This window comes from Pezoporus wallicus, unplaced genomic scaffold, assembly GCF_028554395.1.
Source record: "Pezoporus wallicus isolate ANWC-B61680 ecotype Strahan unplaced genomic scaffold, APGP_CSIRO_Pwel_v1 contig_6401, whole genome shotgun sequence".
In the NCBI taxonomy this organism is placed as follows: domain Eukaryota; kingdom Metazoa; phylum Chordata; class Aves; order Psittaciformes; family Psittacidae; genus Pezoporus; species Pezoporus wallicus.
In genome coordinates this window covers 3186833-3328971 of record NW_026638608.1, presented here as the reverse complement: position 1 = coordinate 3328971, position 142139 = coordinate 3186833, and the positions used below count along the sequence as shown (strand labels likewise).

Here is a 142139-nt window from a genome sequence, read left to right as displayed (position 1 = left end):
AACAGTGTTGGGAGGGGAAGTGTTAATGTGCTGGCTAAGATGAAACTCTCAGCTGTGCAAATGGGCAGTTGAACTTGTACCAGAGAGCATCCCTCTCTTACACATTCCTGTACTATTTGTAAACGTATTATAGTTGGTTTTGAAGAGTAATTTGTAGTTGTCATGAATGCAAAGAATATCTGAGAATAGAACACTTGAACTGCAGAGAGAAACTGATCTGTTAATGCATGGAACAGCTACGTCCAGAGGAGATTGTACGGGATGGATTTTGTCCTGCTAGGTTAGGGCATGGATTTGTTTTTCTTGGAGGTCTCAAGTCATGCACCACAAACAGAAAGGGATTAGGTTTTGATTCAGTCTGTTCTCTTGACATTTAGTCTGGAGATCGTTTGCAGTGAGTCTGGAGGAATTCAGATTCACAGCAAAGGAACTCCAAATGATCCCTTTCGAGTTCCAAAGCTCTTTGGACAAAAGGGATCATTTCGAGTTCTCTGGGGATCATATAATGATGATGCTATTAGAACTAGATAGAAATTCAAAGGCAGGGTTCCTTTTCAGGCCTGTCTGCTGTGGAAATAGAACAAGTCATCAAAATAGGCTGGAATAATAGGCCAAGCCATGCACAGCACCAGAAAGGCTTTGAATGCTGCTATTCTCACTTGGGAAAGGACTGGGTCATACCAGTAGATCAGCAGTGTTGAAAACTGAGCAACCTGTACCCACATCACTGTTTGAACGTGGTATAATGGTGAAGGGATCTTCAGGTCTTACAGGATGTCCTGCTGTAGAGGAAGCAGGTCCTCGGGGTCCTTCATGCCATCTTTCTGCCCAGGACAAACATGTTTCTAGTTGCTCATGACTTCATCTCGTTGTATGTACAAGCTGTGCTTCTTATCAAGCCATCAGATCTGGCAGGCCTGCAGGGAGACTTTCACCACAGGCTTCCATCCCAAGCCTCTCCCTTGAGCCAAGGCAGCACCTGGCTGTGGTTACAACACCTCTTGTGCTTGTGGTCCTACTCCACTGACCACCCTGGAGAGGCCACAACAAGCTGAGGGAAGAGGCAGGAATCGTTGCTCTATGCATGTGAAGGCACATTCCCATTCTGCAACATCACTGCAGCCCGCTGCTCTGATGGACACCTGATGCTCCTCCATATGTGGTCTCTGTTGTGCCACTACGTGACAAGCCTGAAGGGACACAGCCCAGGGGTGATGTCCTTGAAGAGGATGGCTTGTTTTACCTGCAGTGGCCCAGTGGAGGGTCCTCTTCAGTGCCTGGTGTTGTGTAGTGTGAGATGGAGAACCTGTTCAGGAAGGGATTAATACTGAGAGGTTCAGCTCCTTGGTGGCTCTGTCAAGAAAGCAGGTGGAAAAGAGGCTTTTTAATGTGTGATTTAATGAGGTGCTGAAAGTCACTGCTCCAGGAGGTGAAGACCCAAGTTAGTCTTGAAAAGAGATTATACCTTCTTAGAGAGGGGAAACCGTCCTAATGACCTGGATACAGCCCCGCATCCTGCTATCCCTAAGCAACACGCACAGGTCCTGCCAGCATCCCTGCGAAAATCATTCCCCGTATCCTTCTCCGGCGATGCTCCTGCCCTCGGGCCACCAGCCGGGGCCGGGCCGGCTGCAGCGGGGAGCGGTGGCCACGAGAGGGCACTGAAATGATGCGGATTTGGGGGGCGATGCTGCCGCTGTCCCAAGCCATCCAACTGCTCTGTTCACCAGGGAAAAGATTCCCCCTTCCTTTCCTTTCCCTTTTAATCAGAAAGCAACACACCGGAGCTTAAAACAAGGTCAGAATTGCACCCCCTGTGTCACCGCCTAATCCTGATTTTACTTTGGTACAGGGATATATTTATTCCAATGGCTTTCACAGGCCTGTTGGGTTTTGCTCATCTTCTTCCAGTGCACCAGGGAGTCTTCTTAACCTGTAGCAGCAGGTCTTTAAGGGGGCATCCTGAGTGCTGGAGATGGGACCCTTAACTAAGACAAAGGGGATACAGAGGGGACAAATTCGAAAGGATGGCTTTATCTTCTCCAGCTACAAGATTTAGGTGTATTTTTGTCCTGGTTGTGAGACTGCAACTCTGATTCCTCTGAATTTATTTTGAGCATGAGATAGGTGGTTTCTTGTTCCAAAATGGAGACAGGGAGAAGATTCCCTAAGAAGTACCCATCTTGCAGAGGAAGGTGCTGTGGGAACCGGTCCTACTTCAACTGAGGAAATTCAGAAATTCCAGAGGAAATTCAGGAACAGTTTGAAATTGAAATATTTATTTTTCCTCTTGTTTTTCTTTTGACTCAATTTTGGTTCTGATTTTTGGACCACACATTAAAGCAAAAAGAAAAATCCATCTTGGAATATTTCAGAATTTCCATTCTGGAAAATATTTTAGGATCTTGACTTCGATTTTTGCTTTCAATCTGAAATCAGGAGGAAATGGCATCTCTTTTTGAGACAAAAATCCTGTTTTCTCATCTCTTCTGGACTTTGATTCCCCTGGGGTGTTGAACCGGGCTGATGGCTCTGCTATGCTGGAGCTCACTCACAAGTAACCTCTCACTTCATCCTCTGCCTGGCATTTAGTGTTCAGGCCAAGGCAAACCTGGATGCAGGTTTGAATCCACACTGAACACTGATCCTCACTGAGCTCTGCAGATGGGAAGACTCTCTGGAAACAGTGCTATATCTGGCTTCTTCCTTTCTTACTGAAAGAACCCATGAGCTGGGGATAGAGCAGGGATGCTGCTGCGAATTTACAAGCATAGAGAAGGAATCATTTTGACCCCTGTCGGTACAAAGTTTATTGTGAGCTGCCTCAAAATGGGGAAGCCTTCAGACAAAATAGCAGCTTAGGCATTGCTCAGAGGCAAAAGCCAGGCTCCTGGTGGTGCGGGCGAGTCCCTGCTCGGTCCCCAGCAGTTCTCCTCCTTCCCCTGCTGATGGCAGTGCGCTACTCCGACCCCCTTGCGCAGAGGGACCCTGGCTGCAGCCCCTTAGAGGAGTGACCCGTACAGCTTGAGGATTCAGGTGTGGTCCAGGATAAATCGGGATGCTTTGTCTTAAAAGTAGGGGTCTACATAAGAGTTTGAGAGGTGGTGTGCTGGCAGATGGAGCTTTAAAGGGGTCAGAACTGCTGTTTGTAGCCTTGTGCTGACAAGCTCTTCTCTTCCTCGCTTCTCCACCCACAGCTGAGGGCTTCATCGCTGGATGCTGCCTGGTATTAATCCAGCATCCAGCCCAGAGTTTTCCCTTATTGATCAGCTTGATCCTCAGCTCTTCCAGGTCAAAACTCCCCCAAATCGGCAAACCACAGGATAGCAGTGGGTCCTGCAGGGCAGGGAATCCACGCAGTATGTGCTCTCCCATCTTCCTAACAGGACCTGAGGAGGAAAGGGTGCCCTGGGAGAGAGAGGTGATTTGATTTTGTTGGGTGTCCCATTATTCATCTTTAAATAAGATTAGTTTATTCTGGTAATGATATGGCACTCAGGTTGGAGAAGTTTCTTCTTTCTTCAATAAGAAGTGTAAAACTCAAAGGACAGGTATGCTCTGAAGAGAGCTCTTATTCCAAAGCATCAATCCTGAGTTACCACCGTGCAGTTTCTCTCTCTTTGATATTGTCTTTTATCAAATAGCATAACATAAAAGCAACCCTTTCCTCAACTAATAAACCAAGAAACAGGAATCCCACTTGCAAAATAAGGATCTCTGAAGCATGGATAATTTAATAACACTAAAAAAGGATTTTATTCCAGTTGGCAAAATCCCGTACTCTGCAAAATGGCAAACGAGCAATGGAAGAGAAGACAGTCAGCTTTGAGCTGTGAGGTTTAAATCAAAACATGCACCCTTTAAAAGTAGGTTTAGAGGCCCTGAGAAGGAGGAAGGGCAATTCATCTGCCTTGGGTTTAAGCTGGTGGCTTGGGTTGTTCAAAGAGATAGCATGTGTGTGGGAATACTTCCCCTGGTAAATGAAGATATTCACTCATCAAAGCGGTAACCTGCCGAACGTGTGTTGCATAAAGGGGGAAATTCCAGGCATTCTTGGGGAAATTGCAACTTTGAGACTGCAGAATCGAGCCCATACCGGGTGAAAAGCTTGGAGACCATCATGGGAGGCTGTGTCCGGCGCATGAAAGCAGGCTCGAATGCACAACAAGAGCGTGGTCGTAGTGGGATAGTGGGTCGTAGTGTTCCTGTGTGAGGAGGGAAAGAGGCATTTTCTGTTCCTTATGGACTGGGAATTTCTTCCCAGCACAACATTGCAGTCATACTGATAACCACAGCTCCATCTGGCCATCAATTATTCATATAGACCCCAACACCACTGGGAGTCTGCACATATAAGAAGCAGCAGTGTTCTAGCTGTTAATTGGATGGGTAAGTTCCCTTCTCCTGAGGGCCAAGATGAACTTCCCATTGACCCCAAAACTGGTTTCTGGAGGCTGGAACGGAGCCCAGGGTGCTTAGGGCAGGTGGCTCTGACCAGCCTGTGCTGCACTTGCTCTGCTGAGCTGGTGGGCTGTGGTTTCTTCAGGCTTTACAGAGCCATTTGGTGAGAGAAGGAAGAACCAGCTCCCAGCCTTGGCTCCCATGGGATCAACTATTGCTTTGGTATAGAAGTGAGCTTCTCCTTCCCATAATAACCTTTTGATCCTCCACTTTGTGGGAAGGGGAGGGTGTTTGTAAAAGCAGTATTGGGCAGTCTTCTGCTTGCTCTGCTTCAGGCCATTGCTGATTCTTTGACTTATTCCCACAGCCACCTGCATCATCCTGAGATTCACTAAACTTAAAATAATCTCTTATTTTACACTGAAACCAACTAAAAAAACCCACCTTGTCATATGCAGATGCAAGTGGACAAAATGCCCCTGAAGGAAGGGAGCTGTTTCATTGTTCTGTGGGAATGGATAGCAAAGGGGACAATTAGGCTGATGTGTCCTGAGCAGATGCCCAGTGGTGCTGGAGATGGGCTTGTAGGGGTGGGAGCAAGTCAGGGCTGTACCCTGTTGTGGTACCATGTGGTTGTCATCTAAAGCTCCACAGCTATTTTATCACAGTGTTTTTCTTTAGAAACAAAGGGAAACCTTTGAGGTGGATTGTCTTTGCCTTTGGGCACTCTTGCTCCTGTGTGTGTGATGGTAACAAATGCAGATGCTCCTCTGTGCCGTACCCATGTAGCACCGCGCTAAGGGAGCCTTGCGCCCACTCGTGTTGAGTATTGCCCCAGTTTGGCAAGCCATTGGACCTCAACCAGGGACAGCTGTCATTTAGAACTTAACATAGATCAGATCCATGTCCTCCACCTCCTCTGGGGCCTCCCTGCTCTTACAGGGCTCCTTTTTTAAAGTCTTCAGTACTTGAGGATCTCTGAGCAGCCAAAGCTCCAAGTGTCTAGAACTAGAGAGCAGCTCGCTAGCATGCCTCAAGAGATGAGTAGTGTCTCTCTTTGCCTGTTCAGTGCAGGAATACTCCCCTGCCTTCCTCGCCTTCATCCATCCAGTAGCCCTAAGTGCCTTTCCAAATGTGTTTATCTGAAATTCTTTACATTTTTACCCTCTGTCCCCGTGCATGGGAAGCGGCTGGGCTCTCGGATGCTCTGCGCTGAAATCAGCGCTTCATGTACATCTGGTTGCTGGCCTGGTGTGGAGTTATCTCAAGGAGATGAGCCTGTTAAAGGAAGAAGGGTACAGAAATCAAGCCAGTGCCCCCAGTGAAAATGCAGGTGATAAATATACCCTTGTGATTACATTCTTCTCTGTGTCTCAGCATAGCCAACTAATCCCTCCTAGAAAGAAGGTGAAGGAAGCAGGGAACTGTAAATTACAGCTCAGTTTAATTGGCTGGTGTGACTTTGCTGTGAGGCCAGGCTGGGAACACACAACGTATCTTTATGTAAAAGAAGCAGTTATTAGCAGGAGATGCAATGAAACGGGGGGTTCAACCAGTTGGTGTCTTGTGGTTGGATCCTCTGGTGTCTAAGAAGGTGCAAACTCCAACTGAAGCTTTTCCTGCAGTTGGGGCGTTCTTAATATTTCCCTCTCCCCTGTGGATTCTCCAGTGTCTAATAATATTACTAATAAGCTGCAACGTGAGCTCAACAATTTCTTTCAGTGTGGGCATTAATAGGTCTCAGGATACAGGAGAGGGCCCTATTTTCATAAAACTTAGAGGAACTGGAAGACCTCTGCCCCCTCCACCAAGCTGGGTTGGAATTGGCCAACAAATTTGGAAGTTATTGGAGACAGGGGAGATGAGTATGTTTATTTTATTTATATTTTATATATGTATCCCATGTGCAGGCTGGTTGCAGAAACCTCATTTCTTAAGAGACGGAGCTTAAACCTTATGTTTGCCTCTCTATTGTAATAAACTTTGTCTCCTTTTATTTACCCACCTGTAGGATTTGATGATTTCCCCTTTCTCCCCCCTCCTCAATTTCCCCATATCCTGTTCCCGAAAGAGCTGGGGCCCTTCCCGAGGGATCATTTCATGCTGTTTCCCAGGAGGTCTGCCTTGAAGGATGCTGATATGTAGGTGCACATGTGTTCTGCTTGTATTATTTGCTCAGCAGTGAGAGGGGGAAAGTATATACAGAGATAGTCTGCTCTGGTTTTTCCCAAAGGCAACATAGATTTGTGTGGTTTCTTTTGAATCCGTCAAAGGCACCTATATCCCCACAGGAGGAAAATAAGAGGGGGAAACCAACCCCTAAAGCCCCACAAACCTGAAACAATGCAACAATAGGAGTGACATGAGAATTTTGAATGTATGTAGCCCAGAAGATCGCTTTTATTGACTTGGAAAGGATCTTCCTTTTGGGGACTGATATTTTCCGATGACACCTGAAAACCCAGCAATGCTATTTCAGAACTCGAATCCACGAGTCAATATGCTTTTAATGCTCCTTCAATACGTGTACGCCCAAATTACCCCCTCACGCACGCAACGTTATGTCCATGTTTCCCTCTCCCAGCATTCCAGCCCGCTTGGGTTGACCTTGTCTCTCTCAGTGATTTAGGTTTTAGAGAAGGAATGGGCAAGGATTTGCTTTGACATTTAAAGGCAATCCAGGTAATTGATAGCACTGGCAGCGTCCATCTCTCCCTCCATATATCTGCACAACAGTATCTATTTTTGACGTAGCTGACACACCATTTCCTTTGGCAGCCCAAGGGCGGCTCATCTTTAAATTAAACTCGTCTCCGACCCTTCCAATCTGTGAGCTGTACAGAGGCAGACACTGGTGGGGTTATATCATCTGGAGACTGTGCAGGCATATTTGAGCAGGGTGATGTATTATCAAAAGGGCTCTGCATTACTGCTAGCTGGAACCAAAACAAGCTCTAAAGTATTAACTAATGACATGGGAAGTCCCTTAGGTATCTAATCACCTTTAATGTGCAGATTTAGAAGACAACTTTAAAGGAAGAAAAAGAGATTAGCGGGTCAGGTCAGAGCACCCCTTCCCCTCTCCCTCCGCCCCCAAAATACAATTGGCTTTTTAAAGTCAAAACCAGATTCATATTTCACCTCATCAGTAAATACACCATTAAAAACGTAGAGCTTGGATCTTGGAGCAAAGCTTTGCTGATGAAGTTTGGAGGGGTTTGAACCTTTGGCTTGTAGCAGAAGCTATGATGGGTTTGGGTGTCTTTTAGACAGGGTTCGAGATGAAGTTTGGTGTTGTTTGGCTATCTAGGAATAGGAATCCCTGGCAAAACTTCAGCTAGAGATCCCCAGGTTTTCATGCATGGTCTCTAAACTGTGTTGTGCTAATCCCTGCAGTATGTTTACCTCGTGCCACAGCTCCCTACCTGGTCAGAGGTGCTAAAGGACATGCCCGTCTCCTATAGGAAGTCTGCGCAGGGGGGAAGGAAATACTGCTTTGGCCTCTCAAAACTCACTGCAGCATGTGGCCTGCAGAACTGGCTCTGTGGACTGAAAAAAACCCTCCCAAGAAAAGCAAAGCTGTTGTCAGTAAATTCACTTTTCCTCCACTCATGTGGACCCAGCTGTATTCGTTTGACTTGGAGCTCTGCAAAGCTTGGGGCAAAGGCTTTCATTCTACACTTTACCCAGTGGGCCAGTTCCTGCCTCCCACACCAGTCTCTTACCAGCTTTACAGGAGAGAGGGTTTAGGTTTCAGTATCCACCTGGGGATGTTGCTGCCGTTTATGGCAGGAGAAGGTCTGCACGTGGAGCACCGGGAAGCGACCCCAGAGCTGCTATGCCATCCTGGCGTGGTGTCCTGTGGAAACACCAGCTGGGAGTCAAGCAAGAGGAAAGGCTCTATACATCTGACACAGATCTTCCCTAGGACAGTTACACAGCTGGCTGCTCAGGAATTGTCCCTCTTGCACCTTAGCCGTGGCTAATAAACTTGAACCTTCAGTGTTGGGATGGGGAGAAGCTGCTAACGGGGCTGGGGGTGACCTTGGGAGGCTGTTCAGGTCCATCCTTGGACCACAGGCATCACGCTTGGCTCATGTGTTGCTAGAACACGCTGACATAAGATGGTTTGCCACATTGGTTTAGCAGACCTCCTCCCTCACCAGAGCGGGCTCCCTTCCAGTGCTGGTTCCAGTTTAGTTACCCAGCTTGGGACTGGGCTTTCCAAAAGCTGAGTAAGTTTTGGTATCCCAAATCCTGCTGAACTTTCCTACAGTGTGGATGTTTGTGCTGTTCTGAGCCCTTCTGACGGTAGTATGTAACACCTTAGCATTAGTCACGTATCTCAGCATGTTTGGATGCAAATGTTAAGTTTGCAGGAATCAAGGTGATTTCAAAGCCTGAATCCCACCGATTTCTTTTTCCTTCAGTAGTGCTTCAGCATCTAAGTCACAAATCTGGGCTTTTTGGAAACTTTTCCTTCAATCCTTGGTTATTTTTTTTAAGGGTGGCCTTGTAAGTGTTTCTAGAAAACGAATGGAACCTGGAGCACCCCTCGGCATCCCTCTCAAACAGGTTCAAATAAAATACTGGGTTAACATAAAGTCTGATTTCTTTCCCTTCTCACACTTCAACCTTCTTCAAAAGCTGCTGAGAAACAAACCCAAGGACTTTATCATGTCCTCATCTATCCTTAAGCTTTCAGCCAACTTTATTTGCCTAGTTTAAATCACTGCTTCTTTCTTTTGAGAGTGTAGTCTGTACTGGGATGAGACTTGATAGGTCTGAAACAGAGAAGGCAGTAAATATGGAAGCTGGCCTCAGGTAGGAACGCAAGGAGAGGAATAAGATCTAAAATCTTTTATTCTTTATTTCAGATGTAAAAGCCACCCAACAAAATAAAGCTGTGGCATTTTATCCAAGGGGGGTTGCATCCATCCAGGGCTTGTGGTGACATCAGAAGTCATCAGAGCTCTGTTCTCATCTCATTTGTTACGATGTCACCTCTCCAGACATATTTATAAGTTTGCAATTTGTGGTTCCCAATCATTTGTTCTTGCTAGATAAATACACGGACCAGGGGCTTCGGTGACATCATGGTAAACCATGGGAGTGAAGCCTGAGTGCTTTCTGATTGTGCTGCTGAGCTGGAGCCTGGCAGCTTTTGCTGCGCTCATGCGGTCACCCATGTTGACTGATGCTGGTGGGAGGTTGCCCTACAACAAGGAATGGCAAGTGCTCGTGTTTCCCTCTCTCCTGTTAGCACCTACAGTTGTGGTACCAGCCGGTAGCTGCTTCACCTGAAGGGTCCCTTTGTAAGAAGCTGGAGGTTTCCTTGGAGGAGAACCAAGGATTATGGTGCGCACAGCACCAACCTGCTTTGGAGCACTGTGCACCCGAGGGCAGAAGAGGCAGCTGGGCAATTGTGCTGCCCTGGGGCTTTTCTAGTGCCATGTGTGTATAGCCACAAAGACAGAAAGGACGATTCAGTTGTCCATTTCACAGATCAAGCAGGTAAAGTCAGCTTCTTAAATGGGTAAAAATAAGTGAAAACCCCTTTATAGACAAAAGCCAACTTATCACTTTGGCAAGATGCTGGGGGAATTATATGGGAGATAAAAGCACCACAAGTTGGGGTCCATGCTGGGTGGCTGACACTGAGCCAATCCATCACTTGCTTGTGCTCCTTGACCCTCTCTTGAGAGCAGGAGATGAAATGAGCCACTGAAAACAAGTTGGCACAGCTGCTGCCTTAGTGCTCGGCTGGAGCTCAGCCTGCTTTCTAATTCCATGTTTCACTTCTGGTTATTGAAGTCCAAATTGTAATGGGAGATGATTCGAGTGGCAGATAGCTGATGGTGCCCACCTACATGAAAGGCAGCATAGGGATCCTCTACAAAAGCTGGGTGGGCAGTGGATCTGATTCACTCCCAGTGTGATAAGCAGTGATTTCCTATGGAAAGGGAAGGAATGGGCAGATGCTAGGTCAGTAGAGGCTCTGAGGAAGGACTTTAGGCAGCTTCCCAGATACATTTGCCAGTGACCCACCAGTTGTTGCTTTTCTTTGAGCATGGTATTGTGTGGAGGTCTTGGAACATAACCCAGGCAATAACATGGTCTCAGCTCTACCCTTGCTTTGCTAAATGGACCCTGGAGAATGTGGGCCCTTTTAGTGTGAAGGCATCAAGTTTCCTTGGGGTCTTCTTGGGGTTATCCTGGACATGTCTAGGAAGAATTTGTTTCCTCCTGAAGAAGCCAGTGGCATGGGAAAAACTGATGGCTCCATCAGCTGGTGCCCTGCATGATGCTGTGTTAGCGTTACTGCTTGAGCCCTTGGAGGACTAACGCTAGAGTATCACATGCTCTCCCTGCATCTCCTGAGAGCACTGTGAAAACCACAATGCTCATGGTGGAAATATTCTTAGTATTTGAAGAAGCACAAATATTTTCTGCATCTTTATGCCAAAACCAACAAGGGTGGTTGAGGGCTCTTTTCTACTGCCACCTCCTCGCTCTAGCATAAAGCTGTGGTTCCTAAGTAGGGCCTTACTGTACCATTACTGTGGCCTGTATCGCTTGCCTTTCTCTGTTCTCTATCTGCTAGCAAGCAAGATTCAACCACAACATTGATTTTGGGGATAACCAATGCATTTGTCCATCTGTCATGGGTCTGGGCATGTGTTCTCTACTGAGCAAGGCTGATGAAGGAAGTGATGACAAGGGACCATTTGTTCTGCTTTGGTAGATCTGCCTGGATGCTTCAGATGCTGAATGGGGGCATGGAAATTCCTTAGGCTCCCTGTATGGAAGATTGCACTGGTTGTACGATCAGCGCCAGAAGGGGATACTTGTGAGCCCCTTTCTTCCCCATCTCTTCCTCAATAGAGAGAATCCCAGCTGCTGCTTTGGCTTCCAACAGTTGAGTTGGATGGATCTGGGAAAGGTTACAACAGGATCCAGAGGAACCAGTACAGGTTTTCTGGTCCCAGGGCAGTGCACATGCAGCACAGAGCTCTTGGCAAACTTAGCACAAGGCAATAGCGGAGATGGATGAGACTGTGTGAGAATGTTGTAAGGTTCAGATAAAATCTGCAGTTCTCAGGGCAGGGTCTCTGTGCGGTGGTGTTGAGGGTAAATGGAGTTTACCCACTTGGAACGTGAGTGACACGATGTTTATCCATTTCTCATCTACACCAGGCAATGGAAATAACTTCTTCTAATATCCCATCTTGACACGGGGAGGGAGAGGGGAGTCACCCCACTGGGGGCTCAGGAGCAGGTGCATGGCGGGGGGGCTCAGGAATGCTGCTATTCCCATGGCATCAGAGGGAGGACTTGCTGGAAAGACTTGGGGGGGGGGGGACACACATACGTAGAGGGAGAGCTTTTCACCCCCAATTTATACAAGGATGTAGTGCTAAGGAAGAGGTCTGAACCCCTCTGAGTTATGTTGTGCACTGTGCAGAGAGCACCCTCACTTGTGTTCTCTCTCTGCTGGCATCTTCTCTCATAATCATTCATCCTCTCTATAAACAGATTTCCCAGTAATGGTTTTCATTTTCTTTGAAGTGTCCCATTCATTCTGCTGCTCTGCCCATTCATGTGCTCAGGGTTCCTTGAAAGGAAGACAGACACAAACATCCAAAGTGCTTGAAATATGCTGGCAGGGGGAGGGGGGTGGGCAGGGGCTTTTCTTTTAAAATAGATCTATTTGAGGAGACTTTCATCCTTTTTACTTTTTTGCCCTTCTTTAAACTGTGGTGGTTTCTTTTTTCCACCTAAATCCCCCTTCATTTTGATTTTGGGGTTGCTTTCCCCCATAGAGATCCCATTGCAGGATGGGGTTTAAATTCCACCCCCTGCAATTTGTCCCTGATCCTTTAAACTACTAATAAATTGAAAGTGTGTTCTGGAGGCTGACTTAATCCAGCCCCAAAGTTAAGCAGGTGCTGAAGTGGTTTGTTAAGGGGGTACATTGCTGAACTGGGGCCTTCCAGGCTAAGACACAACTGTCATCAGGGCTTGGTGGCTGGGCTCCCATGAGCAGAAAGGACTATTTGGCCTTGAAAATTGGGGATTGTATCCATTCCCTATGAGGGCACAGAGGAGCTGCCCCCTTTCTTGAGGGCAGGCAGAAACCCAAAGTGATGGTTGGCTGTGCATGCCATGCCCTGTAATGCTCCACCTTCATTCAGATCCCTTTCTGCTGCAGTAATAACCCAGATTTAAGGTTGAATCAGTGCAAATGCTGCTTTGGTTTTGTCCTGATGTTCTCTGTCATACCTCTGTGGTGTCTGAGCCTCCCTGTGCTTCCTCATGGGACTGATCTCCAGCAATCCTTCTCCTTTGGTTGAAGAAGGACCTTGCTCTAGCTCTGGAGAACCATGTCAACCAAATCTACTTCATCTTAATGGTGATGGCCTGCAATTGGCCTTAATTACACACGGGCATTCCTCCCAGTGTGAGGGGAGACCTTGCCATTCTGATTAGAATTAGACTTTAAAATGCAGGCTTTCCAGGGAGAGTGAGTTTAGGTTTAGAGCAAAGACCAGACCTCATTGTAGGTGAAATGGCTGCTTCAGCTCTTGGGTAACAACCCTATTACCATTTGCAACAGCAACTGCCCTAAGCAAGTTCCCAACTGTACCTTTTGTCTTGGCACTTCTGCCCTCACTTTTAAGATCACACATGGCATTAGGGACTGGATCTGTGGCCAGCTTGGGGTTCTTTTTAATTAATATGTAGCTATGGGCTTGGGGCATGGCACTGAGAATGGGTTTGCTGTTTCCCCACCAGATCTTTGCATTGGGCTGTTTTTTATGAGGACATGTTTGGCTTTGATTTCAGATTTATATGTTGTTCTGTTCTATCAGGCTCCAATAGGCTTTTTGAATCCAGGCCCCTATATAAATGGAGAGTTATGATTCTAACATCATGCCTAGTAGCAATAATAATAAAGAACTGGCGGCTCATATTCATATGCTCTGCAAGCCCAAATTCTCTTTCAAGGGGAAGCCCAAATTCTCTTCTCGAGCCTCTGCATGGCTGCAGACCAGGAGGACACTATTTCAGGAGGTGGAAGTTTTGTGCCCATTCGATTAAGGGTGGCAGGGTCTGGCCAACTTTGGGTAAAACAACAGAATTGGGAGAAGGAGGGAGGAACAAGCCAGCCCCTAGCATACCACAAATGTGTTTTATATTGTAATATCAAACATTGGCTTATTCTGTGTTTTCTGTTAAAACAAGTCATAAAAGAACTACTTAAAGGGGACTCCATTCCTATATTTTATATATACCCACAGAGAACATGTGGAGCACAGATAATGGTGACCAACCTTCCCCCGCCGCTTCGCTCCTTCTCCCCCCACCGCCCCATTCATCTCCTCGACCTAATAAGAAAAAGAACAGAGCTGGTGTTAACACAGGAGGGGTTGTTAATCTATTCAGAAACGGATTTTCGGGTCCAGGCATCCTATATTTTTCCCCTTTTAATTTTTCTTTGGCTGCCGGGGGGGGGAAAGCAGGGATGTTCTATGATTCCATGATCCATCTTGCTCCCCGGGGCTGGTGAAGGTGCTCGGTGGAGGGCGGGAGGGGTGGTTAGCTTAGGGTGGGATGTAATTGATAGCAGGGAAGAGCTGTCACAATAGCAGGATAGGAAACCGGCTATCCGGGACAGAGCCAGCTTTTAAAAGCCTCTAATCTGCCAGTCTCGGTATTAAAGGGCTGATTTGGGGGGAGGCAGAGAGGAGGCCTGACTCCTGTTAGCTCCTTCTAATGAGGCAGTTGAATAGCATTTAAAAGGGCTCCTGGCCTGGCATGAAATCTCACAAAGGAACCTCCTTATTTTAATGCACGCAACTGACTTTGCTTTACAAACACTTTTATAGTGTCCAGACACTTACAAATCGACCTTCAGTGATTCTTGAGTTAATACGAAGTCTTGGGAAACATTAATGCGCTATTAAAAAGGAAGGTCTCTCAATAGATCTTTCTAGTCTTACAAACACGCTCTGAGTCCTTGAGTACTCAACTCCGGGTATAAAAATGTGAAGTCGTTCAAGGCTATTAATGGGGGGAGGGAGCCGATCCTGCATTCCTTGCCCGAGTCTCTCATTTAAGCTATTAACCTCCCGCTTGTAGGGTTTGTTTTATTTCCCCGAGTAAAGAGCAACGGATTTTGGCTTCGAGCAAGCGTATTTAAACCTCGAAGAAGGGCTTGTGTGTCGGCGAGTTTATCTGCCTCCCCCCCCCCATATGTCAGTTGGTTTAATAAAAAATCCCTTATTACCTCTCCCTCCAGACCTCGGCTCTCTAATTACTGAACAATGAAGGGAAAGAATTTTAGGGGTCCCATCCTGCCAAGCGAGAAACTGGAGGGGATGAGAGCGGCGCGATGGGGTCCTGTCTGCGAGCGGCGTGGAAAATGCCCCTTTCCCTGAAAATAAAGGGATTAATACCTAAAAATCCAGGCAGCAGAAGGGCTGCTTAAACCAGAAGGTTTAAATTGGCAAGCGAGATTAATGAGGGATGTAGAAAGAGTGAAGTAAAGCGTAGTGGAATAGCTCAACGAGGCAGGAAGTATGGGGGGGGGGGGGGTATGTGTAGTGGGGGGGATGTATAGAATGTGAATATACGTATATAATATATGTCGGATATGTATCGCTGATGCTGGAGCCGCGCTTGGGGAGCTAGGGTTCCCGGGCGGCTTGTCCCAAGGCCACGGGAAGGGCCGGGGAAAGAGGGAAAGGGCTGTTGTGATGAGGATGGGGCCAGGGCCGAGGGGGGTCTTTGGGGACGGGCTTTAAAGGGGGGGGGGGGGGAGGTCGCTTTCCGCGGCTCCCCGGCAGACCCCGCCGTTTCTAACGGTGAAAACTCGTTTCTCATATGTTAGGTTTGGGGGTTTCTCCCCCAGCTTGGCGGCGGCAGGAGCCCGTCTGTGCGGCTGGGACGGGGGACGGGCACAAAACCCAAATCCACCACTCTCACGGTCCAAATTATCTCCCCTTCGAGCCAGGCTCCGATAAGGCCGGGTGCTGCAGGCGGGATGGGAGGGAGCGGACCCCCCGCTCCTCTTTTGTCTCGTTCCCCCCCCCCGTCCTTGTTTCCCGGCCCTCAGTTGTTTTTTCTCTTTATTTCAGAGCACTTCAGGGAACAAAGAAACGATTTAAACCTTGCTTTAGGGGAAGCGGTCCCGTTCCAATGACGGGGCGTTGTTTGCGCTAGAGCAACGCTCTCCGCGCAGGCTGAGTGCGGAGGTTCCGCTCCAGCGGAATGGGGTTGGGGGGGGGGGGAGTTAAGAGGAGCAAAGAAAATAAACAATGCTCTGCTTTATCTCTTTGCTTCCCTCTCTTCAGTTAAATTCGCGGGAGGGGAGTGGATTTGAGCATACGAACAGCTGCTTAAAATCTAATATAGACAAATAGACATCTTGTATAACATTAAGTTTTAGTAGGCAACTCATTTATTTTGAAGTGCTCTTGCGAATAGTTTGGCAAAGAGCTTTTTCTCCCTCCTGTTCCTGGAAAGTAGCTGGAGAGTTTGCTGGGGCAGAAGGAAAAGGGCGCTGAGCTCGCCCACCCCGGCGCTCCGGGCTGGGGCTGCTTCCCCTTCACCCAGCCGAAAAACTAATAAGAACCCCCCAAAATAGACGTAAAAGACGACCGTGAGGATAAAACATCTATTTATTATTCGGGTAATTTAGTGCTTCTGCAAACAGCTTTGGAGAATCTTAACGCTTTTAGCGTTTGAAATGCAAAGCTCTGGGCTTGTGCGATATTAAACCAAAAATATCCTGCTCCAGGAGTATCTTTCGTTTGGGAATTCCTCGGTAAAAGCGGATTCCGCCGTGGGGAGCTGCCGGCGATGAGGCAGGGTGCTGCTGCCTCGGAGGCTGCTCCGTGCCTTATGTCGGAGTACGGAGAGTAATAAATTCGGGTCCGTATTTGATAGGAACGACGGAGCTAAGAGGGCACCGGGCTGAAAGCAAACCTGTGTGCAGCCAACCGTGAGGAGAGCGGCTCCAAACGAGAGAACGAAAAGACAATATGCGAAACTAACTGAAAAATAAAGGTTTAATTCGCTGCACAGAGGGCTGGAATCTCCTCTCCGGGTAAAGGAGCTTGTTCTGCCCTTCCCGAGCGGGCGTCGTATCCAGAGGGCTGGATAAAGGGAGGAAAAAAGGGAAAACTACAATTGTTTGAGAGCTCCTGGGGATACCAGGTCTCCCCTTGAGCTGTTGCTCTCTCCTGCCATTCGCATTTAGTTGTAGGGACAAAAAGAAGTTGCCTTAAATGTTTAATTCGTTATGTGCATATATATATATATGTATTTCTGCTTCGTATTAAGACGATCTGGTGAATTACTAGATGGGAAACAGTCTGGTGCCCAGGATAGTGTTCTGCCCGTTAAGGGGTTTCTTTATCGGTTTTCTTCCAGCAGAAAGCGATTTCTTTAGCTCCCGGTGAGGCGGCAGCGAGCAAAAACCAGTTCGTGCTTTGCTGCTCTGGGAAAGACGCGATCGGGGGTTAAAATATCGCTGGTTTTAATGCTGGGATCCTTCGCATATTTATTGTTTTATTTTTATCCCTTGCAGTTAAAAAGATTGCTCAATTTAGGAGGGAGAAAAAAGTGTAGAAATGCTGAGCGTGATCAGAAACCTGTTTTTTTAGGAGGAAGAAGGGAAAGCAGAGCTGCGAGAACTGTAGGGAAGGTATTAAATCCCCGTTCCCTGCAGCTGCACGGGGCTGTTAAAACGCCCTTTCGCGGAGTGGGAATGGGATGAAGCGGAGCTCCGGCCCGGCGAGCAGCCGTGCCCCGGCCAGGCGGACCCGCGGAACGGCCGGGCCGGGGCTGGAGGTGATTTATTGTGTGTTTGTTTGAGATCGTTCCCCCAAAGCAGAAACAAACCATTGATCTCTCTGAAAGGCGAAAAAAAACCCGGTTCTGCGGCGAGAGGCTTTGCTGCCGCAGGCGGAGAGGAGCCGGTCCGTGGACGGGGAGGGAGACGGCGGGAGCTCCGCGCCCGCGCAGCCGATGCGCAGGGTGATGGGGTGTTTTCTCTTGCTGCTCGGAGCCAGGGAATAGATATTTTAACGCCCAGAACCTCAGCTTGGCGCTGGAGGAACCCGCTCGTTGCTCTCGCTTTAGGTCCCAACTTAACATTCCCGCTTACAGAAGGGATGGAGCCGGCCCGAGCTCCGGCGGCGGCTGGACGGGGCTGTTAGCCCTCAATTATAACTCCATTAATATCTTGTGCTCACGGTCAGCAGCGCCTCCGCGGAGCAGGAGATCCCCCTGCCTGCGCGCCGGGCGGCGGAGGCAAAGCGCGCAGCTAGTGCCAGGTATTCTCGTTACTATTTATTATTATTATTATTATTATTATACCGCTGGTATCCGCGCATCCCAGCTCCCTCCCCAGCGCTGGGAACCGCACCAGCCCCGAGGTGTTAACGAGGGGACTAAAGGCCGAGGCTGGGCAGTGGGGAACGGAGCGGGCGCGGAGCCCCGCGGAGGGGAGCCGAACGGCCGGGCCCGCACCACCGGTAGTGCCGGAGGAAAAGCCTTGAGTTTTCTTTACGGGCTCATTTTCTCAGAGGAGGATTTTACTGCATGCGTAAAGAATTTGGAAAAGCAGTGGTAAATATTTTCTCTTCTGGCAAGTTATTTATTGGCATGAAGAGAGGATTCCCCCCCCCCTCCCCCTTTATAAAGCTACATGTGGTGACCATATAGGACCAGAAATAATGTGGTCTTTCTGGTTTTGAAGAACTGCTAATGTCATTAAAGGTCTTCCTAACACGCCAGCTAGGAGTTCAAAAAGCCTCGCCTTTTATCCTGGGCATATATTTGGTTGTTTATAAAGTGCAGACTTCCTTACGCTTCAAGTGCATCGGGAGGATTTCTTAACTCTGTAGCAGGATCTGTTTCCAACTATATTCTTCTTTGGAAATTGGACTGGTTAACTAGTGTCTTTCACACTTTTTTCTGGCTGCTATTTTTATACATTCAACCACAGAAGAGCTTCCCGCACACAGAAGCAAACAAAGAATTTTTCCCTTCTGCTTCGTATTACAGCAAAATATCTGCGCCGGCCACTAATTGTCCATTAGTGCTAATAAGTGGCTAAAACAATATTAGAAGATAACCCGAGCAACCTGTCTTCTTTATTTTCATTTGACTTACTGAAGTCGGGAAGGGTTTTGACGAAGACCCGACTGGACGTGGCCAGGGAATCTGTGTACTAAACTTTTGGACTGTTGATTTTGAGGGTCACTTATCTAAGCTAAGTTCAAAGTGTCACCTGCTTTAATCCTTTCTCTGTCATGCTCGGAGAGACTCCACACGGCCTATAGTCCGCTTCTCAGAGTGCCTGGAGAAAAAAATACCTCTGTCTCGTTGTTCCCCCTTCTATTTTCCTTCACAAATACATTAGGAATTTCTCCCTTCGATTCTAAGCTCTTAGGAAAAACTCGTTTCAATTCAATTATTAATATTTTCCGAGCATGCAGTTTGTAATATATTAGGATGAATTATATGTGTTTTTTAAAGAAAGGGGGCGAAAAAAAAGAGAAGAACCCGGAGAAAAGGGCCTTTTCTATTAAATAGAAACAAGATGTTCAAATACAGAATGCATGAATTTGAAATCTGGTGTTTTCCACTCTTGGATGCTGATGGCGTTGTAAAAAAAGTCCACTTTGCTGCTTCTGCAATTTAAACCCTTGCGTCGAAACATAAATTATCCGCCGGGATATTATTTTTAATTAAAATTCTCTTTCCCGAAGGAGTTGGTTTTAACTTCTCCTCGCTTTTCCTGAAGATGTTTTTTTCTTTTCCCTCGGATTTAACGTTTTCCTTAATTGAGGGATTTTTCAAGCCGTGTCTTGTAAGCGGCTTGGGGTTTTTTTTTGCCACTGTGACAGAAAACAGCCCGCTTGTTTTGGTTTGGTTTGGGTGAAAACGCATAGTTCTGAAACAACTCCGAGGGAGCGGAAAACTTGAAGCTCCTCAGACATGTCAATGAACAGCGTTCACCCACACGCAAAAAACTCCCATGTTTTTTCAATGAGCTCTTGAACGTCAAGCTCCGCACTAAGGCTTTGGAGGGGCAAACCTAAATTTATGCATCTCCAGGCGGTTTTAGGCACCTAAATAGAAACGGAGCCGTTCTCAGAAGTGCTCGCAAATCTGGGTGAAGACAGAGAAGACAGCTCTGGTTCATCGCCTCTAAAATCTAGTCCCTTTTCTCTCGCTGCCCACATGTAACTGGAGGCACTTGGACTGGCTGTTGAGTTCAGCTGCCTTTATCATTTCCTCTTAGAGAAGACCCGGGGAAGCACGGAAAAGTACTTCTGTATTCAGCAAAGTAAGGGACTTGAAGCACTTGGTGAGCTTCAAAAGGTTTGAGAGCAGTAGGGCAACACACCTGCTTTATGTTAGATGTATTGATGGTCTGAGAGGAACCACCTTGGCCACTCAGCCCTGCATTCCCGAGCAATCCCATAACGGGCCCCAGAAGGGTTCCCAGAGCATCTGCACCACAAAACACCTCCCACCACCAGGGAACAAACACTTGAGGACTGGTAGGAGAGACGAACCGGCTGCCAAGTGGTGGAGGACCCCAGGGACCAGAGCGGAGACCTTGAGGGCTCACAGTGTTGCCCAGTCTCGGGTTGAGCTCTTCTGAACACACACAGGTTATTCTGTATGTTGGTTCGGAGATTTGTCTGTCAGAATTCTCCCCTCCTGTAATTTCGGGCTAAAAGAAGCCACAACACACAAAGAGGAGAGGGGGGTGTGAAATTTCTAGCGAAACTGAGGGAAAAGTGAGGAAAATCGTCATCTTTATGCCCACTGGGAAATCTGTGGGGAAAAAAAAAGAGGGTTTTTTCTGTTAGTTGGAGCTGACGAGTATCCAAGGCAGCGTATGTCATGATTTCTCATGGGTGTTTCTAGGTTTTAGTTGGTTCTCTAGAAATGCTGGGGTCCTGGTGCACCAGCTGAAGCTCAGCTGAGCTGTTCATCCTCCTCTCTCTTTTGGCACTCATGTCACTAAACATGTGCCCTGTGTCCCACCAAACAGGGAAGGTGAATGCGAATGGAGGACACGGAATTATTGGGGCAGGTACCTCTGCTAATACGTCTTAGTGGTTTCATTGACTTTTTTCCTCCTTTTCCTGTAATTTCGGAATCAATCATTCTGCTATCAGCTAGCTCTAGAGATGGATGAGTAACACTAGTGAGATAAAAGAGGCAAGCCTCCCTTTCCTGTGATTTGGCTGCTTTTTGTTAACAGTGCTGAGTGCCATTATTTCCCATAAAAGACATCTGGAAAATCTTCAATGTGTAGTGGAGAAAGTGGCTCTTCTCTGCTTTGTACTCCCCTTTGATCCAACATGGAGCACAAGTCACTGCCTCCTGAGATCAATAGCTCCCATCCTGGGACATTTTTCATTCACGTATGCTGTGGGTGATTTGAACCACTTTAGGAAAATAGGAACGTCAAGTCCTTTTTGCCTTAGAATGTGTTTATTTATGAAGTTGTGACAGCAAGGCCAATGCCAAGAGGAGAATGGCATGGACCAGCTGGATATCCCCACTGAGTACAACCAGTTGAGTTGTTCCTCTGAGTTTGGTTGGCTTCACCTTTGTAATACCACCCGACTATAGACGCACAAAAGTATGGGTGGCCATGACTGTGTTGTGCAGCCTCATGGCGATCAAAGCAGAGACTTCCAGAGCCTCAAGTGTCAGCTGCTATACTTTGAGTTTAAGCTGTCTACCTGCAGCAGTGATGGGTTCAAAGCCTCCTCAGACTGGGGGGACTGAAAAGGGAAAGGTTTTGTGTGCGCTCAGGTTCAGCAGAAGTATGAAGTTGTGTTCTGGTCTTTCTAACCAAGGGTAGCCAAGCTGTGATTTATGAGCTTTCTGCAGCTCTCTGGTACTTTGCCTGTGGTTCCTGTGCCAGGGCTTTGTCTTGGTGAGGCAATGGTGAGCTGAGGCTACCACTGGTAAGCATGGTCTGGGCAGGAGTTAGAGCTTGAAGGGCTGGCATTAGATCCAGTCTTGCTTTCAGCACAGCCTCCTTCAAGAATGGGATTTCAAATACCATGTCCTATCAGTGCCCTGTTCCCTATCTTCCCCATTCCTGGTCTATGATTCCTCAGTAAAGAGATAACTGCCTGGGTGAAAGTGACTGTGTTGTTATGCCTTTCCTTAAGAAAGTAGCTCTTGGATATGCAAAAAGGTCTGCCTGTACTGAACAGGAACTTACGCATTCAATGAATGGCGCAGTCGGATGGACTTTGAGCTGTTTGTCTGCTCAATGCCTCTGCTTTCCAGCACTAAATCCTGTAGTATTCGACCTGAAAGGTCCTGCTAATATGAGTAGATCAAGCACAGGACTACAAAGAGCAAGGGAGGGCATTATTTTCACAGGAACTGAAAGTCGGACCCTAAATCTTGGGAAGAGAGCGGTGCCTAGAAACCAGCTGTCTAATATATCTGCAGTGCTAAACTGGTAGCAGGGAGGGGAGCATAAAAATGTGTTTTGCAGTATAATATTGCTTTGTGCCTCCAAAAAGGCTTCTAATTTTATGTTTTAAAGGCAAACATTACAGCTAATTGAAGAGCAGAGAGGAAAAATGGATCTCCTTTTCTAAGCGCCAATAAGACTGGGTTCTGGGCCAGTGGTTCTGTGAGAGGTCTCCATTTACTACCTGTTCTAAACCTCAGGTATTTTAGAAGGAAAATGCCTGCCATATATTAGAGAGAAAAGTCATTAAATGGATGTCAAGGAAAAAAAAAAAGAGGAGGACAGAGAAAACCCATATGACTGAATTTATGGCTTGCTTAAGAAGCACAAGGTAGCACTGAGAAAACATGAATGAGAACACGGGGGCATACACGCAATGGAAAAAGCATTTACCACTTGCAGCCTTCCCGGTAGTGACCTCGGAAGAAGTCAATCAGATTGACAATGTCACTGTCCCATCCCTGCGTCTCAGACCCTCCTCCTGCTTATCCAGCCAGCATTCCCCCCTTGAACAGAGCAACCTTCCTCCACCTCACTGGGAGTTGGATTAGGCCCCGTGCCCAGAATGTCGCTCAGTTTTTATTGCTACGGTGAATGCACCCATTTGCCTCTGGAGGAAACAGGGCTGAGCTAGAGCAGTCCTGAGCCAGCAGGAAATTCAAGGCTTTGTGGGCATCGAGGCAGGAGCCAAGTTAAATGAGCAAGAGGCAAAGCAAATGCTCTCAGGGACAGCGGATCCATAGCAGAGGCTCAGCTTTGGGTAGGAGGATGCAGGAAGAGGGCAGTGTGGAATTTAGCCATGACCTGGATGGAAGCATGGAGATGCTCTGGGGCTCAGGATGGTGATCCAGCCGAGGGCTATGGGTGGCTTAGGAGATCTCTGCAGGAAGAGTTGTCCTATTCACCCAGGTGTTGCCATAGGAGTATGGGTAGAGCTAGGAGCTAGAAGGTTCCCTCTAATGCAGTGGGTGGGAGTAAAATGTGGGCAGGAGGCATGCAGAGACCATGGGTTTGGCATTGCTGTGAGCTCCTGTTAAACTCCAGGCTCTCCTTTTGTGGATGCTCAGGAGCTGACTTAAAGAAATATAAATCCCATCCTAGAGGGCATCACCTCTCTTTCCTAGCCCATCTCCTTCCTGTCTCTGGTTTCAGTGAGGAGACACTGCAGTCCCTGACTCAGGGTGATGACTCTTCCCGGTTCTGCATATGCTGTTTTGCAGGGATCTGCATACTTGGTCTTACAGCAGATGCTGCATGGTGCTGTTGCTCCAGGTATCTACCTCCCTATATCCCAGTATACAAATCATCACAAGATTTAAGGGTTCTGGGGGGACAGAAACTGGAAACTACCAGTGAGGAACAGTGAATCCCCTTCCACTGCCCACCCACTTCTCTGTGAGTAGCAACAGTTGACTGAAACTTGGTTCATTGTTCTATCTTGTTAGTTTTGTGCCTGATTGGATGTCCTAGCTCAGCTCTAGTGTCAGCCAGCTGCTGTGGAGAGGCCTCTTCTTGCCTCCATCTCCCTACTTGTTGACTCCTGTATTCCTTGTGCCAGACCTTGCAGGCACTGGCTGTGGGGTGGACATGTTCAGCTGGCTGAGCTGATAACTGATTAATCCCATCCAAAACAGGGCAAAGGAACTGGATTTTGTGTCAGATCAGGTACTGAGCTGACCACCTTATGGCCAGATCCTCTTCGCCTTGGAGTGCCTTTGGGATGATCAAGCCAAAGGAGGCTGCTGTGAATACTTTCTTTAACCATGTTCCTAAAGGACTGTGGAGGGGAAAATGGGAAACAGGCTCCGTGAGAATCCTGCTCTGAACTTGGAGGGGTTGAAAGAGCTTGGGAGAAAGCATCCATTTTCTCCTCTGCTACTAGCATGTCCCATGGCCTCAGGCACCACCTAATCCTTCTGTGCATGCCTTGTCCCATCCTTCTGCCTCGCGAATCCAGAGCGGCAGGACCGGCCTCTCCCTGTGCGCTTGTAGGATGCTTCACACGGTGGTGTCTGTCACACCATGGCCTCTGGACTCTATCACAGCCCTACTACTATTAATAATCCAGAGGATTAGAAAGATAAGCCAGTTACAGCGAGACTCGGTCTTGTCAGTGCTGTCCACTGACTTGTGGTATCTCATAGGTGGGGGAACTGCTCGGGTCTGTTTATTTACAGTCTATAACTTTGCAAATGGTATAAGAGCGGCTCAGGTTTTATTTCTTTGCAAACCCCTCAGCGTAGGAGACATCTGTGCTGACAGAATTATCTGTTTCTTTTCCCCCCCCTTTCCTACAATGGTGCCTTTAACAAGAGCTGAGCTTTAATTGGTAGCTCAGATGGATTCCTCCCCCTCAGCTTGGGGAAGATGCTTGACAAGGCGTATAGAAGTGATATATGGGCAGACTGAATACATGTATCGGAGCTACGAAGCACACTCTGTCGTGTATTTTATCCCAAACTATTAGTGCAATTATTTTATATACATGGGTGAAGCACAATAACTTTGCCTCTTTTCCACATCCTTATTTCAGCTACAGGGAGCAGCTGCTCTGCAGTTCAGGTGTGGGACCCCTAAGTCCTGGCTGCCCGGGCATCTCTTGTAAGTGGGGGGCTCCAGGTTTCCCTGGCTCCGTGTGGGAATGGTGGTGGCTTTGCCACGTAGGAGGGCTGAAGGATTCCCTGGGGTCACAGCAAGGTGAAAGTTGTTTATTCCATGGTGGAGGATCTAATCGAAGCCGCTGCGCAGGGACAACCCCGTGCTGAGTGATCTCCCTCTAGGGGCACTTTTCCTTTTTGGATGCAATACTGAGTGGATTTTGTCTCCTGGCTGATAGGAGAGGCTTTTTCCCATAGGAAGGGTCATGGTGTTCCTTCTGCAGATGAGGAAAAGCAAAGGATGGGGATGGGGGGGTTTGAGAGCCAACCTGTTTGCTCTGCCCCTTTGGCTGAGCAGCCCATGTCACTGTGAGCCACCCGCACGTACAAAGCCAAGTGGTAGCGCTAGCCGATGCTCATACAGGCACGGCTCAGATCCTGGTCTTTCCTATTGCACATGTAGAGTGTCCCAGTGATGAAGGTGGAATGAAGGCAAGCCAAGAGTTGTTATCCTCGAGAATCCAAGGGTTTGTAAGATGATCCAGTTGCAGGAGGACCTGATTTAGCCTTACCCTGCAGCTGATTTGTAACTCGGCCACACATCTCTGCTTCTTTTCTCTTTTCCTGCTCTTGTATTTTAGCACAAGGGGGATCTAGGAGTGATGCTGTGTGTGTGGAAGAAGGGACGAGGTGGATGTAGTGAGTTTTATACATGTGACAGGTTATTACCTGGGGAGCAACACAGCCACAGTGTGTCTGCTGCAGGGCAAACTAAACTTGAGAGGCTGGCATTGGGCTGTTTGTGCCATGGATAGTAGGAAGAGAAGGAGCTGGAAAGGAGTCCACCAGGCCTTGGCTTGCTGCTGCTGCTGGAGGATGTGGGCTTTTCTGTGGGGGAGCTTTTCAGCATAACATGGCAGCTCATTGCCCTCCACAGCAGCAGCCAGCCTGGCTCCTTGGGGTGCTGGCATAGATGACGGCTCTCTGACTGCATGGCAGTCTGCTGCCAAGGCACCTGCTAAACCATGTATGCCTAGAGCCAACCTTGTGTTACACATGATGATTCTCCCAACCACTGCAGTTGAGCTGAATAAGGTGTTACCTCGCAGCTTGACTTGTGGTTCCTTTCTGACAAGCAGAAAGACTGCTGTCAGCATGGGCAATGGTGGATCAGCCTTTCCATGGCATGACTCCCCTCTCTGTAGTGATCGCTGCAGTAGGAGATCTCAAAAGCGTGTTTGGAATGGGCAAATGAGTAATGAGACTGAAGAAACTTGGTTGCCAAACATCGTTAAAGAGGGATTTTCTGGTGTCCAGTGAACTTATTGTTGTGTGTGTAGCTTTTCTAATGATGCTTTGTGGGTTCTCTGATGTCCAGTAGTGTGGCTAAAGTCACACATCTGTCTCTGTGAGGGCACTGACTCTCCTCTTCCATGTTGCATAGGAACTTGGTTGCTATGAGATTAACGGCAGGGTGCTAAACGTAGTGGAAATTGGACCAAACTCTCAATAACTGTGAACAGAGACAAGAGAGATAAACAGAGGCAGGTAGAACTCACGCCGAGCTCATCTCCTTTCCTTACTGAGGCTATCCAAGCACTGAGGGATCACACCAAGCTGGAGTCCTTGGGAGTAACCCTAGGTCCTATGACCTGTAGCACTGGCTGCTGTCACACTAAACACATCCCTAAAGGAGAGGGCTTTTCACCCACAACGTAGATCCAAGAAGACTTCACTTAGTTCCTTATTCTGTGAGTTGGCTCCAGAGTGGAGCCCAGCAAAACAGCTTTGGAAGAGCCACAGGTACCTGCTCTGCTGGCAGAGGATGGGGAAGCACTGCCCAAGCCATGTCTGCTCCCCACTGCGCCTGCTGGCTCAGGGTGATGGTGGGGTCTCCAGAGGGTAGGAGGGGGGCTCTGGATCCGTATTTTAGAGATCTTATGGACACTCTTTGTTGGAATTTCCTTAGACTTGACTTTTCTTACCCCATGAACCTTCCTTTCTCCCCAGCGTCTTCTCTCAATTTGATAGCACTGGTATAAGCTCATAGAGACCGAATGACACCCCTCTTACCCCTCCTAGCATGCAGGGACAGTGACTGGGAGAGGGAGTTCCCCCCATTGGGAGCCATGTGTAGGACTTCAGTGACAAGAGCAGTGTTTACCTGAGGTGGACGACGCATTGGGGCTTTCACACTGAGATTTGGGAATGTTCCTCCCACCCTGTTCCTCCTGAGTAGTTGGTCAGAGCTGTTTATCAAAGGCTAGAAAGGAAACCTGTGTGTATAATACCCCAGACCAGAAAGCCAGAAAACATCTCGGTGAAACCACAGAGTCAGCCTGGCAGGTTTGCAGCACTCATTTACTGCTGGCTTAAACAAACAGAGGCAGGTTTGCACTCTCACCTCCTCCTCTGCCGGCCCACAACATGCTCCAGAGGGCAGGGAGGGTGGGAGCCACCTTTGCTATGGGATCACCAGGGCTCTGCCCTCGACTACGCATGGTGGAGCCATGATGGTCCTTCAGGGGGGTATTGTAAGGCAGCAGTGATTTCTGGTGTCCATCCTTTCCTTCCCCTCCCTCTGAAGGAAAAGGGGACTGAAGATGTAGACTCCTCATCAAGCTGCTGAGTTAATTGTCCCCGTCCACACTCTCAACCTGCAGTCAAGGCAGGAGAACACTGCTTAACTCCGACCCCATTTCCTTTCTGGTGACGTTAATTCTCTTGACCTTGTGTTTGCTGATCCAGCGTTCCCTTCCAGCTGACAGATGGGTGTGAAGGAGTCAGGAGGCTCGGGAAAGGCAGGGCGCATGGTCCTGCTCCCCTGCTGCTTACTGAGCATGCAGGAAATCAGTGCTGGGCTCCAGAGCAGAAGCAGCAGGTTGTTGAGCCATGTGGAGGGGATCTGTTGTTCAGATTTGAATTTCAAAGTGGCCATTCTGATCCCATATTCCTTTTTGCTGTGCTGAAAGGTGCGTGGGGATACTGGGTCTCCTGGGAATTCACATTTTAGCATCATCTGGGGCAGACTTACCTCTGGGTCTAACATGGGCAGAGGGAATTTGCAGCTATAGGGTAGTCACGAGAGCTTAATGCTTAACTTGAGCTTATACTGATACTTCTGAAAGCTTCCCAGTTGGGAGTTTGTCTCTTTAGGGTCATAAAACATGGCTCCTCTTGTTTCCTTGGACATCATTTCCCCATCTAGTGTTCCTCACTTGTATCATACAAAGATGAGCGCGTGAAAGATGAAGAGAAGCTTAGATATTTAAATACAGGGTGTTTGGGGATGAATAGACCATGTCAGTGGCCAAACTTGAGCTGCTCATCAGACTGTGGCATGTAGGGTCTGTCCTGGTCAAAACTTCTAATCCTGCTATTGGGAAGTGATGCTGTGGCTTTGTCAGTTATGCCAAACAGTGACTGTTTTCTCTTGGAAAACTAGCCAGTCCTGTGGACACAGCTCCATCGGTATGGATGGATGTGCTGCATCTCACAGGGTGACAACAGATCAATCCTGACGGAGCTGGAGCAGACAGCAGCATTGTCATTGCTCCCAACGGGAAGAGCTGACAACCCACAGTACCTTGGGAAGCTCTCCTGGGTAGGAGAGGGTACGTGGGTCAGCTCCGAGCCCTGGGAGAAGGTGACTTCGGTGCCCAGGCTTATGATGCTTCTCTACCTCCAAGTTACCTTGCAAGAATTAGAGGTCTGTGCTCGGACTGTGTTAGCAGCCCACTGTAACCCCCTAGAAACCCAAACAAAAGCCAGTCTTTGCTCGACTTTCCAGCAGAAAAGAGGAGCATCTTTGTTCTCCTTTCGTCTTTCATTTCTTTTCATGTCCTTTGAAATACAGCCCTTTCCTCCCTGGAAGGTGCTGTCACTAATCCCTGTTTCCCAATCCTCAACCTCAAGAATCAGATAACCTGAGTTGATTTTCCCAAACGGCTTGAACCTGGTGTCAGGGCCATCTGCTCTCCAGGTCATTATAAGAATTTGCACCGTAAAGCTTTGCCATGTGTTCCCTGCAGATTACATACACCTTTGGCTGTGCTCTTGTTGTTAGCTGCTCATTATTGGTTGGGTTGAAAAGCTTTCCTTATAAATGCCCTATGTCCTAACCACACGTGTTGTATCAGTGGGTTTTATAATGACCCATTTGGAATTATTTAGCTAGGGAACCTTGCAGTTTTTCCTTTCAATGTGTCCTTATAAGATGCCCAACTTACAGTTAGTCTATGAATGTACCCACACTATTAGATCCACTTGTTTATAATAGCAACCAAATGTCTTCAAATATTCAAGCCTCCTTTTATTTTTTACAGCACTGGCAATAAGCCTTTACATGTTAACTCTTGGCCTCTCTGGGTAACCTCTTATTTAAAAGCAACTTAATTGACTTTACCAGGCCTGGGCTATTTTTCATTTCTTCCTAGAGGACTCATTACTGGAGATGGATGTTTATAAACTGGATCTGGATCCTTCTCTCTCTCACACACACAAACCCCAACCCGATTTTACCCCTTCCTGCCTGTTTACATTAGCAGGCCATAAGCATATTCATGGCTTCACATAGCTTGGCTAAGATTTTTGTAGTGGTGACCCAGTGTAAAAAAGAGAAAAAGCAAACAAACAGCACAGCAAGTGCTGAAAGGGAGAGAGAAAATGTTAAAATACTCAGGATTTGAGGGATTTGTAGGAGGAGAGGTTTGGTTCTTTAAAACAAGCAGGGTTTATAGCAGTATGATGGTTTTTCCTTTGTTGTGTGTGTCTGTGTGATGCAGAGCAGGTGTAATGCAATGGGAAACGGGGTCCAGTGTTCGATTTTCTTTTCTTTGCCTTTTGGAAGTAGTGGGCTCATTAGTATTTAGGAAAAAGAGGAGAACAACTGGAAGCAGATTTTAATCAAGCTACAGTCCTTGGCATAGCAGATCCCCTAAAGCTGAGTATCCAACGACCTATAAAAGCTTAGGGCATGAATACGTTGCCCATATAAACCTGTTTCTGTAAGCAGGACACGCACTTAAATCCACAGCCTTTGAATATCTAATGCACCAGATCCTCAGCCCATCCTGTGTTGCCAAAGGTTTCCTTTGGATCCATTCTGATTTCCAGCAGTGGACCTTGTGGTACTTTGTGGCCATGTCCCTGGTCCAGTTTAAATCCACAGACTCTGTTCTGATAGAGGGGCTCTGAAGGCCTGGTACCTTTGTTTGGTGTCTAAGCTTTTCTGCTAGCATGTGTGTAACTGCTCGAAAGCCTGTGTTGCTTCTTGCTTTGTGTCTATCTAGCATCCCGAAACAGCCGTCAGAGGGGAGAGAAGTAGAAACCCTATTAGTCCATATTGTTCATCCTCTTTTTGTCCCCCTGTTTCCACTGTGTACCTGATCGATTCACTTGCTCATGAGCTTCTGAATCATTTTAAGTCCCTGGTCAGCAGGGAGGTGCAACAACTTCCACTCTTCTCAGGCCAGCAGCTTATGGGGAGGATTTTCCTGCTTATTCATCTGAAATATGCCTGTGCTTATTGTATCTTCCCATCTTTCCTGGGCAGGTTACTGCCAGGCTGCTGTTTGCCCTGCAGGATGGAGCAGTGCACCCTGTCACTGCTGTGGAGAGTGAGCCAAGGGGTGGGCAACTGTCCTGATCCCAGATATTCCATGAGGAAGAGCAAGTGCTGCTTCTCTGCATGCATCACCTTTACACTCATCCTCACAGAGCCCTCATGGCTAGGGACTGTTATTTTCAGATGCTCCACAAGATGCCCATGTCAGAGGGAAAGATGGGCAGACAAGGTCTAAGATTAGCATCCTCTATCCTACCAAAGGTGGTCTGGCATCTCCTGCACCACTATCACAAGCCAAACTACAAGTGATCCAGCTGTAACAGATCCACTTGATGAAACCTGGCAGAAGCACAGGGGAAGCCCAAAAGATGGGGATGCTTCTCTGCACCAGCTGTGTGTGGCAGCTGATGATTGCTGCCCTCAAAACTGAGGGTCCTTTCTGCCCTTTTCAGCATGAGCATTTCTTTATGGTGCTCTTAAACTTCCTCTGGGTTTTTTGGGCCATTGGCCAGCAATAGGGTGCATGTCCCTTATAGCCCAGCTCTGTGTGCGAGCAGAGCTCCTGCTGCAGGACCTGCCCTCCCAGCACTCCTTACTGCAAACTTGAGGCTAACCTTCTGCCCCACGCTCTCACTGGGACTAATAACTTATTTTTACTGGATTTTGGATAAAACCACAATTGAAGAATCTGGATTTTGAATAATCCTTCAGCCACCTTTCCCTGGATTTAATCCTCACAAATAATTTTGTGCTCTCTCTCTATCCTTTCTTCCTGCTCTTCTCTATCCTCTTCCTCCCCCCTCCTTTTTAATCCTCCTTTGCCTTTGAAGAGTTCCCTTCACTGGGTAGCATCTGCCAATTTTATTAATGGGCTGTGTAATCCATTTATAGGGTCATTAATGAAAATATTAAATAAGGCCAGACCTAACAAAAGATCCTTGGAGTACTCTGCAAGATACCTCCCACAAGTGTAATACTTGGCTTACTGCCTTTCTGGCAGGTTTGAATCCACAAAGCAACCTTCATATTATTATTATTATTATTATTGTTATTATTATTGGCACTAGGTGATAACTGGAAATCCAAGCCAAACCCTGGGTTTTGTGGTGATAGGCATGGTGCACATATGCTCTGGTTATTTATTAGCAAACAGCAGAGTCTTAGTGTGATGGGGGTTCTGGTTTTGTCCAAGAGCTACATGAAGCAGAGGCAGTTACTGGTCCCAGGGTAGTTACAGTATGTAAAGAGTGACCTGCATGAAGGATGGGAAGGATGACAGTGAGATCAAGAGCACTGCCAAAGGCTTTGCCCTCTAACAGTAGCCATTCAATAGCCCATACTGCTCCTCAGTCAGACAGCACTTGTCTCCATCTGCTTGGTTTTTACCTTCCCCATTAAAGTGTGTGAGCACTGGGTACCTCATGGTCCACTTCCACTGCCCAAACCTGCTGTTTCTGTGCAATAGTAGAATTCAGGGTCTTAAGGGGGGAAAATAATTATTTATACATATATATGTATATGCATATATATATGTATCTATGTGTATGTATATGTGCACAGATAGGTATGAACCAGCCTGTGTCTTGAGGACTGCTGCTGCTCAGTAGACAAGCGCAGTGCCTGATATAAAACACAGGCAGAGGGGATTCAACTGACCCACCAGCACTGGGTTCTGCTGCCCTGGTACTTGAATGACCACTCTGATTGTAAGATTTCCAGGTAGATCTCCAATTGCTGCTCAAAGAAGGGGATGAAGAGGCAAGCACAGCATGCAGCAGATGGTAGCACGAAGGCATAGGTAACCTGGAGAAAGAGCAGAGGGGGAGGATAGCAAAATACCCCATGAAAAATGTCCTGGTGGGTGATTTCCTGCAAGGACAGTCTGAGTTTCCAGGTACTTACAGCAGTGGGATACCCAGCCCCCAGTCGAAATCCCACCTTTCAGGCTTTTAAGAGCTAAAGCTAATGAAGATAAATGCCTGTGTATGCATAGTGTGTATCGTATGCGCGAAGAGGTATTTGTGTGCACACACTCACAGATGTTTAGCGCGGGTTATTTTTGTATCAGCACATATATCAAGCCTCCCAGATGCTGCAGGTTTAAGGCCTTCAGTTGCATTTTGGGAGACCTATCCCAGTGCCTGTGTCTGTGTCTGAGATACTTTTATAGAGTCTCCTTTCCAGGTGCATTTTCCACTATGCGTATGCGTATTCCAGAACCCCTACATGACTGTATAGGGGAAACAAAGCCTTTTTGTTACTTTGCAGCTCCATCTGAGCAGCTTTCAGGACTCCCAACCTTGCAGACCCTTAAGTCCAAGCTAAAAACCAAACAGAAGGGGTTAGGGGTTGGGGTGAGGGGATGAAGGAGACGTTTCTATTGAAAAGAAGAGATTTCTGACTATGGTAGTTTTATTGGCCTGGAGGAACCCTATAGATTAACAACCAGCAACCCCCCCCCCCCCCCAGCACATACACACACTCCTTCACTGCCACCCACCCCCACTCCAACCCAGAGACCTTAAACAATCCGGTAGAAGGTGTGACTTCAAACTTGGTGGTAGGGATAAAGAGAAAGGAAGCCGGAATGTAAGCACTTGTGTGATGTGATTATTCCCAGAAATGCCTCGACATCTCCCCGCTGTCCCGGCACGGCTGCAAGCGGTGCCGTGGAGCTCAGAGCTAAGGTGCTGACCGCCGACTGCAGAGACACTGTGATACCTTATCGAGGAGAGGCATTGGGTCCCCTCGTAGTTACAAGCGGAAATAGGGCCGGTAGCCAGCTGAGCCTGCTGCCAGGGGCACTGCGGCCTTGGCATCCATGAGACCTCTGCTGAGCCCCTGCCTGCTGCCAAGGTAAAGGGGCTCCCCTGGGCCCCCCTGGCTGCCCCTGCCTGGGGTCTCACCCTTCAGCTCCCCCGGGCTGGGCTGCAGGGTCATGCCTGGGGTTGGCATTCATGGGGTGGACATGAATGGGGTCAGCCGTGATGGGGATGCATGAGTGGGGTTGGCCTGATGTGCATGGGGTGCCACCCGTGCTGGCTATGGCAGGGGATGCTGGGGCCCCATCCCTGGGTATGAAGGGTTTGGGGTGCACTGGCTATGGCTGTGAGGGTTTGATGGTTGCTTCTGTGCTGGTTGTCTTTAGAGTGTCTGTACCTGGCAGAGGATTTTGGGGGTAGGTCCGGGGCTGCCTCTGCCGGGGTGTTGATGTGAACGTGCCCAAAGATGCTCTGGTAGAACTTGCCTGGTTGCTTCCCAAATGCTTTATTATTCACTTATTCACCTGAAGTGATGCCTCCTTCTCCAGCTCTGATCCCATATGTCAGGGGAGAGAAACAATGTGCTTATTCTCTCTTACATTTTTTATTTCTATTACTCCTTCTTTTTCTTCCTTAAATGTAAATGATTTCATTTACAGGAGAGGTGGAAGTGGGAGAGGGCTAATGTGTAACAGGTGTTTTGATTTCACGTTACTCTTTGAAAAGCAAATCTCACCATTTGGACCCTTTATTCACCCTTGGTTGGCAAAGAAAGTAATAATAGGAATTGTTTAGGAATTCATCAAAGGAAAAACCCACCCCTTTTCCCCGCCTCCCCTTTCCTGCGCCGTCGGTGGGATCCAGCATCCCCTGATTGTGGATGGCACAAAGCTTTAGATTTGGGAGGGGGGGTGCTGCGATTATAATATGTTTGGTGTGTTTTGACGCTGTTTGTGCGTTGGCAGCTTGTCAAGGAGGGTTGAGGGGCTGGTTCGTCTCTCCCGGTGGCTCCGAGGGAGCGGGGAGCAGCTTCCCCGCATGGGGAAGGCCAGAACCGTCGAGCGGGGGGGACCTCGTATGTGTGTGAAGGCCGGTGCCGAGCAGCGCAGGGCTCCATCCCGCACCTCCGCCGCTGCTCCTGCCCAAGAAGTAGCTCAACATAAATTTTTATATATATATATATATATATATTTATATATATATATATATATATATATTCCTTTGCTATTTCCGCCTCCCTCCCACCTCGAAAATAATGGAAACCATGATTCATATAAACCGCGGCCCGGCTCTTGGTGTCAATCAAGCGGCACGAAATGGGTCGGGGGGGAACGGGATCCGGGGGGCAGCCTCCGACTCCTAAAAACAACCCCGAGGCCACGGGGAAGAATAACTGGGGTTTTATTATTATTCTTCTTGTTTTCCCTAATTTTAGTAAATGTATCATCATCAGGAAAGCGCCTTTCGATGGTTTTCTTGATGCCCCAAAGCTCGAAGGTGCCTTCCTGCCTGTTCACAAATGAGTCAAAACTAAAAGCGATAGTAGGGCTGAGGTAGGTCGCTAAGGGTGAGAAAATAATGTCCTTACATTGGGGTGATTTGGAGTAAAAATGGTGATTGGAGAAGGAACATCGAGTTGGCAACGAGACGGTAACGACTCCGTCACGCCGGCGTTTTCGGGGCTGGTTTTAAATGCGCCTAAAATGGGAGTAACTTCTGGCTTATATTCGCCCATGTCAGGATAAAACGGGTTTCACGATCCTAAATGGTGTCCGCTCCCAAATCCCACCAAATGAACTAAGCATCTGGCATGTCAGGAGCCCGATCCTGCAGCCGGTTCCATGGCTCCCGTTGGGAAACACGCCGAGAAACGCGTCTCTGTGCTCAGTTCTTTGCAAAATGTTATTTGTCCCGCCTGCTCCCGCTGTAGGTGCTTGTGCACAACCAAACTCCCCCCTGCCATTGCTGCCTGATCTAAGGAAATATATTTTTCCTGGGGCCCAGGACAATTTTCGCCATCTTTCTCTTGGCGAGGCTGCTCCATCCTGCAGAAACCCCGGCTCATTTCTCCGGATAAACTTAATATTCACCACGAAGGCAAAGGAATGAATCGGCCCATTCCTCCTCTGGCTTTAAATGTTAATTCAAAGCTTTGAGTGCAGACGGGTGGGAGAGGGGTCCCTGTTCCCCTTTGGAAGAAGCAGGGAGGAAACCGGGAATGAAACATGTTCCCTCCGAGCTGGAGGAAAGCCCTGCGGAAACTCTTCAGACACTCACACCGCCCCGGTCTCTCCCTGCAAAAGGCACGGTCGTGTTTTCTCCAGCAAGTGCATTGCGAGAGTTCTCCGGAGTAAGAGATATTCGTGTTTTAAATTATGGGGGAAGGAGAAGTTTTTTGTGTCTGGAAAACCGGGAATTCGCCTCCTTTTCCAACAGAAAAAGGAAGGGGGAATGATTTTTGCTCCTTTGTTGAAGCGGTTGTAATTTGCCTGTCGAGAGGCTCCGACTTCGTAGGGATAGTGATAATAGTTTTTAATCCCGAGCCTAACAGTAGCCCGGCTTTGCCTTGCAGCCCGGCCCGGCGTCTGCCAAGGAATGGGTGCCTCGTTAATATCACCCACAAACCGCTTTATTTCCCCCCCCACACACACACACACAAAATACCCCAACCCAAAGGCTCCCAAATTCTCTTTGTCGCTCCCCCGAAATTCCGCACCAAACTCAACCCAGCGCCACCGTCAAACCTGGATTTAGCGGCAGATTTAGGGAGCTATTTGGGGGAATTTCCCCTTCCTTTTTTACATCTTTTGACAGGAAATCCTTTTCTCTCCCGTTACACACACAGAGACACCCCCGCATTTCTCCCGTCCCCCCCCTCCTCGGATTGCCTGGGGAGCTCAATGTAACCCCAGAGACGGCCGGCTACAGCCCGAGCAATGGGAGCCGTAAGCCTAGACTATAAGAAAGTTGTCGGCAGGGACGTAGGAACCGCAAACACATTCCCCCCCCCCCAACCATACAATGTGGAAACTCTTAAAGGGCGCTATCTGTAGACATCTTGCAATCACTGGTCTTCCTTGTCATCTGAAGGAGAAAGGGGAAAATATATTAAGTGAAGACACACTTTAAAATTACTTATACATTTTAAACATGCTGGCAAAGGGAACTGCCTGATAAACTCTTGCCCAGATTTCCTTTTTCTGGGGTAAATTATTTCAAGTTGTTACACAAATATCTCCCTCCTCTCTCCTTTTCTCCCCCCCCCCCGATTTAATTCAAACGAAAACAAGCTCCTGCAGCCCCACAAACAGGCCGGGTTTGGGGCAATAGCAGGGCCGGTCCTGCAGCCGTGAGTGGGTGCAAAACCCCACCACAGCTGGTTTTAAAAGCGGGGGGGGGGAGAATTAGAACGGTGATATAAATTGATTAAAATGCTTACTAACAAGCCCGCATGCCGCCTGGTTTGCAGCCAGGTGGGAGCGGAGCTGGTCCCGGCTTTGCTTGGGCCGGTTCCCCTGAGCCAAAATCACCCCAAATTAGCCGGGGCGGCAATTTATTTCCCTCCTAACGAATTCCCGAGCCCGGGTTCCTGTGCCTGGTGGGGAGGGTTTCAGCCAAGAGCACGTTGTTGCCTTGTAAAGCCGCCAGCTCCGAACAAGTCAAGCGGCGGAGGTTTTGGCTCCGCAATGCGCGGTGCAACTTTCCCACCGTGCGAACGCGCTCCCTGGCTTTGGGAATGGGATTTACCCGGGAGAGAAGGACGATGTTAAAAAGGAAGGGAGGCTCTGAGGAGTTATTTCCTTCTCTCTCCTCCCCCCGTTTCATTTATCTGGGGTAATATTGTGGTGTTATTTCTGTTTGTTTCGGGTTTTTTTGGTCGTTTGTTAATAAAATTTGGGAAAGTCCCGAGATTTGGTTACGGGATGCGCTGCCCGCTCGGGGATATCCCTTTGTGGAAGGGTGAAATCCCCTCGTAAAGGGGGGAATATCGAGCCACGGGGGATGGAGGACGGTGCTGCGGCTCCTCGCCGGCGGCGGGAGGAAGGATCCGGCCCAGCTCCGCGGCTCGGAGCCCTGGGGTGGGGGGAAACGGAGGGGAAGACCCCAGCCCGGCCACGGGCTCCGGAGAGGTGTGTATAGGGATGGATGGAGGCTCGGATCTGCTCCGTGTCTAAAGCAATGAGGCAGGATAGGGCCCTCTTTTATCGGCCGGGTCTCCCGCGGTCCCCACCGCGCTGCCAGCGCCTTCAAACGGCGGCCGGAGGGTAATGGGGGGCGGAGGGGAAAGAGGGGCTTTTTTCTTCTCTTCCCCCCCCCCAAGTCTCTTTCAAGCTGAATTTATGTTTGTGTGATGAAATGCCCCTCTGTGTTTAACATTCCCAATGATCATTTGTTTCCTTAGCTCCATTACTCCTTTATGAGAGCGCCTTTCGCCCGGGCATGTTTAATCATAACCGCTTACGCAATATTTTCTTTGGGATAGATTCACTCAGCCTTATTACATATCAATTATTTCCTTACAACTTCGTTCCACACCAGCTGCTTTGTTATCTGGGCCTGCCACCCTTTACCCCCCCGGTGTGTGGTGGGAAGGGAGGGAGACGTTTGTTTTTCCTAGGATAAAATACTGCTAATAATAATGCAGATTGAGTGGAAGGAGAAGGGGGAAGCGGTGGAGGGGGGGGAAGGAGAAGCCCCGCAGCCGGCCGGGCTGGGGATGCGGTGTGCCCGGGGATGCTCCGCGATGCTGGGGGCTACGTGGCCTCTCCACAGGCTGGACCGCTGCGGGTCGGGGTCGCCTTCTTCTCCCCCCGGTGGGGTTTGGGGGGGGGGAGTCCCCGCCGTTTCCCTGTGCTCTGGGGCGCTGTGCTTTTGAGCCCTATTTTGGAGCTGCTCCACCGTGTCTGCGCCTCCCAGGCTTTGTGCTGGCTCAGAGGAGAGACTTTCTGCTTTAAAGTTCCCCGGGGGACCTTCACCACGCACCCATCCTCCCGCCGTCTTCTCTGGCACTCACCCGCCTGGAAAGGACATTTCAAGTCAATTCGAGCCTCCCCCTTCCCTCCCCGCCCTGGCTCGGGGTTGAAATAATTTCAGTGTAAGTTTTATCGTGATTTTTACATCGTAAACGCGCTGCCAGACTTGGCTTTTCTCTTGCTCCTCTTCCCGATGCTTGGCTTCCCTGCAGTGTCCCGGGATGAGGTGTCCTCGCCGCACCCAAGGGACAGGCAGTGGAGCTGGGGGGGGGCTTGGGATCCCAGAAGATCCCTCATTTTTAGTTATACCACCCTTTTTCCTCTGCTTTTTACCCTTTTTACCCTAAAACTCGAGCAACAGCATTTTTGTTTCCCATTTGGAGAGTTCACATCCCAGCCCAGATTTCTTTTCTTTTTTTTTTTTTTTTGCCTATTTATTTAGCTATTTACTTTGAATTCCTCTGATTCTGAAGAACCCGAAATCGTTTGGTTAAGCCATGTCTTTATAGGGGAAATATATATATTCCTTTATGTGGGCTATAAAGCTGCGCTGGGGAAGGGAGAGAAGCCGACGTGTGCTGCAGTCCCGGTTCACGCACAGTCGTGACTTCTTGTCACGGGGACTAAACCGCACCAACACCATGGCACAAGCCAAGTGGGGGGGACACACAAGTTTGGTGACTGTCATAAGTCCAGATGGGATATATTGGGGAATGGCGAGGGATGGGGAGGTTCATGTTGAATTCCCTGGCTCTGGCAAGCTGCTCTCTCCATCATCTTTACGCGTGCACACGTACATGTGAACAGATGACTTGGCACCAGCGAAAAAAACACTTAAAATAATGCCTCTGCCTCTGGCCAGGCCTGTGTAAATATCTCACTCTCCCACATGCCCGCCTAGCTCTTCCTGGTGCTGTGTTACTTGATCACAAATACATAATTTGCACGAGTGTGTGTATACACAGCGCCGCTTTGATCTCGGCGCAGAACCGCCCCCCTCCTTTGGAGGGGCTGCAGCCCCGAGAACAAAAGCAGAGAATAAAAATGGTCAAATAACACATTTTCAAATGGGAAGCGTGTGTCGGCTTCCTTGAGTGGTTCTGGCACTTGGAAGGGGGCGAAGGGGAGGGGGGAAGAGGAGGGAAGAGACTTTATTGAACGTATAAATTTAAACTTAGTTACCGCTAACAGTTGCCTTATAAAAGGGGTCCATATAACCCACATCAATTTATTGTTTCTTTTCCTGGAGTCCCCAGGCGCGCTTCCCAGTGCACCCGGTCTCTTGGCAGCGTTGGCCTGCGAGGAGCAGGGCTGGCTGCAGGCTTTTTGCAAGGGGGAGATGTTTATTTTTCAGTCATTGTTGGCTCCCTCCCCTGGATTATTTTACTGCTGCAGATTTAAGCCTTCTACTTATTGCTGATTCTCTGGCAGCGCTTCCCGAGAGTGGCTCCCAGCTCTGCGCTTTCTCCCTTCGCCGCGTCTTGGGGTGGTGAAATTACAGGGTATGAGGGAAATGTGTAAATTATAGGGTTTATTAAAACGTAGGCGAGCGCGGCTCTCCAGGCGAAACAGATGCAGGAGGACTTGAAGTCAGCCGGCCTGACAAACTGCAGAGCAGGGAGGCAGGGGAATCATTAGAGGGGCATTTCCCGCAGGGAGAGAGGAAGCAGCTCAGGGTAGGGAGGGGAGGTTTTCCCTCTGGGAGTCCCCCAAAAGGAGGGCAGATTCCCCCTAGGTAGCACCTAGGAGGTTGATCCCAACAAGCTGGATGACGCCTCAGTGCTCAGCCCCCTGCACACCGCATCCCTTCGCTCCCAGCCCCCGGGGGGTCCCTGGGCTTCCCGGAGCCTTCCCACCCCTCCTCGAAGGCGATGATTTATTTAGGCTAAAGTGTAACTCTCAGTTTATAGTTTGTCTTCTCTGATATTAACCTCAGCTGCTTTTATGTTAATCTTAGCAATGATGAAGGGACTTTCTGTGGCAGGAGAAAGCTCTCAGAAGGACTTTGGGGTTTGGGCACTGAAAATCCCTTATTCCCCTTTCTTTCCCAGCAGGGAAGAGCAAACTGGTAAGAAAGGGGGCTGTGATGTACATACAAAGTGAAGAGGGGGAGAAAAGCCCTGGACAAAGTGGTCTTGGTGCTGCCCCAGCACCCCAGCAATGCACCCTGCGGCAGGGGCTCACAGCCTCAACAACGCATGGGAGATTAAGGTGGGTAAAGCAGGCTGAGATGCTACCGGGAGGGTGAGGCTTCATGGCAGGAGCCTTTCCAGCTTTCCCTGAGGTCATGTGGAGAGCTGGTGTCTTCTCCTCATCAGGGCTGAGACACACCATGCACCCGACACACTGCTGTGCTCTCAGGAGCTGTTGTCATCTTGCAAGAGGATAGGGAAATATCCAGTGGTCCCTTCTCTTATCGCATGACCGAGGGGCTGGCCCATGCTCACACCGTCATCCTTGCGGCCATTCTTGTCGCTGCTTCTCCACCAACCCGCAATTTAATGGGGAAGGTTGCCTTGAAGACAACTTCTCAGCCATGAGTGACCTTGGACACCACCTCCTTCCGTACCTGAGGCCATGATGTCCCTGCAGCAGTATTTGTTGTCACAGAAAAATGTTTGGAACACAGGCTATGCTGCTTTAGCTGCCTAGATTATACAGCTCAGCGTTAAGACAACAAGGCTTAAAACAAGGTGTCAAGCCAGGCAACTCTCAGACTACTAGGATGTCCTCTGTGGATCCCAAATGGTCAAAGGTAAATAGTTTAAGCACTGCTAGCAGCAGCGCACTCAGTTCCTTTGAGGCTTTTATCAGCCCTGTAGTACTGCAAGAAAGAGGGCACAGCCTCTGAGCTGTAGAAAACCCTACAGAAACACCCATGGAAAGATCTTGCAACTCAGCCCCGCAATATCATCATTAAAGATCCTGTAATGGGAATTCTGGGGATGTTCTCTCCTATCCATCAAGCTAACAGGAGTGAGCTTCTTTGCACCCCTCTTGTTTCAACACCTCGTGGAGCTGACAAAGGCTTTATTTATTCACGTATTTTCTGTTTGTTTTGGAGGGTCTCAGATCTTGGCAGAGCAGCAAAAAGGAGACAGAAAGGTTAACAAAGGAAAGTGTTATTTAGTAATCCCTTCGCACACCCCATTTGAGGTAAACCAAAACACGGTAATAAAAAGAGCAATTAAGAAGAGCGCTGAATTCAGGTGTTGTCTTCAAGAGCCTGGTTGGGGGATCTTAACCAGCCTATGCTTACCATGATGTAGCCATCATCCCCTCCTGCTCCTTGGTCTGTAAATGGGTGAGAAAGGCTGCCCTCTTCTCCCTCAGCCTTTCTTGGTTTTGCGGCATTGGTTGTCAGTCTTTGCTCTCAGTTTATGGCCTGAAAGCTCCTCTAAAAGCCCATCTGCCATTCTTCCTCCCCCTTTTGTTTTGTTTCTAGCTACTACATTAATTTAAGGGGAACACATGGAATAGGAAATGGTCCTTACGCAGCTCTTGGGAGAAGCTCTCTTCGAGTGGAAGAGGAGACAGGTCTGGGTAGTGGAGACTGGAAAAGCAGCTGGATTTTAAATAATAAGGATGTGGAAGAGCTCAGAATGAATAGTGGGAAAGGGAAAAGAGGGCATGTCAGTGGGGAACAGGAGAAGAGAGCCTCCTTGACAAGCTCAGTTCCTCCTCTGGGGATGTCCTTGCTTTAGACAGATGTAGGAATTGGTGAGAGCTTTGTTTTCCCATTCAGTGAAGTTTCCTAGCTGAAATGCCTTTGAAAGACAAGCAGATTTGCAAATAAAGGACTGTCAAAACCAGCTCCTCAGTTCAGATTTCTCTCCTTTTCAAAATAGGAATGAGAGTCAAAAGAGGCTAGCGGCTGAATGGAAATGTGCCTAATGCGACGTGGAGAGAGCTTATGCACTCAACAGTTGTATTCTCAGTGCAAATAGGGGGCTTTTGTGCTGTTTGATATTTCAGCAAAAGCTGAAGAGGAAATGAAGCAAACCAGTCTGCATTTCCAGAGGGAATTCTGCGGTGTGCATGCTAGAAACATCTCCCTCTTTTCCCTTGGTCTTTGTGGCTATTTTTATGTTACCTTGGATCATGATCCTGGGTTCCTTGATTGTTACTTCTGGGGTGCTATTATTGTTCCTAATAGTATTTGCTTTCTATTTTTGACTGTTGACTGATTTTCCTTGTTTCAATGGTATTTTTGAGACAACAAGGTTGCCTCCTTTGCTGCTGGCTCAGCCTGGGGAGAAGGAGACCTTTACATAGATGCCTGTGCTTTGCCTCCATGCTTATCTCAACCATACATAATTCTTCCAGTGCTCTACTGATTTCTGAGACACAGACGACATGGTGAGTGCAATGCTCGTTCCTCTGTGTAGAGAAGACCAGGGGAGTGGGTTCATGTGTTTGGAAACATCAGGACAGGCAGTAGCTATCAAGTGTGAGGGTGATGAACTGAATGGAGGCCTGTAGGCTGGAGCAGCAGAAGTCCCAGGCTGTAAAGATGGAAGAAGGAAGGCAGGTGTCAAGTGTTGCCTCTCAGCTGCACACAGAGCTCGTGTTATTCCATGATCTAATGCCCAGGCCAGTCACGCCCTAGTACTAAGCTTAGACATCGCCCAACTAATGAACTAAACAAAGCAAAGGTGCCAGCTGAAGAGTTTCGGGTTAAAATTGTCCTTTTAGAGCTTTGATTGTGCTTGTAGGATGTGTAGGCAACATTCCTGACTGATGTAACTGTCGAGTAAAGGGTGCAAGAGGAGAGTTGTGTGCAGCAGGCAGTGATAAAACACACTGCATGCAGCAGGAGGGACATCCTGCCTTGCTATCGAGCAGGTCTGAGCTTCTGCTGCTAAAGTCAAGTGGCTTGGACAGTTGACTATGCTCTCTGCTTCCCTGGGCTGCTCCTCCTACTACAGATCCATCAGGCTCTGATGCTATTTCTCTTGCCCAGCCTTGCCCAGCCATGTCAGATTCCAGAAGAAGGAAAAGGTCACCTTACCCACTCGTGTTTTTTTCTCTTGTGAACTTACTGCAGTTTGATCATCAAGTCCACTTTTGATGCAGTGGTTTGCGGGTTCAAAGTGTCTCAGCAGCAGATCTGTTGTCACAACCAATTGCTTCCAGAGGCAGCTGTCGGGGGTAGCTGAGATAGGCCTGGAAGGATGCGAGCTTTGCTATCTCAGAGCAAGGCCAGTGTGAGACCTGAAATGTGTTCTGGGTACCAGGCATGAGGACTGTGTTTACAAGTGTGTATCTGCCAGTATGGGTTTTGCCATGTACTTTCTGCCTAAAACCACCTTAGTCTGTTGTACTGATCCTTGTTGAAACGAGCAATGTGCTTCTCCTGTCTACTGCTGGGCCTTCAGTTCCTCTTATGGCCACTTGGGACTCGACATCTTTTTTACATGCAAAGACAGAAAAAAACTGATGGATTTTATTATGCGATACAGGGAGGACGGATTGAGATGGGAGTCCTGAGAATTCCCAGCCAAGGCTTGGCGAGGCGCAAATGAAGCAAAACTGAAGCGGGCTCTTTGGGGGGATGGATTGCTGCTGGTGGGATAACAGCAACAGTCGTACTGGCTTTTCCATTTGAAAGGAAGAGCAAGGATGTGGGAAGGGAAGAGGTATACGAGCCCACTGTGGGAGAGCAGAGGCTGAAAGGAGGCCCCTGCATGAATTCTTCCCTTCCCTCTAACTTAGAGCGTTTTCTCTATGCTGCGCAGAACGTGATACTCTCTTAGGAGTGACCCTGCTGACCTCCCGCCTCCTGATAGGATGGCGAGTAAGTGAGTGCAAAATAAATGGCACCAAATAGACCTTTTCAAAGAGAAGGAGGGAAATAAATCAGGTTATTCTGGTGCGGCATTGACAGCATGTCAAAACAACTCCCCAAAGCGTGAAACTTGGCTGGGGAATGGTAATTCCACTGCCATGATACTTACATGCCAGATGTATGGCTTATCATCATGTCTGTCTGCCTGTCTACCTGTCTGCCTACCTGCTGTTACTGTAGTATCCGTTCTTTAAGCACACACAGGCTATTTATGATCTTATCTCCAGATCTGGAGCAGGAAGAGGGATCTAAATGTGTGAGAATTACTCAGGGAGGAAAGTCTGCTAGATCGGAATAGCTGATGACCCAACGCAGCAAAAACCTCTGCTAGTCAATGCTGTGTTAGATTGATGGTTATAGTTTACTTACTGCAGAAGCTCTTGTTGAGATTCATCGATGCTGATGCAGGTAGGTGATAGCAGAACCTAATGGATGCTGCAGACTCAAGCTGGTGCTCAAGGCTGGTGTTACCCAAACCACCTTTCTAAGGAACAGTGACAAACAGATCTAGAGCTTCTCCTGCCAGAAAACTGCATTGCATCGTATTCTGCTGAGACCAAGCCCTTCACAGTGCACACAGAAAATCACTGCTCAGTAACTCCACCAGGAAACTGAGAAACGAAATCCAAACACGATGAACACCTCCGAAGCCCTCAACATTGATCTGTACTGATCAGTAAGAGCTGATGAACGAGGTGTAAGAAACCAGGCTAGAGAGCTCCACACCCTCTCCCCTATGTGGTTCTTTGGACACACATCGCTGAACTTGCTGTGTACAGGAGTCTTTGAGAGGGAATGCATTTGTGGATTTCATGCCTGTGAGCTTCATGGTTACCCCAGTACAAGCAGAATAAAGAAGGCTTAGAAATGCTGGTGAAGTTACTTAGTATACTGAAACATTCCTGAAGATTTCTATAAGTTCAGAAGAACTGTAGAAAATTATGTTCCCTGGTAATTACTAAAGCCTGAGCTCACTTCCAGTAGTGCAGCTGCTGTAAATTTATACTGATTAGCAGTAGTCTGAGTAATTTGGGGAGTAGTTAATGTTTTGGCATTTGTGTGCTTGCTTGTTTTGCCTCTTTGAAGGATTAGGAGGAATATATCTGTGCTGCACATTGGATCTGGTAGCAGGAGGGGGTGTTTCTGTTGCCAGTTCTGGACCAGATTTCCCAGCTGTGCAGAACGTGTTTGTAGAAATGGAGCTCAGGACATGGCCAGGGACTTGAGCGCACAGAACCCTTTGATCTTTGCACCAGCAATTCTGTCCATCGGGTGTTTTGTGTTACTAGAGGTGATCTTGAAGCTGTCTGTGTTACAGAATCATAGAATGGTTGGGGTTGGAAAGGACCTTAATATCATCTAGTGTCCCCTCTAGGTGGAAAAGTGTAGGGATATAAAGGAGCATGGTGTGCTTTAAACAAAATCATTGCTGTTCTTTAGAGGTGGATGAGATGTGAATAGCAGAACTCAGATCAGGCTGGTCTGAGCTTCAGGATGATGCCTCGTTCATAAAGTATTCCTCATCTGCAGGCATCTTGTTTGCCCAGGCTGAAATTTAGCAATTGAGGACTGAATTACCATGCAGGATATCTCTTATTTCTGTTAGCTTCCACTCTTGGAAATAACCAACAGGGCAACAGCAGCATCTGTCCTTCTCTGTCTGCATGGAGAACTTAATAACATAACCAGGGATGAAACATATGCCAAACACAGACTCCTGTGTCACAGAGTGGGAGGCATTGTGCTGTACCACTTCATGCCTTGTTTGGTTTCAAAGGTCTTGTGTTTAATATGGATGAATCTGTCCTGGTTACTTGTTCTGAGGTCAGACTTACAGTGCGAAGCTCATCACATGTATTCATTAGGGCTATGAGATCTAAAAAGTAGATATTTCATTTAAGCTAGTTGTTGAGGTTTTCTATGTTACCAGCAGGTGGGTAGGGGGAAATCATCCCTGCTGTTGCAGGGAGGTATGGGGACTAAATAAAACACCTTTCTTTTGACTTTAGGGGGAACCTAGGGCAACCAGAATGGTCTAACTGTCTGATTGAGAGAGTGCGATCAAGGGAAGGGTCCCATGCAATTGGTTAGTAGCAAGACAGGAGCAGAACCAGGGGTTCATAATTTCCCAGTGCCGGGATTTCCACCTTGTTTATTATCCTAATATCCCCTATCACCTTGGTTTATATGCATCACACTTCAAACGAGAGCAAGGGGAGGCATCACGTGTGACTACACTGGGGGTGTAATTGCCTTGTAGTTGGATGTCAGAGCCCTGCTACTGGAAGATAAGGGAGGGGACCACCTGCCTCATCGCGTACAGGCGCTCACAATTACAGGTGACCATGTAATAGCTGCTTAATCCAGAGGAGTCCCCAGAACATCCACCACATACGCTGCAGGCCATAAAACACTTCCCAACACCCTATAACAAATTTAAGACCGTTAGTACAAAAGACCAAAAGCCACAAAAAGCTTGAACACGCAGGAGAGATCAAGGGCATTGCCAGTGTCCCAGGTCCCGGCAGTAGCAGGGAAATTGTTAGGTGAAAATGTCCAGATGATCTTAGGAAGTGGACCATGGCCCACCCTACAGAGGAAAGCAAGAAAACCTTACCAGTCCCTGCCAAATCTGGCCCGAGGGGAAATTCTTTCCTGAATACAGGCCAAAACCCAAAGTAATTGCACATGTACTCTTTAAAAATGGATTTTATTTAGGAGAAACACATTGTCATCATCATCCTGTAAACTGCGCTAAATGTGTGCTAAGGACTAGAAGGAGAAATGGAAAGGCTATAGTTCTGTGCAGAAATGCTGCGATGAGTGAGGTTCCTCCATCCCATCACAACCTGACTGGTGCTACGTGGAGGACTCATTGTAGACAACCCAGGTTTCTCGAGGAAAGAGGCATTACTTAGCTGGAACTGCTGTTCTTTTCTTGCCACTCTCCATGCAGCTGTGGTCTATTGGATTTATAGCTTATAATCTATCTCAGCCTTTTGCAAATAAGGCAAAGCTTTTTGGAGGTTTTACTCGAGGTCCTGGCTTGAGGAACCTTGCCCAGGGTTGGTGCATCCATCATGGCTGATTTAGCATAAAGCAGCTACTCTCTGTCTCTCATTAAATTCTCTCTGATGCACAGGGCTTGTAAAAGTCCTAAGTACCACTTAAATCCGACTAACAGATACTGAAGGCCTTGTTCTCGAGGCAAATTTGCTTCTGTTTCCTGCAGTTCCCTGTTCCTCTATTTTCCATCTCTGTTCCCTTTGATTTGACTTTCTGTTCTGGGTTAAGGCAGCAATTGCAGTGAGAGTTATCTAGGTTGCAGTTTAACCATGTCTGTAGAAGCAGATGGATTTTAGAGCATTTGCCAGTAAGACTTACCCAAATTAGAGGGATGCTGAGTTTCCAGCCTTATAATGTAGCCAGGTCTGTGCTCTGGATGGAATTAAGTGAGGGGCTGGGAGGGAATGAATAGAGGGCCACTTGTTCTCTCACATCCTTTTGCAAAGTTGTGTGATGCTGAAGCGCCCTATTTCCACCATGGATGAGCCCACCACAGGATCTCAAGGTACTTGTCCTACCCAAGACCTTAGTACTAAGTAATGACTCCATGAAAGACATCAAGCTACTCCGCCATTTCACAGATAGGCCCACAATTGTTCAACAAATGGTCCAAAATTGGAGGTCTTGGACTTTTTCTATGCTCCTGGTATTTGAGAGCTTGAGATAATGCCTTTACTGGGAAGGGGGTGTTAGGACTGACATGATGGGAGTCTCCAGGGTAGTGCTATGGGACCATCTGCCAGCGTGGAATGTGTTGAGACCGCATGGTGTAATAAAGACACTTATGCACTAGGGACTGCACAGACACCACCAAACCAGTTCAGAAGGTACTGATGAGGATGAGCAACAGCTCTTACTCCCAGGGTTTCAAAAAGCTGTCAGAAACGTAAGCATTTGCATCCACTGAAATTGAAGTGGACACCTCACTCTCGATCTTGTCCTATGATTGTGTTGTGACAAAAGTGATGCATGCAAGGATCTAGTATTTCCAGTTCCATGGGTGCTGCAGAGCAGGGAGGACTCCAGTGAGGGGGGACCCCTCTATGGTGATGGCCATGGGTAGACCTGTCCTCCCTGCTCCATTCCAGTAACCTGTTCTCCGTTCTGGCTGTGCTGAGGAGCTTCTCCAGCTCACGGCTCGCAACCATCTGGGCAGTGACTGTTCAGAACCCAGACTCCTGCTGCTCCTCTGAAATTGGTTTGCAGAAAAGCTTTGGCAGAGGGAGTGCTGTGAGCAGCAGCAGTGTTTCCATCATGACCAGCACTGAGAGGCAGGGCAATCAGTTCAAGCAGCTGCAGCTTCACGGTTCTTCCTGGCCCTGAATCTGCTCTGGGTGGCCAGGAGGAGTGCAGTCCATGCACTGGTGCCAGCCCTCCCAGCCAGCAGCCCTCTACCCAGCTTGTGTTTCCCACATAAGCCCTTACTCATCCAGTTGTTGCAGAAAATAAAATAACAAGGTTTAATGACAGCCAGGCTGTTGGAGTTGAAGAGCCAAGTGCGGCTGAGAGAGTGTTAGCATCTTCTTTCAATAGGAGGATTGCATTTATATATATTTGGAAGGAGCAGCTTAAAAGCAGAAGTTAATGTTAAGTTAAAGCATGCATGAAAGAAATAAAAATAACCCAGGTTGGACTAGGCAGGGAGGAGAGAAGGTTACACCATTTCCATTAACAATGCCATTTACATGGAGGGTGGGCTTGAAGCTTTGATAGGACCATGTACATTCCCTTTGGGGACTGCTCCTGCAGAGCCAGTGATGATTTGGGTGAGGGATAAGTTCACTGAAAAAAAGGTATTTTCTGAAATACTCATATCAAAATCAGCTCTTGCAGACAAACCGCTTTCCTGCTGGTGAGTTGGTTTGGGAACTAACTGCCTCTCCATGAAGGCAAAAAGGTATTCAATATGCTGAGGTGCCACTCCTGTTTCCAAAGGTGCCATGGGGCATTTGTTTGGACTTTAATGAAGTTTAGCTCCTCCATGCTTCAGCATCTGCTGAGCCTCGGGGCCAGGACTGAAGCATATTAGCTGTAATGTGGGTCCCAAATCACTGCATGGAGCACATTAGCTGAGATGCGGGCCCCAAATGACTGCATGGTGGCACTGGGACTTTGAGTGTTTGCATGGGGCTTGGCCTTGCCCTGCACTGCTGGCTGCAGAGGGTCTGATGGGATGTGGAACATCTTCCAAACCCAATCAAGGGAAATCGTTCCCAAAATGTCATGGAAAGGCAAAAGACGAGAGCACAAGGGCAAGCCAGCCAAATAACAAAACCACAAATGAAAACAGACACCACCACCCGCACCCCCCCAAAGAAAACTCCACCTCCCTGCCTCTTATCCATGATTTTGAGTGTATGGTTTAAAGCCCCGAGACCTGTTTTCACTCAGCCAAGCAGGACCATCATGCTCTTGTTGCCATAGCAAGGCAGAGCCAGGTCCATCCCTACCAGCCCTGCACCCCAGAGTGGTTGCGGTGGCTGTAACCCCAACCTGATCAGCTCAGCCAGGCTGGGCAGAGCCCTCGGGAGGCATTAATAACCCAGGGGAAGGTTCATGCTGCTCTGGCCAGAACAGGCCTCACTGCTTACTGAGCCCCGAGCCAGTTGTGTAGGGGTCAAGCTAATGCTGACACTGGGGCCTTTGATTGTGTTTGATTCATGTGCATCCACCACTGGTAGGTCAGATGGGCCGTTAATCCCCAAGTCCCTTCCCCCTTCCCCAGGAAAAGAGAGAAGGAAAATGAGAAATAAGTGTAGTGGGTGACTTCCCAGCTTGCTTCAAGGCGCGTGATGCAAGCTGGCTGCAAGGGCCGACTGCTCAGACATGCATTTCCTCTGTGCTTTGTGGTTCTTTTGGTAACCTGGTGACTGAAATGTATTGGAGAGGAGAAAGAATCCCAGCTGGTGCATGGGACAGAGATGGGGCTGGTGGTGAGATGGCTGTAGCTTGTTAGAGAAAGACTTGATCTCCCTGGGAAGCCATTGGAGGAAGAGTGACCGCACTTTGCTGTTTGTATTTAATCCCAGGGATTAAATGCCCATTTAATCTCAGCACCCAGTGGGTTGGAGGAGGCAGCGCCGGTGCAGAATTCTGTGTGTCTCCACTCATCCATCCATAACAGAGAGTTTTCACCTGACTTAAACCTGCATTTGTATGCAATGGGGAAGGCTTTTCCAGGTGTTAAAACGTATTTGGTGTCGCAAAAAGACCTAATAGGCAGTTTATGGGCACTCTCAGCCAACACATGGAGGGTGATTAGCGGGGGATGAGCCCTCCCCGGTGGGCAGTCCCTTGGGATTGATTCCTGCGGGGGAGATGCGGCTGGGAATCGCTCCCCCGAGGCCGATCCAGACGGAGGGTCCCCCCGGGTTGCAAAGGGCAGAGCCCTTGGTAAGGGATGGGAGGGGGCTCCCCATCCACCCCAGCCTCAGCGTATACGGGTGAACGGGCATGAGGAGAAGCGCTCTCGGGGAATGTGGGAAGGGAAGAGCCGGGGGGCGCAACACCCGCTTTGGAGGCTGAAAATAGCGTCCTCCAGGCCCTGGTCTGGGGATGCTGCTGTGGGTAAATGACCAATTAGGGAATCTTTGTCAGATTCGGGAAAGCCGAGATAAGTCTCTTTTATCAGCCTATAAAAATACCACTTTCACTTATCTGGAGCTACCTACGCCGCCCAGCTGCGGGAGCCGGGACGGGGGGAGCGGAGCCGCTCCGCAGACAGAGGAGGAGTTACGGATGTGCTTGACAGCGAGTTAGGGGGGGGGGGGTTGGAAAACCATTTTCTGCCGGAAAACGAGCCCTCTTCCCCCCGGATCCCACCCGTTCCCCTCGCCGCGAACCTCCTCCACCCGCTCCTTCCCCACGTCTTGCTTTTGCCTCTCCTTTTCCACCCTTTTCCCTGGCATCACGGCGAGGGGGGGCTCAGCCAGGCGGCGGTGAAGCCGATGAGTTGTTAGGGCTGAGTGGGGAAGGAGCACCCACGGGCACTGGTGGGTGCTGTACCCATGGGTTTGTTAGCATCACCCCAGGGGCTGCAGCCAAAAACACCGATGTGAGCGGGTACAAACTGGTTCTACGCCCATTCGTGCGCGTGTCTCCCAGCGTTGACATCGAAGCGCTCAGCTCCAGGCAGGCATCCTCACCCCGAGGCCGTGAGCTGCCCACGTCCATAGGTCCGGGTGGTTTGGGGACACCCAAAAGCCTTCTTGCATCTGTGCATCTGCCTCTGGAGGCATCTCTGCATGGATACCCACACGCCAACAGAGGATCGAGACGTGGAGAGAGTGCTAACATGCATTCCTACTGTGGGAAAACATGCTGCACTTTGATTATTTTCTCTGTGGTTTCCAGTCTGTTTGGGCTGCAGGAAAACGATCAGGAGGGAAAAAGAGCCCATCAGGCAACCCAAATCAAACCAGTGCTTTCTAGGGTTTTGAGGGGGTGTTGGTGGAGGGAAAAATGCGGCGGAAAGAAATACGGTTTTCGTTAAAATGTCCCAAGCAGGTTTGCTCAAGTGGGAGCAGGCTGCGAGGCAGCGGCTCTCCTTCCTCCCCCAGGCCCACAGGACACCCCCGGACTATGTGTTTTTTTAAGGCAAAACAAGCAAATCTGGCTGGCACAAAGTTAAAGCCTCTTCAGGAGCCTTTAACCCATTGCGGGGGGGGGGGCATAAACCCCAGTTATCGCGGACAGGGAGAGAGTGGGGTGAGGTTGTTTCTGCTGGGGCAGGCAAAGGTGTTTTCTTGCGCCCTTTCTCCGTCCAGGAGTAAAGACGCGGCGGGGCGGCCCCGAAACATGGGGTGGCCCAGGGAGGAAAGAGGGGCCGGGGAAGAGGCACCCCCCCGGGGCTGCCCGTCCCTTCGGGCCGGTACCTTTCGCACGGATTTGCTGGATTTGGAAGGGCTTCCAAATTCTTTTCCAAATATAGCCCCAGGGCGGCCGCCGGCCTCCCGCCTCCCCCGTGTGCCCTTCATGGCTCCGAGCCGCAGATGAGGGACAACCGAGACACCCCCCCCCAATCCACAAGCCATGCCCGGCAGCCGGGAGGAAACCCGTGGAGGGGGGTACCATGGAAAACACGCATGGAAGCTGCGCGGCCGAGCCCCTGCGCTTTCCCCGCGTTTCAAGCAGGCTTTTTCGGGGAGGGACTGGGATGTTTTGGTCCATTCTCCCCTGCTGTCCCCTCCGGTCCCTTCCAGGAGGAGGGGACCTGCTCCGTGGCCCTGTCCTGGAGGCAGAGAGAAGGGTCAAAGGCTCCTCCAACCCACACGGCCTAACCCGAACCTGGCCATTCCCACCCAAACCCCCTTGGCAGAAAGCGGGGGCACTGCTGGTGGGTCGGGAAGCCCTCAGCTCCCATGGGGGGGCACACACAGCTTTCGGGAGAGCCATCCCCTAGGATGAAGTGAAGCCTGGGCTGGGGGAAGGAGGCAAAGGCTGGGACCGGCATCTGGGGTGGAGGGACCCCTCAACGGGCCCTTACCCTGGGAGCCTTCAAAGATCATTTTAACAGCGATAAATGCCATTCCTCCCCCCTACACACACACACACTTTCCATTATAAAAGGCTCCGCCTGGGATATTTCTCCCTCATCACGTTTTTATAGCGAGATCAAGGACAAAGTTGTTGCGTTGTGATGACGGGTCCTTGTTTGGGGTCTTTTTAGATTCCTTTTTCAATGTTATTTGGGTTTTTTTCCCAGTTGCTCTTCGGGATAAATCCCGGCTAAATCTGCAGTTCTCCCATTGCAATTAAGAGGGAGAAGGAGCGAGATCTTGATTGCTTCTGCTCGTTCTGATGGCTTCGGAGGTGGGGAAGGGGAGGGCGGGGGGGAGCGACGGGCGGGAATTGATTTTAGATTTCTCTTTTATGTCGGGTCTGGTTTCTGGTGATTAAATTTCTCTCTTATGTGGACTGAACCTCGGGATAACTGATTAATAACATGCCACTTGGCGCCAACACGGGGTCTCAAGGCCTTTAATCGGCAAGATGCACAAGAGAACAGAGAGAAACACAGAGCAGGACAAAACTCCACCAACTATTTTAGCCCTGCTGGTCTCTGCCTCGGCGGACGGGGGGGTGGTGGTGTTTCTTCATCTTTTCAGTATTTCCTGCTAAACTCGTAAACTTTATTTGATTTACAGCTATTTCATGAACCTGCTTAAACTAACATGTGTTCCGTCTTGTCCAACTGAATCATAAAAACCAATCTTGGATCCAAAAGCGATTTTTTTTTTTTCTGAGAGAGAGAGAAACGAGTTATTAATGACAGAAAATAGACGTTGTCTTGAACGGCTGCTGCTCCGGCCCCCGGAGCAGGGAAGTTGGTGGCTCCTGCCCCCGGCCCAGGGGGGATGGACCAGGGCTCGGTCCCGCAGGTACCACCAGGGCTCCACCGAGGGATGGTTTTGCGCGGAGATTTGAGCGTTAATTCCCTAAATCCCAGAATTATTCGTTGGAAATGAACGAATAAGCGTATAGTACCCAAAACGTGCTCGACCCCCAAGCCCCGTGCAGACATACACTGGTGCAGGAAAAGACGCGTGTACATCTCTTCCCCCAAACCCCTCAAAACAGATACGAAATGAGCTCCTAATATTTTCTTCCAATTTGTGAAAGCAGAGTTTTCTGTGCCCAAAAACAGCAGACCAGACGGACGAGCAGGTATGCAACACCGACGCTTAATATGCGTGGAACAGGTATAAATCTGTGGCGATTTATAGCACAAGGGCTTATAAAAATCGGGTTCACCAAACCGACTGCCAACACCAGCATCTCTTGGCACCCAAATCGCCAGCTCCTTTCTCCACCTCTGCTTGGGAAAACAGTGGGGGAAAGCTACCTGCAACCCTCGTGATCGGAATCCCGATCGGCGGGATAAGGCTGGGAAAAGCTCTTTGCAAATAGCGCTGGTGCTGCCCCGCACACCCGTGGGGCTGTGCCCCTTGCTTTGGTTGCCGCAGAACTATCCGCGGCCGCGCAGCTGGGCCGGATTTACAGCTTATGGCATGGCACCGCATGTAAAGGGGTAAATGCTCTTTCCCCCCCCCCTTTTCTCTTTCTCCTTTGGATATATATATATTCTGCATTTAATTCCTGAAGAGAACAAAAGGAGTTTCTTAGGCGCTGTTTGGGTGATTTTACAGAACCTGTGTTTTCCTTACATGGATGAAAGATGGGGTTTAGGATGCCGTGGGGTAGCGCGGTTCCTTCCACGCAACGAGGCCGCCCTCGGCCTTCCTGGGAGCCTCTTCAGCTCCCGAAATTTGTGGGTATCCTGGTAATACAAAGGATAACGTGGTCATAACGGATCGGCCGCGCTCGGGTGCGCTTTCGCTCTGCGTTAATTTAGGGCAGGGGATAGAAAGGGAACGGGGGCGAGACAAGAGAGGAGAACCAAAAATATAAAGGAAGGGAAAATAGGAAGTATAAAGAAGGGAAAAATTGGTCGCGAAGAAGGAAATGAAGAAAAATGAATTGGGAAGGAAGGTTTTGGAATGAGGTGGGTGTGTGGATGCCTGAGCTGGTAGCTCCTGGAGAGCCGGGGCACAGCGGGGGCCGGTCCTGGTCCTGGTCCTGCCTCGGGAGCAAAAGGAGAAGAGGCAGGAATAATTACAGGTGTCGCTTGTGCGGCCTTTATTCAGGCACTGATTCAACCCCCTTCGGTCTGGACTCCTCTCCCCGCCCCCCCTTCAAGGTCATTGCAAGATCACTTTCAGGGAAAGGCACAGGGAGCTGAAGACTTTCCCCCTTTTGCCCCCATTAGCTTTCTTCCCAGGGCGAGAGTGGAGGCCTTATCTGCCTTTATTTTCTCCTTTGGGCCGAGATAACGCCCTGATTGACACCCTGTTTGGCAAGAGCAGATTAGCCTTTCCATTCCGGCATCGATAACGCGCCCCACTCCATCGGCGCATCCGTCATTGATAGGGGCGGGGAGGGGAACCCGATGGGCACCCCATGCCAAAATGTCACCCGGCCTGGCTCTCTGAAAGGGGTGGGAAAGAGAAGTGCAGCCTAATTCTCCCTTGTCCGAACAGCACTGTGACCACGGGAAAAGCTGGATGGGAGGCCGAGCCCCGGCTCCCTCAAATGTGGTTAGTTCCGGGAGAGATGCTTTTTAGCAGCAGATTGGGGTGACAATATAGATCCCTTTTCCCCCAGGGATGCTCCTAGCTTGACTTTGGGACCCTGTCACCCTTTCCTCGCCTGTCATTTGGGAGAAAAAGTGACCTGCATCCCAAGAGTGGGAGGCTCCGAAGGGCAGTGTTGTGTGATTCTACAGCCCTTGCTTCTGCCCGGCTGTTTATGCTGCACTTTTTGGTCACTGTTTTAAAGCCAGGAGTTTGCCTGGGAAATGAATAGGCTGAGAGGAGGGGGGAGCGGCTCTTAATTACAAAGTTCTTTCTCTTCGTTTTTTGTCCTTAAGTAGCCAGAAGGGTGGGGAAAAAGGGACCCCAAAACCACAAATATGAAAAGACAACTGGTGCTCACCTGTAGTTACAAAAACCCCAAGTTAAAGCAAAAAGCTCGACCCCAGGTATCTACCCCCCGAGGCTCGTCTGAGCGAGGTCTAGACCGCTAAACGCAGGGTTTTGTCATGGAAATATAGACACGGGGAGAGCTGTATCGGGGCTACAAAGAGACCAATGCAGGCGCTGCCCCTAAGGTAGAGGGAAAAAAAACCAAACCCTCCAAACCAACCAAGAAAACACAAAGTGAATAGAGCATTACGCTTCCAAAGAGGATGATTGTTTTAAATGCTTGTTTTCTCCCAGGTGCGTATTTCGCCACAGTGGGTACGCGGCCAACAAAAGGGAGATAGGAATAAAAGGAGAAATGGTCAAAAAGTGGAAGTAAATTGCTTAAAAATGGAAAGGGTGGGGGGGTGTGGGGGGTAATTCCTGCCGTGGAATCTCGGGGTGAGACGGGGGAGAAGAGAGAATGAGCAAGCAGAAGCTGCCGCAGGCCTAAGAACCGCTGTTGTACCGGCCGGGGCACCGTGCCCGGGTCCCCGGGCGGCTGCCGAGGAGCCGCCGGCTACGGGTGAATAGCAAAAGCCTTTCCGAGTTGCTTAAGCCGCCCCAAGAAGTGATTTGAAAGCGGGGGTGTGTGTTGGGGGAAGGTGGGGGGTGAGTTCATGCTCGGCACTATTTCTTACTGCTGACACCTCGACCCCACTGCAAGCCAGCACCCCGGCCACCCCCCCCCCCCCTTCCTGTCCCTCCACCTCTCCTGGGGAATAGCCGATAGGAGAAACCTCCAGGGCGAGGGACATCCTCCGAAGGTAGCAAAAGGGCAGAGGGGTCCGGCCATGCGGCCTCAAAAAGCGGGGGCTCCCCGCGGCCTGAGGCCCCGGGGACGGGCGGCGGGGCCTGGGCCTGATCCTGCGCTTCTGACTGCGGCGGGGAGCTGAGCAAGGGAGATCGAGCGTGTGTGTGTGTGTGTATGTGCAAAAGGGTCGGGGGCCTCCCACCCAAGCACGGACCCCCACACCCAGGGAGGTAAGTGGGGGGGGGGGGGTCGGATCTGTGGCTGCTGATGGTCTCTCCGGTGTTTCTATGCGTGCGGGAGCTTTTATATAGATATTTATATCTACTTTATGCGTATATATGTATGTATATATATATATATATACACGGAGTAGGGCTCATAGGTGGTGTGCACACATTTACACACAACCCCCCGAGTTTAGCGGGTGCACAGATTTGCACTGAGCTGCTCGGAGGGTGTGGACAGAATGATGTTTGTGCACACCCAAAACCCCTGGGTGCAAACCATAGAAGAAAGGTAAATATCTACATGTATGCGCGTGTGTGAGGGCAGGGGCACGGCTGGCTTTGCATTTGCGCCGTTGTGCGAGTGTGCAAAAGGTTGCCTTAGCGCCGATGCACGCACATATGATTTTGTGGTGTGCGTGTCTGTATATATACTCACAGACACATGTATAGACAAGTATCTATACAGCTCTGCACCCAGCCGTTCATGTTGCACGTTCAATCCGAGGGTATAAAACGCATTACAGCCCTGGAGCAAGGAGAAGGTGTCGTGTGTGCGTTTGCAGACCGCGTGTCCAGGCGTTGCACGCACACCTATACTTCTATATGTGTATCTATAGGAGGGGGCTGGTCGCGGTTCGGGGCTCGGGCCCGCAGGAGCTGGTTCTCCATCGCCCGGCTGCAGCTTCCTTTGAGTGGGGGGAAATTTAGGTGGAGGTCGGGATGGGGGGAAAAGGATTTTATTTCTCGGGGTACAAGGGGGGGGGTGTCTCCCTCCCCCCCCCCCCCTTTTTCCTTTTTGCTGATTTTGGGGTTTTTGGTGATGTTTTTCTGTTTGCGGAGGACCTGGCTCCCACCGGGATCTGCAGAGCCGGGTGGGCTCTCAGCCTGGGGGAACCGGGTCAATCCAGGCAGATTCTGTCGGTTGGGGAGGTCGGGGGGTGCTGCCTGCAGCCCCCTCGGCAGGGAACACTCACCCTCCGCAGCGTCCAGGAGCTCCTCGCTCCATAGGTGTTGCTCTTTAGTTTCTTTCTCCCTGTTTCTCCTCCTCTCTTTTTTTTTCTGTTGGAGAAAGCAACGTTTTAGCATCGGTTTTTTTTTAGGGGGGGTGGGGGGAGCAGGGAGTGGACGGGGGGTGTGTGTGCTTGTGTGTAAAATCTTTCTGCAGCGGCCGCAAGTGCATCCCGAACCACTCCAACTTAAAGGAAAGATGGGACTCGGGGAAGCGCCGGCGGCTCCTCCGCAGCTCCTGCTTGTACTCAGGCATTTGGTGGTTTTTTTTAGGGCGATTTCTTGTTTTTCCCCTTCCCTTGTCAATCTTATTTGGCAAACAATCGCCTCGATTTAATACTTTTTTTTTCCCCGTTTATTTATTTATTTATTTTAAATCAGAGTAAATAATGGGTTCCCGAAGCACACTTGAATCTGTGCAAATAACCAGGTTATCATTTACTATATATAGCCCAGTGCGCTGCCTTCCAGAAGCGCCTGGACATTCATCTGACGAGTTTTCTGCTCGCTCTAAGAGCATTATTTAAAGAAAATACAATGAAATTACTAAATGAAGCTGAGCAATGCTAATACCGTTGGATGAACTGGGCTGCTCCTGGTGAAGGAGAGCTTTGCTGCTGGTTTCCGCCTTTTCCATTCCAAGAAGGAGCGGGTTCTCCTGGAGTTTCCAGCGCCTCCGTGCCTGCTTGGGTGATACACATACATATATGAGACAAATACATATATACACATATATATAAGAGATACATACATATATGATCTATACGGCCTTACACCCGCATATATACATAAGCGTTATATGTCTCGGCATGTGAATATATGTATATTTATGTGTATATATATACACACACATTATATAGAGAGGTTGCACACTCCCAGCCTCGTTGTATTTTGCATTGTACTGAACGGATTTTTTGGGGGGAGGGGGAAGGGGGGGGGAAAAGCAGGAATCTCACTGATAGAGCCTTAAAAAGAGGAGAATAATACAAATTAACCTTCCATTACTGCTGCAGTCAACCATGACAGAGCAGGCCAGTTGCGTGGTTGGTGACGTCTCCGTGTCCTATAGGAGCAAAGCTCGTGAGATAGCAGCTATCGCCTTGAACTCTCTTTATTTTATCGGAGTATGGCTGGTAATAAACAGTAATATTTAATTTGTCGGAGACCACAAATCGGCTTCTAGCTGGAAGGCTCCTTCGCCTTGACGTTTCGGTCCTGGAGAGCCTGGACTTGCCATCCTTTTCCCAGCTTCCCCCCCCCCCCTTCCTTTTTACCCCCATCCAACCTGCAGACGGAAATAAATTCGATTTATTTGCATCGTTTTCAACTTGTCTTCAAGGTGTGTGAGCGCTAGTTTGGCACTGGAGAGGTGAGTGTTTCCCCAGGCAGCGGCCGTGCTCGGGTTCGCTCTTCCAAACTTGAGGGATTTTCACTTTTTGCCTTTCATCCCGGCGAGGGGAGGGAAGCTCGGGTTCCCCCTTGCTACCGGCTGCAAGAAACCTTTCTCCTCGGTGCTTTCGTTTGGAGTTTTAAGAGAAACCCCTCTTCTTTCGGCAGAACTGGGTACCTCGGGGGATGCTCCCAGCATACGCTCGGGGCTGCGCCCACCGCGCTCCTTCCGCGGCTTTCCCCCAGCACCCATCACCGGCAGCTCCTCTTTGATACCTGTTTATTTCCCCCCTTGTTTTTCCACCCCCTTGTTTGCACCTTTCGCAGCAGCGCGGTGCGGTGGGAGGGCTCGGCCGGGCCGCCCGCCCCAGGCCCCGGGGCTGCTCCGGCCACCGCCACCTCTTTCCCGGAGGGAAGAGCCCTCCGGTTCGCTCCCTCGTTTATTTGTCTTTGGAAAACCTCCACGGCTCCTTTCCCTCTAAAAATAATGAAATATGGGGCAAGCTTTGTTCTGTTTGTTTAAGTAGCATTCTTTGGCTTATTCTCTGTGGCTACAAGTGCAGCGATTTTATTATCCTTATTTGTAACCGTTTACTGTTGGCTGTTTCTTCTCAAGTAGCAGCTTGAACTGTGGCGAACATGGGAAATGGTGCCTTCCTTACCCTACCGCCCCTTCACCCCCCCGTAATAGCCGCTCACCCCCAGGTTTTTCCCTTCCTCACCTCAAACTTCGAGGGGGCTCCGGTGTTATCGCGCCCTGCGGGAGCTGGGAGCAAGGGTGGGATTGCTGAAAACTTCCACGAAATGCAAAAGAAACGGGCGAGAGGCAGAAAAAAGAATGAGGGATTTATTTTATTGGGGGGGGGGGGGGGAAGACAGGGATGGGACATACTGATGAGGAGAGGGTGGGGGCAGGAGGAGGAGGAGGGTGGGCAGAGCAGATCTAAACCATGCCATTTATTCCGAGTCTTATCAAAAATCCGCCTCGCCAATCTGGTTCTCTTCAGCCCGCAGAATGCGACAGGGAGGCTGTTTACCCTGCGCTGACCTATTCAACTTTACCCTCCCCATAATACATTAAAAAAAGGGAGCGAAGGAAGATGCAGATAAAGCCACATCCCCGCTCCTCCCTGACGGGTTGATTATTTGAGCGAGGCGAAGAGCTCCGGAGGGGCTGCGGCCCGAGGCCGGGCAGCGCTGCGCGGGGTGAGGAAGAGGATGGGGAAGGGCAGGAGAAGGAGCCTGGCTGCCTCCACAAGCGGGCAGAAGGGCCAACAACCCCACTAGGGGTCCATCGTCGAGGGGTTTTTCAGTCCCACTCCGCCGCGTTTCCTCCTTCCCCCATTTTCCCCCCTTCCAGGTTATACCTAAGTGAGTCCATTTAGGGGGTACCCCCTCTACTCCCCCAATAAAAGGCCTCTGTGAGCGTTAGCAAATATAAAGCTGGGTTTAAATCCACACCTCTAGGCTGGCTTTGAGGAAGGGGGGTGTTGGGGGGGCTGTGCGAGGTTAGCGGAGACAGCGATTTATTTAAAGGGGCGAGGGAGGGGAGGAAGAAGGGGGGGGGGATATTCCCAGGCGCTGAATTTTCTCTTTGGTTGGGAGAGATGGATGGAGGAGGGAGGGAGGGAGAGGGGAAGGAGGTGAGGGAGAGGGGGGAGGGCTGCTGGGGAGTTTGATGATTGTCTTTGTGCCTTGTTCTTGTTTGCCGGCCAGAAAAATAGGCTGGAAAAGGAGGTTTAGGGGGGGAGGGGGCGGGGAGGGCTGTGTGAGGGTGAGTCTCTGCGGAGCAGGATCCCAGCTGGTTGGGTAGCGGGTCCCGGCACTTGGCGGACGGAGCTGGACGAGCCCACGTCACCTCCGCGCTCCGCTCCGCGCCCGGCTCCGCGCAGCCTCGGCGGCAGCGCCGCGAACCTGCCCGGAGGAGCGGCGGTCGCCACCAGCCCGAAACTTTTCTTTTCTCCTTCTTTTTTGCGTTTTTATCCTAATTTTTCCTGCACGAGGGAGCCGTTTTCCTTTTCCTCTCTTGAATCCTCTCCCTCTTTCTTATTGCTATTTTTGTTTCTTTAATTTTTTTTCTTTTTTTTTTTTTTTAGGTAGGGAGTAGGAGTGGGGTGGGGAAAACTGCATCTTCCAGATCAGGCTGAGGTGGGGGTGGGGGCTTTATCTTGGTCTCAGGATCCTTCCTAGTGCGTCTGACAACCTGGAAGTGTTTGGAGAGGGCAGGGGAGGGAGGGAAAGAGGGAGAGAGAGAGAGAGAGAGGAGCAGGCAAGCAGGCTTGCATTGGATAGATTTTTTTCTTCCAGGCTGTGTTTTCACATGCTGATCCGCAAATAAATAAATAAAAGGAAATATGCACACGCGAAGCCTGATCCCATTGTAATTTCCATTGCAAAGGGGGAAAATAGACACACACATTATATGTACGGAGATGCATTGATTGCATGGAATTCAACGAGCAAGGTAACAGCTCTTCCATTGCCATGTATGTCCGTCGGTGTCTGTCATCCGTGTGTGCGTGGGGGTGACCGAGAGAGAGCGAAAGGGGCTGGCTGGGGGCATTGTTGGGCACAGATTGTGGCTGCCGAGGAGCTGCGAGGCCTCGGGAGACGGGGGGGAAAAGGGGAAAAGGAGGGGGGGGCTGCCCTCTCAGGGCTTCCGCGGCCGCGTGTAGGGCTGGGAAAGGGGGGGGCGAGGGACAAAAGCAAAGGGGGGGAATTTCTTTTCCTGTTCCCCTTTATTTTTGCCCCTCCGCAAACCCACTTGGTGCTACTTTAGCAGCGCAGGATGCGTTTCTCATACAGCCACCGCGGCCTGGTTCTGTCAAGCTGTATTTCTTCTCAGCAGCTCTTTAAAGGGGAAAAAAGAGAAGGCATGGATCCCCAATTGCTCTTAGTTGCTGGGTTATTTTTTTGCCGTTATCCCCCCTTTTTAATGAATATTATTAGTATTTTTATATTTGCTTTATCGCGTCTCGACGCGGAGGGCTCGCTGGGGCCGGGCTGCCCTGCGCTGCCATAGCTGGCTCCTTCTTTGTTTTAATAAACGTTCTTTATTAATGCTATTTATTTTCCTTCCCCCTATCCTCTAATTTTGGCAGCTCAAGGGGGAATAATGGCTCCAAGCTGGAGGGAAATCGATTCAAAAACGGATAACGGGAACTTCCCAAGCTGCAGCAAGGGGAAAAATAGGGAAACAACAGTGCAGGGAGGGGGAAAAGAAGAAGAGGAGGAGGAGGAGGGGAAGAGAAAAGCCTTAAATGGTCCCTGGAGCCGCGGCTTTGCCCCCGAGGGCTGGGCCAGGGCCAGGGCCCGGGCCCGGAGCACCGGCTCCCGCAGCGTCCCGCGTCCCTCCGCGCACTTTCCGCGCTCGGTAGCGCTTTTGCTTCTCCCTTCAGTCACTTGGTGCCAAGCTCTTGGCTGGTGTGCGGTGGGAAAAGAGCGTTTGGGAAGGAGGGAGGGAAAGAGAGAAGGAGGGAGGGGGGGCCGGGCCGTTTCTGTGCGTGATCTTTAGCTCCAGAGGTGCGGACCTGGAATCCCTTCGCTTTTTGTCCTTTTAAATTATATATATGTACGTGTATCTGTTACGCACCGCTAACAGGGAAAACAATTTTCTCCCCCCTCTTTTCCCTATTTTTCCTCTGCATTTAAAGGAGATTTGCCTTTTTTTTTTTCCTCCTTTTTTAAGGCTTTTAAATATTGTTGCAGGGAGAAGGAGAACTCATTTCAAAACATTCTCGTGTCCTCAAAACCAATATTGCCTCCATATGGTTGGTCTTTCCAAAATGAATCCCCTTTGAAACATACGACAGAGATCCCCCCCCCCCCCCCCCCCCCAAGCTACTAAAACTCTAAACTTCTTAAGAACAAAAACTAACAGATAATTCAATTGCTTTTATCTTTTACCGGTTTTTTTTTTTGGTGCTTCTTTGAAACTTTTACCATTCCTGATAGAGCCTTTAAAGCCACGTCAAAATAGCGCTTTTAGAACTCGCTGTGGTTACTCGCGTCAGAGAGAAACGGTGTATTTTTGAAGCTCGTTTTCGCTGCCGGTGTAGTTTGACTCTCAGTGTTATGGCTTAGCTCCCTTCAGCCCCAATTCCACCAGCCCGAGTGCGCGTTACCTTGCACAGTGTCTCGGCCGACTGATGTATTTGTACTTTTAGATTTAAACTATCTCCTTCGTCCTTTGCTTTACTCTTAACTGTGCGGAGAGGGGGAGAAAAGGCTTTTATTTGATTTATATTAATTTTATTTATATTAATTTTATTTATATTTATTTTATTATTTTATTTTACTATTTATTTTGTTTTATTTTTTCCAGTAGGGAGGGCAGAAGTTTAATTTTCTTTGCAAATGGGCCGATATAAGGGGCCTGGCGTGTCGGTGGCGTTTGCTTGGTCATTACTGGAGTGGGACGAAATCTCCTTTTTCCTTGAGAGCAATCAAGGGGGCTCTCACCCCACACACCCCCCCCCCCCCCCGCAGCAGCGAGCCCGGGGCAATTGGAGGTGTCTAAACCTCGGGGGAGTCTCTTTCACTCCCCCACCCCCCCATCTTGAACCCCAAACCTCCAGAGTCATTTCTGCGATGAGTTGGCCGGGCCACGGCCCCTCGGTGCCTTGCTCCCTTCGTCCTGCCAGACAGACCTAAAATACGCTGTTTACCTTTAGCAAAAGATGCATTCAATAATACCGCCTCCCCTTCCCCTCCCTCCCCGCACCCCCACCCCCCCTCCCCCCTCTCCTTCCCCCCCCCCAAATCCTATCATCCCTTGCGGGCTGCGATAATAAATAAAAGTCTTTATTTCTCCCTCTTCCAAAGTTAAAGGGCCTCGTTCCCTCCCCGGGCAGCTGGAAGTGAGTTGCGGGCAGCGCGGGTTTGTCGGGCAGCCCTGCTCTAGGGCTCCGGCTGGCTTTCCCATCGCTAATGTATAGATAGCTCTATATTTTATTAAACGTCAGCGTTGACTTCTGCGTCTCTTATCTCTGCTCTCTCCCCATGTGTGCCTGCAGTGGGGGATCCGGCGAAGGAAGCTCGTAACATGGCGGATAGCGAGGAAGGCTTCGGGCTCCCCACCACGCCGGCTGACTCGGAGGCCAAGGAGCTCCAGGCTGAAGCCAAGCAGGACACTCAGCTGGGGGCCACCAGCAAGTCCCCCACTTCACCGCAGGCAGCCTTCACGCAGCAGGTAAGGACCCACCCTCCTCTTCCTCTTGCTTTCATTTGCGTTTCCCCCTTTTCTCGGCGTTTTCCCCCCAAATGTCAGCTCAGCTGGGTGCCTGCTGCAGCTCTGGGCGGGGATGAGCCGGTTTAGGCCCCCACGGGCTTGAGAAATCCCACCTGTCTTTGGGCCTCATCCTGCTTTAGTGTTATTTGGGGCCGTGGTCAAGCAGGGAAGCGCACGCGTGAGTATTGGGGTGCGTGCAGAAAAGCACCCAAAATACCGGGGAGAGGAGTCTGCTGGTGAAGGGGTCCACGCGTGAGGGTACGAATGCACATGGAAGTGCATGCATAAGCATGTATTTGCTGTGCCTGTGCGTCTCTGTGCAAGACATAAACATACATATATATTTATGTATATATATGCACACACAGGTACAGCCGCACTGGTGCACACGCAGCTCTGCCCCCAGCCAGGCAAAGGGCCCTGAGGGCAGGCAAGGGGGTGTCACGCGTGGGTACCCCAAAAGCGACCCTGGGACCCCGCACACCCTTGGGGTGCCCCTCAAACCCTCCATCGTTTCTCTCCCCGGGTGCTGCGTGGGGCCGGGACACGGGTGGGCTCCTACGGGGGACCCAGCTGACCTCCGCGCTGCCAAGGGAGAACGGGCCGAGGCAGCAGCGGGCCAGGATCCCCCCTGCTTGGCTTCCCCGTTCCCGGCGGGGCCGGGAGCCGTCCCCTGCGCTCGGCCCCGGGCAGCCCGGAGGAGGAGGAAGGGCAGGCCGGGAGAGGAGCTTTTCCACCGATGTGGTCTCGCCTTCAGCGGCTGCGGAGCCCCTCCTCAGAGCCCCGCTTACCCCCTGGCAGATAGACCCCTGGTTCGAGCCCTTCGCCGGCTGTGGGTGCCGTCCACGGGAGTGCGGGCACCGGGGTTAGCCCTGGGGCTCGGGGCCGTTTGGAAATAAATTGTTCCCCCAGTCCCTGAAGCTTTTGGTGGGGGCTTCGGTTCCGTTTCCAGCGAAGGGGGGGGGGGTGTCCATTGTGCCTCCCACCCCACGGCGTAGGGATATGTGGTCCCCACGGTGGCATCCGCGGTGCCGACCTTGGGATCGCAGGGCCCCGCTGCGGGCGGCCCTTGCTTGGGGCTGGGGGTGAAAGGGATGAGCCGGGCCGGGGGACGGAGGGGGCACCCCACATCACTCCAACAGGCGAAACAGGAGCCGGCGGGTGTAAGGCTCCTCCGGGTGGCTCTTGGAGCGCCTGGGCCAAAGCGTTGGGGTATTTCTCCTTCCCAGAAGCGGCTCGGAGCCGGTCCCGGTGCTCCCGGCCCTGCCTGCCCCACACTGGTGGCACAGTGGCCCGCACTGTCCTGCCCCAGTCCCCCAGCCAGCACCCCCCGGCCTGAATTCCCGTTGTCCCCGGCTTTGCCAGGGCTCAAGGGGCCGGAATTTCCTAGGAATGCCCCGAGCTCCGGCCCTCATCGCCCGGCCGCTTCCCTCCGAGCTTCTCCCGGCGGCCTCCCTCGTACCCATCCCGGGCTGACGGTCTGTGCCTTCCCCCTCCGCAGGGCATGGAGGGGATAAAGGTGTTTTTGCACGAACGGGAGCTGTGGCTGAAATTCCACGAAGTGGGGACGGAGATGATCATAACAAAGGCCGGGAGGTAAGAAGCGGAGGGGGGGGCGCGTTCCCCTTCGTTTCTGGGTGGCTGAATCGGCCTTTTGTGGGCCTGTTTGTGGGGGGAAGCTGCCTACAATGGGGACATACACACACGCGTGGATGCGGGTGCGTGTCTACGGCTGTAGCCCCGCTCTGCCTGACACCGGTACGGTCATATCTCTGACATCGAGAGCCCCCCCATCCGTGTCCGTGTGCCACGGCCCCGGGAACGCCAAGAGTGCGGGGAACCGTCTCTGCGAGGATCTAGTCAGAAGAAACTGTTTCTTCTGGCTTTTCTTAACCAGAACGTTGGATCGTTAATCCCAATTTCAGGCTTTTGGAAGCTTTCCAGGCAAATGCGAGCTGCGACCGCTTGGCCAGAAGCTACCTTTGGTTACAGCAGCTCGCTGGGCGACTTATTATTATCATTACTATTAGTATGATTATAACACTCTTAATTAAAGGAGTAGCTCGGCCCATCTACGATTTCGCAACGCCTTACGCTGTTTACCGACAGGTCCTATTTATTTTGCTTACACCGAGGCGAACACACCCAGAGCACCCACCCACCCCATTTAAAACTCGATGCGGTCTAGAGCTACTGTTTATGTACGGATCGCGAAGCTGTTTAGATGCACAGATAGACGTGTCCGCAAATAAATAGCCTGCGGCTCTAAGTGCGTCCAGACACAGGCTTTTGGATGTGTGTGTTTGTGTGGGAGTGTAGGAAAATATACAGCCTCGCAAATCCAACTTTATTGGGATTCCGCGTAATCGATTCCATGACCGATTTAGTAGACGCGATCGGCAGATATATATGTGTGTATTTGAGTGCGTTTGGGGCGGTTTAACCTTATCTTTGATATTAATGCGTTGGAGGATTGTTAGATTGAAGGGTGCCTAAGGCAGCGAGATGCAGTAAAGGAGTCTCTCCAGTCCTGTCGCTAAACTGGGGCAGCCCGAGAGAGGCTCTTTCCGTTACGAGTTTGAGTTAAAACCCTCGGAGAAAGGGAAGGAAAAAAGCCCTCCCAAACCTTCTACATGTGTAGAAATGTAATAGCTGCAGTTTGCAAGGGCACAATCAACAACGCGGAGTCAAGCTTTCATTTTACTCTGTCCTCTGGCGTTTGTTGTGATCTTCCAAAGTTTGCTTGAAGTAGGAGGGGAAAAGTAAGTAAATGAAAACACAGAGTCGGTTGTATGAAGTTTTAGCAGAGAGATTTGTCTCATGGTTCGCCTTCTCCTAGAACCTTGCTGCTGCTGGAAAGTGGGGTTTAAAGAAGGGGTTTGTGTCCGAGGGAAGGGGTTACAAAGAGGGAAGGGGGGATGCTGCTGGGGACCGTCAGAACCCCACAACCCGGAGTGGGACAGGGGCTGGGGGAGCCGAGGGACCGCCCCAAATCCGAGTTTATGGGGGGAGAGGGAGGGGGAAAAAAGGAAAGAAAAAGAAAAAAAAGCAGCTCACGGAGTGAGACAGAAACCACCTTGCAGAAATTCCAGCCAAAATAGCGCAGTGGACAGAAATCTCATCTGTAGAGCAATGAAACAGACATTTACAGGGCAGGGGCTGCAGGGGAGATACGTGATCGGTTTCCTCGTATCTCTAATTCCCCGTGTTTATTGTTGGAGAAGGCCGGTCAGGTGTTGTCGATGGAGTTACAGATCATTCTTCAGGTGGAACTGGATTTCTTCTCCTTTAAAAGTTAAAGTAAATCCCCATTTCCCCCTCTTCAACACCCCCCCCCCCGCCCCAAGCATTAAAACCCAGCCCAGCCGCCCTATGGCAGAGATAAGAACCCGAGGCTGGGGTAGGGAGGGAGGGTGGTATTTTTAGAGGTGTGGGGGTTTTGTTTAGGCGTATTTTAAGTCCAGGGATACATTTTCATCGGCTTTATTTTTAAATATTTGGAAAGCGCAAACTAAAATAACACCGAATGTTTTAAGTCCCTGCCTTGCAGTAATGGAAACTATTTCGAAAAGCCCCTGTTCTTCAGCGTGTATCCGAGAGGTTTCCAAGTCTTTGTCAGGTGTGTTTGCTGATGTCCCCCTCGCACGGATTTGGTGGGACACCTGAGTGCCTGTAGGTTGGGGTGCTCTTTCTTCGCGTCTACACATTCAACTGTTGATACACATAGAGGTGGTTGAAATATGTGTATTTTAAGTATGTATATTTATAGAGATACATATATTTCTTTGGCAAATCTCCCCTCCTGTTCCAGCCGTTTATGTATAGAGGGAAGTAACTCGCTTCTAAAGTTCCCATGATCAGATTTTGTTCAAAGAAGGGGGAGTCGAAACAAAGAATACAAATAGGAATAGACCGGCAAGAACACGATTGGGTCAATATCAAACCCGCCAGCCTCCTATTACGGTTCTGCCTTGATGAATCGCCTGTTTTGCCTCAGCTGGGGGCTGGAGGAGCACCCAGCAGCATCCAAACATCCCCCCTAAGGGGAAGGAAGGCTGCAGTCCTCCCCTGGCCTTCCGGGAAGGCAGAATGTGGCTTTGCCCTTTTGTTAAATGACACCCCCCCCCCGGCAAACACCCACGCGAAACCACCTTGGAAAACTTTCCCTTCTCCGCTTTTAACCTGTGTTTTTCTTTGTTTTATTTCGTTTTTCATAGGCGCATGTTCCCCAGTTACAAAGTGAAGGTCACTGGACTTAATCCAAAAACGAAGTACATTCTGCTGATGGATATTGTACCAGCGGATGACCACAGATACAAATTTGCAGATAATAAATGGTAGGTGTGCGTGGCGAAAGGGGAAGGAGGAGATCTCTTTGTCGGTCTTTTTGGGCTGGGGATACCCATGAATAAGGTGCTCAGTGCTGATTTTTATCTCCTGGAAAGGAGAGGTGTTGGGTGCAGGGTCTTCACCTGAGCCTCTCGGGATGCTCCCACGGTCCTTGGGAAAGGCATCCATTAGCTAACGATAACTGTAATCCTGTTTGACGATGGGATTATTGGCTATTGTAGAGCTGATAGTTTAATTGCAATAAGAAAGGGACTATCTCCATCTCTAAGGATTGGGCGCCGGCAATTAGGGAGGGGGCGGTGGGGGGGAATGATGGGGTTAAACGGGGAAATGGCGAGAGCCAGCTCCGGCGGGAGAGGTGCCAGAGAGCTCAATTAATTCCCGAGCAGCGTTTGTAAACGCTTTTTCTCCCCAGGAACGGCGTGGGGACAACCGGGTGTGTGTGGGGGGCACCTACGGGAGAGGGTGTGTATCAGGGTGGAGACCAGGAGCCCACGGGAGGGGATGGATGGGGAACAGGAGCCCACAGGAGGGGATCCTTTCCCGGCCGGAGCTCAGGGCCCGTGTCCCCCCCCCTTCCTTACAGGTCGGTGACGGGGAAGGCAGAGCCGGCCATGCCTGGGCGATTGTACGTGCACCCCGACTCCCCGGCCACCGGCGCCCACTGGATGAGGCAGTTGGTTTCCTTCCAGAAGCTCAAACTCACCAACAACCACCTCGATCCCTTCGGACATGTAAGTACGGGAGAAGGGAGGGAAAGGGGCACAGCCCCCCCCCCAGCGTGTCAAGCACCAACGCGTGGTCCCCCCACCACTGTTAGCGCTACCAAGGGCATGGCAATGTCACCCATCTCCAAATCCAGCGGATTGATGGGGTGTTGTTCTCTTGCCTGAGAGAGTGGGGTAAACCCCAATGGAGGATCCTCCCTCTCCCGAGAAGTGGAAGGATAAACCTTAAACCCGGGCTACTTCTCAGCACTGCATGGGAATTGGTTACAGATCCCCAGGGGTAGAATCCGCGAGTGGGAGAAACTCGCCCGGCTTAATTGAGTGTTCAGCTACCTGGTTTTAATCTCATGGGGACCCATGGAGCGTTAAAAACCTGCTCCCTGCCTCCGTGAGTTTGCCCAACAGGTAAAATCAATCAGGCACAATTATTCGAGGGAAATAGGACCTAAAACCGTGCGGATCCCTCGATCCAAAGAAAATGCAGCAATAATTAAAGACCGTAATAATAATAATGAGAAAGTAATTGAAATCCCGCTAGAGCTTCTTGGACATAAAAAGGGCTTTGCTGGACCCGTGGGGCCATGAAAGCTTGTGTGAATTCTGCAGCCAGAACCAGCCCTCCTTCGGAGCTCCCCAAAGATGCTTGGTCCTCGGAGCGAATATATATGCGCGTGTATGAATAATATATATCTCTCTATAAAATATATAATTACTTAAAGGGGTATGCGAGTCCAGATCCCGCCATCTCTTTCCAAGAGCATATTTTCCTCCAGTCTCGTTTCTACACTTTAGTTTCTTTTTTTTATTCCAAGTCTTGGGCTTTTTTCTTTCCTTTTTGTTTTTCCTTCGCTTTTTAGTGATAAATCTCGGGCTATTCAATGCTTGCCCATGTAGTCGCTGAGAAGCGAGGAAGGGAGCTGTTGGAGAGAGCCCCCACCCCAGTGCTGAGCATCTTTTACGAGCTCCTTTTCACCTCAGCTGGGGAGGGGTGCATTTATCTTATTTTTCTTTTCTAATGTCAATTTTGGTTCATTTTTTGCCTTGAGCTACGGACAAAGTGCTTTGCAAGAGCTTTTTTTCCAGGGCTCAGCACTTTTCCCACTCCTGCCCGGGGAGGAGGAGGGGAGAGAGGGGACCCCACAGCAACGCAGCCATGGGGGGACCTCTCCTACCCCCTCGGTGGGGTTTTGGGGGGCATCACTGGGGGGCCGGGGCTGGGCATCCCCCGCTGCGAACAGGCGGCTCTGGGGAGAAGTCCCTCTAAACAAAGCGGAGGCGCTGGGGAGACAATGAGGGACTTCAGAGGAGGAGCTGCACCAGGAGCCTCTCAATTAGAGTCGCTGTAATGAAATTAAAAGCCATTAGATCGTTCACCGTTGATGTCTACGACTTTCCTGGATGTCAAAGCAATTTGCTTAAACCCCCGGGACGGGACGGGACGGGGAGGCGGCGGCGGGGCGCGCTGCGTCTCGCTGTCGCCAGGGTCCGGCAGTCATTATCGCGACCGGGCGGCCCCCCGCCACCTTCCCCCGAGATTAACCCGGTACCGAGCAGGGCCCGCGTTTTATCTTGAATTTAGGTCCCCGACCTCCTCCTCTCCCATCCTCTGCGGGACACATTAAATCCCTCAGCCCCCCACTTCTGGTCTCTTTGCCCTCACCAGCAGCACGTTCAGGATGCCCACGGATGTTTGGGGATCAGCTCCGCTTTCCCCCTTGGGGACACAGCAGCACAGGCCAAGGATGGAGGCGGGAGAGCAGCAGGGAATGAGCACCCCTTTCACAGCATCACCGGCCCTGGTGGGCTGCTTGACTGGGGTGGGGGATTCTGGAGTGATGGAGATCACACTTGGGGGGGGTTTGGGGGCTAAGGAGAGCGAAGGCGTTGGGGAAGAGAGTGCCAGCACCTGCGGTCCCTTCTCCTCCCCTTCCTCCTCTCCCCGGACACCTCCACTCTGTGCCCCCTCCATTCCCACGGGATGTCCTCTTCTTCTTCCCTTGCCAGATCATCCTGAACTCCATGCACAAATACCAGCCCCGGCTTCACATCGTGAAAGCGGACGAGAACAACGGTTTCGGCTCCAAGAACACCGCCTTTTGCACCCATGTCTTCCCGGAGACCGCCTTCATCGCCGTCACCTCCTACCAAAACCACAAGGTGAGGGGCTGGACCGGGCCTCGCCCCGGCGAGGCGTCCCCCGCCTTCCCTCCTCCCTCTGCCGCTTTTCCTTCCCTCCTTTCTCCTACCTCCCTCCCCCCCCTTTTTTTCCGTTTCCTTCGTTCTTTCTCCTTCCCTCTCTCCTTCTTCCTTTCCCTATCCCTCCTTTCCCTTTTCCCCCTTTTCTCTTTCCCTTTCCTCCCTTTTCTCCTTTCCCACTCCTCCTTTTCCACCACCTTCTTTTCCCTTTCCTCCCTTCTCCCTCCACCTCCCCTCCTTTCTCCCTTTCCCTTCTCCCCCTTCCTTCTCATCACCTCCCCGTCCCACCCCCTCTGTTATTCCTGGCCGCACAAAGCATCCACAGACTGAGCTCAGGGCGACCCGGGGGGGAATTAGCTCAACAGGATGGGTTGCTCCAAGAGGAGCCGACCAACCGGGGAAGTTGCCTTTATCTCCCCCCCACTGCCGCCGGTTCCAGCCTGGTGATGATGGGGGGGAGCCCGGCGCTCTCCCCCAGCAACCGGGGGCCGATAACGCTCCGGCAGCGGGGGGGCCCTGCAAGGAAAGGGAGGTTCTGACCCCAAGATCAGATCCCGCCTGCCCGAGCAGAACAAAGCAGAATGTAGCTGAAATAAGGGTTTTCTTGGCTTGGTTCCCCTTTGGGGGACCCCGCTTCTCATCTTCTGGGCTTCCCCATCCCTCGAGGAAGAAAGAGGAGGAGGAAGGCTCAGGGTGGGAGTCCTCAGCAGATGTATTAGTGATGCCTTTCACCAGCCGCCCCTCATTGCTGCCTGCAGACCATCACTAGGGCAGAGCCCCAGGAAAAGCCAATTATTTTTCTATGGGGAAAAAGAAGGCAAATTCCCCCCTCAATCTCATACAAAGCAATTTCTACAAGCTTTTAGTTGTACTTACGGGCAGGTAGGATGGTTCCTTTGCACTTGACAGAGCGAAATCATTGTTTTTCAAATGGAGAAAGGTCATTTGACACCCTGGCTAAATCCTAGATGCTCTCCTGGAGGTGTAAGTAGGGAGCTCCTAAACCTATGCAAAGCAACGGTGTTATCTCCGGCCATCAGCTGGCAAAGCAGTTGCAGGGAGTAGAGGTAGAGAGGAGGTAGAGAGCTGGGGAAGAAAGAGTGTCTCACCGTAACTAAGGAGAAAAGAAAATACTTCCCTGCCCTTTAAAATAGGAGCTGTTGGCACGACCAGGACAAGCAAACTGAATCCAAACTGAGTCCCCGCCAAATTATGCCTTAAATTATAACTCCGCTGTGGATGCTATAAAATCAAGTTTAACTTCTGCTTGATGGATTCAGAGAAAGAATATAATATTAATAGAACTGGGAGTTAATAAAACAGGACACACTGCTCGTTTTAAAGGCATTTCCCTCTGAGAAAACAGACCTGAATTTAACTGCTTTCCTTTGATGAAAAATAGGACTGGTTTATAGAGAAAGGAACTATCATGCAAATAAAAGCAAAGCAGAAACATCGAAGTACAGTAGTTTGGGAAAAGTGCCATATTAGGAGGAGCAGGGCTATTTGATTGTAAATCAACAACATCTGTTTGATAAGAAATGACATCTGTGTATCCGTCTATGTCAAAACATAGGCACTGACAAACGCATGAATCCCTACAGACACACACGCTCGCATCCCACCAGACACATGCACCCACCACTACATATTTTACACACCCCCCTACACGTTTTACACACACTTACATCCCCCCTCCCCTCCCCGACACACGCATTTCTCCTCTCGCTGCACTGAACCATTGGGGAAAATGAGTAAAGAGTGGCTGTAGCCCCAAGATAAAGCCCAATTGAGGAAGATAGAGCCATAAAAAGAAACCAGGGAATGAGCTACCCCAAATGGCATCTCCCTCCAGGGAAGGGAATAAAATCTGTAGCTTGCCCCAGTGCAGATGGGGAATAATAGCAGTGCTGCGGTGGTGTGTAGCTGATGTTGCAGATGATGGCTGGGTGCAAGGGGTGACATCCTTGGGTGGCAAGTGGGTCTTTTTCCATAAGCGGACCCCCATGTTCAGCTTTCCCAAGTTTTGCTTGGCGAAACATCTTCCCATGTTGCAATGCAGACTGTGTTTCCTGTTGCCATAAATGATGGTCACAGTCCCGCTGGTCTGTGCCTGTCTGTACGGAGCTCCCCAAGGGGGGTCTGCCTGTCCATCCCCTCCATCCCACCTCTCTTTGTCAAGGCACTACCTATTTTTTCCCATTTCCAGCCATCCCTCTTTCCCATCCATCACCTGTAATGCATCCTTCACATAGGCTTTCCTATCTGCACAATCACACATGTATTTGCCACCATATTTTACACATTGCTTTATACACCCATGCATTTTACACATATATGTACACAAATTCATGCGTTTTAGGTTTCAAGAGCTACATTATAGGTAAACTATATTATTAATTGTATGACTGGCCCAGAGTTTGAGCCTATGCTTACACAGCTTAGAGAAGTACCCGAGTTCAGATCCCTCAATTCATTTCAATAGCACAGCTGCAATCTCAGTGTAGGACTTGTGCTTATTTCCCCTGATATTTTAGGCAGCCTGAAAAGACATTTAAGCACACTGGGATCACCCCCTCCCCAGCCTCGCTGCCCAAAAGGAGGTTTAAGCTATGAAGAAAGTTTAGGTAAAGTTTTCAGTGTGGTTGTCAGCAGCTCGATCGATCGCCTCCCCCTTCACTGTGACCCTGCAACCCCCCCAGCTCCCCCCCCCCCCCCAAATATTGAGGTGTTAAAATAGGTCACATGCACATTTCATTTCCTTGCCATTTACACAATGGGTGCTTGCAATCAGGTTGAGTCCCTAATATTAACTTTCCCCTGCAGTTAAGTCCCGTTTTGCTGTAGCTTAAATCATTGTGTTACTAGCTTGTATTTATTAGGTACTAGCTCAGTGCTTAGGACCAGGAAATGAACCCTAATAGACAGAAATAATTAAGGTTCTGCCCTCATGAGGGTTCTTTCAAAAGCAAGAATTCACAACAATTATTCTCATTAATTTTTACAACCTACTTTCCCCCTTAGCTGGACTCGGGCTTTATATTGGTTTTCCCTCCTCAGGATATCCAGGTTTATGCCAATATTCCTCCCCCTGCCCCGACGTTATTTAACATTCTTGGTAGCCCAAACTCCTTTAAGGAAACATAATCCCAGCTGGGATGCTATAGGCACCCAGAAATGCTATATCCACCGTAGCAAAGCCAGGGAAGGATCTGTCTGAAGACGAATTGGATGCGCTCCCAGATGCCAGTGGGCATAGACAAATGTCCTGGGGGTGGCTTTCTGAATGTAGAGGTTCATCCCACCCCCAGAAAGACCCCTGTGCTAAAAGAGCACTGTTAACTTGGTGTCTCTTCTCTGAGCATGTCGTCTTCTGCTTCTCTATCAAGGTATCTTGCAGGCCTTGGGGTGCTTTGTCCTGAGAGCTTGGTTCTCCTTGTCTTTGGTTGCAGTTCCTTCACTTCAGTAGAGGTCACCAATGTAGCGGCCCAGCTGGCATTCCATGGAGTGCCACTGTGCAGAGACTGGACCTTGTCCAGTCCCCCGGAGGAACCCTGCAGGGCTGTGTTCCCCACACTCTCCCTGCCCAGCCTGGAGCCATTGTCTTCTCCATGTCTTCCCATATCCATGGCAAGAAGGGGGAGCCCCTCTGCTTACTTGGTGGGTCCCCCAGGTGCTGAGAGAGGCAGGGATCCCAAGAGTTAAGGGAGGTGAGACCATGTATCTCCTCTTCATTACCGGGACTGGTGGCTTCTGGGCACCCCTTGGTTGCTTCGGGATTGCAGTGAGCTCTTTCCTCACTGACCTTCTCCAGGGCTCCTCATATCTCTACTTTCAAATGCTTAGTCCCGTTACAGGCTTCCTTCAAGAGGTCTTGCGTCCTTCACAACCTGTGTATGAACCAGTCCTGTCTCCCTCTGCACCTTTGTCTTCAGTCTTGTGCCTGCCAGGCATGGGACGGGGTTCTCAGCCCAAGCTCCTCAAAGACATCCTATCTCCCTCCAGCCTCACTCCTGCCTCTGACCCACCTCCTTCCCACCCCCAATCCAACACTGTGCAAGGTCTGTCTCTTCCCGTCCTCCGTTCTTGTCTCCCAGTCCAGCCAACAGCCTCCTCAATGAGCTCCTCTGTCTCACACCAGTACCTTTAACCAGCCATTAGCTCTCAGTCCCTCCCATTTCCTTCACTGGCTTCTGGGTTCATCATCTTCTTCCTGTTGCCAGCAGCCCCCCCTTCTCCTGGCCTTTACTTTGGGCTCCAAGTCCCAGCTCCCCATCCAGCTCCTCTGTTTGGCCCAGCCAGATGTACGTAGTCTCAGCAGGCACCTTGTCTTCAGCTATTGCTTTCCTTCCCACTTCTTCGGGTTTGGCTTCCTCCTCCCCACTGACTTGGTTTCCACCTGGGGTATGTGAGAGTGCAGAAGAAAAAGGCTTTGTGCTTTCGAGCCTGAAGCCCGGCATGCTGAGCAGGACCATGGTTACCTGCAGGGCAAGGACAGCATGTTATCCCCACAACATGGGGAGGTCCTTGTGTGCTAAGCTTGAGGGAAAACACCTCAACCTCTTCATCACTAAATGAGGTGACCAGAAGGGTGATTTTTTTACCACTCATGTTCACAAGAAAAGAGCTCAGAAACTAAGGCTCCCCATCCCTTGCAGAACATGAAGTCCCTTTTCTACAATGCCCAGCCTTTAAGACAGTTTCAGAAGTGCCTCCAGAAGAGCCTGAGAGGGTCAGGGTAGTATCTTTTCTCTTAGCTGAAGTGCTCCAAAGAAGTAGGACCAATTTGGCAGATGGCAAATGAAGTAAATAAAATAGAGCCCAGGGCATATACCTTGCATGGAATGTTTCAGTTTTGTAAAGAGTCTTTCCTTGATGCAACTAGATGCAAATTTTATCATGCTGGAGCTAAAGATGCTATTGGAAATGTCTCAGCAGATGTGCTTTGTGGTCAGTTAGCCCAAAGAAAGGAATGCAGAGGAGCAGTGTTGAGATTTCATTGGGAACTGTCGCTTCCTGTTAAAGTGAAGATGAACCCATGGGTCATACAAGCCCTGAAAAGCATCAGTCTAGGAGGCTTCACTCTGGAAAGCTCTCGTCTCAGAAGGGTCCGCATCAGCGGTCAGCAGCGAGCTTTGCCATTAAGTAAGAAATGCATAGATGTAGCCCTATGGTTTTATTGAATCAGTGCTGTATAATTTAGCCCTGGGCATTCTGTCTTAATGACTTTGCAGGACGTTGTATTTCAGTTTATTTTTCATGATGTAATTGTCATTTGACTTTCTGACAGCTTTTTCTCCCCCCTCAATGAGTTATAGTCAATTAAACAGAGTTTTGCTATGGCAAAGCTGATCCAGAAGGAGGTTATTTCCACCCACTCATTTGCTTTTCCACCTCTGAAATAGTTTGTAAGTCAGACAAAAACTGGCCAAACAAAATATCTTCCCCAGGCTGTTTTCTAAAGCAGGGATTCACCACCTCCTTCTCTATTTTCTGTTTTGTTGTATAGGGTTTTGTTAAATCTGGCATGGACTCTTCTGGTTTAATGCTAGGGCTAATGCCTTGAGTTACCATCTAGGGAAACTGTTCAGAAAGCTTCTCCTGAAATCCATCTGAAGCCCACCAAAATGCTGAGACCTAATTTAAAACCTTCTCTAGCTCCTGGTTTCTAGATGCCTTCAATCTAGCAGATCTCCAACTTTAAGGAGGTTAAAATTGGTTATGCTTCACTTGGGGCATTCTGCTACCGACACGTGTGTTTGCTCATTAAGTGTGTTCATGATGCAGGTTAGGGACTACTCATGAAGCAATGTATTGACAAGATTGAGGGCCCATATGATATTTTGTCTGACGTTTTGTGGGTAACATGGTCTAGTGTGAGGCTTCCTTGCCCATGGCAGGGAGCTGGAACTAGATGATCTTAAGGTCCTTTCCAACCCAAACCATTCTATGATTCTATGATATAAAGGCTTGATTCATCAGACACAGCATTCATCTGAGGCCCTCAAATCAGGGGCTAGCATGTTGATGACTCCTCCTCCAGTGAATGGAGAGAGTTGGGGACCTGTGAAGGCAATGCTGCCCACCTCAGAGCCCCAGTGCCCTCTGGCAGTCCCCATCTCCCACCACTTATTCCAGCAGGAACACTGAGAGACGAGGTTCCCAGTGCAGGCGCCTTGGTTAAAATGCCTTCGGTTAGGTTGAGATGAATCTGGCCCTTTGTACATCTGTGTGCCGGTGCCAATGTTGTAAATCCTTGCTCAGTGAAGGACTTCACTTATGCAAGCAAATATTGCCATTGGGTTCGGCAAGGGAGGACAACTCGTACATTTAGTGTGCTTCAGAATGCAAATTGCCTAGAAACAGTCAAAAACTTGAATAATGCCTATTATTCATTCCACAAGTGCTACCACCTCTATAGTGGAAACCAGTAGGTAGTTTCTTTGCAAAATACTCAGCTGGTTGTCTAATTATGAAGGACTTATAATTATTAAATGTGCCCCCATTTTACTGCTAGGAAATGGCTCGAATGGCAAATTGGATCAAATAGATCGGTTGTTTACCCTTCTCTTTGAAATCTGAAATGTATGACCAAAAAAAAAGTAGTTCAATGCCCTGTTTAGGTGTTACATTAGGTCCTGATTTAATAGGAATGCCCATGGCGGCAAGTGTAGGGGTGACAGGGGTCTTTGTGTGAGTTTTGAGGCTCAATTAGGCAAAAATGGCAAGTGAACAAATAGCCTTTGGGAAAAAAACATGCTCTAAGACAAGAAAATAGCAAAATAATCTGGTTGTGCAGACACCTGGCAGGGTTTGCTATTGACACTAGCTGAGCCAGGTTTTTCTCTTTGAATTCTGGCAAAGAGGAGGGTCCAGTTGCGTGTGCTTGACTTGGTGAACATGAACCTCTCTCTGTTCTCCCACCATTAATCTTGGGCTCTTTCCTTCCTGTTGGCCAACTTTCAATAGGAAGGAAAGACAGTGTTTCCATAAAATGCGGTGAGCACAAGGAGTTCCTCCAATGGCAAACACAGGACTCTCTCTCCTGGGCAAATGCAAGTGGTTTTCCCAACTCTTGGCTAAGGGCTTGGACTGCCAGGCAGTGATGGAGAAAGAGAAGAAGGAGAAATGTTGTCTGTTCTGCCTCAATATTAGGACATCGCAGCTAGATCACATCTGATCCAGATTCAGTCCTGCTCTGCAAAGACCCCAAAGCATTTCCATTGCATTTGACATCCAGAGAGAGTTCATATGATATCACTAGGGTGTTTGAGGGTGTTGCTGGTCCACAGTTACTGTTGGCTTAAATGACAAACCCTGGCTTGAGAAAACCTACTCACCTAAGCCATCAAGAGGGATGTGTGAAGGAGAGGATTACACCTCAGTTGCTTTGGATAAGCATATATTCTCTAATATATAAGAGGATCAAAGTTATGAGTCTGAGAGGGATTAATCCTGACAAGTTTTAGATGCTGAAGGCAGCCAACCAAGTGAGCAAGCTAGTCCCTGTTAATTCCTTCTAGAATGAATGGGGAGGCAAATATTCTTTTGAGACATGATGGTCAGAGGTGGAGCTGTCCTCCAGGTAAATCTGGAAGTTAGTCCATGCATTGCTTACAGGTGTGGGGCTGGTTGTGGAGGGATGTCAGATGTGGAGCACCTGGAGTACATTTAACTGGTCTGAAATACATAAAGGGTGAGCCTCAGCAGCCTGAGTAGTGGGATACAGGGTTAGAGAGGTAAGGTTTTGGTCATGGCTGTACATTGATGAGAAAATACTTATTAGTGTTGGTGGGATTTGTTCAGGCAATGTGACTTTCCTCCCTGGTCCTGCAGTCAGTGCAGCCTTTTCTGTCCCAATAGCAAAATGAAAGTAACACTAAGAAAGCAGATTTCCTCCAGAGAGAAATCTGTGTGTGTGTGTGTGCAGTCCCATGTGTTAGGGACAAGCCTAAGAGAAGCGAGAGGTTGTTGACAGGAGATATTTTTCCAGTGGAGCGATGTAGAGGAAGGCCCATCTGGAGTGGTCAGTGCCTGAGCTGAAGGAAGACTTGAGTTCCTGAAAGCTGTGTTTTCCACCACATCCCTATCGGCTTGGGTTTAATAAACAATATCCCCTCTCTCCCAGGCCATGCCTTGGACTTGTGATGAACCCGTTGCCTTTCCTCCCTTTCAGATCACCCAGTTAAAGATTGAGAACAACCCCTTTGCGAAAGGCTTCCGCGGCAGCGACGACATGGAGCTCCACAGGATGTCCAGGATGCAGAGGTAACTCGTGCCTCTGACATGGGGACCTGCTTAGCACCGTGAGAGCTGCCTGAGCTTTGCTTTGCATGTCACCTTTGGCTTGAGCTAAGCCAGGACTTAGGGGCAGTCCCTTCTCTGGCATCTGCATGTGTGCTTCACGTCAAGCTCTTGAAATACCATCAGGCCAAAATCCAGGACTTCCCACTCCGAGGTGAATGCTTTAACTGCTGGGTTACAGAGGCAGGATCTCACCTGTGGTTTGTCCTCTTGGCCACAGGGATCTTGTACTCCTTCCTGACTTGTTCCCATCCAGAACAACCTCTAGCTTTGGGCTAAGCAAATGTCTCTGAGGCTGTGTGTGGGCTTAAACCTGTTTAAAACAACAAGAGACTTGGGCTAGCTCTGAGAAGCTCTGGTCACCAGGCTGCTGCAGAAGAGCTGTGGGATATTTCTTTCCCCAGGGGGCAGTGCTTTAGAGACGAAGCTCATAGCCTTGTTCTGCAAGCAGGTTTGTTAAAGATGCTCCAGATGCCTTTGGAGATCTTAGTGCAGAGACCTGTGTTGTGCTGGTTTCTGGCTTTCAGAGGCAGGAGGGGAGTGTTTGTGTGGTCAGTTCTGGAAATGCAGAGGAGGAGTGCAGACGTGATGGTTTCAGGTTGAAGAAGGGAGGTATTAGAAATGTTGGGATCTCCAGGGCCAGGTGGCTGAAGAGACCTTTCTGAATGTCAGTTTTGGATGTAAGTACTTAAGCTGAAAATCAAGCCTAAATCCTGTTTAAAGTCCTTTTCTAAATGTCAGGGCCTGCCAATACTTAACTTCATGCCTTTCACTTCACTTGGAGCGTCGTCCATGTGTCAAGTTGCTTCCTGGTGCAAATGTTTTGCAGGAACAGCGCCATACCCATGATTATACCTAAGACAGATGGAGATGCTCAATATAACATTTTCCATCCAGGAGGGCAGGAGTGACTCAGATCCCTTATTCTTCAGGACCAGCAGAGCTGGCTGTCAGTGGAGGGCTGTAGAGACCTGTGCTGTGACCTTCTGTTGGGAGGGTTTTCTCCACCACCCACCTAGGAGCTGGCTGTAGGTGGTCATTGAGGGCTGGAGCGCAGATGCTGGTGTGGATGCAGGAGTCTTTTCTGGTTGCCATAGATGGTGACCTGAGCACGGCTCTCCATAGCCATGCATATCATGTTGATGGGCAACAAATAATGCCTGAAATCCTGGGAGCACTTAGACCTGTTACCCTACTCAAATGGGCAAATGTGCTCAGGTGTACAAATATTTTCAGGCTCAGACTCAGAAAATCCAATATATACAAAATATATATATAATTGTTTTTACATATATATATGTACGTATATAAAATGTATATACACAACAGTTACTCTTCTCCATCTAAATAATCTCTGTGGTCTTCTGAATGTGCCCTGTGTTCCCTGCCTGCCCTTTCCAACGACAGCACAGATCCTGGCATAATATGTCAATATTTCTTTATTTATGGGTGTACTACCACTTGAAATAGCTTTTTTCCCTCCCGTGCCAGCCTCCCAGCCTCTACTGGAACTTGAGTAACGATGTCCCCTGCACAGTTTTGCTGCTAAACTACCCTTTCATTATGGTCAATGGAAAGATTTGAAGGTTTACATTCATGGTGGGGTTTTTTTGGAGCCGGGGGGGGAGGAGGTAAAACAGTAAGGACTATTAGAAGGGCTTCATGCCATATGAAGAGCATGGCATCTAGCCATGCTGAGCTTGTGCTAAAAATTGCTTGGCATTTTTATGCAGGCCTGCGGTCATAGTTGATGATACAGTGAACAGAAGCACTTGGAATCTATCAACACACCCACTCAGGCCTGGCAGGGTTGGAAGGGTTAAAATCCACAGTGTCGGCTTTTCAGGATGATTTTTGATGCTCACTTCCTTAATAACTTATCCTCTGTGCCAATAGCATAGAAATGACTGTGCAGCTTTACAAAGATGTCTTTTTTTTTAAGGGAGAGCAGGATAAGATTATTATAGTGAAATAAAGACCTATTCAAGGTCGGAAATATGTGCCCACCTTCGTGCCTTTTAATATATATCTGAATATATGCAAAATTATATATAAAAATATAGGAAAACATACATAAATCATATATATATATAAAATGTGTATTTAAGATAAAGAGCCATTCAGGGTTGAGTATGCTAGAGAAGCATGAGCTACCTTTGTGGTTTATATAGGTTTAACATACAAATATATATTAAAATATAATTAAATATACATTAAAATATAATTAAATATATAAAATATAATAATATATGTTAAAATATATTTTAATATATAAATGTATGTGGTGTGCCTATGTATTGACATTATTTCCCAGTGATGTACCTACTCCCTACCTGGCAAGTACAAGTAAGTCTCTCTTGGCTTTAGAGCAGTGATGCCTGTTTATGCCCTTGGAGAATAGGGTGGGCTGTATTTATAGTGCTATTTCTTCCCTATAGGAAAAAAAATAGCTGGAAAAAGCACTTCTTACAACAGCCTTTTGTACCGAAAACTGGTGACCTGATATAAATTAGGTCACTGATCATCTCATTAAGGGGCATAGCCATGGAGGGAATGAATTTTGCATGCTCCATGTTTTCTTTATTTAAACCTCCGTGTTTTCTTTATTTAAGTCTCAAATGTTTCTGAATTCCCTGCATAGGGCTATTGCAGAGGAACATCTCCCAGCTGAAACCAGCCCTGGGAGAAGCAAACCCCAGGAGACAAAGCGCTGACCCAGTCGGGTGTATGAGCTGGCTTGTGGCATCCCGTTTTTGGGGAGGATTGGCCCCAGCTATGGGCAAAGCGTGTGCACACCTTGGAGCAGCCTTAGAGGCATGAGCCCTGGTGAAGATGTGCTTCCAGCACTAGACCTTTATGTGTTGTGTGGGGTTTGGATCGGATGGGAGTAGGTGTGTGGCGGTTGAAGATACTGCCTGGAAGTGGTGCCCCCAGCCTGGGCTGGTGTCTGTGCTCCTTCTGTGTTAAGCAGAGAGTGATGGGAGCTTCCAGAGAGCAAAGCTGCTTTCTTTTGAGACCTCACCCCATGAATAGGAGAGTGGATGAAGAGCCCTCCCTCTGCTTTCTCACCTGCAGAGTCCAAACAATTTGCTTAGAGTAGATGCCTACCTTTTAAATAGCTAAAATTACATGAGATAAAGTCCATCCTAAATTACCATGTGGCCAGACCTGGTGGTCTCCTTGAACGTTGAGCTGTCAAACGATGTGAGGGAAACCAGTTTGCTACTCAGCTCAGAGCAGGCCTTGCAGTGGGGTAAAGTAGAAGTAGGTTTAGGTGCTGGTGGAGACTTGGCCTGATGGTTCATCCATTGAATGCCTACCCCTGGAAAAAAGTAGGGACTAAGAGAAAAGAAGGCGAAACAGAAGACATCTTTCAATGCAAGAGTGAGCTCACAGCATGGTCTCGGGTGTCTTGTTGAGGACTCTCCCTCCATCTCTGCTTGCTTCTATGTGCTCTGGCTATCTGGGTAGATGGGGATGTCTTTGCAAGTCCATTTCTCTTCATGGCTTTCTCCTTCACAAAGTCTCTGCATTGGCTTTTCCTGTTTCCCAGAAGAAAAGCTAGTAAGTCTGTTCAGGTAGAAAACTTCATTCAGTAGCAATATTAAGCGTTTCAGAGGCAGATGGTTTCACTTGAAAAGTATAGCCATGAGCTCCAAAGGAGATCCAAGTTCCAGTGAACAGTGATTTCTGATACATGTTAATCTTCTTCCTGCTGCTGTTCTTTCCTGAGACGCACGGGACCCCTTTAGCAGGTTCTTTGACAGGATGAGTGCTGTGGGAGAGCAGGGTTTTTAAAGTTTTCAAGTTTCTGAGCATGAGATCAAGTTTGTGACTTTCTTGGTTAAAAAAATGAAGAAAAAAGGAGAACACACTAGAGGAAAATGCGTAGAGGGATGCGAGTTATATGGCATCTGTGTCCTGTGCTCCTGCTGCAATTGAAAACATAAAGCAGGTAAAATGAAGTAGTTGTGACACTGGGAATTTTAGGCAAAGTATTCCCTTTGGATCTCTGTGAAAATTCCTTTTGCCTCTGCTTAGAACTTCTGCTGTGCCAAAGGGAATTTGGTGTGGATAGCAAGAGCAAAACATGCAGCAGAAACCCTCAGAGGGTGAAGCTGATGCAGAGAAACAATGAGATCTGCATTGCAGATGCTAGTGTAGGACTTTGCCCTTAAAATGCCCCATGTCAATGCAACTGTACTAATAAACCATAGCTATTGGGTGACCTGGGGGGTTGCATGCAAGTTGTATCTTAAATCTGTGACCTCCACAATGCAGTGGGGAAGAAGTGTTTGTGGGTCTGGGGCTAAAGCACTGTAGAAGAGTAATACTGTTAGAGCATTTAAACAAGTTTTGTTCATCATCTGCAACTCCCGCTGTCTTCAGCAGTTATTATGGGTGCTGAAGAGCTGCTGAAACTCTCAGGCCGCTGTTACTGTTCATTCAAATTAATGCCATTTAGTCTTTGAAGCTTCTCATTGGGAAAGCTTTTGAGAGAGAAGATGATTATGTGAAAGGGTGGGTCTTGGCTCCCTTGAGGGATATCTTGAAACCTTTCAAAGTGAAACACAGACCCAGAACTATGGACAAAGACAAGTGGCAGTGTAGTTCATTTGACGTTACGTACCCTGCTAACGTCGTGTTTGACTGATAGGTCTGTTTGATGCAAGTTGGTCTCAGTCCACTGCAAATGACCTTTCTCTTCTTGAGTCTTCTCATTGCATCTTTACATTCACGATCATTTCCCATGTTCTGCACTGAAATCTCCCAAGAGCCACATGCTGTCTGAAACATTTTCAGTGTGAGAATTGGAGTTATAACATCTGCTGGAGAGATGATGCTTTCCTCCAGAAATGTCCCCAAGGAAATTTTCCTGGTTAAAGCCCCAGTGGAAACTGTAGGCTTGAATTGTATTCTATAGAATTTGATGGAATTCAGATGAAATCCAAAATAAGGCTCTACAGGCTTCACTGGAGGGTATCCACAGCTCTTTTAAAGGGTGAAAATCAACTCGAGCAACACAGGGTAGCTGCAGTTTCCTCCATTACCTCTTCTTTGAGGGATCTGCCCAGCAGGACCTCATCTGCAGAAGCTTGGCACAGCAGGAAGGGATGATGACGCTGTCTCTGTTGGCCGACATCTATTCTCTGGCTCCTTTTGTGTTCGTCTTAGTCCAACATGAACAGTGGCATTTGTCTTCAGGAATCCAGCTTTTTATCTGCCTGATAATGATAGTCTATATCTCTAGCTGGTTCTTTTCACTGCTGGTTCTTGGGTTTGTTACAGTGATCTCTTCGGGCTGCATTGCTCAGATGAGGCACTGGTTGTTAACGTACCATGCATGCACCCAAACCAGGGTTATTGGATCCCTTCACATTCTGGCAAAAAAGGCCAGGACATTTGATATGTTGGTGGAGAACACTGCAGTGAACATCTTAATATTCCTCAATAAGCACTTTGACTTGATGTCCAATCTAGGGTATTATTTTCTGTGGGCAGTCCCCATGCAAAGAGAGCTCATTTTTGATCTGAGGGTAAGGCTGAAGGGAGTACTCAGTAGTTTCCCTCATACCAATTCCTTCCTGCTGTAGATTTTATCCGCTTCAAACTCTCCAGTACAAACTCTCTCAAGTGCTCATGAGAATAGTTTGATTTTATTTCAGTATGGTGGAAATAATCTGAAATGAATGCACTTGACAATTGACAATTGTTTTCTGGTTTGTTTCTTTTTCCTGGGTGATGGTGTACTTATTACAGTTACATTTTCTCTTCCTCTTTCTATATCTGTTATGGCTGGCTTCCATTTCTCTCCTACTCTCAAGTCTCAGCAGGAAGGACAACAATTGGTGGCCTGGGAAATATAAACCAAATGCCTTTGAGTTATATTTGCACATCTGGAATTGGAGACTGATTCTGCACCCCTGTATCCACAGGTGCTGGGTGTGTGAAAGGGGACAGGACTTCTAGGACAGCAAACATTTGTCCTTTCGTAGTGAGTGACCAAGGAGCAGTTAATTTTAAGGAGGTTTCTGGCAATTTGGAAAGAGTGGAGAGAATTGCTGCAGTTGGCCACTGATTGATCAGATTTTAGGTTAGGAATTGTCATTGTGAACAAGATCTAGACAGTGCCCAGCCTGGGGGCTTCAAAGGATGCAGCAGCTAACAGTGGGTTAATCCTCTTCCATATCATGCCTCATCTTGACCTCAAACAGATATCAGTGTGCTCCTTGGGACCTGACATTTAATAAGTCTTTTGGAGTCTTGTTACCATGAGCTGCAGCAGCTCTGGAAAGCCTTGGCATATAAGGCTTTGTTGCAGAAATATCAGAAGCATCTTCTACAATAATTTGCTTAGGGTCAGTAGGGGTTGCATGTTTCAGTGCAGAAGCTTCTGGTTATAAACCATGGATCTTCAAAGAGATTTTGAACAAGTTTTTTGGCTGGCAGCTGCATTTACTGTGCGTTGGCTGGTACATTAGGAAATTTCAAGTCTGACATGAAAAGACATTGACAATATTTACTGTCTTGCAGCACACGGATAGGCAAGAAAGTTGACTGGATATCACTCCGTGAAGGTCTATATTTATACTTTTTCACAGTTTTTATCAGTTTGCAGGGGCCAACAAGATTTCCAGCTCTGAGATTACAAAACCTTGAATTTGCTCTTTTGGTTTCTCTGCTACATATGAATTTGTGGCATAAGTGATCAGAGGGAGCTCTTGAGTGCATCGTGGTGACAATGTTATTTGGCCAGGGGGAAGATGTAATGAGAGAAAATGAGACAGAGGTCACTAACTCCACTTGGCAGAGGTCTGATTTGGGTGTAAGTGCTAGGGAAACGCAGGAAAGATTCATCTGGGGTCAGGGTTATTAACTCTAAAGAGGAATGTGCGTGTTTGTAGGAAATGGTTTTGCAGAACCAATGTCCGATCCTACAGGTCTGGGAAACACGTGGCCAGGTGGGAGTCTGGGTTTCATACTGAGTTCCTTTGCTATAGACTTGGAACTCATCCCTGATTGCTTCCCCCAAGGTTTAATGAAAACCCAAGTAATATTCTCTCCTGGTGGCCCTTCAGCTGGAAGCCTGATGGTGCAGAGACTGTACAGCACCTTGTGCAATGCGGCTCCCCCCTTCCTTCCAGTCCCCTTCTGCTATTGTAATACACCAACTACAGTCTGAATATTCATCATTAGCTTCCAACAGACTTTAAATAGACCAACGACAGTTTCCTTCCTTGTAAATTCTTTCCCCTAACCGATTCCTTCTGATTTTACAATTCTTAATGCAAAAAAGGAAAGCCCATTAACACCCCCATGTAAAACTGACATTCTGGCCCAGTCTCTTCCTTGCCGTGTGGACAGTTTCCTATATTGTCTGTGTAAATCCAGCTTTAGCTTTTTTTTTCTTTCCTGCCTTCCTACTTAGCTGCAGTTTTTTGGGATAGCGAAATTTCTGGACACAACAGTCATTTTTGTGCTGGTGGTGGACAAAACCTTTCATTCCATTAAACTGTGGCTGAGGATTGCGACCAGCTATTTTGGGAATAGTGACTTTTAGGTGCTGCAAAAAAAAAACCCACTCCAAAACATTTTAAAAGACAGAAGGACAAATTCAAATGGTTTGTTCGGTCCATGTAGAGTGGGCTCAAGAAACAGTATAAATATTTCAGGATGGCATAAGGGGGCCTATAGGGATGCTGGGGAGGGACTCTTCATTAGGGACTGTAGTGATAGGACAAGGGGTAATGGGTTAAAACTGAAACAGGGGAAGTTTAGATTGGGTATAAGGAGGAAATTCTTTCCTGTTAGGGTGGTGAGGCACTGGAATGGGTTGCCCAGGGAGGTTGTGAATGCTCCATCCCTGGCAGTGTTCAAGGCCAGGTTGGACAAGGCCTTGGGTGCCATGGTTTAGTGTGAGGTGTCTCTGCCCATGACAGGGGGGCTGGAACTGGATGATCTTAAGGTCCTTTCCAACCCTAACTGTTCCATGATTCTATGATGTTGCTTTACAAGGCACCAAAGATATCTCTTTATTAGAGCCCCTATAAGGAAGGAACAGGTAGGAATACAGAGATAACTGCCTTTGTGTACAGAAAAATAGCAAGCTGAAAGAAAGAGAATATTTGAGCTATTTGGTTAGAAAATACTTTCCTTCCTCTCCCTCCTCAAATAGTAGATTTTTTTGGCAAAAATAGCACCCAACATGTTTTGACTGAAATGGAAATATTTCAGTCTGGAGAGAAGTCATTGCGATACCTCCTGGGAACTGCTGTTTGGAAACTTGGTGTCTCCAACCTGCTCCCTCTCCAATGTGACTCCCTGCTCCCACTGTAGCTCCTGCAGAAAACCACAGTTCTCTATGCTTATGGAGGCTTTTGTGTCCCCTGGGAAAAGCAGTCTGAAAGGAATTCGGTCCCCAGTGCACAATGGGAATGTGGGATCCTGACATCACCTATGCTGGCACTCAGGGTGAAAATATTGCTGTTTCAGGCATACAGCTCCTTTATGGAAAGAAAACTTGTATTATCAAAAAAAACCAATCAGGTTGTTATTTTTTCACCCATCTCAGCTCAGAGGAAGTGTTGATTTAGGTGAGAAGTATCTAGGATGAGGATGGCTTCTTAGTGTTCGTGTGGTGCTTCACACAGCGAGGGTCTGATACCTATGGGGTCCCTGTGATCTACTGTGAGAATTTACTGTAAGAAACCCCCATGCAGACCTAATCCCACATCCCCAAGAGACATCCAATTCTTCCCCACTGAAGCAGGGAGAAACTGTGAAAACAATCACTTCTACATCCTCCAGAAAAGCCACTGAGAACATGGTGTGGCATCATGTCATGGTATGTTCCTCCTTCTCTTCCATCGCAGCTCAGAGGTACCCACTGAAAGTAATAGTGAGGCTCTGTTGTTTCTTGGGGCAGTTGGTGTCGGTAGTATTAGAGATGAGGAAGAAGGAACCAGTCGATCCATGCAGCATGGAAGGAGAGATGAGGGCAAGGTCCATGTATCATCTCCTTGTGGATTGTCCCCTTAGAAGGGAAACATGGTGGGGGTGCAGCTTTGGGGTGTCGTGCTGGTATTATTTCCATGTGTATTGCTGTGTGAAAGAGCAGGCAGCTCCAGAACATGACGTGGTAGGGCTGGAAAATCCCCTAGAACCTAGAAGGTTTGAAGGCCATAGGAGTTTTGAAGGCCACAGCTATTGACCTTCCTGAAAAGCCACCAAAGATGCCCTCCAGCAGCAAGAGCTACTAGGGTGGAAATGTTGGTGTGGGGTGTCCACAGGCAAAGAGGTCCTTTGAAGCCCACCACATACCCTGGCATCCATCACTGTCTTGTGTGTCTGAGGGATAAATCTGTTTTCTCCCAGTCCATCTCTCTCTTGTTCTTGTGCACAGTTTAGACTTCAGGAGAAAAAGATGCCTCTTCAGCCCGTCCAAGTGGGTGGAAAGCCATGCTCCCATGGGGAGGAGCTGCTGTGCTTCCAGGGGAAGAAACCCCACCTTTGGAATGGGTTCTCTTTGGCAAGCCACCAGTGGCTGGGGTTTGGAAAGCTTTTGTGGCACAAGGAGAGAGACATTTACTTGGGTTTGAGCTCCTGGGTGAGTTTCCCCTCCATTACAGCCCGGTTGCTGATGTTTCTGGCAGCCACCACAGGAGGGGTTTGGATGGAAGCTCCCTGCTGTTGAGTAGGTTTATGTAAATGCTATTGCTAAACTTTGTATATAAGCTCTGAGTTCCTACAGTGATAGGTCCTCTCTAAAGGGTTTGATTGGAGATTCAGGGCTCCTCCCTCACACGGAAGGTGAGCCTGTTGGTGGGATTTAAGGATCTGTCCTTGCTTCAGCAGAATGATTTTGGGCAGACGAGTAGAGTACTTCAAAGGCAGCTTGGTTTGATTGTTATAGCCTTGAAGAAGAAAGCTTGCATTGGAATCTTGGTACTGGGTCATGGCTGCTCTAGGCCTGGTGGTACTTTGTGAGGTGCTGCTGTACTACCTGGTCTTTAGGTATTTTAGCAAGTGCTTGGCTCAGGGAGCTCCCAGCAGTCTTGGAGGCAGCTCAGGGGGAGGCTTGCACCTTGGCTGAAGGCTCTGAGACCTTTTTGAGCTTCACTTCTCTCTCCTGCAGAGCAGGAATAGTCTTGTCTGGCCACGTTTCTGATGTGCTTGGAGAAATGTCTCCAAAACACACTATAGGGTCTTGCAGGAGAGGGGATTTCCAGCCAGTGTTGGCAAAGCATCCCTGCTTCAAACCAGATTTCGGAGCAAGGGAATGAACCAGACTTTCCATTAGTGCTCCCCCTCGTAGCCTGGCTCCGCTGAGGTGTGTGGCTCTGGTGTGCAGCAGGACTTGCTGATTTATTCCTTTCTCTTTCCTAAGTGCTCTGAAGTGGAGCTTGTTTTCTGCTCCAGGGATCCCCCATCCAGGACAACCAGCCTGGCAGACCCTGGGGAAATAAACAGGGACAAATACCATAAGGGGGAATAAGTAGACTTAAATATTTAATCCATCTCCAAGACAGCTTGGCAGAAACGTGGTTTTTATGTGCACACGTGCACATCCACATATACAATACAAACAGTATGTATTTTATAAGTGCTACTAAAATATGTAAATATAAATCTTGTGTATTTTGCTGTGACTGCATGTATCTGTTGTATGTAGAGATGTAAAAGGCAATTGTGGTGGAAGAGCCACAAATCTAAAGGGAAAGATACTGAAAGGAAAGTGAAATGGAAGAGTGCGGCATGGATGAAGTGTGACTGGGCTGCAGCCTCCTGGGAGGGATGTCTCTGCCTGAGAGTCTGAACAAACATCATGACGCTAATGTGCTGCCTTTCTTTATTAATCCATTTATTTATGATCTATTTACTAATTGACTTTCTGATATTTTGTTTGTTTGTTTCTTTGCTTTTAGTAAAGAGTACCCGGTTGTTCCCAGGAGCACAGTGAGACAAAAAGTGTCCTCGAATCACAGCCCCTTCAGTGGTGAGACCAGGGTCCTTTCTGCCTCCTCCAATCTGGGCTCCCAGTACCAGTGCGAGAATGGGGTGTCGAGCACCTCCCAGGACCTGCTCCCGCCTGCCAACCCCTACCCGATCTCCCAGGAGCACAGCCAGATCTACCACTGCACCAAGAGAAAAGGTCAGACCTTGGCTGCTCCCCAGTCGGTGCTTTCCTCTTCCTAACATGACTCTCAGCGTTGTTTTCTCATGTTTCCCATGGACAGCCCCAGCCTGCTTTATGGTGACACATGAGGATAAGCAAGGGATGAGGGCTGTGCAGGTCCCCCAGGCTGGGCTGGGAAACTCCTCTCATTGTAGCCTAAATCCCCATCTGTGCTGCTGGGCTGGGAGCTGGCTGTTTGGAGGGGTGGCAGTGCCTTTCCCCCACATTGAATCCACATTCAGTAAGATAGCTGGTGCCGGAGATAAAGATGACTTATCTGCCTCCATAGCCCCTCAGACAGGGTTAATCTCCAAGTGGAGATACCTTGACAGCTTGGCTTTTGCACAGTTTTCAACTGAGAGTCTCGCAGTTGGGAGACAGTTGTCTGTAGAAAGCAATTCCACTTAAATGCTCGGTCTAATGAACGGTGCATGGGATTGACAATCATGATATCCATGCTCGTTCCCCTCTGGTGTGACTGACCTGCTTTGACAGAGCTTGAGGGATTAAACTGTGAGGGCTTTACACTGACTGCTCAGCTCGTCCTGGCGTGAAGAGCCCCATGCTATCCATGGGATAATTGTTCTCATGTAGGAGCGAGCAGTTTGTGGTCTTTCCTTTCCTCTCCTAAAGTAATGCAAATGCTTAGATGCAAACACACTTGCAGGACTGAGATAGCAAAAGCCTTAGATCAAGCTGTACCCCAACCACTCAGAAGAATATAGGGAGTTTCCAAGGTTGAATGCAACCCCATGGGGTGGACAGGAGATGGCTACAGCCTATCCTAGTTCCCCTTTATCAGGATTTAGTCTACGTGGCACAGGAAAAGCTAGCAGGAGTCAACATGCACTGTGGCATTTGAATGCACCAAGAATTTCTCCAGCCTGGTAGCCTGTCCCCACAGCAGATCCCTTCCTGCTTCCCTGCACGGTCCTATCAGTCAGCCACATGTCATTATTTTTAGTAACATAACCCCTGGGGCACTGGGATGTGCAGTGTAGACACACGGGCTAAGGTAGTGGATGCTGGGAAGTGCTGGCAGATGAGGCAGGAGGGCAGTGGAAATCTCTCTCCCATCCTTGGTGAATCCCCTGGATGTTGTGACCTGTGTGTTGTGTACAAATATAAATGCAAAAAAATTGAGAAATCTTCATATTTTCCTGAGATTGAGCTAAACAGTGATGAATGGAGGCCTCGTTTTCTGACCCCCCCTCAGCTGACCAGGCAACCCGTGTGCTCCTATGGAATATAGCAAAGCTGTGGTTGGAAATGGTGATGCTAGACATCATCATTTTGTTTGGTGGGGAAAAAGATTTGCAGTGGCTTCCCAGTGTCCCCTAAGGTCAGAGATGGGGTAAGTAGCCCTTGCTGAGGAGCTCTGACACAACTGGGTTGCTGCAATGCCCCATTGTTGGTGATGAAAAGGCAGATCCCATTCACCCTTGGTGTCCCTCAGCCTGTGATCCATCCTTGGTGCTCCTTTGCCCTGGGATCTGAGTTTTCCCCGCTCCTCTTCCCCTCTGCAAAACCTAACCAAAACAAGCTGGCCCAAATGACAACAAACCCTTTGGACAATCTCTGACTGCTGCATGTCCCTGCACCGCAGAGCAATTCATCATTCCCCTCCACATTGTAACGTGATAAGGAATCAACAGAGGTTTCCTTCCAGTTTTGGGATTCCCACTAAGTGGTGTCTCCATGGGTGGTTTCCCTCAATCCCCCAATTATCTCACTTCCTCTTATTGTCACAAAAGAGACGACTATCTGCCCTGTAAGAAGCTCCCTGGCCCCTTTTTGGCCTGCGTGGCCCTTGCGAAAGTGCAGGAGAACTGGCAAAGGGATTCCTTGTCTGTATGGCCGATGGCCCCTCATTATCTCTCCAATGGCTTGAGTGGCACAAGCAGTTAAGGGCCTTTTATCAAAGCCGCCAAATGCTTTAATCAAAGAGAAGCAGTGTCCTGTCCGATACCACCGACTTCTTCCGTGAAGCTGGATGTCTCACTCTGCTTTCCTCCCTGTGCCTTTTTCCCCCCTTCCCATGCATCCAGCAAATCGAAAACAGCCACCCGGGCTTAAAGAAAAGAAACACAAAGTTAATGGGAAACAGAGAGCCAACGTAAGCTGCCAAGCAGCTCTTTGCAAAGTGAAATTAATTAAAAAAGGAGGAAAAAAGAGAAGTCACTAGAGATGAGAAATTCTGTGCAGATAAATCGGAACGTGATCCAACGTATCCTCTCAAACTCAGACTGAGCGTGGCACTTTCTTCTAGCATTGAGCAAGGGTCTTCATTGAACTTGGGGAAAATAACCTTGCCTATAATATTCTTCTTTTTCTTCCTTTTCCAACCTCTCCTTCCTAAGTGTAATATCAAGTTTTCCTTCAGAGTTCTCATGCTTTCCTACTTTTCTGCATAACTTTCACCAAGCGTCACCATCTAAGAAAAAGTGAAAGCAAGAGTACGTTCACTCCTAATGCACCTCTGTCTGTTTTCTGAACTGGAAGCTTTATTGATTGCATTGGATCATCAAGTCCCCAAACACTGACTCCTCTTCAGTCAGTTTAGGATTTATCTCAAATGGCTTATTTCCTTTTTGCAAGGCTGTAGGGATGGAGAAGTGCTTGCAGGGGCAGAGGGCAATTCAGCTGGATTTGAGACCAGCTGGTGTCTGTATCTGCTGTAGCAAATACCATTTCCAAGATAGTGTCTCAGATACGGCTCCTTCCAGCTTTGACATCTCATGATGTTTCTCTGTATCCTTTTCAATCAGCAGGTCAAGTCTTGGTTTCGGCTCAGTTAAGAATAGGTCTCTGTTCAAGTAACTTGAAGTCACCTTTTTCAGCTTCTACTTCCTTGGTGACCTAAGACAAAGCTTTAGCTCTGTGGTTGACAGTGTTGTTCTTAGCTGTCAAGTGAAGATGGATTCACTCTGGAGATCTGATATGGAGTTACATTAGGGGAGAGCAGCGGGGCTGCGAGGGGGTGTTATCTCTGAAGGCTCCTCTGTTTCAGGGAGGTGATGTTCTTCTGGGTTAGGAAGGCAGGAAGGACACAGCCCAGAGCTCTGAATCTGGCAATTCCTGCTGCCCAGGTGGGAGTGTGGGGTTGTAACATTGGGAATAACCCCAGCATGGTGCAATGGGGTAGCTGCTCCAGGGACCTTCTGAACATGATGGATCCTGGGGAATGGAGGTCCTCAAGGCAAGAATCATCCTGCATTGTATCCCAGCTCCACACTGAGATTTCTCATGACATTTCACAAGGTTGCTGGGTCTTGAGAGGATGGATTAACTCCAACCCTGGATCCTACCAGGGAGTGGTCTCAGTTCTTGATGTGGATTTTTAGGCTGCAACAAAGACCAGTTAGAGGTTTGCTTTTTTTCCTACTTGTTCTCCACCTCTCCCTCTCTCATTGTTGTGCTTGGAGAAGCCCAAAAGGACTTACCAGCAGGCAGCTTGCTTTTCTGTCTTTCATTTTAGCCCCACGTCCCAATTAAGGCATTGGGGCTTGTTTTCCCTTGTGTTATCCGCTCCCTCAGATTTCCTGTGAACTAAAAAGCCATCCCTTCAAACCTCTGCTCCCTCCCAGCCTTACACAATCTCAACCACTTGGCAGACTTCTGGGATGCTTGTGATGCTGAGCAGGAGGCGACTGGATCAGCCTCTCCCTGGGGAGGTTATAAAAGTTGTCATGTTGGCACTGTTCTTGAGGGAGAAGAGGGATGTGGCAGAACCCACCGGCTCCAACCAGTGAGGACCGTATCCTTCAGCCACCTAGCTTGGACATGACCATGGGGGAGAATGTATCTTTCATCTCCTTCCTGGTCTGATGAGGTTGGTGGAGATACAGCAATGCCTTTCCCCATTCTCCTCAAGAGCCCGCACTGTCAAGGTGGATAGACCTCTTTGTTGACTGTACTCATTTCTTCCTCATCCCACCCAGCTTTTGCTTCATTCAAAGAACCCGTAAGGCAAAAGTCAGGTATGGGATCTCTTTTTGGAGGACATGCTGCTTGTCCTGCTGATGTTAAGAGATGCAATGAGTTGGCCAAGGCTTGAGCTATGCTATAGCTGGAGGTGTTTGCTGCTTGGGTAGATGCAGTGGAACCCAGAGCAAGGTAGCTGCTGGGACACCAAGGATTGAAGAAGAGCCTGCCTGCATGGTGGGGAAATACCTGGGGACTGGTGTGCCCTCAGCTCTTGCTGTGCAGCCATGTTGCTTGTGGCACTCTAGTTTCAATGGCTTCATTTCAATGGCTTCATCCCATTCTCCCATCAGGAGGTGCCTCCTGTGCCTCTGCAGGCAGTGCTGGCAACTTACTGCCTCCCTGGAAGAGGTTCCAGCTTTTGGTGTTGGATTGTCTCTACCCCACAACCCATTCTGTTGTGTTTCCCTGCAATGTAATGCAGACATATCACAAACTGTGTGATTGCTGAAATAACCAGGGTGTCTTAGGTTTCATGTCTGATGATGTAAGACTCATTTGCCCTCTAGGGATGTTAATTTGGGTTGAATCTGCATTTTCCATGTCTTCTTTGACAGCCCTCGTCAGTTTTGCATGCTTGTATTGGCTATTCAGGCTCATGTTAGTTTCATACTAGAAACCAGACAAGATAAACCAACAATGTCAGTGATAATCACCCATTGTGTCTCCCTCACAAAGTGGGGATGAAACTACTGTCATGCACTGGAAGTGTGGGTGAACTTTAAAAACCAAACCAGTTTGGTTCCATTCTTCATTGTCTTCTGTCCCGGGGAGCTGATTGTCGTGAATTGGAAAGGGAGCTCTTTTGATTTACACCAGGGGAAGAGGTGGGCCCAGTGCACCCCCTAGTCCCAAGATTTTACATGTTTGCATTTCTTTTTGGATGGAATTGGGAAAATTCCATTTAAAAAGCCATTTGTGTGGTATTTACAACCCAGCTGGAAGTAGTAAATACCGGAAATCTTGGAACTGCTTATCCTTTCGCTCAAGCTCCTTCATTAGATAGATCATCAAATTCCTTGTGAGAGCGCCAGTTTCCACCCCATTCTGCAGGCTCCGTTTTCCTTGGATCCACTTTGGAGCAGCTTCTCCCAAGTGCTGGCAGCTCCTCCTGCTTGGCAGAACCTTTTGCTTTCTGAGGCTTGCGCAGTATCGAGGGACTGGTCACAAGAGCTGATTGCCACCCTTGGCTTTCAAGAATAGCAACAAAAGGAGAGGGTGGTGAGCATCCCCCAGAAGTGCCCAGCACCTCTGAGGGCTCAGTGGCGACAGGAAAAGGATAATGAAGTGCTATCAGTGAATCAACATCAGGAATCAAACCCAGAGCAGACCAGTTATCTCCTATGTCCTGCTCACATTGATGCCGAGGAGGCGAGAGGATCTTCAGGGGGAGGATTATGGCCTTGACACAGACTGTTCAGGCTCCAGAGCAGGTGGGAATGAATTTAAACAGCAGCCTTCAGCATTGTGAGAGAGCTCTGTTTGACTTGTCCTCCTTTTGCCACCCTCTTCCTTGCATATGTCCCCTTTCCACTCCCAGATCTGTTCCATATACCATAGGGAGGCACTTTGCCTGCTGTGTGCTGACTCTGGTCTCCTCTGCAAGGAGTGGTGGGACAATGTCAGATCAGACTTTGTATTTTCAGAGAGCTTGGACCAGCGTAAATGCATCTGCTGGCACCAGCTGAGCGTCTCTGGTCTGTATCATCCCATGCGATGATGGAGGTGGACTGTTCTCCTCCTTATCCAGCACTCTGAAGTTATGTAGATGGGAAATTCATCAGAAAGAGGGGCAAGAGGGCAGACAGAAGCTGTTAGGATAGACTGTAATCCTTCATTAGTGACTGTCACTTTGGAGATGGGTACGGTGTCCTTACACATTTTACAGCTTGGAGCTGATGATACCCTTTCCTGATGCAACATCAGTGGGGTTGGATCCAGAGAGGCCAACAAAGCCATCACAACAACTTATGGAAGACGAGAGAGCACCTACAGGGTTTCCACTGCAATTCGGGTTGGGTTTGGTTTTGTCCCTTCACCTGCAATGAATCCTGGAAGCGTATCCATAATGTTGTGGCTCTGGCTGGGCTGGGGCCGGCAGCGGGATGTCTGGGCTCAATGGAAAAATCAGCAACCTGAGGTTGTAAGTCAGGCGCAGTTTTACACAACCAAAAACCAGAGTTTGACCGCTTTGTGTTGTGTATTAAAAAAAAAAGAAATAAAATAAACAGTCAAACCCCAAGCCAATGATGTCTGATGCCAGCGGAGTAATGCGGTTTAATGCTGAAAACTTTATTAGCAGAACAATGCTTCGTTTTACAAGACATTGTTTTTCCACCCTAGTGTTCTTATTACTCAGTGGTGGGACAGGGATCCAAAACTTTGAGGCTGTCTGTAAAAGCATGGGCTCAGACTATTCTTCCAGATGTACCTCCTGTGATGGATAGACCCGTGTTCAGAAGGGAGCTTAGACCTGCTCTTCCAGCTTTCAGGGGATAACATCCTCTCCATCTCTCCTATATAAAATGACCCTGATGAAGGAGAGTGATACAATTCTGCACCTATCTGCTTGCTGTTCCAGCTGTTTTAAAGATATTACTGCATTGCTCACTTATCCCATCCTACTTTCTGTCCCAATTTAAGCGAAGGCAGAGGAGGGAGATAAGTTGATTATCGAGGCTCTGTGTTGCTGGGACAAAGGAGCCAGGTTTTGCTGTTGTCAGGAAGAAAGCATGAAATGGGACTGTGCTTTTCCAGCTCAATTTATGTCTATTACAAAGCCAAAGGACATCAAGGAGAAGGTCCCTATGGTGTGTACCTCGGTACCTGATGTTTTCTGGGGTGGTTGGGTCAAGAAGACTGCGGCAGCAGTTGCTCCAGCTGGGCTTGGCAGACACCTGAGAGGGAAAAATGGATTATTTTACAAGCAGAGTAGGTTCAGCTTCCAGGAGGAAGCACATGGCTGTATCTAGCAATAAGTATGTTGACAAGAAGCAAGAGGTGCTCACACTGCCCATCTGCATCTCCTAAAGGTGAGACATGAGCACTTGCCTCGGAGCAGCCCAGCACCCATGTACGTGTGGTTTTGCAAGTGTTTCTTAGGAGAAGGATGCTTCCAGTCTTTTTTGTAGAGCTGGTTTGGGGTTTTTTTTTCTTCCCTTTGTATTTTCAGGGTGGAAAAAAATTGCAGCTCAAAACATGTTGGTTGAGAAAATGCAGAAAGGGTCGTTTCATGTGGCTGTCTTTCAGTTTCCCCCCCATGGAAAGGGTGCAGCCAGTAGGGCTCCAAGTGAAGCGGGACGGATGTGTTTCTGCCTGCGCCAGAAATCTTGTCCTTGAAGCAGCAGCAAAGTTAATCTGGGTCGGAAGAAGCTCCCCTCTGCCTCACTGTCCTTAAAATCTCTTGGTGAAATGCTTGCCCTTGGGAACTTTGCCATCCATTCCAGCAAAGCTGGATTTCATTTGATGACCCTGCGAATGAATAAATAAGGGCATATTCATTTATTCATTTTGCTTCACCCTAGAGATTTCACCTAAATTGTTTATCTCCTTCCCTCTTTTGGCCCTCGATGCTGCAGGAAACAAAGGGCTCGGCAAGCTGTGCCTTGTTGCTTCTAGCTGTGAAATTTACTTTTCTTTGCTGTTACACTTGGCTCCCTGCATGGGATTTGTGTGCCCAGCCCTCCTTGGCACAGCTTAAGAATGGGGCTGTAAAACTCCAAATCTGATTGTCTCAACTGTGCCATCGCTGGTGCTCTCCCAGGGGGGATTTTTATTGTGATCTCTATTCCTCTCTCATTTATTGTGAAAATAATAATTGAAAAGGCTTTTAGTTAGCAACATCCGCTCTGAGCATCTCAGTTGGGAGTGGGGACCTCGGTTAGGTGCACTGTGTCCACAGGCGGATGTTGTACCTCTGGTCAAAGTGCTGCAGCAGAAGGGAGACGAAAGAGCTCAGGGGGGTGTACAAGGTATCATCAAGCAAGCTAAGCCTCGGGATCCCTCCAGTATCTTATTGCCTTGATTTTCCTCCCAGAGCTCCTAGTTAATCCCTTCCCCACTCAGTGCAAGACTTGATTTCAGCAGGATTGATTCAGGTGGATTCCAAAGAAGGGATCTGTATTTACACAGCCATAATTGAAAGACATGTTTGGATCAGCTCTGAGCAGGCTGTGTCCTTGGTAAAATGAGGACTGTGGAGAGGGAGGCTCAGCTGAGGGCATCGTATTGTTGTTCGCTACCAGGAGTTTTTATCTCCCAACAGATGAGGAATGTTCCACCACCGAGCATCCCTACAAGAAGCCCTACATGGAAACTTCTCCAGCAGATGAGGATCCTTTCTACAGGTCCAGTTACCCCCAGCAGCAGGGACTGAACACTTCATACAGGACTGAATCAGCCCAGCGCCAAGCATGTATGTATGCCAGCTCCGCTCCCCCCACGGACCCCGTACCCAGCTTGGAGGACATCAGCTGTAACACGTGGCCCAGCGTGCCATCCTACAGCAGTTGCACAGTGTCTGCCATGCAGCCCATGGACAGGTTACCCTACCAACATTTCTCTGCCCACTTCACCTCGGGGCCACTGATGCCCCGGCTCAGCAGCGTGGCCAACCATACCTCCCCCCAAATAGGAGATACCCATAGCATGTTTCAGCACCAAACCTCTGTTTCTCACCAACCCATCGTGCGGCAGTGCGGACCTCAAACTGGCATCCAGTCCCCCCCCAGCAGCTTACAGCCCGCAGAGTTCCTGTATTCCCATGGCGTGCCTCGAACCCTTTCTCCCCACCAATACCACTCGGTGCATGGTGTGGGAATGGTGCCAGAGTGGAGCGAGAACAGCTAACAAGGGGGTCAGGAAAGTGCAAGAGCATTAACCATGGAAAAAAAGCAAACAAGAAAAGGAAAATGGGAAAAGGAAAAAGAAAACAACCCCCAAAACCCTGTTGATAATAAAAAGGAGAGTATTTTGCAAGACTCCTTTAACTGAATGTTCACCGATAGCACTCGAGAGGGACGGACACTGATTGAAGCCACAGATGAAACAGCCATTTCGGTGTGACTTACCCCCCTCCTCCATCCCTTTTTCTTTCGTTTCAAAGGAAAACCCAACAGGTTGGCACACGTCCCCCCCTGCCACCATCCCCACCCAGTTTGTGTTGCTGCCACCGCCAGCTCTGTGCCCCTATCCCCTTCCCTGCCCTCCTGCTCTTTTTGTTCTCCAAGGGACACCAAACTCCTGCTGCCTTTCTCAACACGATCAGAATGCTTGAACGAAAACAACTAGGATGTTACTTTTATTTTGTGGTGTTGATGTTGACAATGTTATATAATAAATAATAATATATATATTTTTTCTTTCAATTTTCTCAAAAAAAAAAAAAAGGAGGAAAAAAAAAAAACAAAACACCATCCCTTTTTAACCAAGGGTGGATTTTGGAGTGGTGTTTCTTTATTCTTTTTCTGTTTTTTAAAATCAGTATTATCGTTGTTACTTTTTGACAGGAAAAGGTATTATAAACCCACAAATAAACAAAGCAGGTACCTACCTCGCCCAGGCGTTGTACCACGAGTGGGAACCCTCCCCGCGGGTTGCTGTGTTTCCTTATGAATGCCTCAAACACATCTCTGCAGGAACCAGCCCCGTAAACTCATCTCCTTTCCCACTTGTGTGTAATGCTCTCTCTCTTCTTTCCTTCCTTCCCATCTCCTGGTCTCTCCCGGTCCATCAGCCGCCTCTGATGGAGAAACATCCACGGCTTGTCTCCTGCTGGATTTTACCAGCATGTGGAAAGCAAGGCTCTGAGCCAGCTGCAACGATGGGAAAGGGGAGGGAGAGGATGCAGGCAGCGAAGGGAAGAAGTTTGCTCATGAAAATGCTGATGATGCTTGTTTGCAATCCCGGACTTTCATTTTATGGTGTGTTCTTTTCCTTCCTCTCCTAAAGAAAACGCGATACTGGTCTGGGTATGTGAAGTGAATTATTCAGTAAATGTGTTTAAAAAGGAGCAGAAAACAGTCATGAAGTGCTGGGAGTGGGGGAGGCAAGAAGAGAAGCAACAGCAAATGTGTGTAAGTAAACATGTCTACTGCAGAGTGTTTCAGGTGTAAGAATTCCTGGTGCTATTTATTTATACATGGGAGCTCGAAGAACTCGGTCTGTCACAACACAGCTGATTCAAAGGGGTTACAGTTCTGATTGAAATGGAAGTTTGCTTTCTTCTCTTTCTCTTTTTTCCTCTCCAAGCTGTGCACACTCTATATGATTTACATATATTTTTAATTAAAAGTAATTCTAATGAACAGAAGAGGTATATCCATGTGTCAGCAACTGAGAACGCGGGTGGGAACATGTGGGAACGCCGCTATGTGCAGGGGAGGGATTGTAGACAGGTATCCAAAGCCATGTAGCTAAGGAGAAAGCAATGGTCCCTACCTAGCTGTGCTTTCATACTCTTGTGTGCCAATTTGTGTCTAATAAATACCAAATGCACTCAACAGCGAGGGACCTGCCCACGTAGTTTTAATTTCTTTATGTTTTGAGGTGGTCTTTTTTAGTTCTTTTTGCTTGATACCCATACATTTGATTTCTTATCTGTTTATGATGTACTGCAGGAGGTGCAGCATCCCAGCTGTCAAGCAGTGATGGGTTGAACTTGAGCCTGCTGTGTCTAGGGGTGGGTGTTTGTCCACTACAGAACTGCCTGGGTACCCCAGGTCCTTCCCACCTGACTCACCCCAAGGGATATGCTCTCCTTGGGGTTACTTTCCCATCAAGGCAGACTTAGAAGCAACCATAGGAATCCAGGTGGGTGGCATCAGGAAGCCCTTGTGGAGGCTGAGCTACCTCTCATTCCCATACAGGGGTTGTTGGGGGATGCCTGGCCCTGGGGAAGTGTAAGGCTGTGTCACAGCCTTGACAAAGGAGGGGAGGATGCTGGATGCTACATGGATTGGAAACAAGATGGGAAAGTCATCTTCAGAGAAATAAAGAGATTGCATCCAGCCAAAAGGTCTCCTTGGTGAGCCATGGCCGCCCTAAGAAGTGGAGGGTGGGAATGAGCTGAGGAGGTGTCCCCAGCCTGTCCCCCCAGCAGCAGCCCATCTGGCTGTGGCAGCAGCACTGCAGTGCGTGGCTTTGCACCACCTTCAAAGGTGATGCTCCCACCTTGCTGTCCTGTGGCAGGCAGGACCTGGGAGATGATGTCTGCTGGGAATATCCCAGTGCTGGCTACAGCACAGCTTTCATCACTCAGCTGTCTCTGATTTTACTGTCTTCTGCTTGCAACAACTGGGTTTAATAAATGTTGGGTTAGACAGAGTCAATATGATGCTGTGCTACCCTAGGAGCTCACTCTGGGTATCGGCTACGTTTGCCAGCAGAAGGAGACATAGACATCTTGCAACCCTTCTGCGGGCATGGCTGGGACCTCAAGTTATACCCTGAGCTGTTTGTCTTCATGGAGACACCGCCAGGGAATTACTCAAGCATTGCATTGCTCAGTAAATCACATGCTGTCTCTCCCGAATATGCAGCTGGCCAAGATGAATGAATGAGTAAATTGCATTTGGAGTTAAGGAATAAAAATGACACTGTATTGAGCTGTCAATTGCATTGTACTTCCCAGGCCCTGTTATCCCAGTGCTGATCATGTAATCATCTTATCACTATATGGTCATTTACATATAATTAAATGGCCAATGGTTACTCTGGAAGTAAAGAGGTCTTACCAGAAATGTGTGTCATGCATCTTAAAGGGTATTAAGGAAACTAAATTCACATGTTTAATCACTGCTCAAGCTTTGGAAGGCCTCAAGTTTTCAACTTAACTGATTTCCTCACATAATTCTTTTGTCTCTTCAGGGAAATGCTGAGGCTCTTTGGTGGAGCTTGTGATGCCCTGATGGGCTCTGATGGCTGGGTTTTGGCTGCTGAAAAGCCAGGTAGAACCCCATGGCATGTGGAGCCATGATGGCATAAGGAGCAAGGAGGCCATCAGTGGCAGGAGGATGGACCTGTCATTAGCAAAATCTGGGATGCAGGAAAAGATGGATGGGAAGATGTTATATAGCCTTCTCCTCGGAGAGTTTGTTACTGGCTACTGCTTCAGTATGACATTCCTGGTCTTTAGTCTTGATGGAGCCCAGTTGTACCATATAAGCACAGCCTGCTCTTTCAATTAGATGAGCAGGACTGTGAGGAATCAGATAGGATGTGAAAGAAAAAGTGACTTGTTCAAAGGCCCATGGTAAATCCCAGCCTAGATGTGAACATGCCTGGCCTATGTTGAACCTTGAGAAACAGCTTGTACTTGTTCCTAGCTGGTGCAAAACAATACTGGGAGCTGTTAAGCAGGGTGTTCTCTCCCTTTGGTTGTGATTTTCTGTTACAAACAGGCTGAAGTGATTTTCTTTATTCTTACTGACTTTATTCTTACTTCTTATTCTTACTTCTTTATTCTTGACTTTATTCTTCTTTCCTTTATTCTTACTTCCTTTATTCTTACTGATTTATTCCTTAACAGAGTATGATAACGATGATGATGATAATTAAAAGAAACAAAAAAGTAGGGAAAAACAGGTAGGAATTACTGTAATTGAAAGAACTGGACAAAAGAGGTTACAAAATCCACCCTATTCAGAGCTAAATTCATCCATAAGAGGTCTCGAAACCTGAGGAAGACCATCCAAGCATGGTAAAAGGAATGGAGCATGGCCACTTCTTGCCTCCAAGTCCCAGGAGCCATAAAACAATCCTCAGCACTGCCTGGTGGCTTCCCATGAGCACAACTGAGGGTGCTGAGAATGGGCTGGACCTGGAATGCTCTGTTGTGGGCCTGGGGAGAGGGATGGTGGAAGCAGACAGTAGAGCTCTACTTGTTGGGAAGTGAACCATGTCCCTGGGTGAGGAGGGAGCTGGGCTCCAAAGGGAATGCTGCAAAGCCAGTGGAGGAGGAGGGCTGCTGTGGCAGGTGAAGGCAGAAGACCTCTGTACCTCAAACCTCTCCCTTTTGGTGAGGAGCCTTGGAGCAAGCTTGCTGCTCCGGTAGCAAGTAGCCATGAAACATCCCCAGGCAGAAGAAAAACAGGGCATTATGGCTGAACTGCAATAAATAAGTGCAGGCTGCGCAGTTCCTTCAGGAGGAGAAGGAGAGAAAGAAACCCAAGCTCTGCTAAAAACATCTCTTGAAGAGTGAACGCCAGTTCCCAGGCTGTGGTCACAGCATTGTTTTCTCAGCTGCCTTCCTGGGCTAAAATACTCCCTGCATTACCAGGACTCGTACCTGAGGAGGCTGCAGATGCCCTGAGCAGGCTCACAGAGAGCTCTTTGTCCCTATCAGCTCACCTCCACATTTCAAGTTTCAACAGCAAAGATGCTGGGTCTTTTTGGGGAGGTGTCTTTTCCCCACTGAGATCAGACCTGTGTTGGCGATGTTTGTCCTAGAGACAAGGATGCTCAAGAGGGGCAAAGTCACCCATCGCCTGCTCAGTGCTGCTCCAGGCTATGCTCCATCCCTAGAACTGCCTTTGTGCCCTGAGGGCTGAGGGAATAAAGCATCCCAAAGCCTCAGGATTCTTGCTCATAAATCCAGCCCACAATATCATAGATTTTACGGTGCTGCCAACTCTGGCAATTTTATGATGGGTCTCATGTGATTTGGAAAAGTGGTTTTGGGGTTTTTCTTTAACCTCCCCCCCCAAAGTTTCCAGTTCCTGGAGTCCTGTGATTATACGAGACTCTCAAGGGATTCTGAGTTCCCCCATTACCCCCCCCCCCCCCTGTTTTTAGTTCTTCATTGGGTTTTAGGCTCTATAATAAAGTTGGAAGGTTTGCTGGAGAGGAAAGTCAGACAGAGACAAGCAATGACTTGTCTGGAGGTGGGTCTAGAACTCGTCACCAGACAAAAAAAACCCACCTTGTTTTTTGAGTTCTCTCTGGAAAAGTGAACACTTTTGCTGTGTTTTTTTGAGTAATAAAATTGTCAATGCTTGAAGTGAATGGAAAAGGTTCAGAAAGTGCCTCGAATAAATTCCCACCCTCAAAAAGTAGAAATATTTTGTTTATGTTTAGGAGATTTTGCTCTTTTGAAATTTCAAGGGAAATTTGTCAACCTGCAGCAGCCGTTTCCGAGTGAAATACTGATGTGTTTCACTTGGAACACATCACACCCGGCGGCTCCGATGTCTTCTGCTTCCTTTGGCTGGATGAAACAAATGCTACAGCCTCAGCGGATGGGTCTGACTGTGCTTTGCTGTGGCTTTTGAAGGCTTTACCCTGCACATGGGAGTATACTCAGAGAAGTCATAAATGCTCCATCCCTGGCAGTGTTGAGGGCCAGGTTGGACAGAGCCTTGGGTGACATGGTCTAGTGTGAGGCATCCCTGCCCGTGGCAAGAGGGTTGGGACTGGATGATCTTAAGGTCCTTTCCAACCCAAACCATTCTATGATTCTATGATTCAGCTACTGTAAAGTACAGTTAAAAGTCAACAAACGTCTGCCATGGTTCTTCCATGAGGTAAATAAAGGCATTTCAATGCACCTACTGTCAGTCAGAAGGGCTGATGGTGGGACAATGATGCTTGTTTGAGCGCCCTGGCAGCCCCTCTCCTGGGAATGCCTGGGCAATGCCCATTGGGAATTTCATTGCCATTGTTTTTTCACTGCCATTGTTGGTCTTTCATTGCCACTGAAAGACTTGTGGAGTTTGCAGCTGCCCTGAGTTAGGCGGCAGCAGCTGGATACACTCTCCAAGGCTTCTCACCAGCATCATTTCCACCTGGATGAGCACTCCCACCACAGAGAGAAGACAGTGATTGGGCTTTGTTGTGGAGGTTTTGTATCGGCGGTTCTCAGTGATGCTGTAAGTTCAGTGTTGATGCTGCTGTTGGGAGCACAGTTAAGCACAAGTATGTAAAAACTGGGGATGTGATGAGAGGATGGAAAATGGTCCCTATGAATGGGTTTCTATGTAACCTGTGTGGTGCTCTCAGGGGAATGTACTGTGCTACAAGGCAGGAGGGGTTTGCTCTCTACTTAAGACCTCACAAATGACTTGTAATATGCTCCAAGGTAAAACATGTTGCTTGGATTATGAACAGAAAGTACAGCCCTAAATTATAGGGGACAGAAACCTGCTGTAAGGCATAGTGAGCCCTTTAATAGCAAGGGACTGCGGGCTCCAGTAGGACATCTATAAATGCTGGTGTTGAGATGTTTCTGTTGCATAAAGCCAAACAAATGTACTATAATTTTTATCATCGTGATGATAATAATCTACTGCTGCTCTTCCTCTATTTTATGTGATCTGGCACGTGGAGATCTCCTGTGTGTCTGTATCACTGCAGGGCTTTGTGCTGTTGGGGTATCCTTATCGCTAGCTCTAGGGATCCCAAAGTCATCAGTATTTCACTTCAGCTTTTGCTTAGCCTTGGGCTGTAATGAACCAGAATTTTGGGGTTTGCTCTTGGGATTTTAGGGAAACATTCTCATTAGAAGGGATTGAGGTGGTCACGATGGAGCATTATTTCCCCCTTTGCTGCCCTTGCTGTCTGGACATCCAAGACATCCTTTATGATCACACCCTTGGACCTGCTGCTTCGGTTCTGCTCATCCAGTTTAGGGTGCAGCTGCTCTTTGCTGCAAGGCTGCATGGTTGACTCATGTTCAACTTGTTGCTCACCAAAACACCCAGGTCCTTTGCTACAAAGCTGCTTTCTAGCCCCCGCCTGTTGGATGGATGGGATTATCCATGCCAGAGGCAGGGCTTTGCCTTTGAGCTTGGTGAGGTTCCTGCTTTCCCACTTCTCCAGCTTGTTGGGGTCTGTTTGAGTAGCATCTCTTCCTTCCAGTGTACTGGCTGCTCCCTCAGTTTGGTATCATCTGTGAACTTGGTGAGCTTGTGCTCTGTCCCATCACCCCGGTCTTTAATATAAGAAGGTATTCGGAAGCATTGGTGCCAGTAGTGACCCTTGAGCGATGCTGCTTGTAGCCAACAAACATCTGGATGTTTTGCTGTGGGTGGTCACTCTTTGCATCTGATGGTCCAGCCAATTTTCCACCCCCCTTGTTGTCTACTCGTCCAGTCCAAACCTCACCAATTTGGACTTGGAGGACACTATAGGTGACTGTCAAAGGCAGTTGCAGGTCCTGATCTTCATCAGAAACTTAGGCTGGGGGGTTGTCCCCCAATATTTTCTCTCTCAAGATCACTGTAAACCTGAGGACATCTGCATGCACCTTCTTCATCTGAGCTTTTAATTGGAAACACTGCAGCCCACTAAAACACAGGGTGGTTTTTGTGGAGCATGTATCTGGGGAAAGCAAGTCTAGCTGAAGCCTGGTTGAAAAGCTGAGTTAGGATGATGTATTTGCTGCTGTTCGAGTAGTGTTGGCTATTCTGCCTGAGCTTGACGTTCAGTGCTCCTAGGCAGGGAAGGAGAGGGAATTCCAGACTCTGCGAGCTTTTAATTGAAGGCAGAGGGTCAGTGGAGCACGGATGGTCCAGGATGCTGTAAGCAGTCTGGAGCTGGTCAGTGAGTTATGGGTGCGTGTGCCTGGACAGGCACTTTAACAGCCTCATTGAGTGACAGGCACCAGTATTGCTATTGGGTCAATGCCAGTCAAGGTGGTGATGACGAGCCCAGCTTGGCAGTGACTGCAGCACTTGCCTACATGGGGAGCAAGTAATGAGGTTCTGTTTTGGTTCATGTCCAAGTGTCCTACACTGAGGCTATGCAGTGAGGGAAGGAGGCAGCACTGCATAGCCAGGGCCGTGGGCCACAGATGAGGCTGCTGGGTGACATTCCAAGCCTCCAAAACCACTTTGCAAAGGAAATTATAACCACTGTTGGATCAGCATGGATAACTACTCTTTTTGGGTGCATTGAGCCAGCACCAAAATGCTGCTTAGGCTTAAAGGACATAATTTGCTTAGCTTACTAAGAAATAATCAGGAACTGTAGTGATAAGACAAGAGGTGATGGGTTTAATCTGAAACAGGGTAAGTTCAAGTTAGACCTAAGGAAGAAGTTCTTTACTGTGAGGGTGGTGAGATGCTGGCACAGGTTGCCCAAAGAAGTGGTAAATGCTCCTTCCCTGGCAGTGTTCAAGGCCAGGTTGGACAGAGCCTTTGGAGACATGGTCTAGTGTGAGGCGTCCCTGCCGATGGCATGGGGTTGGAACTAGATGATCTTAAGCTCCTTTCCAACCCAAACCAGTCTGTTATTCTAATTGTACTTTTCCCTCTGTAAACAAATCACCTGAAACAATAAAGTGTATTTCTATGTAAAGTGTCTCCTAGGATAGGAAGCATCAAAGCTGTTATGCTTTGCCATAGAACATTGCCTTTGGGATGGGAGGTGCGGTAGGTCTTATGGTGGTTATTGAATCCTTTTGTAAGGACAACTTGATGTAGCTATTTGTAGAAAAAAGACAATTCTCACCTCAAGCCACCCCAACATCCCAAAATGTCACTCAGCTCTGATCAGTATTTAAAAGAATAACAAAACATGGCAATGTCAGCACTAGGAACCAAAAGGGCCACCTCATTCCTAGCTGTGCTATAGCATTAAAACCCCATCAATCCAAAGAAAGCCTGAAGTATTTCCTTAATGTCTGTCTTTCAGACACTGTGGTTCAGTCCATGCCAATATTTGAAGACTCTTGCCTGTAAGGAAGTGAGCTCTTGGTCTGAACAGGATTACCTCCATATCTCAGGGTATTGCTGATCCTTATATGGGATTATTTTCAATGTTGGCTTGCCTGGGTTCTGCTCGTATTTACACAGCTGTTAATAAAGTACAGGAAAGCTGTGTGTGAGATCTCATCTGATCATGGCAGCTTTTAGGACAACTTTAACAACTTGATCACTTACTGATGGATGGGGCAGGAACATCCTGGTTCGTTAGCTGAGTCCATCTGCGGCTCTGTCTCCTATTCCTGGTTGGCAGACGGCTGCTGCTCTTTCCAGGAGGATCGATTTCCAAGAGCAAGAGAGGCAGCCCTGTGTATGAGAGGTGCGGCTAGCTGAGGTGGAGCTGCAGCTATATATAACCTCTATTAAGGCTTAATCTGAAGCCAAATCTGGAGGCTTTGTGAGCCAGGAGAAGTTTAACAGGTACTATTTAAAAAGTGAATGAGCTTGAAAATCTCTTCAAGCCCAGTGTCTTCATACTGAGGACCCTCTACAATATTCAACCTGAAATCTTTAATTCTTTAGGTGCTTGGATTTCACTTATGAAGGTGAAAAATCCCCAGGAGTCAGCTGCAGTGATTTGGTTAGGCTAATTTCTTTAGAAGATTAAGCTGCAATGTACTCTTAGGCCCAGCTAGCCCCTAGCCAAAAGGCTTTATCCATCACTCTTGCCTGCAGTGGGGCTGCTATTGGGATTCTAGTAGGAGGATTCCTGTAGACAGGTTACATATGTTCCCATGCAGGGCTGGATAAAAGGTTTTGTGGGTTTGGTTTTATTTTGAGTTGGAGCCATCCTGATGAAGTTCAATGTAGTGGAAAAGCATTAATTGAATCCTGTGCTGTTGGGTGCCTGCCCTCCTGCAGGACAGATGGGTGGGATAACGAGGGGATGAGTTATTTGTGCATTAATGGTAATAGAAAGCGCAGACTTGGCTTGTGCAACTCATTGCCTGGACCAGTTGGGATTCAATCAAGGACATGATGCTTGCCTGGAGAAAAGGGATTAAATGATAGGATAAAAAGAGTAAAGTGTCAAACCCAGGAAACCTCTCCCCCCCATTCCCTTTGCTTGGGAAAAGACAAGCAAACACTGCTTTATCCTCACACTTAGGAGTGATGCCAGCAGTGCCAGAGGGAGATGCTCTCTTGTATCCCAACCTTTCCAAAGTGCTTAATGTGGCAGGAAAGCAGCTTCTTGGTGACACAACCCTGAGCTGCTCTCTGCTCCCATTGCTCATACCAGTGCTGAAGGGCCTCTTTATCAGTGTCATTGATGACCATGACCTTTCCGTTCAGTCTGTGCTAGAGTTCATGATGCTCTTCCATGCTGGGGAGGAATCGGGCTGGGAGACCTGGCCATGCTTCCTTCCCATCCGCATCCTGCCTTTAGGTGGGATGAAAAACTCTTCAGGCTACCTGCCTCCATTTCTTGAAGCGAAGGAGATGAGGGGAAATGGAGGAAAACCCCTTACATTGCTGTGATTTTTGAGACATAAAAGCTTTTCTTTGAGAGCAAATCCAGTTTGGCTTTTTTTTTTTCTCTCCCTCCTCATGGCATTAGGGCTCAAGAAATTCCTTGGAAAATAATTTGTCAAGGCCCTGACTGATCAAAGACATATATAAAAGGACCCTTTTTTTGAAAGGGGAAAAAATCCCCCTCCGAGCTCAGAATGAATTGGCAATTCATTTACCAACTGTCAGATAAAGTAGCTCAATCCCTATCACGTCTTTAGCTGGAGCTGTGGCCAGAAGGAAGCAATTCTCGGCCCACTGTGCGTACATGTTTGGAGTATGTTAGTGATTAGAGTATTCCTGCCTGGGGGATGCAGAAAGATATGACTCAGATTCGCAAAAGAGCCATAAATCTCCCTCCTTTTATTCAAAATGTGTGTTTTATAGCCATTTCCTGGCCAATTTCTGCCTCGAATAAATATGTAACATATCTGTGTGTGTATAGTTTTGTAGGTCCAAGAGCTGGGCTCCCTCTCAGGAGTGAGCTATCTGCTCAGGAAAGGTTTGAACATGGTTCTCTGCTGTTCTTTCATTCCCAGAAAAATCCCTCATTGAGCCATAACTGGATGAATGGGGTCCTTGTGGCACCTGCTTCTGTTCTTCATCTGTGGTGGGGTGACCTGGAAAGGGACTGTATGGGAGATAGGATCCAAAGGACCCCAAAAGGTTATCCAGGCCCCAAGGCAGGATCAGCTAGACTGAAAACTGGAATTCTTGGTCCAAAGGATCAGGTAGGATTTTGGTAATCCTTGCTATGAGCCAGGCCTCCCACAGCATTGGATTTGGATGTCAACAGCAAGTGAAGCTCGAAAGCTCCGTAGGTGCTCTGCTAACATCTCATGACTACTGGGGTGATGCTCACCCAGGAGCTGGGATTGCTGCAGTGTTGGAGCCTCTGCAGCTGAAACCATGTCTAGTTCCCAATTTATAAGTGACAATATACCTCCACCCCATGGTACCTGTGGGACTGCCTTTCCCCATCTCAAGAGGAGCAGCATCCATGCAACTCTCCCTCCCATTGTTATCCTCACACCCCACATCCTTCCAACCATCTTGGTGTCTCCCAGCGTACTGCTCACACACCCTCTTTTTCACCCCTGTTTCCCAAATATCATCTCTGGATGATACAGAAAGGACAATGTAGAGGTGAAGGCAACGGTGGCAGGAGATGGACAGCAGTGCAGGAAAACATAAAGGCAGGGCTATTTGTTTTTAGGTTACCATCATAGGCTGCACAAGTAGAAATCATGCCCCATATATTTTCATATTAATCTTTGGACTCTTTAATTTGATGGGTAATTCTTCATTGAAGTAGTGAAGATGCTCACCAAGAAAAGGCTGAATCATGTTTTCTTCTCCATGTTTAGCCAGATGATAACTTGCAGGAAAAGCAACAGGAACAACACTGGTCTCAGAGAATAATATCACAAAGCTTTCTGTTGGTGTCCTGCTCTTCCAAGTCATGCAGAAGCCTGATTACCCTCAGTAAAACAACAGGAAAACCCATCCTCTTTGCAAGGAAAGCAGTAAATTTGGGGGTCTGGCATCGCTGATGCTTTATTTTTAGCTCTTCCTTTTAATCCTTTAAGCTCATAGTTCCTTTGTTTCCTTTTCCCCTAAACCAAGAGCTGCAATCACTTGGCCCTGATTCAAAGTCTCAAAGCCAAAGGCAAACCTCCCAGATCCCATGCCAGGGAAGTCTGGTAGGGGCCTAAGGTTTATCTCATAGGAGGCTTGATCTGAAAGCTCCTGAAGCTGGTGGGAATCTTACCACCAACCCAGAGGAGCTTTTTTTACCATGCCCTTAAGCCCACCCTGCCTATCTGAGTGAGTTGTTCTAAACTAACGTGTTCTTGTAAGAAATGGTGTCAAAAAGTTTCCTAAGCTTTGATTGAAGGCTAGAATTGATCTCACGTACACAATGTGATGCCTTGAATAAACCAAGACAGACATAGCAGATTAATGACTGGGGATGATGACAATGTCATTTACTGGAGGGAACAAGATGATCTTAAAGTCCTTTCCAGCCCTAACTATTCTATCTGTATGTACTTTTGCTTTGGATGCTCTTCAGGGCACAGGCACTGTCAGGCTGCTCTTTACTGCTTCTCAGTGATTTCTTTTGGATGAACATGGGCTTCTCATTGCAGGTTTAGACCCTTCCATGAATCCTACCCAAAACATGAATATCCCTGCGACTCCCAAATGCTGGGAGATGTTTATTCCCCTGAATGACTTACCTCTTGACCATTGCTACTACCCCTGCATCAGGCACTACTGCTATTGGTGTCATTTATTAGCAGAAGACATCACTTCTGGGTACCTCCCACGGGCTGGGGTTAGTAATTCTGTGCCTGGGGGGGCAGTTTGACTTCAAATCAAGAAGCAGCAGGTCTGAAACCCTCCAGGCAAGTGTCTCTTAGCAATGGCTGCAGCTTTAAGCTTGGTTTCCCTGCTCCTCTCCCTCCCCTCCCTGTGGTATCTCCATTTAGGCCCACTCATGTAAACATTTATAAGCACATGATGGTTTTAACAGTGATTCATCCTATTAAAGTCCAAGTGGCTACTCACAGGATGGTTTCCAGAACTAGGCAATAGATATAAAAAGGACCATGACTTTTCTGTGCTATCTCAAGTGGCTAACACTTTAGACACCACAGGCTCAGTTTTAGAGGAGCTGGTCTCCTTTGGCTATATATTAAAGCTGCTCAGAAACAGAGGTGGGTTATTTTCCACCCCTTTTTCTAGACAATTCTTTGTGCTCAAACATCCCAAATAGGTTCAGATTGTTGTGGCAGCACAAGGATTTCAGGCAGCTCCAGTGATGGTTCAGAGCAGGGGGTTCAGAAACGGTCCTGGGAGGAGAAGAGTGGGATGCAGCTTTCTATGCACAGCAAGTTTTTGTTGGTGGGGGTGTGAATCAAGTTGGGAAATACCAACTTTTCCTTTTTTTTGACCCAAAACAGAGGACTTCAGGGCAGCAATAGAGAGAGACCATTTTGAAAATCTTTTCCCCCTCAGCTTGTGATACTTACTGTGCTTTCCCAGCCCAAAAGGGCTCTGCAGGAACATGATGGTGCCAGCTCAGCACAGGCATTTGGGAAGCCACTCGCGTGCCTATCGGAAGCTCCTGGCTCTGTGTGGGGACCACGTGTGCTGCCCTGGAGAAGGCACTTAGCTCTCCGGGCTGCATTCAAGCACTTCAAATGCCACTGTGAAGTGGCCTGTGCACCCAGAGCAGCTCCGTGGCCCCTGGTCTGGGAGCCCCTTTTCAGGCTGGGAGAGGAAGGTTAAACACCTAAACATCAGTGTGCTGCTGCAGACACACCGATGGTGATGTGCTTACATGGTGCTGTCATGCAGCACTTCCCACCACTGCAAGGGTTCACCGGGAGCCTGATGGGATGTAGGGAAAAGCCAGGGAGGATGGAGAATCATGGAATAGGAGGACCTTAAGATCATCCAGTTCCACCTCCCTGCCAATGGCAGGGACACCTCACACTGGACCATATTACCCAAAGCTCTGTCCAACCTGGACTTGAACACTGCCAGGGATGGAGCATTTATCACTTCTTTGGGTACCCTGTTCCAGCACCTCACCACCCTCATAGTAAAGAACTTCTTCGTTATATCTAACCTGAACTTCCCCTCTTTCAGTTTAAACCCATCACCCCTTGTCCTATCACTACAGTCCCTGATGAAGAATCCCTCTCCAGCATCCTTGTAGGCCCCTTTCTATACTGGAAGCTCCTGTTTGTGGAAGATTATCAAAGCTATCTCAGGAATGGGTTGGGTTTGGGGTTTCTTCACACCACCTTGTGCATTTAGGCTGAGAAACCACTTCCCAGAGGGATTTCAGGGGATGGCTGTGTGGTCTTTTCAAGCAGACATGACCTTTGCTGCCCATGCCCTCAGCTGCCTGGACGCCAGCCAGCTCCACACTGGAAGGCATGTAGCTTTGTCAGTGCGGTGCTAAGCATGAGCTATTACCCAAAATAGGAATTAAAAATGCATTCAGTGCTTTTAGAAGTGAGTTTTAAACCGAAAAGTAGGAGGGGTTTGCTAGCAAACAGTGTTTTTCATGTGAGAGTTAGATAAAAACACCCCCCAAAAGTTGTCCAAAACGAAAGCTATGGTAAAATGAATCTTTTTCACTACAAAATGATTCAATGCAGGGAAATGTTTCACTCTTTTGTAATGATTTATCAACTCTCTTCAAATAGAGCAGGCAATTCCAGTTAAAAACTTATTCTATTAAAAACTTATTCTCTTGAGAAATTACATTTTCTCTTCAGAAAATGTTTCAAGGGAATTTCTTTGGGTACCAGGAAAGGGCTCCTGGAGAAATGTAACTTCATGCTGTGGTGATAGGGAAAAGGAATAGAGAATGCTGATTTTATGTATTTTACATCCAAAATGTAATGGTTTAGATACATTTTATGTATTATATATAATATATTGACATAGATTTTTTATATATTATGTATGTAATATATAATATATAAATATATTTATACATAATGTTATATATATATATAATTTATATGTTTATATATATAGGTTTTACACCTATATGGTATATAGTCTATCAAATATATTTACCTGTTTGATTGATGGACAACCAGACACTGAGGTAGGGATGCTAACGTAGTATCTTTGTGGGATACAACCTCATGAGACATTCAAGGAAGATCTCCATGCACCATTGAGACTTGTGCATAAAGGAAAGCGGTAGCAGGGTGTCAATGTGGAGAACACACAAAAGTCAAAGCCCCTGAGCATGGTCAGGCAGGTGGTTTAGGAAGAAAGAATGAGAATCAAGAGTTGCCAGGGAAAGCCTGGAGATGATGGTGGTAAGGTTGGGTGAGGGAACACCTGGGGAAGATTGATGAGGAGCTGGCCAATGCTTGTGTGTGATTTACGAGGCGTGGTCCTGGCTGTAGCAGGAGTTCTTTGGAGATATTGCTGCTATGGTGCAGGACAAAGAACTCCTGGATGCAATGTAGTTACTGGATTGTCAAACATCACTTGATAAGGTTCCACAAGTGAGATTATTAGCTTAGTGAGGGAGAAACAGAATATGAAGTCAAATAAGCTGTGGGGCAGAAACTGTAGTTCTCTTTATGCATCCAATTCAATGTGTATGTATATGGATGTATCTATGTGTATCTCTCCATCTGTCTGCCTGTCCATCTACCTATTTACTCAGCCAACATCAGTCATTCATGATACTCCCTCCTGGCAGCTGGGAGCAATTCAGTGGGGTGGAGGGATGGCTTCTTCAGCTGGGAGAAGGTTATTTCAGGGGCTTTCAGGATGTCCCTTGAGACTTCAGCTTTCTGGTGAAGGAGCAGCAAGGAGAGGGAATGTTCTGATGGAGCTGAAATCAGGAGGATGGTGTTTGAAGACCCAGGAGCTGGTGAGTAGCCCTTTGGACATGCTGGCTGGGAATCATGCAGCAAACTTGGGTACAACCTGGGTGCTTATATCCCAGTAATTGTGAGTACAATGCTTCTCACCTTTAGTCCACTGTGCTTTGTAGATCTGACCTGGTACCCACCCAGAGTGGCTCCCCTTGGAGTAAATGCAATGGCAGAAATTAAAGCAAATACAACTGGGCTGTGCTCTCACCCCATCTCTGCTCCTCTGCATCTCCTCTGGGGCTTCTACCCTTTCTTTTTCTCTTCCACTACCATAATTTTCTGTCCAGAGCCTTCCCAATCCAGGGGTGAGCGTCAAGCCCACTGGTATCAGCCTTTCCTTTGAATGTAAGCCACAGAGCCCCCAGGGAACAATGCCCACAAGGAAAACCATGACTGATAAATCCACCCTTCCTCTTTAAAGTGCTTACGCTCTGTCCAAGGCACTGGAGCCTCCATTTTAAGATCTGATGATGTCTGAAAGATGGATAAATGAATACACAGTGTTTTCCAGTTGGATAAAGACAGGGGAGCAGATAAGAGAAGTTGGATAACTTTGGCTTTTGCTGTGAGCAATGACCTCAAGCTGCATCTTGTTAATGTTGGCAAAATGAAGGAGTTTGAGCATCCCTGGAGCCTGCAATGCCCAAGGGTCTGGAGTATGCAGCCCTATAGTATATATAACTGTCTTTCAAATGGCATCAGGGGAGTTTTCTGTAGTGTAATCTTTGGGTTTATTTGTTTTCATATCACTTGGAATTCTCTCAGGAATAACGACTGGGCTGTGCTCCCTTTCCTTTGATAAGCTTGTAGCTTTTGGAATTTCACATTTGGAGGTGAAGCTTTGAAAGATGTGTCTAAAAGGGAGTGAGGCAAAGTGGCAGGCAGCTTTATAGACTTTGCTTCTGCTCTTACTCAAGACGAGGTACCAAGCTGCTGCTTTCTGTTCTGCTCTCCAGAGCCTAAATAACAAGATTTCTTTCATTCCTGGTCAATAACCACTCTTCTTGGCACAGAAATGTGCACTTCTGAAACCATATGATGAGACATCAGAATGCTCTCAAGGTCATGTTGGGAAGCCAGACTATTAGAGCAAGAGAGAAAGGAGGAAGGCATAAAGCCATCTCATAAATCACAGAGATCTTTTGATGCCTTCAGCCATAAAGCCACAATGGGCTAAACCCCATAGCTAGAAGAAGAATATGGGACACTGAGATTCCCTGTAGCAAGGAATCAGGGAATTTAGGGAGATAATAGTTATGGCATCACCTTGGCAGAGTGACTATGCTCAAAAGAATGACTGCTTTATTGTGGTTGGAAGGAAGGATGTTACTGTCCTATGGGGCAATCGAGATGAGTCCACATCCAAAGCATATTCTTTGCAGGGGGACCTAACTCATAAACTGAAGTTTAGCAATATAAGAAGGGACTGAGCAGGATAAAAACCTCATACTGGTGTTGGGGCGGAGGTGCAAAGTCAGTGAGACCATTAGCCAAAAGGGGGTACCAGGCAAAGCTCTTCCCTAACAGAGAGTAGAATGATGGAGGCATTTGCCAAGAAGGCCACAAAGGCTTTAGGTGCTTTTAAGACCCAGCTGGATATTTTCATGGAAAAAGAATTGTGTGTGGGAAGCTGGGAGGGAAAGGAGTGAAGGTAAGTGTGGAGGGGGATGGAATGCAATAAATGGGAACAGACATGAGTTTTGGGGCTCACAGCCCTTTTGGAGAGCTGTCTGTAGGACTGTCTCCTGTGATCTGTGTCCTGACCTCCCTAAACCTGAAAGGGGCTTTTCCAGGGCAGGATAGGATGGCTGGCAGTGTAAACTCATCCCCACATACTTTTTTCCTTGAGAACTAACTCTATCCCAGCAAAAAAAAACCAGCACAGGGAGAAACCTCTACCTCCCAGAGAGATCAACTGTTCTTACAGTCAGGGCTGGGAGTCTTCATCATCCAATTTTAGCTATTTTAAAGGTAGGCATCAAATCTAAGCTACCCATCCAGGTTTTTCTTTAAGCAACATGCGTGTCCTTTGGCTCCTAGAGACACTGCAGGTCAGTACCACAGCAGAAGTACAGATAAAGCGCATGGCTTTAGGGATGCACCAGCAGTGTGAGATGATGCACTGGCTTTGGGTGAGGACATGAAGTTGGCAGAGAGTCAGGTTTCTGTTCTGAGCCTCTTTTATGCCTAGACAGAAGGATAAACAGAAATGGGAAACAGTGGCTGCATCAACAGAAATGCAATTTCTATTCTTCTCTTTGCTGTTGGTGCTGATTTGCATGCTTGTAAAGCAGAGACAAAGTCAACAACAACACTGTAATAATCACAGCAACAATAATAAGAGATCCTGACTAGGGCTGTTTCCTAACTCATGCTTTGGCATGGCCTGTCTGCTGCTTGCTTCTTGTGTTAGAGCACTGTTTGGAAGTGATAAGAAGCACACAACCTCCTGTACTTTAAAGTGCACTAGAAATAGAAAGAGAGATACAGTGCTACAAAAGGAAACCGACTGGCTTCAGGCTTTCCCCAGGGCTGACTTTGTGGTTCAACACCCAGGATCCTGATGCAGCATTGCAAATCAAGAACAAATTTTCCATTCTCTTTGATGGACGCTAGGTCAAACCTGCAGTCAAAACTAAACCATCTCTGCTTCAACCAAATTTGCTGGGATGGAGGCATCAGTGAGGCACATACAGCGTTGACACAATCATGCTTTGGCTGAAGGCTTTCAGTCCAGGATCTCTTTTTCAAGCGCAAGATAGCTGTGGACATGCCAGTGTGAGAAAATGATGGATTCTTTAGCAGGAAGTTGCATGGATGATGGCTCAGGGATGGTGAAAAAGAAGACAGCCTCCTCCTCCTGTTTGGAAGGCAGGAGATTTGGGTGGCTTGTGGCTCATCAGATGTGGCCACTCTTTGGCTTCTATAGTTCTTTGCTGACTGTTGCCTGTTCTTACTGTTCATGGTACTCATGGCAAATCCCTTCCAAACCAACATCCACAGAGACTGGCAAGCATGCTAGGTGATGGAGCGGGGAACTTTGCCAGCAGATGTGGGCTTGGGCTTGCAAGACCATTGGCAAGTGCCACACAGTCTGGTTTCTCTGTACTTGGTGAGGTATGCATGAGAGGGAGATAGACTCTGTAAAGAACATTGAAGACCAGCCTTAGACCAGTAAAGCCCATAATATTTAACATCAAAATTTGGTTTAGATCTCTTGACCTCAGGAGGCCATCCAGTCTCTGGCCACAAGGTAAGTGAAGATGAAGATGATGGTGTTTCTTGCTTGAAACCATTGTTGGTCACATGCTGAGCTTGCACTACTGTGTCTTCAGCAGCACTGTTCTTGTGCTTGATCTAGCACGTGCTCACGGTGTGTTTTCATTTCTCAGCAGTGAATTTAGCTCAGCACCTGCTCAACTGCTTTACAGAGGTGGACCCAGGAGACCAGATACCTAATCCCCATTTTCCACCCCACTGGCACATATATTCTTCTACCCTCCAAAGCAAACATTTCAGCATGCAAGGAGATGAGGATTGCTTTCCATGAATGGCTCTGCTCTGTTCTCAAAGAGACCTGGGAAAATGTGTGGAAACTTTCTCGCTGGCCCAAGTGAGTTGAGAGAAAAAAATCCATTGCTTGGAGTGAGAAAGTGAAAAGCTTTTGGGGGTTCTTGTGTCCAGAGATGAACATGAAAGGCAGTTCATGAGGGAAAAGGGAAGGGCTGGCTGTAGAAACCACAAGAAGCAGCTTTCTAGGATGTAGCTCCCATCTTGCTGTGCTTGGATTAATCTGGTTTACAACCTGGATGTCAACAAGGGTCACGCGTGATCAGCTCCTTTGTAAAATGGACCATACACGGAGGGACAAGGGGTCTACCAGTGAAATTCAGGCCAACAAGTAACCAACCAACTGGTGCTTGATCAGAATTAGTTCAGTCTGGATATGATCTTGCTAATCTCTGCTAAAATCCGAGCTTCATCCTTCCTCTTGTGCTCCTCTCCAGCTCAAGGAGGGGGGGATAAACTGAAAGGAAGTGGTTAAAAAAGGTCTTTAAAGAGGAAATTCTTTTCTAATTCTAGGTTATGGCAGGGGCTTTGTGTTCTACACAGGGAGATGATAGAACCTACCATGACTGGAAAAGACATTGGCCATTTTGAATCCAACACTGAAAACTTCTTCCCATCTGGCCCCAAAAAGGGAGGAAAAAGAGAAGTGTTTTTGTGCATGGAAAGGGTGGCTCATTACATGGGAGGAATCATGTCCTGGCTGCTTGGGGAGGCAGGATGTCAATCTTGGAAGGCCAAGCATTTACTTTGGAAAAGCCAGTTCTAAGTTTCTCATCTGCACATGGACATGCTTCACCCCCTCTTCTGCTGAGCCCCTTCCTTCTTGGTGCCTTTCCCAGCCAGTGTTCCTGGGAGGAAGAGGAGCTGTGCTCCCAGCCCTCCTGGTGGCCCTGTCCCCCTTGGGCCCAGTGTCACTGTCACCTGGCAGAGGAGGGTGAAGCAGGAGTCTAGTATCCTCTTCCCAAACCCATTGCGGTGCTGCCCTGCTAGGAAGCCTTGGCTTCTTTGGTTTCCCACACTTCAGCTTACTTGTTCCTTCCATGAGTTTCCAAAGTGCTTTGCAAGAAGCCAAAACACCTGCTTTGTGAACTTGTATCCTTGTGGAAAGCTGGCAGAGATGCTCCTCCTGGACGGGTATGATTTGTTTTAAGATTGCTGGTAGATGTGATTCCTTCTTTCTCTCCTGAAGCATCTGGCACACTGCTTCATTAGTTATCTCTTCTTTCCTCCTTACAAGAGCATCTCTTCCTTCATGTCTTCCCTTCCTGCATTGTAACTGCAGAAATGGCAGTAGATTGCCTGTGTTGGATGTGTCAGCTTGACCCCTGTCCCGGCTCAAAGAGTGTGCCATTTCAGAGGCAGCAGTCACGTCTCGTCTCCAGGAGGTGCCTGCTGTCGACCAGCCAATGTCACTCTGCTTTTCCCACCGGATGAATAATGGCATTGCTTGGCCGTGCCAGCTCTTAGTTCTGCCTAATGCAACTGTCTGAAGTCAGTCCAGGAGTCTGATCTTGAATTAGAGAATGGCAGCGAGGACTTAATCTCACGTACAAGACTCAGCTCTAGAGATACAAGCAAAGACACTCAGCTCCTGCTATTCTCTTTTTTTTTTCCCAGCAACAGTCCAGTAATTCCCTAAATCCAAAGTTTGGATTGCTCGACTGTTCTTTTGGAAAGGGGAACAAAAATAACATAACTAAGCCCATCGCAGACCCTTGAAGTGGACTCAAATGGAAATAAAAGCCCTTTGCGGAGTGAGCTTTGGATAGATTTTGCATTTCATGTCCAAAAATGACTTGGAAGGACCATGTGGGCCAAAGGCCAGGGTCTAGTCTGTGTACCTGCGCTGCTGTCCAGATGGAGACGAAAAAGAGCAGATGCATCGAGATGAAGAGAAGGGTTTCAGAATGTGTTCTCAAAGCCTCCTGTTCGCTGAGAGAACTGGAAAGCAATTTAGAAAACATATCTAGGGTTTCCTTTGAACATGAGACAAAAATGGACTTGGACAGTGCTACCATAATGCCTTCCCAGGCTTACCGCGGTGGGGAAATGTCATTTGCCTGCTAGGAACTCAACCCAAAGCTCTCCTTTGGGCCAGCTGCCTCTCTGTACTGAACAGGCTGGTGTAGGAGGAGACAAGCTCATGGGAAGTTGAATGAGACACTTGAAATATTTGGCCTTCCTGTAATGGAGGTTAAAGTTGGCAAACGGGTTGGTATTCTTTTTCCTATGACTTTGCCCAAGTGTCCAAGGAGGTTGTGGTTGTGGTGCTCTCGCAGGCTCATTAGTGAGAGGGAAAAAGAAGCAAACTTCTTTGGCTAGCCCAGATTTGGCTATTCATAGAGGGCTGAGGATCCCATCCAAACAGGGAGGCTGAGCAGTTACACCCACCTTAAGTGGCGCATGTGCCCTGTTGGCTGGTAGAAGTAGGCGCTTGCTTTCTAGTCCCTCAGTGAATCTACTCCATCTCTACTCAAACCTTCCTCTGCCAGTAACTTCCTCAGTGTCTTTGGTCATGGGCAGATCTTCTGCCTTGTGCCCCAGACGACCTGGTTCTGCCTAGGTCCATTGTCTCCGGATTCATGCAGACATGGATGGATAAATGAAAACTGTGCACCCACTCTCCCACCTCATACAAGGCAAGCAGGAGGTGCAGGGAGCCAGCACCTTCCTGCTGCGGTTGCAGCATCAGAGTGGCTTCAGCTACTCCAACCAGCTACCTTAGACCTGGACTTGGAAATCAGACTCCCCCTTTTTCCTCAATCTTTTAGACATATTTGTTTTTCCACCACAAAGAGAGGAATGCTGAAAACCAGGGATTCGCGTGCTTCTTTTTCCACTGTGTTAACTGTAGGCACAGAAAAAGAAGGAAAGACTAGTATCAGCAACGATTTCCATGGAAACCAGAGGAGGGATTTAACAACTCTTGGAGATGCATGGTGATCTACGTTCATTAAAAGTGAAGTTCTGGCAGCTGGAGCTAACGCTGAAACCACTGGATTTAACATGGAAATCAACATGGAACTAATGGTGAGCTTGTGGGAAAACCATGGTACTTGTAGTGAAGTGCTCTAAGGCCAGCCATAGAAATCGGATAAAGCCAATATGGAAGAAAACATTAAACTTCACCAATAACAACCAAATGGAGGGCTGATATCCACTCTCAGATATAGGGACACCAGCTTTCTGTTTATAACATTGCTTTACAGCCTTCTGGCAGTACTCCTGAGCCTAAAAGTCATATTCGGTTCCCTTCACACTGAAGGTCTATTGTGTTCCACCACTATGGACTAAGTTTTGGGATAACTAGGAACTAGTCTTAACATGTCCAGAAACCACATACAGTGAGAAAAGCAGAACTGACAAGTGTAAAAGTCTATTTTTACAGAGTCCAATGATGTATTTGAGCCTCAGCAAGCTGTCAAATGCAACGTGGACTGAATTGATCCAGAATCTAGCTTTTGTTGTGGAAAACTATGGAAGTTCCTCACCTCTTTGAAAAACACCTTGAAGAAGAGGCACTGAGGTCTAAGATCCAAGTCTTGCGTCCTACTTAGTCTCTATATTTTGCTGTGACTCTTTTTAAGTTAATATGTGCCCAAATCTGTTGAGGAAGCATCCATCACTGGTTTCATCCAGGAGTTTCTAGGCTTGAATGTCTAATGAGGAAACACCTATGCCTTGGGTGTGGAGCCAGAAGAGACAAACAGAAAATGGGCCTGCTGTCTGGAGAGACAGCACAGGGGAAAAGCAGGAAAGATCTTACTCGGGCTCCATGGCAGAGCTATGGATGTGTGAACTGGGGCTTGGGGCAGCCTGATCTCTGCCCCAGGACTTGTTTTCTTACCATCTTCTGGACTTCCTAGGTTAGTGAATTATGATCTTGGAGGACCATACTTGTATTGCACAGTGTAGAGAGCCTGGCTTTGATGGGCTTACACTCCACTTTACCATGACTGTGCCAACTGGTAGCCTGTGCGTAAAAGAGCGGATGGAGCAAACCCTCAGTATGATGCATGATTTTGCATGGAACAGATTGAAAATTCCTCAGCTAGATGCATAGCAGTGGAAGATCTGTGCCTGAAAAATTGCCTGTCTTCAGCTGTCATCTAGTTTAATAAAGGCAGGGTGGAGAGGGAATAGCTTTTCTTACCTCTTTAGACCGTTGCTGCTACAACAGCACTGCAGCAAAACTGGATCAATATGCAGAAAGGGAGAAAAAAAATTGTCTCTTTAGAGAGACAAGCAGACAGACAAATAGACAGCTAGCCAGATCCTTCTTTGTTATATGCATGTAGCTCCAAAGCTATTAAAGGAACTATTTGTAACCAAGAACAGAATCAAACTGCTGGCGTAGTTCACTGTAAAAGATTTTCAGTCCAATCTTTGATGGCATTTTAATAGTAACAGCTACTCATCAGCAATGTCAGGGTTAAATGCTCCCAGCATGTGTGCAATTGCAGAAATACCCCAAGAAGAACCAAGGAAATATTTCCATCTTAAACTCCGATAAGAAGTGAAAACGTGCAACTCGTTCCATATGGTGGCTGAAAGCCCTGAGCCAAGCGGAAAGCCGCCGCGTCTGCCAATGCGTAAGAACTCGCAAGCCTGATAAATGAGTGCATTGCTTTGGGAAAGACAGAGACAAAGTCACAGCAGAAAGAAGAAAACAGAAGAAAAGTGAGGAGTCTTTTCCTTTAAAAAAGAAGGGGAAAAAAAAAGCCAAGTCCTCCCCATTTGTCTTGTTGGATGGCAGCAAGAATTTCTGGGAATGTTTTACATGTCAAAGATTTAACCAAGCTGGGATGTTTGTGGACAAGCCGTTATGCAATGAATAAATAAATCAGGGGGGAAAAAAAGCAAAGGGAAGAGTCTATCTTCTCTCCTGCTTTACAAAAATGAGCCTGAACTGAGACAGCTGCATTCTTCTGCGATACCCGGCACAAGCCAGGATGAAAGTGCTCACAAACTGGAGATGGATCATTCCTGGATTTCTCCAGTATTGACATGGAATTGTAGAATCACAGAATGGTTTGGCTTGGAAAGGAGCTGAAGATCATCCAGTTCCAACCCCCTGCCATGGACAGGGATGCCTCACGTTAGCTCACATTGCCCAAGGCTTTGTCCAGCCTGGCCTTGTACACTGCCAGGGATGGAGCATTTGCCATTTCCTCTGTCAATCAGTGCCAGCACCTCAGCACCCTCACAAAAGACAATGCTTTGGTCAGGCAGCAAAGAGGGAAAGGGCACAAGGAGAGAGCCAGGGGACAGATGTGGCCAGAGAAGCATCTGAGCGCTGGGTACCCTCCAGCAGCAGGATGCAGGCTCCCTGCCGCTCCCTGGCACTGCAATCACTCCCAGCACCAGGCATGGGTGCTCAGCCAAACAGAAGTGGGGCTGTGTCTGGCACCTGGGGTCAGGGAGCAGGGGAGAACCAGGCTGTGCTGGAAGGGAGCAGAGGGTCAGAGCAGATTGCGTGTCTCCTGCTCGGTGCCTGAGATTTGACAGGTCTGCATTCTTGGCTGAAGGGATCTGGCTGTGTACGATCGATTTCTGGAGAGCAGTGGCTGAATACACAGCTTGGCTGCTTGGAGCAGAGGCTGTGCCTTTGAAAGGGTGTTTCAATGGTTAAGCAAGTCACCTTGTGCAACCTGAACACATTCCCGTGTTAAGTTAAATGAGAAATAGAGGAGGAAATCAGCCACACAAACAAAATCAACTCCTCTTTTCTTTCTCCCAACAGGGATTTTTCACTCAGGAGTTGCTTTGAAGCTGTGACTATCGAAGCACTTAGGTTCCCTGCAATGGACAGTAATAGGAAATCTTAGCTGGCTCATTTACCTAAGCAAATTTGTTACAATGAAGTTGTCCTGCTATATAAACACTTCTACATGGGCAGGAAGCAGATTGACCTGTGCCAGCTTGGTGACTTCACCCTGGCAAGGCAAGCAAAGCCAACTGTGTTTTATTAGGTTAAAAAGAGCAAACCCCACAGGTTGTAAATTGCTGGGCAAGGCGATAAATGGTACATGCACTGGCTAGTATAATCTGCCTGGAAAGCTGAGAAGAACCTTGCCTTCTCATGAGCCTAAACCATTCCTTTTTTCTAGAGTACCTTATGTTCCAGCTCTGTGCCATGTTCATTTGCCTGCCAACACTTTTATTCTCCAGTCTGTGCTTCTGTCTTGGAGCTGCTGATGGAACAGACCTCTCAATCTCCCTGGCACAAGGGAAATAAGAGTTTCCAGTATTTGGTGTGCTGTTCTGGAGCAGATGTGTCCTGACGGTGGTGTCCGGCCATCTAGGTTATAGCTGGGTTACCAATAAGAGGGGGTTATTTGCCCAAGTGTGCTGGAGAGGGTTCAGACAGAAGGAGGAAGTTTTATTGGGATGGAGGGACCAATGTGGACCACTGCAGTGGGCTGGGGGGACCTTCATGGTGTGGATACACAACTAAGGTCAGGCTGGGGCAATGTCCTCAGCAGAGGAAAGGTGTCTCAGCCGCATCTGGACACACAAGAGGTGACAATGTGAGGGAGCTACAGCAGTGAAGCAGGGAGCTGCAGGGATTTGGGAAACGATTTCCTATTCAAGGATGGTGTCTTGGATCACGTAGAGGTCTGTCTGTATATTTGCCAGTGCCTTAAACCTGCTTGGGTCTCCCATGGGGCTATGAAGTGCTTGATTAAATAGAGTCTGTGCTGAGACTGCTCTTTTTGCTGCTAAACCAGAGCAAGATGGTTTAGTTAAGTTAAACCAGCCTGATCCTAAGCCTGTCCCATCCCCTTTGCCTTCCATCTGCAGTACAACCTGTGTGTCATTCCTCCCCACTTGAGTGCTGGGAAGATGCTCCTCCTTGGCCATGCTGTTGTCCACCCTCCGATTCAGCCAGCTTGCCCTGCCACTAAGTGCTGTGGCCTCCCCAGGGCTGCCACCTCCCCTTTAGTGTTGCCTAATGTGATGTGCATGCTCCCAGGCTGAGGGCAGGGAGGTGCTGGCTAATCCCACCCCTCCATGCCCACAAGCCTGGCATTTATTATATGCTAAGGCTTTCTTGAGCCAGCCCAAGACACTGCAGAGAAATCCTCTTCAGGCCTGGGCTGGCCAAATGTTCAGTGGGTGGAAAATCTTCAGAGGCTGAATGTTGAGACTTCTCAGGATTTCCTTTTGATTTCCATTTAAGAGCAAGTTAAAGAGCTAATTTTGGTTATGCCATCTCTGTGTCCTTGCAAAATAACCCTGCTGAAGGGCAGAAGCCTGGATCTTGGGGCCAGATTTTTTCCTTTGTATTTTATTTTGTGCCATCATTTACAGCTCCAAAAAATGCCTGTAAATATGTTAGGTTTCACCCTCTGTTCCCCAACACAGCCTCTACGTGGCTGAGCAGATCCTGTCAGAGGTCTTGGAGGCTTTTAAGCACCTAATTTTCACCAGTGGGAATTAGGTGCCTGAACACTGTTAGGTTTGGACCCAGCTTTCTTCACTTCAGCCCCTGATGTTATTACACAAACGAGTTTCTGTAGTGGCTGGAGAAGTCCCTGACCTAAGGGCTGGGAAGTTCCAGATGTGCTGTTCTCCAGCTGCTGCTGAACGTTCACCCCTGGGTTTGTACCATGCAGAATAGGCAGCAATAGATCTGTGCTACCTCCTGCACCAGTGCTAATGTTAAGCCAAAGGTGAGTGTTGAGTAATCGGCCCCGTTTTCCAGCTGTTTGTTTGAAGAAGATGAAGTTCCAGGTTGCTCAGGTACATTTGAGTTTATTTTCTTCTACTTGTTTTTAAACCACTGTTGAGTGTGAATCAAGAGCTTGTTCCTCCAGGACAAAGATAGCTGTTGGCTCTGCCTAAATGCATGACCTTAATGTGAGTTAGATCTCCAACCCCTGCCACCCAGCCCCAATCAGATGCTATACCAAGGTTGGTCCCAGCAGGTTTCTGGCTGCTGCATGCTTATATTGCTTTTGTGGGAATGTGGATCCATTTTAAATGGTGCTTGTTGCCCTGTGAAGGTTTGATCTCTTCAGACATGAACCTCTTTGATTTAATATAAGTATTATGAGCTACTGCTTCACTTTCAGAGCAATGGTTAGACCTTTATCTTTATCATCCTTTGCAGTGACTCTTTACTGTCTGTAATCATGCTTTAGATCCCCTGTGATAGAAGGGGATTAGACTCCAGCACCTATCTGGCATCCCATGCTCCTGCAAAAACAACCCCAATTTATGCCGTGCTCTGGGAGCTTCCTTGTAGGTCACTGATCAAGGGAAGCAGGTCTGAAGTTTTGCCCTGTTTAATGAACATCAAAGTGTCACTAACAGTGGACATGTTTTGAAATAGGTTATTCTAGAAGCAGCTCTTCAATGGGTATCAAAAAGCTTTGTTCCCTTGATTTATTCCTGGCTGCATCGATTTAGAGCAGCAAAGGGCTTGGCTGGATCATTCTTAAAGTACTTGGATTGAAATGAAAGAGGTTTTCCCCTAGTGTAATACTAAGTCGATGAGCAGCTCTGTCAAGTTGATATCTTCCGACACTGGGTTTGCTTGGGACAACGTAAAAACATCACCACAAGGTAAGACCAAAGCTCCATTGAGTTTTCCCTTGAAGGGGAACTGCTTCATGGATCCTGCAAAAGCAGAGAGGACACAGCTCACCTGGGAAGGTTGTTTTCTCAGGCTGAAGCTCATCTCTTGCGCTTTGGCTATGCTGACTCTTGCCATCACCACAAGTGTGGAAAACTCAGTTGCATGTTCTATGAACTGGGCTGATGTTGATGTTCTCCATGATATTTATTTAATTTAAAGCATTGCCAACTTGGGCAACCAGAAAACAACATTTGTTTTTCAAGGTTTTAATCTCATTCATAGAAAATTCCATTAATGAAAACTCCCTTTTGAAGGACTTCTGGAGACTGAAGCCTGGAAGATGTGCCAGTCTCCTACCCTGAGGTTCTGGCTCAATGCTCTAGATACAGGAGAAGATACAGCTTTTAGGTCTGTATTTTGTGGGCCTTAACCACAATTTAGGCTTGTCTGGCCTGGTGCCTTTTGGAAAGAGTAGATCTGTTATAGAGAGGTCTTGCTATGTAGATATGAGAATGGATGTGCTGGCTTAGATCAAATATGCATCTAGCCCCATATCCTGTCTCTAGTGGTGCCAGCAGCAAATGCTTAGGGCAAGATATAAGACCATGGCAAGCCTCTTGGTGTTACTTCCTGTGGTCCTTCCAACTCATGGCAATTTGCAGCTGAAGGACTTCCTGAGCTATGGATCATATCCGCATCCTTGTGTGCAATCGTCCTTGATGGAGCTTTCAATGTCTTTAATTGCTATTTGAACCCATTTATGCTTTTGGCTTCTACAACGTCCTATGACAATAAGTGATACCACTTAATTATGTGCTGTTTAAAAACATAACCATAAATCATAATAGCCTTCACTTGTAATAAAAGCTTTGAATTTGGATAAGATTGCCAGCATGGATAAAGTCTGCATAATTACATCCGTGTATTATGTCTAGAGCAATAAGAGCCTCCTACCAAAGTGTGAGGAATACATATGACTAGATTATGGCAAGATCTTCAAGAGAGATTGGTAATTCAGGATCCCTCAGCTCCCAGCTGCCTGATGGCATGTGCTTTGGCAGGGTCTGGTTTACACAGAGCTGTCCATCTGTTTTCTTTTCCCCAGTGCAGTTAGTAGGAAAGGTTTATCCATCTTTACAGACTGTGGTTTAAGGAGAAACATCAGGGGAGTTGATGCTTTCCCTGTGACTTTTGCTTCCCTAGGAATCTACAAAGGCTTGAGGAGCAATTCTGCTCTGCACTGCTGTTGTTTCAAACCTGGTTCCTGGTTTATGGCTCAGCCTGGAAGAGTTTCCTTGTGAAAACAAGCATAGCCTTGGGCTTCTTACTCATGGGCCACAGAGGAAAACTTGGCTCTGCTGGAGAACTCTGCTCTGTGAGGTTGTTACTGTAAGGTAAGGGAGAGCTTGTACCTGCTTTGAAGACCAACCTCACCCACCACCCATTTGACTCTGTCCAAAGCTGGACTAACAACTGTTTGCTGGAAGGAGAGAGCCCAGAGAGGCTGGGATCAGCCCATGCTCATTCAAGCTGAGGTACCCTGAACATGAGAGACTGAGTCCTGCCACTGGTTCCTCAACCTGTAGATGGCTTCCAAGAGGCTCCCCATCTATTAGAGCAACCTGCTCTGAAGCTTGGCCTTCATATGGTAGAGAGACGTGTCCTGTGTTCTCAAGGCAACTCTGAGAGCTAGATCTGATCTGCTTCTTGGCACTTTGACCTTTCCTTCCCAATAACTGATTTTTTTTGGGGGGTGGCAGAGGCAAAAAACATGTAATTCTGCAATGTTTTCTGATTGGAAGCCCTCAACCTTTTGTTTTTCCTGAGGGTGCTGGTAACCTTGGTACCACCAGCTCCTCAGAGTTTCTCTGGGTGCTTTTCTGATGTGAGTTTTGGGGGGAAGAAAAGGGGTCCGATTGCTTAATCCTTTCAGCTAAGTAAAATCATCTGCACTGGTAAATTCTCCAGGAGATGTACAGTTCACTGCTTGTCAAGCCAGGATATTAAATTAAGCAATTTTCATCAGATAACACATCTTCTGGTTCATGTAAAACGTCCAGCAAATCGCTGCACTCATAATTCAGCCTGATTGAAAGTGAGCTGCTAATCCATTTCACTTTGGAGATAGGCAAGAGCATGGCAGAGGGGCCATCTCTGCAGGAGACTCCTGTTTGCAGCCATGCACATGAATGTGCTCCCCTTGGGTGCTCTGGTGCTGGTCTTTGCTGACCCTTTCAATGCTGCGTAGCGTGGCCTGGATTAGCTGCTACACAGGGAATCCTCTTAAGTGACGAAACCATCGCTTGGGGAAATCATTCTGCTTCACTTCCCTCCTGGTAGGTATGGATGGTGGAAACCTCCACTAAGGCTCATTCCTGGGTTTCTGGTAGCTTTTCTTAGTGGCCCTGAGCTCCTGCCCATCCAGAGTTATATTTGCTTCCCACGAAGGTCTTGCCCAGACCTCTGTGGCAGCCTGTCCTCCCATTGCAGCTGAACCAGGTACCCAATGCTAGAGTATGAATTTGAGCATTCAAAGTTTATAACTCGGGATGTATCATGAAAGGACCTGAAAACATTCTGGGTGTCATAGAATCATAGAATAGTTAGGGTTGGAAAGGACCATCTAGGGTTGGTAAGATCATCTAGTTCCAACCCTCCTGTCATGGGCAGGGACACCTCACACTAAACCATCTCACCCAAGGCTTCATCCAACCTGGCCTCGAACACTGCCAGGGATGGAGCATTCACAACCTCCCTGGGCAACCCATTCCAGTGCCTCAGCACCCTTACAGTAAAGGATTTCCTCCTTATATCCAATCTAAACTCCCCTGTTTAAGTTTTAACCCGTTACCCCTTGTCCTGTCACTACAGTCCCTAATGAAGAGTCCCTCCCCAGCATCCCTATAGGCCCCCTTCAGATACTGAAAGGCTGCTCTGAGGTCTCCACGCAGCCTTCTCTTCTCCATGCTGAACAGCCCCAACTTCCTCAGCCTGTCTTCATACAGGAGGTGCTCCAGTCCCCTGATCATCCTCGTGGCCTCCTCTGGACTTGTTCCAACAGTTCCATGTCCTTTTTATGTTGAGGACACCAGAACTGCACACAATGCTCCAGGTGAGGTCTCACAAGAGCAGAGCAGAGGGGCAGGATCACCTCCTTCGACCTGCTGGTCATGCTCCTGTTGATGCAGCCCAGGATATGGTTGGCTTTCTGGGCTGCAAGTGCACACTGCCATTAGCAATAATAATGAAAATAGCAGTAGTAGGGGAACTTACCTGCTGATGCTTTAAAGTTTCACATTGTTCCAGCCTCCCCAGCAATCACTCTGGGAACCATTCCCCCATTTCTTCTATTTCTCTTTTAATTAAAGCTGAGTTTCCCTGTAACTCCATGACTCGAGAAACTGGGGCCTGAGAAAACCCCAAAATGTCTGTTGTCCTGAGGGACACAGGTCCTTTCCCAGGATCAGCCTGCCTCTGTCCTGGTAGGCTAAAGACAAGTGATTTCAGCTATGTCAGGTGAATTGTGTGTTTTGCCTTTGTGGGCATCCATGGCTCGCTGAGGACTACTTGGCATACCTCCCCTAGTGAGTGGTTGTGTCATCTAAATCGTCTCACCCAATTCATTTCCCTTTAGCCAAGATGGAAAACACCCATCTTCTGATGAAGAGAAGTGAGCCAGGGGCAGCTCCGCACCTCTCCAACGCGATTAGCAAACCGGACATGAACCGCTTCATTAAAGCCAAATAACCCCGAGCAACCACATCATTATAAAAGACCCAGGAAATCCTATCGCCAGGCAGAGCAGCAGTGTCCCCCCTCCCCCTGTGAGTAGAGCCTTCCTCTTCAAAACCCGGTGACCTTATGCTCCCTTCCTCCCCAACTCCTGCTGCTTTACTGCGAGGCAAAAGCCCTGTGCGATGCGTGGAGGGGTAGGGCTTTATTCCCTCCTTTCCCTCCACGGGGGGCCCGTTTTCAAAGCCCAGCTCTCTATATCCAGCCCTGCCTGCTCATAAAATGACTCGCAGCAAAATAAAATGGCACGTGAACAATCCCACACAACCGGCTCCTGTCTGGATGGGAGGGTTGGGGCTCAGTGATGAGCAGCCAGGACAGAGTAGGACAGGCAGTGGGAGGGAGCAGAGGATCAGCAGTGATGGGTGCTGAGAATGAGCCACAGTTAGGCTTGATATTGGTTCTTTGGTGTATATATATTGCAGATAAAAGAGACTATGTGTATACGAAGTCACTCTATTGTTATAGCACCGCAATATAGTTACAGCACCACAATAATGTTATCTCTATAGGTATATTAACAAACTTTGACTGGTTTAGATATAATAATAGCAAGGGGGTTTCTTTCCTTACTCAACTCTGAGTGCATCGTCAGCATTTTCAGCCATTCCATCTTGGCTTCTTCCCACTCAGGCTCTCGCTACATCTCGCATCCCACCAGTGCATCCTTGCTCCTGCTGCCTGGTGCTGTGTGAGGATCCTGGCTTCATTTTCCGCTGCCTGGGAAAATCCTGCCCCGAGTCCTTTTTTGGGTACCAGCTCCGTAAAACTTCTTTTCAAATCGCACAAGATTTCATCTGTAAAAATCCTAGGAGGAGTTTTGCCTTAATAGAGCTGGATTTAACCTGTTGTTGCCTTTATCAGCTGCTCTGGAAAGAAAATCAGCTTGAAACAGTCAGGTGCTTGGCACATACTCCCCTTCTCTCCATATTTCAGCTCTAACATCAATGACTTTCAGTCTGTTGGTTCAGCCTGCGTTAGCTGTGTGTGGATTTGCATGCCACTATTAATTGCAGAGCAAATTAACCTTCTTCAGACCATATGTTGCTGCTATCATGTGTGCAAATATGCTGTTAGTGACTGTAAAAAAAAACAGAAATAAAAGCACAGTTGGACTCATGTTGTTGCCAAGAGATTAAATGCCAATGCTTAAAGACTTGGCAGTGTTTCCACAATGGGACTTTTGTCGTGTAATGTTGTATCTGCTGGGATTATCCTTTGAAAAGCCTGGCAGTGTCCTCAGAAAATGCAGCCTCTAGCTTCTAATTTTCCTTTTATCTTCTTTTTTTGGCAGCCACTTGAAGAAATCCCTTTGCCATTTTCAGACTGGAGACCTTCTGTTCTCCTCTAGCAAAGTACCAGTTCTGCACGCAACAGATTTCTCCACTCAGCATCTTTGGGACACCTGTCGATCAATGACAGGGAATTTGAGTAAGAGGAGGGGTGACTTGGAAAATAAACTCTTCACGTTCAACTGACGAAGTGGGAAACATCCGCTGCTGGCCTGTCTACACCGGCTTTGATGGAGTTGTGCCAGTGTGGAGTTTGGCCGGGCGTCCTTCAAGTCATTATTCTTTCACTGGTTATTTGCTAGAGTGAATTGAAAGCCTGAGTTTTACATCTGCTTCCTCACGGACTTTCTTTCTTTCTACGATGAACACTTTATTTTCATATTTGGCTTTCACAAAGCCTGGGTTGCAAACATTGGTTTAATGGTGGCCAGGTTTTATGGGGGGAATCAGGGGCTATGTGCACGCACAGGTATAGATGCGGTTTGTTATTCTACAGACACTCATCGGCAGTGAGGTATTTTTGTGGAGCTGGAAAAAATTATATGCAGAAAAAATTGTTCTGAAGGAAAACCAGCACATATGAAATCTTCCCCTTTTCTTCTTTAGTTTTAGTGGAGTCCTATATTTAGGAGCAAAAAGCAGTTATAAAGGCACAGACATCTTAAACATAGTCTAGTCTGTCTGTACTTTAGATAACTATTTAGATAGTCATCAATTACATATGAACAATCAATGTTAAGGTAATTATAGAATCATAGAATTGTTTGGGTTGGAAAGCACCTTAAGATCATTCAGTTCCAACCCCCTGCCATGGGCAGGGACACCCAAGCCCCATCCAACCTGGCCTTGAACACCACCAGGGATAGAGCATTTACCACTTCTCTGGGCAACCTGTTCCAGTGCCTCACCACCCTCGCAGTAAAGAACTTCCTTGTTTAACCTGATTATTATATTATTATGTAGTACTTATACTATCACTATAATTAACTTGATTATGAAAGTGATTATAATTAAGTCAACTGCTTTAATAACAATTAATTGTCTTGCTGCTCTCCGTAGGTCCCCATTTCCCAACAGCTCTTGAGGACTCTCCACCACTGAGTTCACCCTCTCTGTGGGAAGAGGTGGGACTGCAAGAGCTCAGTGATGGCTTTTCAAACCTGAAGCAGAAGCAAAGCTGCTGAAAGGTAAGTAATAAAAGGCCTATAAAATTGCCTTTTGTTTAATAAAAATTCCTGTCAGCATCTCAGGAACTAAAATTGTAGCTGGATGTTTGATGGCTGCCAGCCTATCAAAAGCAGAAGATGAATTTCATAGAATCATAGAATAGTTTGGGTTGGAAAGGACCTTAAGATCATCAAGTTCCAACCCCACTGCCATGGGCAGGGACACCTCACACTAAACCATCTCACCCAAGGCTCTGTCCAACCTGGCCTTGAATACCACTAGGGATAGAGCATTCACAACCTCCCTGGGCAACCCATTCCAGTGCCTCAGCACCCTAACAGGAAAGAATTTCCTCCTTATATCCAATCTAAACTTCCCCTGTTTAAGTTTTAACCCGTTACCCCTTGTCCTGTCACTACAGTCCCTAATGAAGAGTCCCTCCTCAGCATCCTTATAGGCCCCCTTCAGATACTGGAAAGCTGCTATGATGTCTCCACACAGCTTTCTCTTCTCCAGGCTGAACAGCCCCAACTTTCTCAGCCTGTCTTCATACAGGAGGCGCTCCAGCCCCTGATCATCCTCGTGTCCCTCCTCCTATTTTAGGTATAAAATGCTCCCTGCTCAATAGTAAGAGCCCAGTGAAGCTACAGATCAGGTAAACATTTGGGTACCAGCCATATTTAGTGTTTAGCACATGCAAAGAGGATCCCATAGTGATGCACCTGACCTCCTGCATGGCTCCTGCAATGGGATGAGGCTATGGGATCTGAAAACACCCTAGCAGAAAGTGGGTTTGCAATGTACAGGCAAAAGATCTTTGGTTAGGGACTTCCCAAAGAGGGGGCTTTGGAGAGAAGGGATTAAAACTGCCTTGTCAGCAGTCTGCAGAAAGATGTGTGCTCACAGATAACCTAGATCTTGTCAATGTGCTTTCCAAGAGGATGGCTGAGGATGTTGCTCCTCAAAGAGCAGCACCATAGCCCCTTGCTGGAGAAGTTCTCCTTATGGCTTCCATGCAGAGCAGGCTCGAAAAGAGCCCTTGGTGGCCAGCAATAAAGGTGATCCAAAGCCCCCTGATCCTCTGATAACAACAGTGGCTTGTAAGCACGTTTGGGGAGGGCTTATCCCCCCTTTGCAACAGGAGTGTGCATTTGGCTGTAAATTTCTTCCAGCTGGAAAGTCAGAGAGAACACTGATAAGCTCCCTCTGTGTCCCCCCCCAGCTGGGAATGATGGATTGACCAGAGGTAACTCAACGTACCAGCTCCTTTCTCCTCCACAGTTGGAGCATATGGAATGTATTGTGGTCTGAGGGAAATACAGCTGAAGTATTTCTCCTGTGTCTCTTCAGGAGTGTTCCAGGGTGGATTACAGCAGGTGTCACACTTAAAGCAGGTTAAGTGACAAGCCCTAGTCACCTCCATCCAAAGTCACTGCAGACCTCAGCCCTAGGCTCCAAAAGCTTTGCTGTTGCTTGGGTTTGGGTGAGATTAGCAATGGGAGCTCCAAAATATTGGAAGAAAAAGAGAGACTTTCCAATGAGAGGGGACAACAAGGAAATAGCTGAGATCTGCCTGGAAAAAATACTGCGCAGTGTCTGATCCTGGGCTATGATGAGCAGTTTCCACAAAGTTCTCTTTATTCTCTGCTGTCTGAGGAATAAAACTGAACCACCACTGGTATTGCCTGGGAGATGCAGCGGTAAACATGAATTACAGGAGGTCTTCAAGTTCTTTGAAGTTAGTAGCAATTTAGGTATTACCAGTGGTAATATTTCCAACCAAAAGCAATAGACTGCAGTTAGCCAGCGCCTTTTATTAAGGTACCCAGCCCCAGAAAGGACGGAGTCATCCCCACAGGACAAATTCACTCTGTTTTTTCACTAATAGCTACAATTCACTTTGGGTAAAAAGCAGGATCAAGCAGAAACACCAGCAAAGGCACATCCATTATGAGTAGTCAGAGCTTAAGCTGCCAGGCTGATGGGAACTCAGACTTGAGATAAAAATCTGTGCATTGACCCATGAGGCTGAATTACCCACTATATGGAACACCCCTGACCTAATCATCTTCCAGGAAAAGGCATGGTGTATTGGAAAGGATACAGAGATGCTTGGGAAGAAAATAGGGAAAGAGACCATTTCTGCCCCTGGAAGATGGGACCTACTTGAGGTGGGTGTTTCCAAAGTGCTTTTGCATGTGGAAGAGTTTTCTCCAGTGAAGTTTTCACCACAGCCCTGAGCAGGCTCTGATTTACAGCCCTTAGAACACCCAGGACACCACAATTGCATTTGGTTTCATGTCAGCCCTGAATGAAAAGGCAGGACTTCGTTTAGGCTAGACTTGTGCTTCTCAGGTTTTCCTTCTGCCTTGGTGCCTCCCTTCTGATCTGCAGCATCTTCTGTATTATCTGCCCTATTCAAGTCTGTACCAAACCCAAGAGTAACCTGTGCAGGGTGCTGTTGTGCCGGACACTGATGGGAATGTCAGTGGGTTTGTCTACAGTTGGGTTTTGTCCATACCCCTCCTTTTTTCTCCCCATTAAACTGCATTTTGGTGGAGCTTGAGGCTTATAGACATTTGTTTGGGATTTATGGATGTCTTGTCAGCGATAAAGGGTGAAGTTTTTTGGCCTAACAAATAACGTGAAGTCGCATGTATGGAATCAGGGTATCACCATAGTCTTGGTCAGAGTCTGGTGGTGAAGAGGCAAGGTGGTCTGTAGCTTCTCTGTGCAGCGCTGTGTGCTGATAACCGCCTGCCTTGTGCTTGTAGTGAGGGCAGAGAGAGTCCAACCTTCTTGCATGGTGTCTTGGTAAAGGGACAATAACACCCCAGAGCATGTGGGTAAGATTCAGGCACAGAAATGGAGCCAGTTCTTTGTGGAAGAAAATATCTCTGAAAAAGCATCTGGACAAATCAGTCCCTGTATTTCCCTTCACTGGGACTCTGCTCCATAAGGAAAGGCTGCGGCATGCAACCCTGTTGTTGCATGTATTTTGATTGCCAAACTCTGAGAACACGTCTGGAGCCCATCACTGAGGGCTGTGAGACCATCCATAGTCAGTGAAGGGTCAGCAGCAGCCCAAGGGACCACCATTTCAAACCAGTTGCCTTTTTTAGGTGGGCAGAAAGATCATCTGAGGTGTCAGTCCCTTCATGCTATCTACAGATGTGGCCTGGGGACAGCCAAGCTTTGATGGTCAAGGTTGGGTAAATACCAGCCAGCATCAACCCCATTGGGTCAAGACACAGACTGGAAGCTGTGCTTTCAAGCAGAGTGATGCAGAAATTCCTTTCCCTTTGAGCTTTTTGTGAATTTGTGACTAAGATAAGGAAGTTTCAAAGCTGGGGAGGTGTTGAACGTCTCCAGGCACAAGAGATGTCTAAGGAGGTAACAAAGTGCAACTTAGGTATCCTACACCTTACCAGTGAGCCATGCTTAATGGGTCAGGCAGCAGAGGTGTAATGAAATCAATAGAGTTGGAGTGCAGATCTTTGAGAGCCAGCAACTGGGTGGTTTTGGTTTTTGTGTTCATATTGTTGTTGCTAGTTTCTTTTTAGTTCTCTTTTCTTCGCCCCCCTCCACTCTTCCCTCCCTCTAAGTTTCCTGTTCTCTAGTGAAACTTTCAGGTTTAACCCTTGGGAAGGCTGAGATTTGAAGGGCAGCTGCAAGAGAGTTGAGGTCTATTAGGACAGAAGGTATTTGGCACGATTTGCACTAAGAAATATCTGTGAGAGCAGAAAATAGGAGCCGTGACCAATCCACCAGGGAAGGGGCTGAGCTTTGCAGACAGGGCTGAAGGCTCCAGCTCTAACCCCGGCCTGACAATTGATAGAGAAGAATCTTGTGCCTGTTGTATTACAGCACTAAGGAGGAACGCGCGTTCTGTCCTGATCAAAAGTCCCAAACACAACGTGCTCCCCGCTGCTCTGCCTCTGATCTGCAAATACATCACTGGTTTTTATCACTCAGTCTTGCTTTATCTGAGCAGAGCTGGTCTCAAGCGCTACAACCTGATTATCTCCGAGGAGGTTGCCAAAAGCATGTCAGGGATCGTTAAATGTAATACTAAAGGAAGCAGGAGGAATCAAGTGGTTGGAGTAGGAAATCAGAGGGAATTCCTGGCTCAGGTTGCCAGCCCAGTGAAGGCTGGGACTTGCAGCTTGCTGTGAAACAGAAGGTCACAGCTCATCCGAGATGATTGTAAAGTCCTTTCCAATCCTAACTGTTCTATGGTTCTAAGCTTCCTCAAATCAGTGATACATTAAATGGAAATGCCAGTATTTGTCCTCTTCCCCAGTCCTCATTAAGTTCACATTTACATACATGCATACAACCTAGAGGAACAAGTAACGTTTAAAGCTGAGCTTCAAATCCATGCAAAAGTGTTTGTTAGACTTTGCTATTTAGCCTGTGGCTTTGGATTTGGGGACAGAAACGGTGTCGGTTCAGTTTGCAGGAGAATGAACAGCAGCACAGCTACAGCTTTTCTGTATGAATTAGAAAACAAGAAACGATATTCTTGGGCCAAAAAACTTTCTGTTTAATTTGAAATGAATTGAATTTTGCATTCAAGAAACATTGAGAATAATTTTTGAGGAAAATGGAAAGATATTTTTGACTACAAGTGGTCTGTAATGAAACTCTTTGCTGTAAAACAACAAATCAAAGTGGCTTTTCTCCATTGTTGGGCTTGCCAAAAGATTTGTGTTTAGAAAAATACAGAGTGTTTTGTTCTGACTGAATTTCCACTTGTTTTGCTTCAAAATAGAACTCTGGCCAAAAATAAGTCTTTTAGGTGTAATCAAGATCAAATTAATCAAACCCCATTTGCTACTTGCTCAAAGCTACTCCTTTAGCAAAGGGGGATCTTCCCAGTTAGGGAAACTGTGTTTTAATAGGAATGCAGGGTTTTTACTGGTCTTGTAACAACTTCCATAGAAATAGGATAAAAGTAAACTAAAAAAACCCCAGTCTAGGCAAGAATTGTTATTAAAACCAAGCCATCCTTTGAGCAGGTAGAGTTTGTCAAAGGTTTTTATCTCAGTCTCACTCAGGTGGACCTTGGCACCTACAATCCTCTCTAGCTCTGGGTGGAAATCCTCTTTGTTGTCTCTCTCCATTTTAGCAGTGGTGTTTGCAGTCCCAAGCTCATCTCTGATACATCAGAAGCGCCTGCTCCAGGGGTCTCTGCTTTATGAAAGGCATTTTCTTGTATTTTACTGGCATTTATGGTGTTCTTTTCCTTGTTGAAGTTGATCCATGGGGAGCAGATCTTATGGAGCTTTGGTTTCCCATGGCTCTGTGTCTCATGGCTGGATTATCACGTGCATAATAAGGTATGAGCTCTGATTGAAACACTTCCTGAAGTTGAAGCCTTTCAAAGATCTCTCGTGCCTTTTCCAGCATCTAATGGCCATGCTGAGCTCTAGCCACGGCTGGAGTTTTGCCTCTATCCAGATGCCTATGGCCATCAAACACAGCCAACTCCTAATGCATTTGGGGCTTTTTCAGTCTGAGTTGAGTGAAATGGACCCATGGATTTCAAAAGTTATTACTGGAGGGAGCTGAGTGACGCAGAGATGATGTGATTCCTTACAAATGACTGAAAAAATCAGGTCTGGGTTGACATTAAACCTGGTGTGCTCCATCCCAGAGGGATGTTGGTTGGGAAAGCTCCCACACTGAGCACAGCCTGGAGGAGAGCACTGCAGGAGTTTCAACTCTAACAGGGTTTAACCCACCATATGGTAAACTTGGACTTATTAAGTGACTATTTAGGACCAGGACAGGAAAGGTGGAGCCACATAAAGGTGTCAGACCTACCTTAGGAGAAGTGGTGTGAACAGTGTGGCTCTGGGGACTGCCCTGGCAGATGTCTAGTCCAGAGGCTGGAGTGATGGAAAGGTTGTCTGAGCAACAGGACATGAGCTTTCACCATATAGGTGCACGGCAGCCTCGTGTAGCAGAGTGGGATTTGCTATATGGAAAAGGAATTGCCTTGCAGGTCTGCTTTAAGCTTCAGGCAAATGGTTTAATCTGAAGATTCACAGTTCCTGTGAATGGTCATTTGAGGCAGACTGTGAACATGAACTTGCCAACAGATTTATCCCAGCTGAGGCTGTGTGCATCCCATTTTACACACTCAGAAATATCAGTGTTCTACCAAGGATGCCTTAGAACCCTCAGGATGCATCCAGGGTCTGGGTGTCTCTAAACCCAAGTTTAGGCTGGACCCATGTGTGGTGTGGTCATGTCTCTACTGAAATAGTCAATGTCTGGTTGAAGCTGTCATGGGGGTTTTGGGTGCCTACTAAATACAAATCACTTAGATGAAGGCAGGTAACAAACTCCATCTGCAATCATTTTCTCTGTATCAGAGAAACTATAAAAACATTTCTGATCTCATTTCAGGATGTTAAAGTTTACAAATAACTATAATGGAGAAGAGGAAAGAATAAGGCTCTTGCTCTCGAAAGGCACATAGTGTGACCCTAAAATCATTCCCCTTGTACGCATCCCACCCTGAACACCTTCCCTGAGGTGATGAGGAGGGCTGTCAGGATGAAGGTCAGTGATGTCACCTTTATGTCTCAAGGAAAGTGGGTCCTGAAGCCAGCAAGTGGACGATAGCTGCTTTTCCTTCTCCCTTTGCTAGCTGTAGGGTCATTGTGCTTCAGCCGGGCTCTGTGGTGCTGCTGCAGGCTTTGGGGTGCGGGCAGGGCAGCAGTGCAGGCAGGAGAGGCAGGCAGGCAGAGCCAGAGCGCTGTCAGCAGCTGCCTGCATTCCCATGGGGACCGTGGCACCTCGTGTGTTTTGACAGGGGACAGGCTGTTCTCCTGCTAATAGGCTGTTGGACATGGTGTTCACTGCCCGGCGGGAGGAGAGGGTGGGAGCTTACAGACTGCAGGCACAGCTAAAGGTTAGGGATTCAGCGGTGGCACATCCATCCGGAGTGACAAGTGCGAGGATCGATATTGCCATGCATTATTGCTCCTGGCGGGGAGCGTGGAGGTCAGCTCACACCATTCCGGCTGCGCAGGGCTGGTGCTGTCCTGCCATGGCACAGGGGAGGTGGACTGGAAAATACAGCGTATGGAGATGTGAGGGTGGGGAGATGCAGTGTGGTCGGCATCAGGGAAGGGGAGAGCTGGCTTTTTAGGTTGTGTGCCATCGGTACAGATGCAATGTGGGGACCAGAAGCTGCCACATTGGCTCCTGTGCCTGGGTTTGTTCCAGGAAGGCGAGTTGGCTTCTACCTCGTTCTGTTTCAGTTTCTTTCTTACATCTTTCCTGATCAGGAGAAGCAGAGGAGGAAAAAGGCCGAGTTGGTTGCTTGGTTTTGCTGCACTACAGAGCTTGAACTCCTTCAGTTTATGAGCTAAATGAGAGGGGAAAACAATTATTAACACTTGCCAGCTTAACCACTCCTAAAATCCCTGACAAAAGTTGTCTGTGTGGCCTTCCTTGTGTATAGATAACAAGTTTTATATATATACATGTATTATATACATAGACGATTCATTGATTGATTGATGGCTTGGCTTTGCAAACAAAGATTTGGGAAGGGCTTTACCCACACTTACTACAAGGCACAATGACCAAGGGCATGCATATATATATGTACATATACACACATTCATGTATATACATATATATACACATATATATAGACATACACATATATTAAGTGTTAATTAGGAGATTCCATCACACAGACAGTGCTTTTGCAACAGTGATCCCTAAGTGCTTGCAGGGAGATGTGTCTCCAAGTGCCTCATCCCAACCCTATCCACGAAGGGAGCAGTTAGGCCAGGCTCTGAGACATCCCACAGAGGACCCATGGACCCAGACTGAGGGATGCAGAACCGTTTCCATTAGGAAAGTCTGCGTAAGGTGTTGCAGTTGGGTTGCCAAGCCCGTGAGCCCATTAAAACCCTTGCGAGTGGAACAGAAGAGCTTTGGTTTGCATGTGTCACCTCCAGGCTAAGATAAATAATAATAATGAGGACAATGAGTGATTTAGAGGATTTTCCCAGCAGAATTAATGCTGATTTATATCACAGGGTAGCAGAGGGACGGGCTGTGATAGAAGGAGTGGGTGAAGTTTCTGAATGAGACGGGGAAGGGGATGACAGTGGGGAGTGAAAAATGAAATGTGCTTGCTAAAAAAAGCCAAGTGGAGCTGGCTGGAGCACTGCATGGAGCAAAGCAGGTGACATAAATAAACCCAGCCCTTGGCTGACATAAATAAACCCAGCCATTGCCCTTAGCAGGGATCACTCACTCTGTCATTAGATGGAGTTATTAGTGTCTTCGGTTGCTATATGAGGGAATATAGGGGTCTGTAAGAGAACGTAAGAGTGTCTCTTCATCCTGTGGAGCCAATTAAATAGAAGTGATGGAGAAAATGAGTTTAGGTAAAAAAAATGACTGCATGAGTTATAGGACTTTGAGGGTGGGCTTTGTAGGATCCAAATTAAAGCAC

At 48.1% G+C, this 142139-nt stretch overlaps 1 protein-coding gene and 2 long non-coding RNA genes across 7 annotated transcripts; 2 read left to right on the top strand and 1 right to left on the bottom strand.

The window, feature by feature from the left end:
• Positions 1-34551: 34551 nt before the first annotated feature.
• LOC130600246 (uncharacterized) lies at positions 34552-36576 on the bottom strand. The gene is made up of 3 exons (XR_008972409.1): positions 36299-36576; positions 35880-35943; positions 34552-35444 (listed from the first exon to the last, which is right to left on the bottom strand). It is a non-coding gene; the product is annotated as an uncharacterized LOC130600246 (long non-coding RNA).
• A 19282-nt stretch (positions 36577-55858) lies between these two features.
• TBX5 (T-box transcription factor 5) lies at positions 55859-99964 on the top strand. 4 transcript variants are annotated; one of them, XM_057411360.1, is made up of 9 exons: positions 55859-56249; positions 63659-63834; positions 65375-65469; positions 68091-68210; positions 68810-68957; positions 70956-71108; positions 79324-79415; positions 90377-90603; positions 98876-99964. In XM_057411360.1, exons 2-9 carry the CDS (start codon positions 63688-63690, stop codon positions 99457-99459), a joined length of 1566 nt encoding a protein of 521 aa, XP_057267343.1. In that variant the 5' UTR covers positions 55859-56249; positions 63659-63687; the 3' UTR covers positions 99460-99964. The 4 variants fall into 4 exon arrangements, with proteins under 4 accessions (XP_057267343.1, XP_057267345.1, XP_057267341.1 ...); XM_057411362.1 differs by lacking the exon at positions 55859-56249 and adding an exon at positions 58264-58623; XM_057411358.1 differs by lacking the exon at positions 55859-56249 and adding an exon at positions 60818-61107.
• Positions 99965-105444: 5480 nt separating this feature from the next.
• On the top strand, positions 105445-133569 carry LOC130600245 (uncharacterized). Of its 2 annotated transcripts, XR_008972407.1 has the most exons (5): positions 105445-105522; positions 110360-110551; positions 131032-131221; positions 132484-132620; positions 133541-133569. It is a non-coding gene; the product is annotated as an uncharacterized LOC130600245 (long non-coding RNA). The 2 variants fall into 2 exon arrangements; XR_008972408.1 differs by lacking the exon at positions 131032-131221.
• Positions 133570-142139: the final 8570 nt, after the last annotated feature.

Excerpts from the sequence above, each read along its gene's own strand:
- TBX5 (XM_057411358.1), top strand. Across the intron at positions 68,958-70,955 it reads ACCTCGATCCCTTCGGACAT|ATCATCCTGAACTCCATGCA; the intron begins GTAAGTACGGGA and ends TTCCCTTGCCAG. Across the intron at positions 71,109-79,323 it reads CCTCCTACCAAAACCACAAG|ATCACCCAGTTAAAGATTGA; the intron begins GTGAGGGGCTGG and ends CCTCCCTTTCAG.